Consider the following 144,179-nt stretch of genomic DNA (forward strand, 5'->3'; position numbering starts at 1 on the left):
AAAATATAGATAGAAAAAAATAATTGAAAAAAATGTAACATAAATTTTACCATAAAAACTTGATGTAAAACGTTTTGATCAGTTAAGGTCTGCAGGAAACAGCCTTCATTGTAAGTCTATGGAGCCCACTCCTGCACTATAAGTCTATGGAGCCCACTCCTGCACTATAAGTCTATGGAGCCCACTCCTGCACTATAAGTCTATGGAGCCCACTCCTGCACTATAAGTCTATGGAGCCCACTCCTGCACTATAAGTCTATGGAGCCCACTCCTTCATTGTAAGTCTATGGAGCCCACTCCTTCATTGTAAGTCTATGGAGCCCACTCCTGCACTATAAGTCTATGGAGCCCACTCCTTCACTGTAAGTCTATGGAGCCCTTTCCTTCACTGTAAGGCCCAGTTCATACTGAGCAAAACTAGTGGAATTCCGAGGCGGAATTGTCCGACACGGAATGCCGTTAGCCTCCCGCTCATAATTGGAGTCTATGGGAGGTGCGCACTCCTTCCCTGTCCGCGCTGAAGAATGAACATGTTCATTCTTCAGCACGGACAGGGCAGGAGCGCGCGCCTACAGTCCTGCACTGTAAGTCTACGGAGCCCACTCCTGCATTGCAAATCTATGGAGGCTAGTCCTGCACTGTAAGTCTATGGAGCCCACTCCTTCACTGTAAGTCTATGGAGCACACTCATGCACTGTAAGTCTATGGAGCCCAGTCCTGCACTGTAAGTCTATGGAGCCCACTCCTGCATTGCAAATCTATGGAGGCTAGTCCTGCACTGTAAGTCTATGGAGCCCACTCCTTCACTGTAAGTCTATGGAGCCCACTCCTTCACTGTAAGTCTATGGAGCCCACTCATGCACTGTAAGTCTATGGAGCCCAGTCCTGCACTGTAAGTCTATGGAGCCCACTCCTGCATTGCAAATCTATGGAGTCTAGTCTTGCACTATAAGTCTATGGAGCCCACTCCTGCACTGTAAGTCTATGGAGCCCACTCATGCACTTTAAGTCTATGGAGCCCACTCCTGTACTGTAGGTCTATGGAGCCCACTCCTGCACTGTAGGTCTATGGAGCCCACTTCTGCACTATAAGTTTATGGATCCACTCCTGCACTGTAAGTCTATGGAGCCTACTCCTTCATTGTAAGTCTATGGAGCTCACTCCTGCACTGTAAGTCTATAGAGCCACTCCTGCACTGTAAGTCTATGGATCCACTCATGTACTGTAAGTCTATGGAGCCGATTCCTGTATTGTAAATCTATGGATCCACTCCTGCACTGTAAGTCTATGGAGCTCAATCCTGCACGGTAAGTCTATGGATCCACTCCTGCACTATAAGTCTATGGAGCCACTCCTGCACTGTAAGTCTATGGATCCACTCCTGCACTATAAGTCTATGGAGCCCACATCTGCACTATAAGTCTATGGAGCCCATACCTGCACTATAAGTTTATGGATCCACTCCTGCACTGTAAGTCTATGGAGCCCATTTCTTCATTGTAAGTCTATAGAGCCACTCCTGCACTGTAAGTCTATGGATCCACTCATGTACTGTAAGTCTATGGAGCCCATTCCTGCATTGTAAATCTATGGAGCCCACTCCTGCACTGTAAGTCTATGGAGCCCACTCCTGCATTGTAAATCTATGGAGCCCACTCCTGCACTGTAAGTCAATGGAGCCCACTCCTGCAGTTAATGATCATGGGGGTCCATACCATAACCGATCAAAACGTTTGATAAAACTTTTGCATAATGAAAAAAAAGTAAAGTCCCCCGTGTCCTTCTACAACGTCATGTATTGTTTTCTCTGCTTTGTCCTGCAGTGTGATACCAGCCTGGAGCAAATCTGGCAGAGCTGTAACTACAAGGTAATTGTACAATCATGTTCTATAACCAAGAAATTCACATGGGGGGAGGGGGGGAGAACAGAAGAAGAAGAATGAGCGGAGAGAAGAACAGGAGACTCATCCCAGTAAAATAAAGTGGTTTTGAATTGAAGTCTTTTTTGCATTTGTGTTTATGGAGGTTTTGGCCCCTTACAGGTAAGTGTGTATAGTCTGATCAATCCAAGTATATATATATATATAGAACCTATAAGGCCCCATTACTAAAGGATTCAAAGAAGTTTGTGTTTACATCTCTACAGCTACTGTTACTCATTAAGATATAAGCAAGTTACCTTTAGGTGGCACTAGAGAGATAGGTTTCTTCCTTCTGGAGAAGAGCTCATTTGCATACCTTTACCCAGAAAGCATTGCCTGCACCAGCTGTATCATTACAGGTAGAATTAATACAGTACTTTACAAGATCTAAAGTAAAGCCCATGAGTAAAGAGCATATCAACATACAGATATAGCGATATAATGATATAGAATGATTATATGGGGCTACCCTGAATTAAAAAGACAAGGCTATTTTCATCCAAAAAGAGTGCCACCCCTGTCCTCTGGTTGTGTATGGTATTACAGCTCAGCTCTTTTTTCTTGATCGGAACTGAACTGCAATACCATACACAAACTGAGAACAGGAGTGGCGCTCTTTCTGAAGGAAAAAGCAGCCTTGATTTACTATGGTGGTCTTGTCCTGTGGGAAAGATCCCCCCCTCAAGTTCTGGACTCTAGCTTATAGGCAGCTATTCTGTAGGGGTGGACATTGACACACAAGGTAGTTACCTATAGTTGTTTTTTTTAAACTGCTGCTTTAGTTTTGAGCCTTGTTTGACAAAGGGGGAGTGGCTTGCAATAAAGCAGGTGTGGCCAATATGAAAAGGGGCGGAGTTTAATGGTACCAAATTTTGGGACTATGTAAGGGGAGAAGTGGTGAATGGTTCCTGTGGAGGGACTATGTAAGGGGAGGAGGTGGTGAGTGGTTCCTGTGGAGGGACTATGTAAGGGGAGGAGGGGGTGAATGGTACCCTTGGAGGGACTATGTAAGGGGAGAAGGTAGTGAGTGGTTCCTGTGGAGGGACTATGTAAGGGGAGGAGTTGGTGAATGGTACCCTTGGAGGGACTATGTAAGGGGAGGAGGTAGTGAGTGATTGTTATGGTAGGACCAGGAAAGGGGGTCGGAGGTAAAGAGTTGTTTTTGTGGTGGGAACATATAAAGGGAAGAGGTCTGTGCTTTTTGTGATGGGTGCTTGGTGTGGTGGGACCATGTATGGGAAGGAGATAAGTACAAGGCAAGGAGGGCTTCCTCTGGGTGGACCATGTGAGGGGAGGAGGTGAGGAGAGCTTCTTATGGTGGGACATTGTAAGTGAAAGAGTTGGGGAGTGCTTCTTGGGAGGGACTATGTAAAGGGAGGTAGTAAAGAGTACTTCTTGTGGTGGGACCTTGTAAGTAGAGCAGGTGAGGAGAGCTTCCTCTGGTGGATCCATGTAAGTGGAGGAGGAGAGGAGAGCTTCCTCTGGTGGGACCATGTAAGTGGAGGAGGAGAGGAGAGCTTCCTCTGGTGGGACCATGTAAGTGGAGGAGGAGAGGAGAGCTTCCTCTGGTGGGACCATGTAAGTGGAGGAGGTGAGGAGTACTTCTTGTGGTGGGACCATGTAAGTGGAGGAGGTGAGGAGTACTTCTTGTGGTGGGACCATGTAAGTGAAGGAGGTGAGGAGAGCTTCTTGTGGTGGGACCATGTAAGTAGAGGAGGAGAGGAGAGCTTCCTCTGGTGGGACCATGTAAGTGGAGGAGGTGAGGAGTACTTCTTGTGGTGGGACCATGTAAGTAGGGGAGGTGAGGAGTACTTCTTGTGGTGGGACCATGTAAGTAGGGGAGGTGAGGAGTACTTCTTGTGGTGGGACCATGTAAGTAGGGGAGGTGAGGAGTACTTCTTGTGGTGGGACCATGTAAGTAGGGGAGGTGAGGAGTACTTCTTGTGGTGGGACCATGTAGGTAGGGGAGGTGAGGAGTACTTCTTGTGGTGGGACCATGTAAGTAGGGGAGGTGAGGAGTACTTCTTGTGGTGGGACCATGTAAGTAGGGGAGGTGAGGAGTACTTCTTGTGGTGGGACCATGTAAGTAGAGGAGGAGAGGAGAGCTTCCTCTGGTGGGACCATGTAAGTGGAGGAGGTGAGGAGTACTTCTTGTGGTGGGACCATGTAAGTAGAGGAGGAGAGGAGTGCTTCTTGTGGTGGGACCTTGTAAGTAGAGGAGGAGAGGAGTACTTCTTGTGGTGGGACCATGTAAGCAGGGGAGGTGAGGAGTACTTCTTGTGGTGGGACCATGTAAGTAGAGGAGGAGAGGAGAGCTTCCTCTGGTGGGACCATGTAAGTGGAGGAGGTGAGGAGAGCTTCCTCTGGTGGGACCATGTAAGTGGAGGAGGTGAGGAGAGCTTCTTGTGGAGGGACCATGTAAGTGAAGGAGGTGAGGAGTACTTCTTGTGGTGGGACCATGTAAGTAGGGGAGGTGAGGAGTACTTCTTGTGGTGGGACCATGTAAGTAGGGGAGGTGAGGAGTACTTCTTGTGGTGGGACCATGTAAGTAGGGGAGGTGAGGAGTACTTCTTGTGGTGGGACCATGTAAGTAGGGGAGGTGAGGAGTACTTCTTGTGGTGGGACCATGTAAGTAGGGGAGGTGAGGAGTACTTCTTGTGGTGGGACCATGTAAGTAGGGGAGGTGAGGAGTACTTCTTGTGGTGGGACCATGTAAGTAGGGGAGGTGAGGAGTACTTCTTGTGGTGGGACCATGTAAGTGGAGGAGGTGAGGAGTACTTCTTGTGGTGGGACCATGTAAGTGGAGGAGGTGAGGAGAGCTTCCTCTGGTGGGACCATGTAAGTAGGGGAGGTGAGGAGTACTTCTTGTGGTGGGACCATGTAAGTAGGGGAGGAGAGGAGTACTTCTTGTGGTGGGACCATGTAAGTAGGGGAGAGAGTGAATCAGAGGGAAGAAGATAGTGAGTATTCCTTCTGGTGGGTCGAGGTAAGGGGAGAAGTTTTAGGATTTCTTACATGCCGGACAACATTTATACAATGAATATGATTTTAGGTTTTACTTAGAAATAAATCTGAAGGTTGGTGTCATGTGCTGGTGAGGGTCAGGGATGGGCACATGTCTCGCCCGCCCTCGGTCCCGGTGAGTCATCTCCCTGTCTATAGACTGACTCCTTACCGGCTTCCGCGTCGGCATCTCAATAACTTAGAGGATTTTAAAGTGAACCTGCATAGAAAAGCTAAAAGGAGAGAAGTCAGCCCCACACCAGTGCCCCCTATAGTCTACCTGTCTCTAGGACTGGGGGTGGGGGGATTAAAGGGGTTCTCTCAAACACTAAGAAATAAATATAGAATATTAACCACTTCCTTGCTGGAAGATTTGGTCCTCTATAGCTAGGTACTAGCTAACCACATCTAGAATATGGGATAGGAGAACCCTGCCATCCTGTTGTTTTCAAGGGGTCAGTCAATTGTGATCAGGGGTGTCAGGGTATCTGGCAGCGGCTTATCCCTTCATAGTGTATGTGTTGCTGGGTGAAGGGGGGTGATATTGGGGTGGCAGCGGGCGGTTGGCCAGAGCATAGCAGTCTGCACATGACTCCTAGATGAATGATTATGATCTCTATGGGAGGCCTCGTATTATAATAGATCATATACACAGCAATGACACCATTTTATTAGACCAGTATCCTGTACAGAAATGAGGGGGTTCCTGTACAGAGATGAGGGGGTTCCTATACAGAAATTAGGGGGTTCCTATACAGAGATGGGAGGGGGTTCCTGTACAGAGATGAGGGGGTTCCTATACAGAAATGAGGGGGTTCCTGTACAGAGATAGGAGGGGGCTCCTGTACAGAAATTAGGGGGTATGAGGGGGGTTCTGGGCTGGGTATAATAATGGTATGAGGGGTTCTGGGCTGGATATAATAATGGTATGAGGGGGTTCTGGGCTGGGTATAATAATGGTATGAGGGGGTTCTGGGCTGGATATAATAATGGTATGAGGGGGTTCTGGGCTGGATATAATAATGGTATGAGGGGGTTCTGGGCTGGGTATAATAATGGTATGAGGGGTTCTGGGCTGGATATAATAATGGTATGAGGGGGTTCTGGGCTGGATATAATAATGGTATGAGGGGGTTCTGGGCTGGATATAATAATGGTATGAGGGGGTTCTGGGCTGGGTATAATAATGGTATGAGGGGTTCTGGGCTGGATATAATAATGGTATGAGGGGGTTCTGGGCTGGATATAATAATGGTATGAGGGGGTTCTGCGCTGGGTATAATAATGGTATGAGGGGGTTCTGGGCTGGATATAATAATGGTATGAGGGGGTTCTGGGCTGGGTATAATAATGGTATGAGGGGGTTCTGGGCTGGATATAATAATGGTATGAGGGGTTCTGGGCTGGATATAATAATGGGATGAGGGGTTCTGGGCTGGATATAATAATGGTATGAGGGGTTCTGGGCTGGGTATAATAATGGTATGAGGGGTTCTGGGCTGGGTATAATAATGGTATGAGGGGTTCTGGGCTGGATATAATAATGGTATGAGGGGGTTCTGCGCTGGGTATAATAATGGTATGAGGGGGTTCTGGGCTGGGTATAATAATGGTATGAGGGGGTTCTGCGCTGGGTATAATAATGGTATGAGGGGGTTCTGGACTGGTTATAATAATGGTATGAGGGGTTCTGGGCTGGGTATAATAATGGTATGAGGGGTTCTGGGCTGGATATAATAATGGTATGAGGGGGTTCTGGGCTGGGTATAATAATGGTATGAGGGGGTTCTGGGCTGGATATAATAATGGTATGAGGGGGTTCTGCGCTGGGTATAATAATGGTATGAGGGGGTTCTAGGCTGGGTATAATAATGGTATGAGGGGTTCTGGGCTGGATATAATAATGGTATGAGGGGGTTCTGGGCTGGGTATAATAATGGTATGAGGGGGTTCTGGGCTGGGTATAATAATGGTATGAGGGGGTTCTGGGCTGGGTATAATAATGGTATGAGGGGGTTCTGGGCTGGGTATAATAATGGTATGAGGGGGTTCTGGGCTGGATATAATAATGGTATGAGGGGTTCTGGACTGGTTATAATAATGGTATGATCAGAAGTCATCAATGTACAGGAGATTATAGTATATAACTAATGCTTGTTTAACTGTTTCAGGGACGTCCCACTACAGAGATGCCACTGGGAATGGAGATCTCCTTACAGGCAGATTACTGGGGGCAGCAATGGGAGGCGTCTTACAGGATTACAGGGTAAATCACTGGGTCCCTTCTCTTTTTGCAGGGGGGAGGGATAAAACAATACAAGCAGGTAGATTACATTCTGGTAGGATTAGAGCTATGCAATAGACACATTTGCTTTACTATCTCCTATATACTGGCATATAGGTATATACTGCACATACTATCTCCTATATACTGGCATATAGGTATATACTGCACATACTATCTCCTATATACAGACATATAGTTATATACTGCACACACTATGTCATATATAGGTATATAGTTATATACTGCACATGCTGTCTCATATATACAAATATATAGGTATATACTACACATAGTATTTCATATATACAGACATATAGGTATATACTGCACATACTATTTCATATATACAGACACATTGTTATAGGTATATACCTAGGTATATACTGTGCATACGTACTCATAAATAGACATATAGTTATTTACTGCTTATGCTATCTCATATATACAGACATATAGGTACATACTGCACATATTATCTCATATATACAGACATATAGTTATATACTGCACATACTATCTCCTATATACAGATATATAAGTACATACTGCACATACTATCTCCTATATACAGATATATAGGTACATACTGCACATACTATCTCCTATATACAGATATATAGGTACATACTGCACATACTATCTCATATATACAGATATATAGGTACATACTGCACATACTATTTCCTATATACAGATATATAGGTACATACTATCTCCTATATACAGATATATAGGTACATACTGCACATACTATCTCCTATATACAGATATATAGGTACATACTGCACATACTATCTCATATATACAGATATATAGGTACATACTGCACATACTATCTCCTATATACAGATATATAGGTACATACTGCACATACTATCTCATATATACAGATATATAGGTACATACTGCACATACTATTTCCTATATACAGATATATAGGTACATACTATCTCCTATATACAGATATATAGGTACATACTGCACATACTATCTCCTATATACAGATATATAAGTACATACTGCACATACTATCTCCTATATACAGATATATAGGTACATACTGCACATACTATCTCCTATATACAGATATATAGGTACATACTGCACATACTATCTCCTATATACAGATATATAGGTACATACTGCACATACTATCTCCTATATACAGATATATAAGTACATACTGCACATACTATCTCCTATATACAGATATATAGGTACATACTGCACATACTATCTCCTATATACAGATATATAGGTACATACTGCACATACTATCTCATATATACAGATATATAGGTACATACTGCACATACTATTTCCTATATACAGATATATAGGTACATACTATCTCCTATATACAGATATATAGGTACATACTGCACATACTATCTCCTATATACAGATATATAGGTACATACTGCACATACTATCTCATATATACAGATATATAGGTACATACTGCACATACTATCTCATATATACAGATATATAGGTACATACTGCACATACTATCTCCTATATACAGATATATAGGTACATACTGCACATACTATCTCATATATACATATATATAGGTATATACTGCACATACTATCTCATATATACAGACAGCTTTGTGCTTGCTGCAGGGGATACATATTTACACTGTATATATATATATACTGTATCCTAATATTTCTAACACTTTGAACCAGACAGCTATCCCATTATTAGTGATATTCTGATAGGGCAAGAATAGGTTTTAAAGTAAAATTTCCCATACTATTCTATAATCTGCCCCTGCCCCCCATACACATCTCCGTAACCTTTATGGACCAAAGAAAAAATAATAGTCTTTTTGCTTTGTATGGCGCAGAATCCTTTTAGTAAGACCCAATAGCTGTCCCTATATATTACGTTGTGATGTGTACGGGGACGGCACATCTGTCGGGGGTAAGCAGGGGTGGGACGGAGGGAATTTAACCCTTTTATTTTGGGCTTGTATATAACTTATGTCATAGATTGTCTTATATACTACAACGTAGTGAGATCACCTTCAGGAGATTATCTACATACAGCAGCTATGTATTGATCATCCTATACTATAGGCTGCCAGGGGAAGAGACGTAGCTATAGGGTAGCAGAGGTAGCAGCACATCTTCTCCCCGTTACATAAGACCCCAGTATTATATATGGGAATGTGGGGGTAGGTGGGGGCCCAGGAGGCTATAGAGCAATGTTCTCCAACCTGTGACTCTGCAGCTGTTGCAATACTACAACTCCCAGCATGCCCTGGCAGGCCATGCTGGGAGTTGTAGTTTTGCAACAGCTGCAGAGCCACAGTCTGGATCACTAGTTGTTCTTCTTCTTTTGTCTATTAGATTGATTATATGGAAATGTAATCTATATGGACACTGCAAAGCCTCATCCTATTACTAACTCCCCATAAAGGGAGAGAAAAAATGGACATATTAACAGATACGTAATAAATCAAGGATCATGTAAAACTTCCATAAAGAGTCTGTTTTTTTACTCTTTGCAAAACAATTAACCCTTTACAAATTTGTCTAACAAAATGCATTGAAGTAACCGCAGGGTATATACAATTATAAGCGAAAAAGCAAATAAACCAACCACGTCATAATATCTGGAAGATTAGAAATTGCCCATATATATATATATATATATATATATATATATATATATATATATAAATATAATATTTAAATCAGCAAAGATATTACAGATTTATCATACATGAAAAGTCAATCCACCTGGTGCTGAATATATATATATATATATATATATATATATAAATATATACACATGTATATATTATATAGATATAGATAGATAGATAGATAGATAGATAGATAGATAGATAGATAGTGATTTGTAATCTTTTAAATAAAGGGTATTGAAATGTTATCAGATATAAAAGGCTGAGCCATCTAGTGCCATATACATATTATTGATCGGTATTGCCTAATAAAATAGCATTGCTGCAGGGCCATACTGTAATAAAAATATATATATTTGTAGGGTACAAGGTAATAGATAAGTTATGGAGCTGTTATCCATATACTGTAGATAGTTGCGTAGGTTAGAATTATACATTCTAGATTTTTCACGGTGGGAAAAACCCACCAGTGGGAAAAACCCAAAGGGATACCTGGGCAATATTAAATCTAATTAAATATAATTCTATCACCAATAGTAATATGTATAGAGGCAAATTTAGTTGTAGTTTATATTAATTTTTGGCATCTGTGAACGTGACAATAGTGAATGTTACCCAAACATTCCAAAAACAGCCTTTGAAATTTTTTTAAAAAAATATGAGTGTAAGATTTTTTTTTTTTTTTTAACTTAGCAAACATATTGGTGCCAATAAAAGGTTAATAGAAAATCTTCACATATAAAAAGCTATTGAAAAACGGTCCGTACATCAGAAGATCTGCACTGTCATTACCCAGGGCCTAACAGGGAATTTTTTGTAAGGCCGAACGTATCACTTCATAATTGTTTAACTCTCGTGAAGGGATATGACACCGGCTATTTTTAGAATGATAAACGGAATAAATTTGAAATATTTTTAACCCCTTAGTCACAGAGTTGCCGTCACTCACAGACTTTATACTACCCCCAATAACTAGAAGAGATGGCATGCAATGGCCCCTGTACTCACAGCAACAATGCAAAGATATTTTTGAATCAATTTACAATGTAAATCATATTTTATTGATTTTTTTTTTTTTAAATACGTTTGAAAAAAAAAATAAAAATCCGATCGTATCCTAAAACCTGCATATCGTAAATTCTTTAAATCTTGGAAACTACAGAATTCCAGATTGGGAATCACTATGGGTAATATGACATTTCTATACTGACATCCATTAGGGGTCCTGAAGCAACAAGATATATGGCGGTATTTTAGATGACTACAGGTGACGGTATATGTCCCTCTCTATAGGGGTCGTACACAATTTCTAGGGAATTCCAGGTATTTTTTTTTTTTTTTACGTCATCTGAGATGACAATAAAAATAGTATTTTAACCCTGCATATGCTGTATGTAAAAATGTAAATTTTGTTATACCACCTTAAATCATAGCAGATGCGAGATTAGATTCAAATAGTACAAAATCTATCTATCTATCTATCTATCTATCTATCTATCTATCTATCTATCTCCTATCTATCTCCTATCTATCTATCTATCTCCTATCTATCTATCTATCTATCTATCTATCTATCTATCATATAACAAAAGCTTATAAGAAACCACAAATAACATTTAAATCTCTATATTATAAACATAAGATATATATATGCATAAGATGTATATATATATATATACACAAGTAGCTTATAATAAAAAAAAAAATTATAAATTAGATTTTTTTTTTCTAAAGACCTACATTTACGGTAGATACTATACTTTTCTCATCACTCCATGTTGTCCTATATCTATAAAGGAAATTTCCATGACATGCCTCTGCATACCTAGTGGTCCTCATTGTTGCATACTATTGGGGGTCTTTCCCATAGATTATATATGCAATGTACACTAAAATCTGATTTTTTTATTTTTTTATTTTATTACTTTTATAAAGTTTTTTTGCACAACCCAAACAGCCATATTAGCTTTAATAAAAATTTTTTTTTTTTTCTTACTACCACATTTACAGTATCATTACTTATCATATCTTATACTGTACCTTGAATTCAATGTATATTACGGACCAACATTGTGCAAGAAATTAACCCTAACCCGTGTGCAGTCAGAAATTTTATTTCAATGGGCAAAATTGTAAAACTTTGATAAGTTTTGATGTACATCTTATGACGGTGGTTTATAGATTTTAGAACCGCCGCCTATACTGTCTATCGAGAGAGGGAATGGGGATCAGTCTCTATTTATATGGGTAAGTAGTCAAAAATAGAAAAAAAAAACTCCTTATAAGTGGGTCCTTATAGAAATACATAAAAAACACTCTTTCAGCAAAACTTCCTATAAGTGGTCACATATAGAAAAACACATAAAAAACTATTTCGGCCTAGTCAGTTCTCTTTAACCCTGTCATATCAAGCCATCAATATTATTCACCATTCTACGTTACAATAAGCCTATTTATTTATTTTTTGGCTTCTTTTTACATCTGAACACTAATAATTGTGATGCGTGAGAAATGTTTCTATATATATGTTTTATTGCTACGTTGTTTTGTTTACGTTGTTTTTGTTTCTATTGTTGGGGATACGGTTATCACTATGGGGTTTGCCTTGATTTTGGTTATGTTGTTTGTTCGAATAGATTGTTTTGATCTCTCTGTGATCTGTGATTGAGGTTTCTATATGTTTTACGAATAAGTTGTATAACTTTTTTTATTTGGTCTCATTGGTGGATGAGGTTATTGTTGTACGTCTTGCCTTGATTTTGGTCATGTTTCGAATGGATGGCTGCATTTGCTATAAGATGACCTATATTTGGCACGTCAGCTGATGCGGATAACATAGTAGTAGTGGTTGTGTGCAGGCTGGATTAAAAAATTGGTGGTCTTGTGTTTATGGTGGACGATGGTGTCAATCTCAAAAAGTTCCAAGATCTTAAAATATTCTCACTTTCTTTCTGCTTGTTAGAAAAATTCTGTGGTATACGAATTCAGTTTGAAATTAAAATTTGCCAAAAATGTAAAAATTTTAATTAGGTAGACAAAAAAAATCTGAGGATTCTGGTGTATATGTATATATACTGTAACCATATATAAATATAGATGCAAATACCATAAAAATATAGTAAAATCCCCATCCATTTATAATGGAAGATATATAGGTTTTTTTTAAATACACAAACAATATTGTGAGTATATGATAATAGAAATTTCTAGAATATTTTTTTTAACATAGGCCTAAATTTACATGGGACAGTCCGGTATGGACTATATAGACCGTCCTATATAAATGTTAGGCCTACTTAATTTTTTTTTCTAGCACTTTTTACTATCAAAAACTCACAATGTTGTTTGTGTAGGCAAATGTACTATACGTGCTCCCTAGACGGGGTGTTACATAAGAGAAACGTCGTTTTTGAGGCTACTTAAGTAGAGAAAAAGTTCAGGAAGAGTAGAATATATGCACCTACTGAGTTTTTCTATGTCCTAGGTAAAAACTGAAAATATTTCAGATGAGAATTTTTTTTTAATTAATATTTTGGGAAATGTTTGAAGGTCCAAATTATTAGATTGAGGTATATATAGGGTTATAGCTATATCTGTACCATGTGACCTTCATAATGTCAAAACTATATGTAAAATAGAGATAAAATATGTTGAAAAAAAATTACATAAACTATAATATACAGTGAAACTACTTTAAGGTGACCACCTAAAGTTGCACTAAAATGTGGTCTTCGAGGGTGGAATATGGACAATATACTATACTTTATATGTATGCAGTAAAGATATGGGACTTGACTTTTCAAAGAGTTGTTTTTTTGGAGAGGTTTTACTGTATACACATAAAAACATACAAAATCTAATAAAATATACTAAAAACATACATAACACATTTGTCACATAGAAACAATATGAGATATAGGACAAATAGAGACAATACACAATTAACATGGTCTGGATATGGGCTGTGTGGGTCTCCTGGAAAGGTATCACTGTATTGACATTAAAAAAAACTACTTAAACAACTCTAGTAAAAGATATAAGATATACTAAAAACATACATAGAATAAACGTCTAATAAAAAATATGAAATATATAAATATATATAGATTTATATATATATATATAGAGAGAGAGAGAGAGATGATTATAAAATGCTCTATTATACGTTAAAAAAAAACACTAATAAAAAATTGAAAACATATATAAATAGAGGTAAAAATATATATATTAAATACATATACAATAAAAAATACATATAAAAATGATGCTAAAAAATTAAATTTAAACACAAATCTATAAATTATGCTAAAATATGTATACAAATATATAAAATATACCAAATATGTATTTAAAAAAATTATAAAATTAAATATATAAAATTTAATTTTAAAAAATTTAATAAAAAATATAGAAAATTAGCTGAAAATATTTATTTATATATATATATTACCTGTGTAAAATAAAAGATATAAAATGTACCGGAAAAAAAAAATTAGATATATATAAAATATAATAAAATAGATAAAAAAATACGCATAAATGTGTATACATTCCTAAACAACAAAGAACTCTTCACGTATTACGTCTATTGTATATTACCGGTTGGTATGGGCATTGTGGCCTAGATCACCATGTTGGCGTGTTATTATTGGTATGAAACGTTGCGACGCCTTTACCTTAGCCTGCACTTATATGTAGGTCGCGCGTGCCCGTGGTTATACATAGTAACATTAGTTCCAAATGGTTGGATAGAATCTGCTGCCCTTTCCCATTGGAAAAAAAAAAAAAAAAGTTGCACAATGCAGTAAAGCGCGCCGTACGGCACATAACATAAATGTTTCGATCTATGAATATGGGTATGGTTTTCTTCCGTTTTGGATCATTCGAGGCAAAAATTTTCGAGAGAAAAAAATTTTAACAGGAAAAATAAAAACACCTATTTTTGTAGATCATGGCCTTAGTGTCCGTTTTTAGAATTTTTTGTTTTTTAAGGTATCTAAATAGGTCAATTTTGCATTATTTTTTTTAACAATTTTTTAAAACTATTTATTGATAGGAAAGACTTTATATCACTGTTCCCCAACCTGTGAGTCTCCAGCTGGTGAAAAACTACAACTCCCAGCATCCCTCTGGCTTTCCAGGCATGCTGGGACTTGGCCTTGCACCAGCTGGAGTCCAACAGGTTGGGGAACTATGCTTTAGATCAGGGATTGGGAACCTTAGGCCTTTTAGCTGTTGCAAAACTACAATTCCCATCATGCCTGGACAGCCAAAGGCTGTCCAGGCATGATGGGAGTTATAGTTTTTTAACAGCTAGAAGGCCGAAGGTTCCTCATCCCTGCTTTAGCTCATAGTATTGTGTAGTTTCTTATATTCTCCTATACTCAGTGCTGTCTCTTATCCTCTCCATCACCACATTTTTCCTAAATCCAACACAAATAATAAAAAAAAACTATTTTTTAATATTATTATTATTACATAGTATAAAAATCCCAATAATCCCATATCCAATAGTCCTGAACACCACGATCAGCCGCAGTCTTGTACAACATAAAATATAAGAATGACCCATGAGATAGATAGATAAATAAATACATAGATATATATATATATTTTATTATTCTTTTTTTATTTTATTTTTATTTTTTAGAATAATTTACAGGTAATTTTTTTTTTTTAATCTTGAATTTTTAAAAACAGAAACTGATATAGTATAAAATATGACTATCGTCATCATCACCATAGTAAGACCTGACCTTCCCCACATGTTAGTGCAGGATGCTGGAATGAAGGGGTTAAAAATGTGATAAACCATTTGCATGCTGGGAGATGGAGGCGCCAGGACTGATGGGATATATTCTTGCAGTGCATCCTCCTCCTCCTCCTCCTCCTCCTCTCATTGGGATGGCAATGCAGGCTGTGGATGCTGCAGCAGAAGACAATAGAAGACAGGGCTGGCAGCTCCTTCCTCCTCCTGGCTCGCCAATGTTAAATTTACAGGAAGAAGAAGACATGAGAAGCGACCATGTCCGAGCCTCCCGCTATATCAGGTAACATTACACTATATGGACATTTATGCTGAGGTTCCTTTATTCGTGATTTTTCTTAAACGTGAGACATTTGATCCTTGAGACATTTCTTAGCTGTTGTGTTTCCTGATTTTCTGGCGTATAAGACGCATGTAAAGTGCTTGATGGGGTCCTGGAGACGGCTTATGACCTTCATACATAGAACTGGGACAGGTGGATGGGGAGGGGGTAGGTGGGGGGAAGAAATTGGGAAATGTCCTCAAAACTGACCATAGAGAATCTGTTGTGTTATCGATAGAAACCAATAATATGTCATAGTGTAAGTGCAGGGTGATAGCGGTGTCTGAGAATACTGATGGGCAACTCCTCCTAGACCAATAATATCATTTATTGTGGCCCCTGGCTGGGTAATAGGGCCCCACATGTTACTGCCCCGAGTATATGAGTAAAGAAAATGTCCAGCTTATACCAGCTGTACATATATAATTATATACAGGAGATACCCAGGTTATACCAGCTGTACATATATAATTATATACAGGAAATACCCAGGTTATACCAGCTGTACATATATAACTATATACAGGAGATACCCAGGTTATACCAGCTGTACATATATAATTATATACAGGAGATCCCCAGGTTATACCAGCTGTACATATATAATTATATACAGGAAATACCCAGGTTATACCAGCTGTACATATATAATTATATACAGGAGATACCCAGGTTATACCAGCTGTACATATATAACTATATACAGGAGATACCCAGGTTATACCAGCTGTACATATATAACTATATACAGGAGATCCCCAGGTTACAACAGCTGTGCATATATAATTGTATACAGGAAATACCCAGGTTATACCAGCTGTACATATATAATTATATTCAGTATATACCCAGGTTATACCAGCTGTACATATATAATTATATACAGGAGATTCCCAGGTTATACCAGCTGTACATATATCAACCAACAAAACACAGTAATCACTGAACTCAAGGAGAACAGCGAAAAAAATTCCAATGAAGTACTCAATCAAGAGTCTCCACTGATGCCCCCAAAAATTTTGGGGGGCATCAGTGGAGACTCTTGATTGAGTACTTCATTGGAATTTTTTTCGCTGTTCTCCTTGAGTTCAGTGATTACTGTGTTTTGTTGGTTGATTTTTCATTGCCCCAACTAGCCAGAATCCTACCCCACACTGACGAGGGGCAAAAACCCCGAAACGGCTGTCTGTGGGTGGAAGCCTGCCTTTGCAAGCCCTTGTCATGATCGCAATACTCGCACCTTGAGTTAGACATTGACAAAAGGGGCCACCCTGTTGTTTCCCTGTCTATGTTCCAATACTCGCAACCGAGTGGGACTTAAGGGGTTATTTATCAGGGTGGTGTGGTGCTCTCCCCATCATGGAGGCACCCCGTTGGCAACAGGCTAGAGATATCTGGCTATCCCGTGTTTTGAGACTCGTAACTGAGGCTCCACGGACTCTTGTTTTGCAGCTGTACATATATAATTATATACAGGAAATACCCAGGTTATACCAGCTGTACATATATAACTATATACAGAAGATCCCCAGGTTATACCAGCTGTACATATATAATTATATACAGGAGATACCCAGGTTATACCAGCTGTACATATATTGTTATACAAAGGTCATACCAACATGCTCCATATCATTTTACCCAGGAGATCCCCAGGTTATACCAGTCAGAGATGGCCCAGGCCAATAGAGGGGCCCACAGGGCTCAGACTCTAAAATGTCAGCTCAGCATGGCACATGTCTGCAGTGGGCCCCCCAGGCGGTATCAGCACCCAGGAAGTTCGGGCCCTATGCTCCTGTGGGGCCCACTTAGTGACTGGATGCCGTGCCCGGCCGGGGCTGGTTCTCCTCTCCTCCTGCAGGCTGCTGCTGCTGCTGCTGACGGCCCCTCCCTCTCCTGTACTCCACTGTCCGGCATACCTTGTGTGAGGAGGGGAGAGTGTGGTGACAGGGGCTGGAGGGATCCTGCAGGGTTATGGCTGCCAGGGACGGGGAGAGGAGCAGCAGCAGCAGCAGCAGCTCTGACAGTGAGTGATTATTGTCAGAGTGTCTGTCAGTCTGCTGTTGTAGGATAGAGGGGGGGGGCTGTGTAAGAGAAAGCACAGAGCCCCCCACCCTCTGATGCTGATGTTTGATTATAAGTTTATGCCTTTTTTTTGCCAATAACTGTGCCCCTCCCCCGCTGCATGTTTTTTTTGTTTCATCTCTCCCCTAAACAGCCACATACAGCACATGTATCCCACCTGTGCAGCCACATACAGTACATGTATCCCACCTGTGCAGCCACATACAGTACATGTATCCCCCTTAAGCAGCCACATACAGTACATGTATCCCACCTGTGCAGCCATATACAGTACATGTATCCCACCTGTGCAGCCACATACAGTACATGTATCCCACCTGTGCACCCACATACAGTACATGTATCCCACCTGTGCAGCCACATACAGTACATATATCCCACCTGTGCAGCCACATACAGTACATGTATCCCACCTGTGCACCCACATACAGTACATGTATCCCACCTGTGCAGCCACATACAGTACATGTATCCCACCTGTGCAGCCACATACAGTACATGTATCCCACCTGTGCAGCCACATACAGTACATGTACCCTACCTGTGCAGCCACATACAGTACATGTATCCCACCTGTGCACCCACATACAGTACATGTATCCCACCTGTGCACCCACATACAGTACATGTATCCCACCTGTGCAGCCACATACAGTACATGTATCCCACCTGTGCCCCAATAGTGATTAAGGGCCCCTTTGCTCTATCCTTTCTATCCCCTATTAGTGCTGTTCTGGGGTCACGTCCACACTATAAACTATATATTCTGACCCCCCACACAGCATCCAGTGTATAATGCACTCAGGACCCTCTGAGTACAACAGCTGCAAACACTACAACTCCCAGCATTTACTGCAGTCTGCAGCCCTTAGGATGTGCTGGGATTTGAAGTACAAATGAGCAGACAACTCAAGGGATTGTCCTCTTGGAAACTACAACTCCCAGCATTCTCTGAGAGCTTCATAAGTGTAAGGCATTCTGAGAGTTGTAGTTATTGTTATTGTTGTAGTCACAGATACATCAGTACAGGATGGGACCAGGTCAGCATGTCACTTCTGAGAGGTTCTGTATTTGGGTGCCCCCCATGATCAGTTCTATTGATGGGCCACAGGTATCCCAGTCCCACACTGGGGCCTGCACAGACTACAGTACAGTCCTTTAGCAGGCCCTGGCATCTGTGCTGTAGGACCCTCCAGAGAAACCAGGACACATGTAGCGGATACCCGGGCGTACATATGTGTGCGCCTTTGAGGCAGAAAATTATATAATATATAATTATATACAGGAAATACCTATGTTATACCAGCTGTACATATATAATTATATACAGGAGATCCCCAGGTTATACCAGCTGTACATATATAATTATTTACAGGAGATCCCCAGGTTATACCAGCTATACATATATAATTATATACAGGACATACCTAGGTTATACCAGCTGTACATATATAATTATATACAGGAAATACCTATGTTATACCAGCTATACATATAGAATTATATACAGGAGATACCCAGGTTATACCAGCTGTGTATATAGAATTATATACTGGAGATACCCTGGTTATACCAGCTGTACATTTGTAATTATATACAGGAGATCCCCAGGTTATACCAGCTATACATATATAATTATTTACAGGAGATCCCCAGGTTATACCAGCTATACATATATAATTATATACAGGAGATCCCCAGGTTATACCAGCTGTACATATATAATTATATACAGGAAATACCTATGTTATACCAGCTGTACCTATATAACTATATACAGGCCTATTGGACACCATCATGCATTATTCTCCTAATATTTTCCCTTTTGTTATAGCTGTTCCGGAGTTGCGGAGACGAGGCGGTCAGCTGACCATGTAACATCCTATAGAGACAGTTCGGGATTTACCATCATTGGACTCTTTTATATTTTATTTTTATATGGTGAGAAGATAACTTGTGCTGTGCTGGTGAGTGATGGTCTCCACTACCTCTGCTCTGATGTGTGCTCACACGTCTCATCACTATATATGACAGATACATGGACCCCTCCTGACTCCTGGATAGAAGATACTGCTACTACAAATCTTACTGGATACCGCTATATAGATGTAATGTAACCTCATAGCCCCATATAGCCAGCATATCGTCATAAAACCTCACATGTCACCATGCCTTTATATATCCCCACACACCGCCATATAGCCAGCACACCGCCATATAGCCTCACATGTCACCATGCCTTTATATATCCACACACACCGCCATATAGCCAGCACACCGCCATATAGCCTCACATGTCACCATGCCTTTATATATCCCCACACACCGCCATATAGCCAGCACACCGCCATATATCCTCCCTTGTCACCATGCCTTTATATATCCACACACACCGCCATATAGCCTCACATGTCATCATGCCTTTATATATCCACACACACCGCCATATAGCCAGCACACCGCCATATAGCCTCACATGTCATCATGCCTTTATATATCCACACACACCGCCATATAGCCTCACATGTCACCATGCCTTTATATATCCACACACACCGCCATATAGCCAGCACACCGCCATATAGCCTCACATGTCACCATGCCTTTATATATCCACACACACCGCCATATAGCCAGCACACCGCCATATAGCCTCACATGTCACCATGCCTTTATATATCCACACACACCGCCATATAGCCAGCACACCGCCATATAGCCTTACATGTCACCATGCCTTTATATATCCCCACACACCGCCATATAGCCAGCACACCGCCATATAGCCTCACATGTCACCATGCCTTTATATATCCCCACACACCGCCATATAGCCAGCACACCGCCATATAGCCTCACATGTCACCATGCCTTTATATATCCACACACACCGCCATATAGCCAGCACACCGCCATATAGCCTCACATGTCACCATGCCTTTATATATATCCACACACACCGCCATATAGCCTCACATGTCATCATGCCTTTATATATCCACACACACCGCCATATAGCCTCACATGTCATCATGCCTTTATATATCCACACACACCGCCATATAGCCAGCATATCGTCATATAGCCTCACATATCCCCACACACCATGCCTTTATATATCCCCACACACCGCCATATAGCCAGCATATCCTCATATAGCCTCACATGTCACCATACCTTTCTATATCCCCAAACACCGCCATATAGCCTCACATGTCACCATGCCTTTATATATCCCCACACACCGCCATATAGCCTCACATGTCACCATGCCTTTATATACCCCCACACACCGCCATATAGCTAGAATATCCTCATATAGCCTCACATGTCACCATGCCTTTATACTTCCATATACCATCACATACCACCACATGGCCAGTATACCTCCATATACCACCACATGGCCAGTATACCTCCATATACCATCACATACCACCACATGGCCAGTATACCTCCATATACCACCACATGGCCAGTATACCTCCATATACCATCACACACCAGCACATGGCCAGTATACCTCCATATACCTTCACACATCACCACATTGCCAGTATACCTCCATATAACACCACATACCACCACATGGCCACTATACCTCCATATACCTTCACACACCACCACATTGCCAGTATACCTCCATATAACACCACATACCACCACCGGGCCAGTATACCTCTATATACCACCACATACCACCACAACGCCAGAATACCTCCATATAACATCACATACCGCAACGCCAGTATACCTCCATATAACATCACATACCACATGGCCAGTATACCTCCATATAACACCACATATCACCACATGGCCAGTATACCTCCATATAACATCACATACCACATCGCCAGTATACCTCCATATAACATCACATACCACCACATGGCCAGTATACCTCCATATACCATCATACACCACCGCATGGCCAGTATACCTCCATATAACATCACATACCACCACATGGCCAGTATACCTTCATATACCTTCATATACCACCACATGGCCAGTATACCTCCATATACCACCACATGGCCAGTATACCTCCATATACCATCACATACCACCACATGGCCAGTATACCTCCATATACCACCACATGGCCAGTATATCTCCATATACCATCACACACCAGCACATGGCCAGTATACCTCCATATACCTTCACACATCACCACATTGCCAGTATACCTCCATATAACACCACATACCACCACATGGCCACTATACCTCCATATACCGTCACATACCACCACATGGCCAGTATACCTCCATATAACATCACATAACACCAAATGGCCAGTATACCTCCATATAACGTCACATACCACCACATGGCCAGTATACCTCCATATACCTTCACAATCCACCACATGGCCAGTATACCTCCATATAACACCACATACCACCACCGGGCCAGTATACCTCTATATACCACCACATACCACCACAACGCCAGAATACCTCCATATAACATCACATACCGCAACGCCAGTATACCTCCATATAACATCACTTACCACATGGCCAGTATACCTCCATATAACACCACATATCACCACATGGCCAGTATACCTCCATATAACATCACATACCACATCGCCAGTATACCTCCATATAACAACACATACCACCACATGGCCAGTATACCTCCATATACCATCATATACCACCACATGGCCAGTATACCTCCATATAACACCACATGGCCAGTATACCTCCATATACCATCATATACCACCACATGGCCAGTATACCTCCATATAACACCACATGGCCAGTATACCTCCATATAACATCACATACCACCACATGGCCAGTATACCTCCATATAACGTCACAAACCACCACATGGCCAGTATACCTCCATATACCATCACATACCACCACATGGCCAGTATACCTCCATATACCGTCACATACCACCACATGGCCAGTATACCTCCATATACCATCACATACCACCACATGGCCAGTATACCTCCATATACCATCACATACCACCACATGGCCAGTATACCTCCATATACCTTCACATACCACCACATGGCCAGTATACCTCCATATAACACCACATGGCCAGTATACCTCCATATACCATCATATACCACCACATGGCCAGTATACCTCCATATAACACCACATGGCCAGTATACCTCCATATAACATCACATACCACCACATGGCCAGTATACCTCCATATACCGTCACATACCACCACATGGCCAGTATACCTCCATATACCTTCACATACCACCACATGGCCAGTATACCTCCATATAACACCACATGGCCAGTATACCTCCATATACCACCACATGGCCAGTATACCTCCATATAACACCACATGGCCAGTATACCTCCATATACCACCACATACTACCAGGTGGCCAGTATACCTCCATATAACACCACATGGCCAGTATACCTCCATATACCACCACATACTACCAGGTGGCCAGTATACCTCCATATAACACCACATACTACCAGGTGGCCAGTATACCTCCATATAACACCACATACTACCAGGTGGCCAGTATACCTCCATATAACATCACATACCACATCGCCAGTATACCTCCATATAACAACACATACCACCACATGGCCAGTATACCTCCATATACCATCATATACCACCACATGGCCAGTATACCTCCATATAACACCACATGGCCAGTATACCTCCATATACCATCATATACCACCACATGGCCAGTATACCTCCATATAACACCACATGGCCAGTATACCTCTATATAACATCACATACCACCACATGGCCAGTATACCTCCATATAACGTCACATACCACCACATGGCCAGTATACCTCCATATACCATCACATGGCCAGTATACCTCCATATACCACCACATGGCCAGTATACCTCCATATACCGTCACATACCACCACATGGCCAGTATACCTCCATATACCATCACATACCACCACATGGCCAGTATACCTCCATATACCATCACATACCACCACATGGCCAGTATACCTCCATATACCTTCACATACCACCACATGGCCAGTATACCTCCATATAACACCACATGGCCAGTATACCTCCATATACCATCATATACCACCACATGGCCAGTATACCTCCATATACCACCACATGGCCAGTATACCTCCATATACCACCACATACCACCACATGGCCAGTATACCTCCATATAACACCACATGGCCAGTATACCTCCATATAACATCACATACCATCACATGGCCAGTATACCTCCATATACCGTCACATACCACCACATGGCCAGTATACCTCCATATACCGTCACATACCACCACATGGCCAGTATACCTCCATATACCATCACATACCACCACATGGCCAGTATACCTCCATATACCGTCACATACCACCACATGGCCAGTATACCTCCATATACCTTCACATACCACCACATGGCCAGTATACCTCCATATAACACCACATGGCCAGTATACCTCCATATACCACCACATGGCCAGTATACCTTCATATAACACCACATGGCCAGTATACCTCCATATACCACCACATACTACCAGGTGGCCAGTATACCTCCATATACCATCACATACCACCACATGGCCAGTATACCTCCATATAACACCACATGGCCAGTATACCTCCATATACCACCACATACCACCACATGGCCAGTATACCTCCATATACCATCACATACCACCACATGGCCAGTATACCTCCATATACCGTCACATACCACCACATGGCCAGTATACCTCCATATACCTTCACATACCACCACATGGCCAGTATACCTCCATATAACACCACATGGCCAGTATACCTCCATATACCACCACATGGCCAGTATACCTCCATATAACACCACATGGCCAGTATACCTCCATATACCACCACATACTACCAGGTGGCCAGTATACCTCCATATAACACCACATGGCCAGTATACCTCCATATACCACCACATACTACCAGGTGGCCAGTATACCTCCATATAACACCACATACTACCAGGTGGCCAGTATACCTCCATATAACACCACATACTACCAGGTGGCCAGGTCCAGTGTGTTGTTTCATATTGAAACTCGTGAGATGTAAGAAATCATATGGAATAATAAGTTCCGGGCAGAATGTGTAAGCTCTGCTGATGCTCTGTGAATAAAATATATAAAATATTCATTGTGTGGAATAAAGATTTTATTTAAGGATTTTATTTGACCCGTTTAGTGTGTGTGTATATATATATATATATATATATATATATATATATATATATATATATATATATCATACAGAACTGGAGACATCGGAGCTGGGAAAGACAGGAAAACTCCCATCATCCAGCGTCTGTGAATGTGGCTAATGCTTCCGGGACCTTATTGTCTTATAATACAATAATACATACAGTCTATCTGTCTATATCCCTCTCCTTCCCTCTCCTTCTATACTCTGCAGTAACTGATGAAGACTGGCTCTAGATGGATAAGGTCACTGAGCAGGATCTCCTCTTCTGTGTGCTATAGAGATATAAGGGAGCAGGATCTCCTCTTCTGTGTGCTATAGAGATATAAGGGAGCAGGATCTCCTCTTCTGTATGTGCTATAGAGATATAAGGGAGCAGGATCTCCTCTTCTGTGTGCTATAGAGATATAAAGGAGCAGGATCCCCTCTTCTGTGTGTGCTATAGAGATATAAGGGAGCAGGATCTCCTCTTCTGTATGTGCTATAGAGATATAAGGGAGCAGGATCCCCTCTTCTGTGTGTGATATAGACATATAAGGGAGCAGGATCTCCTCTTCTGTGTGTGCTATAGAGATATAGGGGAGCAGGATCTCCTCTTCTGTGTGTGCTATAGAGATATAGGGGAGCAGGATCTCCTCTTCTGCGTGTGCTATAGAAATATAGGGGAGCAGGATCCCCTCTTCTGTGTGTGCTATAGAGATATAGGGAGCAGGATCTCCTCTTCTGTGTGTGCTATAGAGATATAGGGGAGCAAGATCTCCTCTTCTGTGTGTGCAATAGAGATATAGGGAGCAGGATCTCCTCTTCTGTGTGTGCTATAGAGATATAGGGGAGCAGGATCTCCTCTTCTGTGCGTGCTATAGATATATAAGGGAGCAGGATCTCCTCTTCTGTGTGTGCTATAGAGATATAGGGGAACAGGATCTCCTCTTCTGTGTGTGCTATAGAAATATAGGGGAGCAGGATCCCCTCTTCTGTGTGTGCTATAGAGATATAGGGGAGCAGGATCTCCTCTTCTGTGTGTGCTATAGAGATATAGGGGAGCAGGATCTCCTCTTCTGTGTGTGCTATAGAGATATAGAGGAGCTGGATTTGCTCTTCTGTGTGTTATATTGAGGGGCATGATCTCCTCTTCTGTGTGTTATATGGAGGTGCAGGATCTCCTCTTCTGTGTGTGCTATAGAGATATAGGGGAGCAGGATCTCCTCTTCTGTGTGTGCTATAGAGATATAGGGGAGCAGGATTTCCTCTTCTGTGTGTGCTATAGAGATATAGGGGAGCAGGATCTCCTCTTCTGTGTGTGCTATAGAGATATAGGGGGCAGGATCTTCTCTTCTGTATGTGCTATAGAGATATAGGGAGCAGGATCTCCTCTTCTGTGTGTGCTATAGAAATATAGGGGAGCAGGATCTCCTCTTCTGTGTGTGTCATAGAGATATATGGGAGCAGGATCTCCTCTTCTGTGCGTGCTATAGAGATATAAGGAAGCAGGATCCCCTCTTCTGTGTGTGCTATAGAGATATAAGGGAGCAGGATCTCCTCTTCTGTGTGTGCTATAGAGATATAGGGGAGCAGGATCTCCTCTTCTGTGTGTGCTATAGAGATATAGGGGAGCAGGATATCCTCTTCTGTGTGTGCTATAGAGATATAGGGGAGCAGGATCTCCTCTTCTGTGTGTACTATAGAGATATAGGGGAGCAGGATCTCCTCTTCTGTGTGTGATATAGAGATATAGGGGAGCAGGATCTCCTCTTCTGTGTGTGCTATAGAGATATAGGGGAGCAGGATCTCCTCTTCTGTGTGTGCTATAGAGATATAGGGGAGCAGGATCTCCTCTTCTGTGTGTGCTATAGAGATATAGGGGAGCAGGATCTCCTCTTCTGTGTGTGCTATAGAAATATAGGGGAGCAAGATCTCCTCTTCTGTGTGTGCTATAGAGATATAGGGGAGCAGGATCCCCTCTTTTGTGTGTGCTATAGAGATGTAGGGAGCAGGATCTCCTCTTCTGTCTGTGCTATAGAAATATAGGGGAGCAGGATCTCTTCTTCTGTGTGTGTTATAGAGAGATATGGGAGCAGGATCTCCTCTTCTGTGCGTGCTATAGAGATATAAGGGAGCAGGATCTCCTCTTCTGTGTGTACTATAGAGATATAGGGGAGCAGGATCTCCTCTTCTGTGTGTGCTATAGAGATATAGGGGAGCAGGATCTCCTCTTCTGTGTGTGCTATAGAGATATAGGGGAGCAGGATCTCCTCTTCTGTGTGTGATATAGAGATATAGGGGAGCAGGATCTCCTCTTCTGTGTGTGCTATAGAGATATAGGGGAGCAGGATCTCCTCTTCTGTGTGTGCTATAGAGATATAGGGGTGCAGGATCTCCTCTTCTGTGTATGTGCTATAGAGATATAGGGGAGCAGGATCTCCTCTTCTGTGTGCACTATAGAGATATAGGGGAGCAGGATCTCCTCTTCTGTGTGTGCTATAGAGATATAGAGGAACAGGATCTCCTCTTCTGTGTGTGCTATAGAGATATAGGGGAGCAGGATCCCCTCTTCTGTGTGTGCTATAGAGATATAGGGGAGCAGGATCTCCTCTTCTGTGTGCGCTATAGAGATATAGGGGAACAGGATCTCCTCTTCTGTCTGTGCTATAGAAATATAGGGGAACAGGATCTCCTCTTCTGTGTGTGCTATAGAGATATAGGGGAGCAGGATCCCCTCTTCTGTGTGTGCTATAGAGATATAGGGGAGCAGGATCCCCTCTTCTGTGTGTGCTATAGAGATATAGGGGAGCAGGATCCCCTTTTCTGTGTGTGCTATAGAGATATAGGGGAGCAGGATCTCCTCTTCTGTGTGTGCTATAGAGATATAGGGGAGCAGGATCCCCTCTTCTGTGTGTGCTATAGAGATATAGGGGAGCAGGATCCCCTCTTCTGTGTTCTGCCCACCGTGTACACCTGACAGCTTATTCTGAAAGTTACTTGAAAGTGCATGTACACTTTAAGGCTGGGTTCACACTACGTATATTTCAGTCAGTATTGTGGTCCTCATATTGCAACCAAAACCAGGAGTGGATTAAAAACACAGAAAGGCTCAGTTCACACAATGTTGAAATTGAGTGGATGGCCGCCATATAACAGTAAATAACGGCCATTATTTCAATATAACAGCCGTTGTTTTAAAATAACAGCAAATATTTGCCATTAAATGGCGGCCGTCCACTCAATTTCATCATTGTGTGAACAGAGCCTTTCTGTGTTTTTAATCCACTCCTGGTTTTGGTTGCAATATGAGGACCACAATACTGACTGAAATATACGTAGTGTGAAACCAGCCTAAGGCCGGGTTCACACTATGTAAAAAACACGGCCGTATTTCATAACAATTTGCGCAAACACGGCCGTTGTTATAAAATACAGTCACGTTTTTTTTACGTAGTGTGAACATAGCCTAAAGGGGTAAACTCACTTTAGAATGTTATCCCCTGTCCATAACTAGAGGATTGTTGCGGGGCAGACTCCATTCACACTTTACGGGACTTGACCATTGCCCCATAGGACAGGAGGTGGATGTTATACTAACTCAGACTCCAAAAGGTAATGCAGCTCACCTGGAGTCACAGATCATAGCTGTGTCCTGGTAAAGAAGTGCTAAAAAGCAGAGAAGGAACTCCAGGTAAGTCATGTGGACCCCCAGCTGTGCAGCCACTATAGGAGCTGTTACTATGCAAAATACAGAAGCTGAGAGCAGTAAAGGTGTCAGGGATCATAGAGCAGGGATCATAGAGCCGCCCTGTGACCGGAGACCAGCAACGCTGCAAGGAGCAAAGTGCAGATGTGCAATGTTATAACAAGTGCGAAGGGATTTCATCATATATGGGTGTAATATGGATGTAAGTGCTGCATGATATATGAGAGCCACACATTGGGAACACTCTTCTACTTCTGAAAGGAGAGGAAATGGCGAATAAGGGAACATGTGGTAATTCTGGAAGGTGCTAATGTTGGAGTTATACCTGAGCCCATAGACATGCAGTTATACCTGTGCTCAGGGATGCAGCTATATGGGGTGCAGTTATATTTGGGCTCAGAGGTGGCTAAAGGGGGTAAAGAGCTGGCAATCATGTCTGGCCAAGAAGTACATAGGGTGCTGACTGGGAATAGGTGTGATAACATAGAAGGTGCAAAACTGGCAATTATATCTTGGCCAGGAGTGTAGTTATAGGGGTGTACATCTTACAATCGTAAGTAGACTTAATCATACCTGGATCAGGGGTATAACTATAGGGGGTGCAGAGCCAATAATCATACCTGGATCAGGGGTATAACTATAGGGGTGCAGAGCTAATAATCATACCTGGATCAGGGGTATAACTATACGGGGTGCAGAGCCAATAATCATACCTGGATCAGGGGTATAACTATAGGGGTGCAGAGCTAATAATCATACCTGGATCAGGGGTATAACTATAGGGGGTGCAGAGCCAATAATCGTACCTGGATCAGGGGTATAACTATAGGGGTGCAGAGCCAATAATCATACCTGGATCAGGGGTATAACTATAAGGGGTGCAGAGCCAATAATCGTACCTGGATCAGGGGTATAACTATAGGGGTGCAGAGCCAATAATCATACCTGGATCAGGGGTATAACTATAGGGGTGCAGAGCCAATAATCTTACCTGGATCAGGGGTATAACTATAGGGGTGCAGAGCCAATAATCATACCTGGATCAGGGGTATAACTATAGGGGTGCAGAGCCAATAATCATACCTGGATCAGGGGTATAACTATAGGGGTGCAGAGCCAATAATCATACCTGGATCAGGGGTATAACTATAGGGGGCGCAGAGCCAATAATCATACCTGGATCAGGGGTATAACTATAGGGGGTGCAGAGCCAATAATCATACCTGGATCAGGGGTATAACTATAGGGGTGCAGAGCCAATAATCATACCTGGATCAGGGGTATAACTATAAGGGGTGCAGAGCCAATAATCATACCTGGATCAGGGGTATAACTATAGGGGGTGCAGAGCTAATAATCATACCTGGATCAGGGGTATAACTATAGGGGTGCAGAGCCAATAATCATACCTGGATCAGGGGTATAACTATAGGGGTGCAGAGCCAATAATCATACCTGGATCAGGGGTATAACTATAAGGGGTGCAGAGCCAATAATCGTACCTGGATCAGGGGTATAACTATAGGGGGTGCAGAGCCAATAATCATACCTGGATCAGGGGTATAACTATAGGGGTGCAGAGCCAATAATCTTACCTGGATCAGGGGTATAACTATAGGGGTGCAGAGCCAATAATCATACCTGGATCAGGGGTATAACTATAAGGGGTGCAGAGCCAATAATCGTACCTGGATCAGGGGTATAACTATAGGGGTGCAGAGCCAATAATCATACCTGGATCAGGGGTATAACTATAGGGGTGCAGAGCCAATAATCTTACCTGGATCAGGGGTATAACTATAGGGGTGCAGAGCCAATAATCATACCTGGATCAGGGGTATAACTATAGGGGTGCAGAGCCAATAATCATACCTGGATCAGGGGTATAACTATAGGGGGCGCAGAGCCAATAATCATACCTGGATCAGGGGTATAACTATAGGGGGTGCAGAGCCAATAATCATACCTGGATCAGGGGTATAACTATAGAGGTGCAGAGCCAATAATCATACCTGGATCAGGGGTATAACTATAAGGGGTGCAGAGCCAATAATCATACCTGGATCAGGGGTATAACTATAGGGGGTGCAGAGCTAATAATCATACCTGGATCAGGGGTATAACTATAGGGGTGCAGAGCCAATAATCATACCTGGATCAGGGGTATAACTATAGGGGTGCAGAGCCAATAATCATACCTGGATCAGGGGTATAACTATAGGGGGTGCAGAGCCAATAATCACACCTGGAACAGGGGTATAACTATAGGGGGTGCAGAGCCAATAATCACACCTGGATCAGGGGTATAACTATAAGGGGTGCAGAGCCAATAATCGTACCTGGATCAGGGGTATAACTATAGGGGTGCAGAGCCAATAATCATACCTGGATCAGGGGTATAACTATAGGGGTGCAGAGCCAATAATCTTACCTGGATCAGGGGTATAACTATAGGGGTGCAGAGCCAATAATCATACCTGGATCAGGGGTATAACTATAGGGGTGCAGAGCCAATAATCATACCTGGATCAGGGGTATAACTATAGGGGGCGCAGAGCTAATAATCATACCTGGATCAGGGGTATAACTATAGGGGGTGCAGAGCCAATAATCATACCTGGATCAGGGGTATAACTATAGAGGTGCAGAGCCAATAATCATACCTGGATCAGGGGTATAACTATAAGGGGTGCAGAGCCAATAATCATACCTGGATCAGGGGTATAACTATAGGGGGTGCAGAGCTAATAATCATACCTGGATCAGGGGTATAACTATAGGGGTGCAGAGCCAATAATCATACCTGGATCAGGGGTATAACTATAGGGGTGCAGAGCCAATAATCATACCTGGATCAGGGGTATAACTATAGGGGGTGCAGAGCCAATAATCACACCTGGAACAGGGGTATAACTATAGGGGGTGCAGAGCCAATAATCACACCTGGATCAGGGCTATAACTATAGGGGGTGCAGAGCCAATAATCACACCTGGATCAGGGCTATAACTATAGGGGGTGCAGAGCCAATAATCATACCTGGATCAGGGGTATAACTATAGGGGGTGCAGAGCCAATAATCATACCTGGATCAGGGGTATAACTATAGGGGGTGCAGAGCTAATAATCATACCTGGATCAGTGGTATAACTATAGGGGGTGCAGAGCCAATAATCATACCTGGATCAGGGGTATAACTATAGGGGTGCAGAGCCAATAATCATACCTGGAACAGGGGTATAACTATAGGGGGTGCAGAGCCAATAATCACACCTGGATCAGGGGTATAACTATAGGGGGTGCAGAACCAATAATCATACCTGGATCAGGGGTATAACTATAGAGGTGCAGAGCCAATAATCATACCTGGATCAGGGGTATAACTATAAGGGGTGCAGAGCCAATAATCATACCTGGATCAGGGGTATAACTATAGGGGGTGCAGAGCTAATAATCATACCTGGATCAGGGGTATAACTATAGGGGGTGCAGAGCTAATAATCATACCTGGATCAGGGGTATAACTATAGGGGTGCAGAGCCAATAATCATACCTGGATCAGGGGTATAACTATAGGGGTGCAGAGCCAATAATCATACCTGGATCAGGGGTATAACTATAGGGGGTGCAGAGCCAATAATCACACCTGGAACAGGGGTATAACTATAGGGGTGCAGAGCCAATAATCACACCTGGATCAGGGCTATAACTATAGGGGGTGCAGAGCCAATAATCATACCTGGATCAGGGGTATAACTATAGGGGGTGCAGAGCCAATAATCATACCTGGATCAGGGGTATAACTATAGGGGGTGCAGAGCCAATAATCACACCTGGATCAGGGCTATAACTATAGGGGGTGCAGAGCCAATAATCATACCTGGATCAGGGGTATAACTATAGGGGGTGCAGAGCCAATAATCATACCTGGATCAGGGGTATAACTATAGGGGGTGCAGAGCCAATAATCATACCTGGATCAGGGGTATAACTATAGGGGTGCAGAGCCAATAATCATACCTGGATCAGGGGTATAACTATAGGGGTGCAGAGCCAATAATCATACCTGGATCAGTGGTATAACTATAGGGGGTGCTTAAAGAGGTATTCCACCTAAGAGCTAAGAAATGAAATGCTCCCAAACCTAGCTGGTCCTCTTGAGTATTTTGAGCCATCTCCTGTCTTTCTAGCTTTTGTAGAGAAAGAGAGATGAAATAACTGTGTTGCCTTTTCTCTATACTGCTCAGGAGGCTGTCACTGTTCTGTTGTTTCCCCGCATCTTGGCCAGTTGGTCACTGACTGGTGTGATGTCTGTGGTGGGCGGGGTTGCTGAGGTATTACAGCTTGTTAGGGAACAAAGAGACAGAGATCATGTGACTTTGGTCTCAGAAGGGAGGGGGGGGGGGACAGAGAAGCCGAGACAGAGTGGACCAGGAAATAAGAATTTTCACCAATCAGTCTAAAACTTCTGAGAGAGGAGCTCCCTATCTACTTCTATAGACCAAGGACTTATCCGCCCATCAGACTGGAGCTCTAGGCGGTATTTGTATTTTCTTACCGGCTCTGGGGTCGGGCTTTGATATTTTAAAATGTTTTGCTCCAGCTTCTCTGTTTACCGTTATGACCTGTTATTCTGATGCATTAAATTCCAATAAAATTTTATTTAAAAAAAAATAAAAGACAATTCCTGGTGTTGTTTCCTGTTGATCCAGAAGAAAGTAAGAAATTCCAACTTGTATCCATCGCTTCACAGGTGGTAAACACTGATGGCCAGGCCAGGCCAAAAAGCATCTACATACCAAATTGTAAAAAGCTATGGTACATGGTACGTTATTTTCATTTTTTTTTTTACTTATTTTGGGCGGAGCTTGTCTGTCACATGACCCAAAGTACTTCTGAGTGGGTTACAGAAAAAAACGACCTTAGCTTAACTGGCTGCTGCCCGTTATTGTTTGTCTGGGCACCAAGGGGCCGAAAGAAGCAAAACCACTATTCACTATACTGTTTGATACACAAGCTCTGCAGGTGATTACAATACAGTTACATCCAGTGACACAGGGGACATCTTCCCTAATGAGGCTCGTCTTCTTTTCTTTTTTTCTATACTGTTTGATACACAGCCTCTGCAGGTGATTACAATGCAGTTACATCCAGTGACACAGGGGATATCTTCCCTAATGAGGCTCGTCTTCTTTTCTTTCCTTTTTGTCTATACTGTTTGATACACAGGCTCTGCAGGTGATTACAATGCAGTTACATCCAGTGACACAGGGGATATCTTCCCTAATGAGGCTCGTCTTCTTTTCCTGAGTTTGATTTCCAGACAATTGTCTTCCACACTTTACAAGTGCCCCCTAAGTATAACTATATAGTGGGTGCACAGCCAACAATCACAGCTGGATCAGGGGTATAACTATAGCGGTGCACTTTTTTCTTAAGCCAACAGGAAATGAAAAAGAACTTCCTGGCTCCTCGCTCTCTCCCGAGACAACGCATCATCCTCTGATGTCATAGAAGGCTTGGTTATATCTTGTCTATGAGCTCTAGCCCCACCCCCTTAGTGATGTCACCATCTCTGACCAGCCCTTCCAGCCTACATCCCCATCTCCCTGTCATATTTGTGTATATATATATACATATATATTTTTTTTTTTTTTTTATTTTATTTTATTTTTTTTTTGTTGGAACATTTAGGGAGAGTGTGGTGATATTACATTGGGATGAATGATGTTACAGACAGAGCAGACAGGGAATAATTACAGCAGGTGCTGCAACCTTATTGATGCAATAGGTCTGCAGTAAAAGGAGATGTTCTGCTCCAGCTTTGGGCGGGAAACTGGTGGGAGTGCTGTGGGAGGGGAGTGGGCTGGGTGGGAGGACTTTGATGAAGAGCTGAGGGAAAGCAATGCATTCTGGGACTTGTAGTACTGAGCAAATGGTCAACCAGGAAGTACAGCACAAAGACCCCAAAACAAATGCATTATTTGTGATTATAGAACTGGGGCAGACAGGTAAGCAATGCTTCTGCGGCAGGTTTATTTTTTTACCCAATGTCGGAGTGCCCCTTTAAAAGTAGGGAAATAAATAGTGTCTTGAAGCCTATAACAGGCAATATCGTAAAGGGGTTATCCAGTGCTACAAAAACATGGCCACTTTCCCCCTACTGTTGTCTCCAGTTTGGGTGGGGTTTTGAATCTCAGTTCCATTGAAGTAAATGGAGCTTAATTGCAAACCGCACCTGAACTGGAGACAACAGTAGGGGGAAAAGTGGCCATGTTTTTGTAGCGCTGGATAACCCCTTTAAAGGGGTTATCCAGTGCTACAAAAACATGGCCACTTTCTTCCAGCTTGGGCAGGGTTTTGCTGCTCAGTTCCATTGAAGTGGATGGAGCTTAATTGCAATCTGCACCTGAACTGGAGACAAGAGTGGGGCTGTCTCTGAAAGAAAGTGGCCATGTTTTTGTAGCGCTGAATAACCCTTTTAAGGGGTTAAGTGAGAAAAGTCTCAAAGATCCAGTGATGGTACAAAGTACGACTCCACCATGCTGACTCCAGTGCTCTCCGTTATCAGGATATAAACGCTTTGTCACCTGTAGTAACATGAACAGAGTATATACAGCAGGTACATGTATATAGAATATACCCAAACAACACATCAAATAATAATAATAATAATAATAAGTGTAAAGTATAAGACAAAGCCCTAAGACTGCGGAGTGCTGCTTCAGGTTTAATAGTTAACTCTAATCTCCCATGACTTCCTTTCATTCACCGTGAACGCCGTCTTTGTGTCCGTGCCAAATTGGCCGCCATGTTTTAGGCTACTTAGATTTTCTAATCCGGTGATTTATGTATTAATCCTGTTTCTCTGAATAAGCTTTACGTTGGGATTCATTCCTCCTGATACAGGAAGTTACAGATAAGAGTGAAGCTGCAGCCCGGTCACCGCCTCTGCTGTCTGTCTGCCCCATCAATGCAGTCTTGTGCCAAGGAGAAAGTAAGGGGTTGCATTAATACAAGCCTCCTCCTAAATACTGTATTTTGCTTTTATTCAAAAATCTCCAGTCTTCCAATACTTACCAGCTGCTGTACGTCCTGCAGGAAGTGGTGTATTCTCTCCAGTCTGACACAGCGCTCTCTGCTGCCACCTCTGTCCATAGCAGGAGAGGTATTCTATGGGGATTTGCTGCTGCTCTGGACAGTTCCTGACATGGACAGAGGTGGCAGCAGAGAGTGCCGTGTCAGACTGAAAAGAATACACCACTTCCTGCAGGACATACAGCAGCTGATAAATATTGAAAGACTGTGGATTTAAGTAACTTAAAAATCTATATAACTTTGATTTAAAAGAAAAAAAATATTTAGCTGGAGTTGCCCTTTAAGTTCACTTTAGTTTCCCCGGTCGCTTTCAGGTCTCTTATCTGTTGCTTGAAAGAAAAAAAAATCATAAAACTTTGTTGCAAAACTACAATTCCCATGATGCCTGGAGAGCCAACCGCTGGAGGGCCACAGGTTCTCACAGATATGTGTCAAAATGACATGAAACCCGGGGCCCCATTCACTTCAATGGCCCCCGAGTGGTTCAGGTCACTGTGACAGGTCATAGTGGATAGAGTCACGTGACCTTGAGCGTGTCACAGAAATTCTAACATGGAACACTTTCTCCCTAGAAGCATCACGTGACTCCTTCGGCCTCACTGACTGCGGAGCGCTGCGTCCCCTTTGTTCGCACCGACAGCTCAGACAGTCTGGTGCCATCCGCTCCACCAATCAGCGCGCAGTCCATTCATGGTAACAAGACCCTTCCAGCCAATCAGCTACCTGCTCCTCTCAGCTCTTTTGTGAATGAAGTCGCCTGAGTGCGGGGGTGGAAGAGGCTGGGTTGCTAGGCGACGGGACCTTATCGGCCAATAGGAATCCCATGAAAGAACAGAACGGTTGAGAGAGTGACGGAGATAAAGAAGTCGGGATCCCCATGACAACAATCGTCCAATCAGACGACAGGAGTCCCATAAAAGGCGGGACTTGTTGATTGATTGGCGAATAAGCCAATAGAAATCAGTCATTTGCTGCCCAATGAGGACGATGTAATTCGTGACTCGGGCGGGACTAAGGTAACTGTCGTTAGAACTGGCCTATGGGCTGGCGAGTTGTAGGCGGAGGGGCGTGGCTTCAGGCTGACAGGAGCCTTGTTCTTTTACACACTGCGTGCTGTCGCGGCTCTTCCGGGTCTGTGTAGCCAGTAACGCGCAGTGCCGGGACATGGCCTCAGAGGCGCCGCTGGCCGGCCTGTTCTGGTATCTAGGTGTGCTAGCGGCCTCCTGGTGGGGGGTGAGGGCCGCATGGCGCTTGCTGAGTGCCGCTCGGGTCTGGGTGCTGGGGAGTGGAGCGCAGGTGGGCCCGAGGATCGGGAAATGGGCAGGTGAGTGAGGCCCGGGAGCCAGAGCCGCTTCATCGTCTACTGTCAATCACTGCGGAGACCACACACCGGGAGAACCGGGGGGGACAGAGGAAGAGAGAGGGGGAGGCTGGAGGACTGGACAGAGAGAGGGGGAGAGAGAGGCTGGAGAGAGAGAGAGAGAATGGAGAGAGAGGGGGAGGCTGGAGAGAGGGAGGCTAGAGAGAGAGGGGGAGGCTGGAGAGAGAGAGAGGGGGAGGCTGGAGAGAGAGAGAGGGGGAGGCTGGAGGACTGGACAGAGAGAGGGGGAGAGGGAGGCTAGAGAGAGAGAGAATGGAGAGAGAGGGGGAGGCTGGAGGGAGGGAGGCTGGAGAGAGAGAGGCTGGAGAGAGAGGGAGGGAGGGAGGCTGGAGAGAGGGAGGCTGGAGAGAGAGGGGGGATAGGGAGGCTGGAGAGAGAGGGGGAGAGGGAGGCTGGAGAGAGACGGGGAGGCTGGAGAGAGGGAGGCTGGAGAGAGGGGGAGGCTAGAGAGGGAGGCTGGAGAGAGAGGGAGGGAGGCTAGAGAGAGAGACTGGAGAGAGAGAGAGAGGGAGGACTGGAGAGAGAGGGAGGCTGGAGAGAGGGAGGCTGTAGGACTGGACAGAGAGGGGGAGGCTGGAGGGAGAGAGGGAGGCTTTAGAGAGAGGGAGGGAGGCTAGAGAGAGAGAGGGGGAGAGGGAGGCTGGAGAGAGAGAGGGAGGCTGGAGGACTGGACAGAGGGTGAGGCTGGAGAGAGGGGGAGAGGGAGGCGGGAGGGGGGGAGGCTAGAGAGAGAGGGAGGCTGGAGGACTGGACAGAGAGAGGGAGGCTGGAGAGAGGGGGAGAGGGAGGCTAGAGAGAGAGAGAGGCTGGAGAGAGAGAGAGGGAGGCTGGAGGAATGGACAGAGAGAGGGAGGCTGGAGAGAGAGAGTGAGGCTGAAGGACTGGACAGGGAGAGGGAGGCTAGAGAGAGAGGGAGGGGGGCTAGAGAGACTGGAGAGAGAGAGGGAGGGAGGCTGGAGAAAGAGAGGGAGGGAGGCTAGAGAGAGAGGGGGAAAGGGAGGCTGGAGGACTGGACAGAGAGGGTGAGGCTTTAGAGAGAGGGAGGCTGGAGAGAGGGGGAGAGGGAGGCTTGAGAAAGAGGGAGGCTTAGGGGGGAGGAAGGCTGGGGAGAGGGAGGGAGGCTGGAGGACTGGACAGAGAGAGGGAGGCTGGAGAGAGGGAGGGGGAGGGAGGCTAGAGAGAGGGAGGCTGGAGGACTGGACAGAGGGAGGGAGGCTGTAGAGAGAGGGAGGGAGGCTGTAGAGAGAGGGAGGGAGGCTGGAGAGAGGGAGGGAGGCTAGAGAGAGGGAGGGAGGCTAGAGAGAGGGGGGAGAGGGAGGCTGGAGAGAGAGAGGGAGGCTGGAGGACTGGACAGAGAGAGGGAGGCTGGAGGGGGAGGCTGGAGAGAGAGAGAGGGAGGCTGTAGGACTGGACAGGGAGAGGGAGGCTTGAGAGAGAGGGAGGGAGGCTTGAGAGAGAGGGAGGGAGGCTTGAGAGAGAGGGAGGGAGGCTGGAGGACTGGACAGAGAGAGGGAGGCTGGAGAGAGAGGAAGGGGGAGGGAGGCTAGAGAGAGGGAGGGGGAGGGAGGCTAGAGAGAGGGAGGGAGGCTAGAGAGAGGGAGGGGGAGGGAGGCTAGAGAGAGAGAGGGGGAGAGGGAGGCTTGAAAGAGAGGGAGGCTTGGGGAGAGGGAGGCTGGATGACTGAAGAGAGAAGCTGTAGAAAGAGAAGAAGGACTGGAGAGGAAGAGGCTGAAGGATAGGGCAGAGAGGGAAGCTGGAGGATAGGGCAGAGAGGGAAGCTGGAGGATAGGGCAGAGAGGGAGGCTAGAGGAGAGAAGGGAGGGCTGGAGACGGAGAGGCTGGAGGATAGGACAGAGAGAGAGGGAGACTGGAGGATAGGACAGAGAGAGAGAGAGAGAGAGAGGGAGGCTGGAGGACAGTACATACAGGGAAGCTGGAGGACAGGAGAGGGAGAAACTCCAGAGAGAGAAGGGGGGGGGGGGACTGGAGAGGGAGAAGCTGGAGGATGGGACAGAGAGAGGGAGGCTGGAGGACAAGAGGGAGAGGGGCTGGATAGAGAGTGAGGCTGAAGGACAGTACAGAGAGAGAGAGAGGGAAGCTGGGGGAGAGGTTGGAGGACTGGAGAAAGAGAGAGGGAGACTGTAGGGAGGGACAGAAAAGGCAGAGGTAGGATGGAGGTCTGGAGAGAGAGGCTAAGGATGGGAGACTGTAGAAGCTGAGACTGAAGAGAGAAAGGGAGGTTGAGGACTAGAGTGAGGCTGAGGTAAGCAGTGGGAGACTGGAGGACTAGAAAGAGGAGGAAGACTGGGGAAGGAGAGACTAGGACATGGAAGACAGGAGCTGGAGGGAGAAAGAGAGAAGAGGCTGAGGACTGGGGGGGGGAGTCACATAAAGTATATACAGTATATAGCACAATATCACATTGTGAATATCTTTACATAAGTAACACTTGGAATATACCTATAACTGTCATGTGGATCAGGAGGTGTTATATAGTGATCCCTATGGTATTATATTGTATTATATAGTGATCCCTATGGTATTATACTGTATTATATAGTGATCCCTATGGTATTATATCCAGGATTATATAGTGATCCCTATGGTATTATATCCAGGATTATATAGTGATCCCTATGGTATTATATCCAGTATTATATAGTGATCCCTATGGTATTATATCCAGTATTATATAGTGATCCCTATGGTATTATACAGTATTATATGGTGATCCCTATGGTATCCCTATGGTATTATATCCAGTATTATATAGTCATCCCTATGATATTATATACAGTATTATACAGTGATCCCTATGGTATTATATAGTATTATATAGTGATCCCTATAGTATTATACAGTATGATATAGTGATCCCTATAGTATTATACAGTATGATATAGTGATCCCTATGGTATTATATCCAGTATTATATGGTGATCCCTATGGTATTATATCCAGTATGATATAGTGATCCCTATGGTATTATATCCAGTATGATATAGTGATCCCTATGGTATTATATCCAGTATTATATAGTCATCCCTATGATATTATATACAGTATTATACAGTGATCCCTATGGTATTATATAGTATTATATAGTGATCCCTATAGTATTATACAGTATGATATAGTGATCCCTATAGTATTATACAGTATGATATAGTGATCCCTATGGTATTATATCCAGTATTATATGGTGATCCCTATGGTATTATATCCAGTATGATATAGTGATCCCTATGGTATTATATCCAGTATGATATAGTGATCACTATGGTATTATATCCAGTATGATATAGTGATCCCTATGGTATTATATCCAGTATTATATAGTGATCCCTATGGTATTATACAGTATTATATAGTGATCCCTATGGTATTATATCCAGTATTATATAGTGATCCCTATGGTATTATACAGTGATCCCTATAAGCATATGTCCCTGGATTGTTATATAATGTATCTGTGGCCTTGCAGTAGGTGTGGCTAGGACGGTCCCCTGTGACCCCCGTTACATATTGCTGGTTACTGGGGGCTGCTACTCTCTATGGGGTCTTCCGGCTATAGAGGTAACATAGAGGTCCACACTGATACATTGTAACAGCACCACAGTTCTGGGAAGGTTCTGAGAGGATTGTACTGCAGATAGATATACAATGTAACAGGATGCAACAAAGGAGAGGGGACCCCTGCCTGAGTATAAGGGAGATCCATGGAAAAGGAGGACCCCTAAACTGCAGTATAACCCCCTCATTACTGTATACTGTGAGGACTGAAGGACCTGTATATACTGTAGCTGCTGACACAACCCTCAGTGCTTGTTCCAGTGTGAAGTCAATAACCCGACGTGCAGGCTCAACCCTGACACCTAATGGCCGTATTGTGAACAACACCCAGAGTGATGTCAAACATTGGGGTTCCCATCTACAGATACCAGTTTAGAGGGGTTGTCCATTGAGCACAATATATGAACTATCCTCAGGATATCTTACTTATATCTTGAACTGACTAGGAGACTCCCTCCAGTAGAGAACATTCCTTCATTCTCTGCAGGATAGCCTAGAGAGATAGCTGAGCACAGTGCTGTCCAGCCAGCACCTCCCATAGGAAATGAATGGAGCAGCACGTTATCCCAACCAATCCTGATTCACAGCTACAACCTCATCACTGGTTTTCCCTGCCAGTCCATCCACTATGTAGGGACCTACAGCTGCTCCTGGTCATCTGAAGGGGGATTCTGGTGAATATATATATATATATATATATATATATATATATATATATATATATATATATATATAATATATTAGTATTGTTTTTTTTACATTTCTTACATTTTCCCATTGAGTGGCTCCAGTAATGGTTTACACGACCTGTCTGCTGCTACCTATGGCTGTGTCAGGAACTAGTGACACAGACAGCCCACCCACCCAAGTGTAATGTCTATTCTAATGGTAATATTTGTTATATAGACATCAGGGGAGGCTGCAGCACTGGTGACACAGACAGCTTCCCCCAGTGTAATGTCTATTCTAATAGTAATAAGTATTATACAGACATCAAGGGAGGCTGCAGCACAATTTCTGGCCTTATGTAACGTGTATATAAAATTTTCCACCAGTTTTTCCCTTCTCTATATCTGTAGCACACACAGAAGAGGAGATCCTGCTCCCCTATATCTCTATAGCACACACAGAAGAGGAGATCCTGCTCCACTATATCTCTATAGCACACACAGAAGAGGAGATCCAGCTCCCCTGTATCTCTATAGCACACACAGAAGAGGAGATCCTGCTCCCCTATATCTCTATAGCACACACAGAAGAGGAGATCCTGCTCCCCTATATCTCTATAGCACACACAGAAGAGGGGATCCTGCTCCCCTATATCTCTATAGCACACACAGAAGAGGGGATCCTGCTCCCCTATATCTCTATAGCACACACAGAAGAGGAGATCCTGCCCCTATATCTATAGCACACACATAAGAGGAGATCCTGCTCCCCTATATGTCTATAACACACACACACATAAGCAGCAGCAGCACTGAGGACATTATAGAGTGATGTAAGCTGTGAGTCTGGCCCAGGGGTGATATATAACCCATATACCGGAGCTTTCGGCAGCTTCTTTGTGCCTCTTGTCTCTTTCACTTTGTGTCTATCTCCCTTCCCCTCTACCGTCTCTATATACTTCTATGGGCAGCTGTAAGGGGCCTCTCTGTGTATAGTATATTACAGGTCTCCTTGTATTTGCTTGTACTATGCACAGTGTGTGGCAAGTGCTGTAGCTGTATAACCCAATAATACATGAACCCACCTACTCCGCTCACATGTACAGATGCCTCTATGTATGGACGTCCATTGAGAATGAATGGAGCCGTGGCCTTAGAGTCCTGCTGCCCGTCCCCTTACTGCTACGTACAGGATTGGTAGAGCTAAAATACACCTATATACAGCAGGGTAGTAAAGGATTTGATTTGCTGCCGATTTTGTAGATAATTATTCTGCATTTTATTACGTGAAATAAGGATTGGATATAATAGGAGAAGAGAAGTTTCTATTTTGCGCAGAAACCTTTGTTTGCAGTTACAGAGGTCGGACATTTCCTGGAGGTCCTGACCAGGTTTGCAGACCCTGCAGCAGGGATTGTGTCCCCCTCCTCCATACACATCTTCTCCACAGCTTTCTGGGTTGTTGCTGATGGACAACAGATTTTCAGCCTCCAAAGATTTTCTATTACCAAGCTGCTCCTTAGATGTCCCGGCTGTGTGTTTCCTCCTTAGATGTCCCGGCTCTAGGTTTCCTCCTTAGTTGTCCCGGCTGTGTGTTTCTTCCTTAGGTGTCCCGGCTGTGTGTTTCCTCCTTAGGTGTCCCGGCTGTGTGTTTCCTCCTTAGTTGTCCCGGCTGTGGGTCTCCTCCTTAGTTGTCCCAGCTGTGGGTTTCCTCCTTAGTTGTCCCGGCTGTGGGTTTCCTCCTTAGTTGTCCCGGCTGTGTGTTTCCTCCTTAGTTGTCCCGGCTGTGTGTTTCCTCCTTAGTTGTCCCGGCTGTGGGTCTCCTCCTTAGTTGTCCCGGCTGTGTGTCTCCTCCTTACTTGTCCCGGCTGTGGGTTTTCCTCCTTAGTTGTCCCGGCTGTGTGTTTCCTCCTTAGTTGTCCCGGCTGTGGGTCTCCTCCTTAGTTGTCCCGGCTGTGGGTTTCCTCCTTAGTTGTCCCGGCTGTGTGTTTCCTCCTTAGTTGTCCCGGCTGTGGGTTTCCTCCTTAGTTGTCCCGGCTGTGTGTTTCCTCCTTAGTTGTCCCGGCTGTGGGTCTCCTCCTTAGTTGTCCCGGCTGTGTGTTTCCTCCTTAGTTGTCCCAGCTGTGTGTTTCCTCCTGAGTTGTCCCGGCTGTGTGTTTCCTCCTTAGTTGTCCCGGCTGTGTGTTTCCTCCTTAGTTGTCCCGGCTGTGTGTTTCCTCCTTAGTTGTCCCGGCTGTGTGTTTCCTCCTTAGTTTTCCCGGCTGTGTGTTTCCTCCTTAGTTGTCCCGGCTGTGTGTTTCCTCCTTAGTTGTCCCGGCTGTGTGTTTCCTCCTTAGTTGTCCCGGCTGTGTGTTTCCTCCTTAGTTGTCCCGGCTGTGTGTTTCCTCCTTAGTTGTCCCGGCTGTGGGTCTCCTCCTTAGTTGTCCCGGCTGTGTGTCTCCTCCTTACTTGTCCCGGTTGTGGGTTTTCCTCCTTAGTTGTCCCGGCTGTGGGTCTCCTCCTTAGTTGTCCCGGCTGTGTGTTTCCTCCTTACTTGTCCCGGCTGTGGGTTTTCCTCCTTAGTTGTCCCGGCTGTGTGTCTCCTCCTTAGTTGTCTCGGCTGTGTGTTTCCTCCTTAGTTGTCCCGGCTGTGTCTCCTCCTTAGTTTTCCCGGCTGTGTCTCCTCCTTAGTTGTCCCGGTGGTGGGTTTCCTCCTTAGTTGTCCCGGCTGTGTGTTTCCTCCTTAGTTGTCCCGGCTGTGTCTCCTCCTTAGTTTTCCCGGCTGTGTCTCCTCCTTAGTTGTCCCGGTGGTGGGTTTCCTCCTTAGTTGTCCCGGCTGTGTGTTTCCTCCTTAGTTGTCCCGGCTGTGGGTTTTGGGTCATTGTCAGGCTTGAAGTCTCGCCCACCACCCATCTTCCTTGCTCTTACTAAAGGAAGCAGGTTGTTGGCCTAAGCCTGGGTTCACAATACGTTTTCCTGTCCGTTCATCGTATTCGTTTTTTTTTGTTACTTTTAACAGACAGAATAACATAGTCAACACTATTTTTGTGTAAGTTAAAAAAAAACACATCCGTTTCAATCCGTGTTTTTTTTTTTTTTTTTTTTTTTTTTAATAATGGAAAAACAGATCCAAATGGCTGGCATACAATTGCGTCCGTTTTTTACATAAAATGTATATGTTAAACTGATAGGTAAAACGTAGTGTGGACCCAGCTTTAAAGGGAACCTGTCACCCCCCGTGCCGGGGTGACAGGCTCCCGACCCCCGCTACAGCTTCCTATACTCACCTGATCCCGCCGGGTCCCGCTTCTGGATCCGGTCGGGTCACGGAGATCTTCTGGATCCGGTCGGGTCACGGAGAGAATGACGGAGAGTCCAGTGCTCCAGGGCTCCAGTCCAGGGCTGCAGCGGCTGAGATCTCCGTGACCCGACCGGATCCAGAAGCGGGATCAGGTGAGTATAGGGGGCTGTAGCGGGGGGGTCGGGAGCCTGTCACCCCGGCACGGGGGTGACAGGTTCCCTTTAATCTCGTGATACCTGCTTCCATCCACCCACCCTTGTATACAGTGCAGCCATCCTGGCCCCTTTGCAGAAAAGCCCCCCCTCCAAAGTACGATGTTTCCCCCTCTCATGCTTCACGGTTAGGACGATGTTCTTGGGGTTGTTCTCATCCTCCTTCTTCATTCAATTGGGCCTGGACATGTGCTGGTGGGAGCAGGAGACCTTGCTGCCCTGCATGATGGTGTAGTGTGTTACTAGGGGCAATCTGTAATACTGTGGTCCCAGCTCTCCTCAGGTGATTGACCAGGTCCGCCCGTGTAGTAGTTGGCTGATTCCTCAGAAGCATTCTTACCCCTCGAGATGAGATCCTACCTGGAGCCCTAGACAGAGGAAGACTTACAGTCCTCTTGTGTACGCTTAATTTTCTAATAATTGCGCCAACAGTTGCTGCTTGCCTATTGTCCTGTAGCCCATCCCAACCTTGTGCGGGTCTACAATTTTGTCCCTGGTGTCCTTAGACAGCTCTTTGGTCTTGGCCATGGTGGAAAGGTTGGAGTGTGTGGACAGGTGTTTTCTATACAAGAAACAGGTGCAATAATCCAGGTACTGAGTACAGATCTATCTGTTGCTGCGTTTACACGGAACGATTATCGTTTTTTGCATAAACGATCACATTTGAGCGATAATGGTACCGTGTAAACACAGAAACGATCAAACAATGAGCAAGAAATCGTTAATTTTTATCTTTCAACATATCGATGAAAATTCGCAGATCGCTTCGTTTAAACAGTCTTTCACCGATTTACCCTATGTAAAAGATGCGCTTAAACGATCTTAAAAACGATCGCAATAAACGATTTCGAATTTTTCTAATGATTCATTCGTCTAAACGCTGATCGTTTTGTTGCTTTAAAATCGTTAAACGATCAATTGGGCGAATTATCGCTCCGTGTAAACGTAGCATATCTCCTAATCTATCCATCTATCTATCTATCTATCTCTATCTATCTATCTATCTCCTGTCTATATCTATCTATCTCCTGTCTATATCTATCTATCTCCTGTCTATATCTATCTATCTCCTGTCTATATCTATCTATCTCCTGTCTATATCTATCTATCTCCTGTCTATATCTATCTATCTCCTGTCTATATCTATCTATCTCCTGTCTATATCTATCTCCTGTCTATCTATATCTATCTATGTGGATTTCTCAGACTTTTCAGTCACTGATGATATCACTTAGTACTCGGCTCTCTGGATACAGAGCTCTCTAGCACCATCTGCTGGCCAATGCATAGAATTGAAACTCTTCATTGTGCACTCTGATCGGCCATAACATTAAAACCACCACATAATCCACGTTGTTCACGTCACCTATCTGATGGCGCCTTGTCAAGGATGGTGGTGGTGGTGGGGGGTGTATATTAGGCAGTAAATAACCAGTCAGGAGAAACGGATCTGAGCGATTGTGATAAAGGGACAAGTCGTGATGTGTAGTTAATGGCGGTCGGAGCATCTCCATTCATAGTATTAAAGGGTTTCTAGGATGTTGTCATCGATACCTTGGTCTAAGGGTACTATTACACAAAGTGATTTTTCAACGATAAACGATCTTTAGCGACCTGAAATCGTTCGCCCAGTTACACGGAACAATGATCGTCACTTATGATCGTTCTTGCGGTCGTCTTGTCTTTGCTACTGCGAACGACCAAACGACGTTTTATTCCATACGAACGATTTGTGTATGATCAACGATTACTAAGCGATTATCGTTCAAATCCAAACGATGTAACGATTTTCCAAACGATAATCGCCCCATGTAATAAGGCCCTAAGTCCAGTCCCACTTAAGAACTGCTGTAAAGCAAACTGCTGTAAACACTATTGCTGGTCTGATGTATGTTCTCCAGCTTGTTGCAAAACTACAACTCCCATCATGCCCAGACAACCGAAGGCTGTCTGGGCATGATGGGAATTGTAGTTTTGCTAACTGTTTAGTGCAGTATATATTTCACTATATGTGTGTGTGTGTGTATATGTGTGTGTGTGTGTATATATATATATATATATATATATATATATATATATATCTATCCCATTACTATTAGGAAATAAACAGGACCAATAACTCCCATGTATAGGGGCACCTGTGGCCCCCGGTAATCCCCTCCCCGCCCGGCCCCGTTGTCCCTTCGCGTGTTCCGCTCATGTAGAAATCTCGCCGCTTCCAGGATGTTTTCCTCTTATTCCTGTTCAGCAAAGCAGAATTATGAATCGTTTTTGCATTTTGCTTTTTTATCAATTGGAGTGGGTGCCATTCACATAGGGGGGAGGCAGCGAGCCGGACGTAATCTCCTCACTGAGCGCTGGCCTCATGTGTAAACGGTGACTTGATGTGACTGAGCCCTAGAGAGGCCCGGGTCATGTGATGCCGGCATTGGCTCGTACACGTGCGGCGAGGGGGGAATAGGTGGGGGAGCGGGAGGGAGATTACACTGTACTTATTCCCATTTACTGGCCACAGGCTCTTTCTGTAGCTGGAAGTGAACGTAGGTCAGAGACTCTGTACTTTTCCAGAGCAACTTAGGAGAAAGTGATGGAAAGTGAGTGCAGAATAGTGAGCGCAGCTCTGGAGTATAATACAGGATGTAACTCAGGATCAGTACAGGATCAGTAATGTAATGTATGTACACAGTGACCCCACCAGCAGAATAGTGAGTGCTGCTCTGGAGTATAATACAGGATGTAACTCAGGATCAGTACAGGATCAGTAATGTAATGTATATACACAGTGACCCCACCAGCAGAATAGTGAGCGCAGCTCTGGAGTACAATACAGGATGTAACTCAGGATCAGTAATGTATGTACACAGTGACCCCACCAGCAGAATAGTGAGTGCAGCTCTGGGGTATAATACAGGATGTAACTCAGGATCAGTAATGTAATGTATATACACAGTGACCCCACCAGCAGAATAGTGACTGCAGCTCTGGAGTATAATATAGGATGTAACTTAGGATCAGTAATGTAATGTATGTACACAGTGACCCCACCAGCAGAATAGTGAGTGCAGCTCTGGAGTATAATACAGGATCAGTACAGGATCAGTAATGTATGTACACAGTGACCCCACCAGCAGAATAGTGAGTGCAGCTCTGGAGTATAATACAGGATCAGTAATGTATGTACACAGTGACCCCACCAGCAGAATAGTGAATGCAGCTCTGGAGTATAATATAGGATGTAACTCAGGATCAGTAATGTAATGTATGTACACAGTGACCCCACCAGCAGAATAGTGAGTGCAGCTCTGGGGTATAATACAGGATGTAACTCTGGATCAGTGCAGGATCAGTAATGTATGTGCACAGTGTCCCCACCAGCAGAATAGTGAGTGCAGCTCTGAGGTATAATAAAGGATGTAACTCAGGATCAGTAATGTAATGTGCTCAGTGACCCAGCCTAAAGCTTTGATATCCAGGCATGATGGGAGTTGTAGGTTTGCAATAGCTGGAGAGCCAAGCTTCCCTATCCCTGGCCTAGGTTGTAGAGCACAAGCCATTGATTGCTGTGTAGTTCCTCAGTTCCCCAGTGGAGGCGCTGTTGGCAGCTTTCTAACTTAAAAAGTTAACTTTTTTCCTCTGCTCCTTCCTTATCTACACCTTTCAGACCCCAATCAACCAATACCAGTATAATAGGTGACAGTGGTGTAATATATAATGGTGAACGGACAGCGTCCGCAAAATCTGAAAATCAGCAAGCGTAAGGCTCAGCATGACAAGGGGTGATGGTGACGTGTAGACCCTGGGGTCAGAAAGTCTCCAGAACTTCCAGATTTGTTGGGTGTCCAAGGAAAGGGCATCCAAACAAGGGGTCATTGATGTTTCATTAGCTGTAAAGCAAACTGCTGTAAAAGTGCCCCGATCTATTTCTGCACACTACTGGTTTTAATGTTCTGGCTGGTGTGTTTGTATATATATATTTTTTCTAATGTCTTTGTTAGCTGTTACTTTAGCCGCCCGCAGATCCCTCATTTGCTGCACAGCAGTATTTTCCTCTCCCGGCCCCGGCTGATCCTCGCTGATCCAGTCTCCGGGATTTCGCAGCCGTCTCTCTTCCAGCAGAGGAGGGGGGGGGGGGGGAAGAAAAAAAAAAGCCTGTTCTCTGCAGAATAGAGGGTGCTGGAGAGATAGGAAAATCCTGCCCTGACAACAGAAGCAAGCATCACGCTCTCCGCTGATTGGCGCTCGCCAACCTATGAGGCCGCGCCGCCGCTTTCTGCAGTTTTGCACAGGTGCAAAATAAGTTCCTGATTTATCAATGAAATATTTGCCTTGTTTCCTCCGAAGCCGATCAGTACTAAAAGCTCAAATCCTCCGGTCGTGTATCCGATCCGGGGGGCAGATGACACCTCACGCCTCCCTCCCCCCCCCAAAGGCGATGGGACCTTATTATTAGGATTGTTATCCGGTGTCCCGTCACCTCCCATCGCTCTGTCCTGTCACATTATAATGTGATAGCTATTTCTATAGAATTCCTTTAATTCGGTGTCAGATTATTGGACTTTCTGAGTATTGATACATTGCGTCTTATATAAATGATGGCAGGAAATCCCCTCCCCCCCCCTCCTTTGGTCTCTGTGGACCTTGTGGGGGTCCTAACTTCTGGACACCACCATATCAAATATGTACTACCCAACGTATTCCTATTCCAGTACAATGATATCGGCTGTGATACCAGTTGTTGGGAAAACTACAACTCCCAGCATGCCCTGATGGCTGTAGGTTCTCCAACAATTGTAACTCTACATTTCCCAGTATGCTGGTAGCATTCCCTATCAACCATCTTCTGCAAACTACAACTCCCAGCATTCCCTGTCGTCCACAGCTTCCCAGCCCCTTCAAAACTACAACTCCCAGCATGCCCTGTCGTCGACTGCTTCACTAACCCTTGCAAAACTACAACTCCCAGCATGCCCTGACATCCATTACCTTCCTAGCCGATGCAAAACTACAACTCCCAGCATACCTTGTCGTCGACTGCTTTACTAACCCTTGCAAAACTACAACTCCCCGCATGCCCTGTCTCCCACAGCTTCCCAGCCCCTTCAAAACTACAACTCCCAGCATGCCCTGACATCCATTACCTTCCTAGTTCTTGCAAAAGTACAATCCCCAGCCCTTGCAAAACTACAACTCCCAGCATGCCCTGATGTGGCCGGAGCAGGCCCCGCCATCTGATGGCTCACTATGTATTCCTAAACTATTCCAGTCTCTGCCTTAAGGTGAGGGTGGCGCTATTCCTGGAAAAATCTCTATTTTTCTGTTTTCATTTTATTTTTTTATTTTTTTTTTATTAATCTATTTCTCTCCATTGCCCCCTGCTCTGGTTGCAGCCCTGGTGGTATGGGGGGGGTCACACCGGGGACGGTATCAGTGTGAACGTCTCCCTGTGAACACTGTACTATGAAACCTTTGTCTTCCAAGTAAGATGTGCGGCTCCTCCTCCCCCTCCCTCTCCTATCTAGAGAGCCGTACCGGGGGAGAGGGAGCGGGCGCGTTTGTATTCCGGCGGCGTAGCGCAGCCAGACAGGTCTGAAACAGAGTGTTTTATTTTTAGACTCTCCGTTGCCATTTTTATCCTGTAAAAATATTCATCAGTGTCTGTGTGACAGGCCATCCGTTATCATAAATATCCCGCCGTCCTCTCCGCCGTATTAACCTGTGCGGCCCACCCGCTCCGCCTTAACCCTCTCCGCGCCAAGCGCTCTTTGCTTTCACGTATTATACGTCTCTCAGTAACGTCATGCGGTTCACTCTCCCGCACGTCGCTGCTGACGTCAGTGTTCTTGTCCGCTCTGAGTTAGATGTATGGCGCGGGGGTGGGGGGATTTAACGCTGGGTGGGGGTGGGGGGGCGGTGTAATTTTCCACTGCCATTTTTTTTTTATTGTCCTCCTTATCAAAGTATTAATAAACGAGCGACCACCTCAATCTTGACGTGGGGCGGTAGATTCTAAAGAGAGCTTTAGCGGACAATAGTGGGCATGCTTTTCTGACCCAAGTTCTCCCTATTACTTTTATTAGGGCCAGTAAGAGGCCTATTCCACGGAGCGTTAATCGGCCAGATTTGGCCCGATTATCGCTCCGCGGAATAATGACAACGATCAGCCGATGATCGTGTCATCGGCTGATCATTTATTTAGGGTCAAACCTAAAATCATTGGTCACTGACCGCGCATCACTGCGTGGAATAGCAAAGCGCGGCGGGCGAACATGCTACACATGTTGCAGGTCTTGTCCTGCGCGCAGCAGCAGCTTTGGTGCGGCCTGTCTTAGCTGACAGACTGCTCAGGGAATCACTGGCCGCCGCGGTCCTGGCCAGTGATTGGCTGTGCGGTCTCTCAGCTAAGACAGGCCGCACCGAAGCTGCTACTGCGCGCAGGACCGGGAGGAAAAAGGAGCGCAGGAGAAGCCCTGCAACATGTGTAGGTAATGTATGGTGTTTAACAAGGGCTGCAAGGACATCGATAATGATGTCCCTGCAGCCCTCGCTAAACTATTATCGGGCTGTGGAATAGATTTAGCAGATCGGCGCTCGTTTACATTACTGATCGGGCCATGGAATAGGACCCTTAAAGCGGGGGAACTCTCCACCACCGAATCCCCCTGCCTCAGTGTCATCCAGTCTGTCTATGGGAGGGCTCGCGGGCCACCTCTCCACTCAAAGAATTGACAGCGACCACCTCCATCTTTAAGTGGGGCGGCACTGTCCCCATAGATCCTAAATAGAGCTTTAGCGGAGAATGGTGGGCATGCTTTTCTGACCACAGCTGTCCCTATTATTATTATTATTATTATTATTATTATCCTACTTATCAAAGTGTTAATAGGCAAGCGACTGCCTCCATCTTGGCGTCGGGTGGTAGATCCTAAACAGAGCTTTAGCAGAGAATAGTGGGCATGCTTTTCTGACTCCAGCTTTCCCTATTACTGCGTGCTCTGGCATTCTAGACACCTGCCATGGAGGTGGTGTGTCAATATAACACAATAGAGTTCTCTATAGCTTTTGTTCCATATATATACTCTTACTGTACGTTTCCAGGAGGAACAGCACAATACAAATCTCTAAGACATTGCAGAATGAGGTTTACAAGTATTACCAGGAATAGCGATTAATGCTCTTCTTAACAGATTTGAAATTTCTTTCTATTTAAAAAAAAAAAAACAAAAAAAAAACTCCAGTCTTCCAGTACTTGTGAGCTGCTGTATGTCCTGCAGGAAGTGGTGTATTCTCTATAGTCTGACACAGTGCTCTCTGCTGCCACCTCTGTCCAGGAACTGTCCAGAGCAGCAGCAAATCCCCATAAAAAACCTCTCCTGCTCTGGACAGTCCCTGACATGGACAGAGGTGGCAGCAGAGAGCACTGTGTCAGACTGGAAAGAATACACCACTTCCTGCAGGACATACAGCAGCTCATAAGTACTGGAAGACTCTTTTTTTTTTTTTTTTTTTTAAATAGAAGTAAATTAAAAATCTATTTAACTTTGAAAGAATAAAAAACTTTAGCTGTAGTACCCCTTTAAATGGCATGCAGGGAGTTGTAGTTTTGCAGCAGCTGCAGAGTCACACATTAGAGATCCCAGGGCTATAATCTTGGCTTTTTACCTCCTCCTTGCTGTTTCAAAGCTACAGAGCATGCTGGGAATTGTAGTTTTGCTTATATAGACTTCTATCTAGTGTAAAAACCACAAATCCCAGCATACCTTTAATATTCCTCGACTATACCCGTTTGCTCGTTTATTGTTGCAAAGCTGCAATGCATGCTGGGAATTGTAGTTTGGCAACAGCTGGAGATAAAAGGGAAACTAGGTTTTGCAGAACTACATCTCCCAGCATGCCCTGACAACCTGTTACACTCCAGCTGTTAGCAAAGCTACAGATCCTAACATGGAGATCCCAACTTTAAGAAAGTTGTCTGGGCATGCTGGGAGTTGTAGTTTTGCAGCAGCTCAGAGAGTCACAGGTTAGAGATCACTGGGCTGTAGTCTTGGCCTTCTACCCAGTGCATGCTGGGAATTGTAGTTTTGCAACAGGCAGGATATCACAAGTTTACCGCATTGGGTTTTTGCAAAACTACATCTCTCAGCATGCCCTGACAACCTGTGGCTCTCCAGATGTTGCAAAGCTACAATTCCCAACGCTGTCAGGGCATGCTGGGAGTTGTAGCTTTTGCAACCGCTGGAGATTAGTGAATTAAAGCAACCCTTAGGAACTTGTCGGGATGATGGGAGTTGTAGTTTTGCAACAGCTGGAGGGCCGAAGGTTCCCCATCCCTGGCTTAGAGAGACACAGGTTGAAGATCACAGGGCTTATAGTCTTGGCCTTCCGCCTGGTGCATGTTGGGAGTTGTAGTTTTGCAGCAGCTCAGAGATCATAGGGCTATAGTCTTGAACTTCCACTGGTGCATGCTGGGAGTTGTACTTTTGCAGCTGGTTAGAAATCAAAGGGCTATAGCCTTGGCCTTCTACCTGGTGCATGCTGGGAGTTGTAGTTCTGCTTCAGCTTAGAGCAGGGATGGGGAACCTTCGGCCCTCCAGCTGTTGCAAAACTACAAATCCCATCATGCCTGGACAGCCAAAGCGAAGCTTTGGCTGTCCATGCATGATGGGAGTTGTAGTTTTGCAACAGCTGGAGAGCCGAAGGTTCCCCATACCTGGCTTAGGGCCCTATTCCACCGATTATCGTTCAGGTTATCGTTAAATCGTTTGAATCTAAACAATAATTGTTCGGTTGAAATGCAGTTAACTATTAACGACCTAACGAGAAATCGTTGATCGCTTTATAAGACCTGGACCTATTTTTATGCATTGAATAAGACGTCGTTCGCAGTAGATACGAACGCAATAGCGAAGAAAAAACGATCTCAAATACGATCATAAGTAACGATTTATCGTTCCATGGAAATGAGTGAACGTTTTCAGGTCTTTCGCAATAGCGGTCGTTTAAGATCGTTAATCGTTAACGATTATGCGAACGATAATCGTCCGGTGGAATAGGGCCCTTAGAGAGACACAGGTCGAAGATCACAGGGCTTATAGGCTTGGCCTTCTACCTGGTGCATGCTGGGAGTTGTAGTTTTGCAGTGTTGGGGCACATTGGCGCGGACAGTGTTTGGTTCCCACTACGTAAGGCGCTGACTCCATTGACCGCCTCTCTGGTTGGCCTATCCTATGGGCCGCCATGTTGGTTTTACGGGGAGTCGCTTGGGCTCTCATTAACTTTCAGCCGGCATCCATCCTCCTCCTCCTTGTCTTTTTGTTCTTTGGTAAATGTGAGCTGGCATCTGTTAGACTGCGTTAGCATTCAGTCTGGGGGAATTCAGCGCTTTCTATATTCGGCTCTGCTAAGCCGCTGCCCTGTTCGCTCGAATCAATTGGGGCTGCTATTTATAGCAACAAAGGGGAATTGAAATAGCAATTTTCTTTCTATGTAATGGATCCCCAAGAGAAATACTGATGTAAGTTTTCTGTCATCCCCCCGACCCCCCCTGATAGGAGGAGAGGCAGCTGTCACGGGTTTGCGGCAGTATTAATCTTTAATCAATGGAGTGTTTGCTGTATTCAGGTGTATGGGGGGGGGGCGAGGGTCACGGAGAAGGGAGCGGGCGGGCGGGCGAGCGTGCTCAGATTTGGGTGGGTTAAGGAAGAGACAGGACAAAGCTAAAAATACTCCCTTTGCTTGCAGTGTTCCTCCAGTCTATTTTTTGATGTTTGATTTAGATAAGGATGATTGGGTAGCGGCTAAAAATATCTGTTCCCAGAAAGTTGAGGACAAAGAGTGTAGAATATTTTTAACTCACAACCACGACGACAGCGACTGCTGCCATTCGCCGGATCGGGGACGTGTGTCATAGGCGGCGCTGGCGGGCTCTGCTTCTTCTATATGTAACATCTCGCCAGCACAACAGGCGTAAAAGCTGCTGTGCACTGCTACCACTACTACCCCCAGCGTGCTCCGGCACCCTGCCAGGGATTGGGGGGGGGGGGAAAGGTTTGACCCCCTACAAGTGTTGTTTATTTCTTATGTACGTTACTCACTTGAATGGTGAGGCTGGGGTCACGCTTCGTTTTTGTTTGTTTTTTTTACATTCGCTTTTACAAAAACAGATGCATTTGTGTGCATCCATGACTTCCATTATAAAAAAAAAAAAACTGGATCATAACATCTTTTTTATTTTTTATTAACGCATACAAAAAAAGTGGTCGACCGCGTTTTTGTTTACGTTTAAAAAAAAAAAAAGATGCGTTTTGAGCCTTTTTTTTTTTTTTTTCTTTAATAATGGAAGTCGGTGGAAAAACGATGCACACAAATGCGTCTGTTTTTGTAAAATCGAATGGGAAAAAAACCGTAGTGTGAACCCAGCCTAAGAATTGGTAAAAATGAAGATTTAAAAAAAAAAAAAAAAATTTTATAACTATGAATTTTAATATATAATAAAAATAGTCATTGTGTTTTCTGCAAAAAAAACCCTGATGTATTTGTGTGCATCTGTTTTGATCCGTTCTTCCATTTAAAGGGAATCTGTCAGCACCTGTTCTGGTTCTGAGGTGCTGACAGTGTGATGAAGGTGTGTGTCTCGTGTCTCTTAGGGTGAGAGTTACCTTTCTTTTTCCGATGGGTGCTGTACTTTGTCCCCAATCTGTGCCGTAATTTTCTCCACAAGTGTCAAAGAGGGGTAGTGGTGGCGTATTTGTGCCGCACTTCGGCCCGCCTCAACCCTACTTCCTCCTCCCAGCTTCTCTTGAACATTTATTGCGCCCGTCCTCAGGGCCTCCTGGCGACGTCATCTTTAGCTGCAAATGTGCCGTTGATGGCAAGGGCCCTTGCCAGTTCGCGCATGCACCCTGGTTCTCTGCATTGTGCATGCTTCTGCGGACGGATTCACGCATGTGCCATAGTGCGTCGGAGCGGCACTGAGCAAAGCAATTAAAGGCATAGCCTTTGGCCCTCAGTGCGCTTGCACTGCTCCAACCGACTACGGCGCATGAGCGAATCAGGCCGCAGAATCGCGCACAATGCACAGAACCAGGGTGCATGTGCAAACTGGCAAGGGCGCGTGCAGCCCTTGCCAAAAAACTGCGCATGCGCAGCTAAAGATGATGTCGCCCGGAGGAAAGGCCCAATGAATATTCAATAGAAGCTGGGAGGAGAAAGGTAGTGGTGAGGCGGGCCGAAGTGCGGCACGAACACGGCACCATTACTCCTCTTTGACACTTGCTGAGAAAGTTACGGCACGGATTGGGGACAAAGTACAGCACCCATCTAAAAAAGAAAGGTAACACACGCACTAAGGGTGGTATTACACGGGCTGATGTGGGGCCCTATAATACCTGTAAACGAGCAGCGATGTGCTAGATCGTCGCTCGTTTACTGGACCTATTACACGGCCCGATAATCGTTAAACAAGGGCTGCAGGGACATCGTTACCGATGTCCTTGCAGCCCTTGCTTAATTATATACATTACCTATCCACGTTCCAGGTCTGCTGCTGCGGTCTTCTTCTCCACGGGTCCCGCACGCTCTAGCTTCAGAGTGGCCTGTCAGCTGACAGGCCACTCAGCCAATCACAGGCCGGGACCGCCGCGGCCTGTGATTGGCCGGGCGGCCTGTCAGCTGACAGGCCACTCTGAAGTTGGAGCGCGCAGGGCCCGGGAAGAAGAAGACCGCAGCAGCAGCCCTGGAACGTGGATAGGTAATGTATATTGTCAGTCGCTGGCCGCGCACCGCTATTACACGTAGTGGTGCGCGGTCGGCGCCCGACGAAAATAGGTCCAAACCTATATCAATGATCAGCCAATGATCGTTGTCATCGGCTGATCGTTGTATTTATTACATGGAGCGATAATCGTCCGAATCGGGCGGACGATTATCGTTCCGTGTAATAGTACCCTAAGAGACACAGACCTTCATCACATTGTCAGCACCTCAGAACCAGAACAGGTGCTGACAGATTCCCTTTAAAAAAAATAAAAATAAAAAAAAATATATATATATATTTTTTTTTTAAAACATATACATATGTGGCTGACTACATTTTGGTGTACTCAAGCATGCACACAAATAGAAAAAAAAAAGCAGTGTGAAGCTAGCCTTACCCGCTAAAAATAATAACATACATTTTTAAATATTTGTAAAAAAAAACAAACAAACTTGCAGTGTTTGCCAGTGTTGCCCACCACGTCGGCAGTGGCATATCATACAGGCAGGAAGAGATAAAGGCCAAAAACCAAGTACCCCAAAAATTTCTACCTGGAGTTTGTTTGCCGCCACTACAGTGTTGCCCACCGAGGCGCTGGTCTGAGCGGTCACATGTCACACATGCAGGAAGAGTTCAGTGTTACTGGTTGAAAATAAAAATAAAAAAATAAATAAAAGCTTTCTGCTCTGCTAGATTGCCGCTTGCTTAGGGCCATATTACACGGGACGATTTTCGTGCAATTTATTATTACATTGTTCGAATTTAAATAGTTTTGTGTAAATGCAGCCGATGATCATACGACCAATGAGAAATCTTTTATTGTTCCTTTGGTGCCGACACCAAAATCAGTAAATCGTTCGCTGTAATTACGCATTAGTTGACTAATCGTTGAGTGTAATTCCGCATCGTTCCTTCATTTCCCAGGATCAGATGGAGGAAACTATCATAGTAACAATTGTAACTAACAACTATCAATCTGTGTAAAAACACTGTGGTTTTCTGTAGGTCAGGCTGTTGATCACATGACTCAGTTACAATAATGTGCCTAAAAAGAGATAAGCACCGCAATGTTAAAGCCACCACTAGAGGGAGCTCACTGCATATAGGGAATACATTGGGCTCAATACTAAAGCAGTGTGCAGTGAGCTCCCCCTAGTGGTGGCTGTAGGCAGTCAGGATTGTATCAGGAAGCAATACAGCAAGAGTCCCGACCCATTCTCTCCTACAGTCTGTAGCCTTCCCAGGATGATGTCTTCATGGGGATTATGTCACTTATTTGTGGGGTTTGCTTGTATCGCTATATTCTAATTCCATTGGGTAAACACTACTCATCCATCTTTTTTCTCATTTTCCTGCAGTTGTCACCGGAGGCACTGATGGCATTGGGAAGGCGTACGCAGAAGAGGTGAGTCCCTTCCATAAAGTCACCTAAAGCAGGACCCATTCATGTAAAGCAGGTACGGGAAACCTTCGGCCCTCCAGCTGTTGCAAAACTACAATTCCCATCATGCCTGGACAGCCAAAGCTTTAGCAGCCTGGCAGCTCTCTGCTGCCACCTCTGTCCATGTCAGGAACTGTCCAGAGCAGGAGAGGTTCTCTATGATGATTTGCTGCTGCTCTGGACAGTTCCTGACAATGGACAGAGGTGGCAGCAGAGAGCACTGTGTCAGACTGGAAAGAATCCACTACTTCCTGCAGGACATACAGCAGCTGATAAATACTGGAAGACTAGAGATTTTTAAATAGAAGTAAATTACAAATAAATATAACTTTTTGAAACCAGTGGATATGAAAGAAAAAAAAATATCTGGATAACTCCTTTAAAGGGGATGTCCATTAATAGAGAGAACATAGCTATTTTCCTTCAGAAACAGCGCCTCTCTTGTCCTCAGGTCGTGTTCTGTATTGCAGCTCAGTTCCACTAAAGCTTAATACCACGTACAACCTAAGGTCTGAGGTGGCGCTTTTCTTAATAGAAAGCAATGTTTTTTGCTTTGTTTTTTTATTCTGGGGAATCCCTTTTAAATTTCTTTCTCCCAACATATCACCATACACATAAGATAGCCAGCTCTGCTGATATTGGCCATCTTGTAGTTACATGTATGGGGGCCTTAATATCTGCTTTTTCTTTCAGCTGGCCCGACGTGGGATGAGCATCGTCCTGATCAGCCGGACCAAGGAGAAGCTGGACGAAGTCTCCAAGCATATCGGTGAGTACGCCATTTCTGACCTATCCTCTAGGCGGCGATATTGCTTCCTCGTGTACTGTCAGAGCAGTATTGCAGGACCAGACTATACAGGGTTTGTAGTCTGTAAGGCTCCGTTCCCACTGAGCAAAGGTAGCGGAATTCCGCGACGGAATTGTCCGCCGCGGAATGCCGTTAGCCTCCCGCTCATAATGGGAGTCTATGGGAGGCGCGCGCTCCTGCCCTGTCCGCGCTGAAGAATGAACATGTTCATTCTTCAGCGCGTACAGAGCAGCAGCGCGCGCCTCCCATAGACTCCCATTATGAGCGGGAGGCTAACGGCATTCCGCGGCGGACAATTCCGTCGCGGAATTCCGCTAGCTTTGCTCAGTGGGAACGGGGCCTAACCATTGAGACACATAGGTCCGCATAGGAGCTGTGTACGCGAAACGGGAGATTATGTAACAGAGCCCGTATTGTGTCATCTTAGTTGTGTAGCAGCGCCGTATAGTTTTCTGCCTGAAAGTCAGCTGAAAGTTATTGACATCAGGGAGAGGAGAGATTCCCCCCAGGATGCCCAGTGCTGCCGGTCATCCCCTCCGATCCCGTAGGTGGAGGAGCCATGCCAGGGCTGTTTTCTGGACAGTCTTGCCGGAGCTCACCCAGCAAATCTGCCGTCTCCGGTACCATCCAATATCCTCTCCGCCGGCCTCTTCCAGGATCCCAGATGCTTCCCTATGGTGGGTCCTGAGTCATCAGAGTAGATCGTGAATTCTCCTGTACTACTTAAAGGGATAGTGCACAATTACCTTCATAGCCTCCTATACAGGGGAGGCCTCCTCTGGCAGTTTCTTTTATTACTTCATAATATTATTATTACAGACTAGTTCCCGTATGTTACAGATAGAGCCTATTACGTGCAGTCTCCTTTCTGAGTTCATACTATTCATCAAGACATGTCAGACCTGACAAATCTCCAACCCATGTCTGTTTTCCTAAAAATTGCCAGTCCAAGTGTCAAGGAGGTGGGGTCTACTGTGCCTTAGGCCCCGTTCACACTGCAGAATCGGTGCCAAGATTCTGGGCAGAACCCCTCCATGAGGGTGCGTGCCTCTGCTCTCCGCGCCTCTCTGCTCAAAGAATTTACTTTCTTTGAGTGGAGAGGCGCGCGTGACCTCTCATTGTAACTGATAGAAAGCAGGATTCGGCACAGAGGAGTCCCGCCTGAATCTCGGCACAGATTCCCTAGTTTTAACAGAGCCTAAGGGCCACAGCGTCTCTTTGATCAGACTGCCCATCTCCTCCCTGTGTGATGGACGTGCAGGACTGTAAGGCTAGGTTAACACTGCGTTTTTGCCATCCGTTTTTTGCAAAAAAACATGAAAAAAAATGATGCATTTGTGTGCATCCGTTTTTCCATTGAAAAGAAAACGGATCAAAACGGATCCGGGTTTTTATTACGGACACAAAAACGTAGCTAACACTACTTTTGTGTCCGTAAAAAAAAAAAAAAAAAGGATCCGTTTTGATCTTTTTTTTTAACAATGGAGGTCAATGAAAAAACGGATCAAAACGGATGCACGCAAATGCATCCGTTTTTCATATTTTTTTTTTTGAAAAAACGGATGAAAAAAACTAATTGCAAAAACGCAGTGTGAACCTAGCCTTAGCTGCACGGATCCAGTGCAGAGACTGTTTATAATAATTGCAGAATGATTATGCCGGGAGAGACCGTCTCACCTGTGTGCCGCAGTTGGTGTCTTCATTGCCTGCATAGGGTCTGAAAAGTAGATCGGGCCCGCATGTCTATCACACAAGAAGGGGCTGGGCATTCAGACCATGGAGGTGCACAGAAGCTTCTAGGCCAGCGGCGCTCCATTCATTCTCTATCAAGCAAAATTCAGCACTTCAATTCAAATACCCATTTAGTTAAAAACATGACAGCTTTCTTCCATAAACAGCGCCACTCCTGTCCTCAGTTTGGTTACGGTACTGCAGCCCCATTTCATTATTGTGAATGGAGCCGAGTTGTAGTACCGCACACAACCTGAGGACGGAAGAGGCGCTGTTTTTGGATAAAAGCAGCCTTGTTTTGCCTTATCCCAAAGAACCCTGTGACCGGTTCTTAATGCTCCCTCACCCCCCGTGTGACCAGTAACCAGACCCCTCGCTGCCTGCAGATCCCTCAGCCCCTTTAAGAAGTGAGCATTTAGACAAAGCCCCCGAGCTCTGATCCCTGTTTCTGCATGAATGGACCACACAATGCTTCTGCCTGCTTTTCTCTGAATGGAGAGGGGCATGATGGGATTGCAGGAAGCTGTTGCCCTGATTTTTTTTTTTTTTAATGAATGATTGAAAAAAAAAAAGAAAAAAACTCTACATAGGATTATCTCTTACTGCTCCGGATTCCAGCAGCGGCATGTGGGGGAGGAGACCCTGTAAATCCTGTAAATCATCGCCGCTGCCAGTCCTGATCCAGATGCTCATTGAGATTACTTTACTATATATAATGCACCCCGGATATATAGGGGAGATTTATCAAACATGGTGTAAAGTGAAACTGGCTCTGTTGCCCCCAGCAACCAATCAGATTCCATCTTTCATTCCTGACAGACTCTTTGGAAAATGAAAGGTGAAATCTGATTGGTTGCTAGGGGCAACTGAGCTAGTTTCACTTTACACCATGTTTGATAAATCTCCCACATAGAGTGACACTCACTTACTATCTGTGTGTGTTGTGCTCCCATTGATTTCAATGGAAAATATGGGTCCATTCATTGCATGTATTGAGCGCCCAATGCTTCTATTTAAGTCGATGGGAGTGCTAAAAAATCGACATCACATACCCTCATAACCTTTCCACCCATATTTATTTTAATAACAATCTCCACTACTATTCCCATACACGTGCATGCTCCACCTAGTGGAGCGTGCGTATATTATCAATGCCAGACACCGCTGATGGTGGCTTACCTCCCTAAGAACAATAGGGTTCGGGAATGGAAAGCTAACATGCTTGATCCTTCTCTTCCCTAATACCATCAGGAAGGGTCCCTAATCATTACATGGTGGCTGGTCTCGCTGTAATTAAAGGAGAAGTCCGGCCATAACAAACATTTGTCAGGCGGCAGGGGGAGGGGAGAACATGACCATGACTGATTGCTCACCCCTCTCCATACCCGCGAGGGGTCCCGGATTGGCAATCCAGCACTGGGCGGACACTGGAACGGGGGAGTAGTGGTGTGGTGTTTATTATGTTTCCCCCTTGCCCCTCCCAAAACATATAGCCGCCCTAGACTTCTCCTTTAACCAACATGTAACGTTTACTGAATATGTGATATTTTATCCCGGCCGCCATGTAATATTTTAAAGGGATTATCCAGGATTAGAAAAAACACAACTACTTTCTTGGAAAAACAGCGCCACCACTGTCCTTGTGGTGTGTGTGTGGTATTACAGCTCACCTCCACTGACTTCAATGGAATGGAGCAGCAATACTTGACCCAAACTGAGGACTGGAAGAAAGCGGTTATATTTTTCCAAACTTGGACAACCCCTTTAATTAATATATATATATTTTTTTATTATTGCAAGCAACCATACGATCCCCTTTAAGACCCCTCCACACTGATCTGCGTCCTTACTCCCGGCCTGTTTTCCGCCTCTGGTACCTCAGCTGTAGTTTGAGGTTTTGGCTCAGAGAGTCCTTTATCCGCATGAGTGCCCTAGAGACATCACTACAGCGTCACATATCTGCCCCCCCAGGGACCCCCGCACAGGATACATAATGCAGTCTTTGGATGCCTCACCGGGGAGAGTCGTGGGCATGCTCCGCTGGAACGCTGACGCCCCTTTACTTGCCCTAGTTCTGTGCGGCCTCCTGAGATATCATTGAGGTCACCACAGAGGCATCGCATGGCGGTGACGTGCTGCACGAAGCTGACATTTACTACCTGCACCCGCACAACATGGCCGGCCTCACCATGCCGAGTGACTATCCCTTACGTCCCCTGTACAGAATACACAACTGCTCCGTGACATTCCTCTCCTGAAATACTCTGTGCTGCTCCTTCCACTGTTGGCCTTGGATCTCCCATTTGTTGCTATTCCTCTTTATCCTATCTCTATAGGTAAATGAGGAGCAGCTACTTTCATTCATAAAACTAGTCCTGAAACACTCTGTGCTGCTGAATCCCCCACCATCGCTCTGGGATCTGGTTGGTTACCATGACTGATATTGCAGCGGGCTGGTTGTGTGTGTGTGGTAGGGAGTAATAGCTAGCCCACTTAATCCTATCCCACAGAAGAACTGTTGTAAAGCAAATTGCTGAAAAACCTCCTGCTGACTATGAAGGAAAGTGTCAAATCACACAGGACTTGGCAGCTTATAGGATAGTCAGAGTGACCATGTAACCCCCGTCCACCCCCAAATTTGACTCCGGAGGAAAGCATGGAGCAATAGAAGGAGGAGTCTGGTCTTAATGGGTCTGTTGTCCATCATGTGGGCGGCCGAGTGCAGATGCATCACTTGGGAAGAGATGGTGCCACACCACAGGATCTACTGCTGATACCACAGGGATATGGGGTCCGCACCTCACACCTTACAGGATGCTGATACCACAGGAGACATCACAGGGATATGGGGTCCTCACACCTTACAGGATGCTGATACCACAGGAGACATCACAGGGATATGGGGTCCTCACACCTTACAGGATGCTGATACCACAGGAGACATCACAGGGATATGGGGTCCTCACACCTTACAGGATGCTGATACCACAGGGGACATCACAGGGATATGGGGTCCGCACCTTACACCTTACAGGATGCTGATACCACAGGAGGCATCACAGGGATATGGGGTCCTCACACCTTACAGGATGCTGATACCACAGGAGACATCACAGTAATATGGGGTCCGCACCTCACACCTTACAGGATGCTGATACCACAGGAGACATCACAGGGATATGGGGCCATCACACCTTACAGGATGCTGATACCACAGGAGACATCACAGGGATATGGGGTCCTCACACCTTACAGGATGCTGATACCACAGGATCTACTGCTGATACCACAGGGATATGGGGTCCGCACCTCACACCTTACAGCATGCTGATACCACAGGAGACATCACAGGGATATGGGGTCCTCACACCTTACAGGATGCTGATAGCACAGGAGACATCACAGGGATATGGGGTCCTCACACCTTACAGGATGCTGATACCACAGGATCTACTACTGATACCACAGGGATATGGGGTCCTCACACCTTACAGGATGCTGATACCACAGGAGACATCACAGGGATATGGGGTCCTCACACCTTACAGGATGCTGATACCACAGGATCTACTACTGATACCACAGGGATATGGGGTCCTCACACCTTACAGGATGCTGATACCACAGGAGACATCACAGGGATATGGGGTCCTCACACCTTACAGGATGCTGATACCACAGGAGACATCACAGGGATATGGGGTCCTAGCACAATAGACCATCACTATATCGGCTGTGATTTTAGGCTGGGGTCTTGAGGGGGGTGATGGGGCAGTGATTAACCCTTTCTTGGTGCGGTGACCCGCAGGGTATTTATCGTGTATAAAGCCTGGTCTTTGCTCCGCCATTTACTCCCCATACAATGATTACATTACGTTATTCTTCAAAAGAGGAAAACTAGTGTGAGGGTAGCGCGGCACGATGAGCGGGCGGTGAGTCACGGTGCAGACACAGCCTGTCCTCACATCCCCTTCATCTATATATAAAGCTGCTGCTTCTCCCTGTTGTGTATGAAGGCCGGCAGGACCTGTGTGTCATTCATGCTTCATACTCCGTAGAATGAATGAGTGATGTGGCCTCTAATACTCAGGAGGGGAGATCCTTACTCTGAGGCTTTATACTCTCCCCTGAGTGACCATTCTGGTACTGACCAGCTCTGCTGTACAGGGAGGTCATTCAGTGTTAGAGTGCTTAAAGGGATTCTCCACCCCTGCACATAGAATATTTTGTAGACCAGGCTAGATTGGTTGCTAAGTATACACTCCTTAGCAACATAGGATATTCAGTAAACATGCCTAGCAACCAGTCTCTCTTAGATTGCTCTTGAGTTATCTTAGGGCACAGAGGAGGCAGGAAGGCCGGCGGCACAGTACATGCTGGGAGTTGTAGTTTTGCAGAAACAGGTCAACTATAGGTTCGTTAGACGGACTGGTTGCTAATCATACCCTCCCTAGCAACAAACGATATGTGCCTAGCAACCAGTCTGTCTTAATTTACACAGCTCTTCATTTAGGTAAGGAAGGCCGAATGGATATCCAGTAGCTTTCAGAACATACCGGAAGTTGTAGTTTTGCAGAAACAGGACAACTATAGGTTGGTTAGACGGACTGGTTGCTAATCATACTCTCCCTAGCAACTTACCATATGTGCCTAGCAACCAGTCTCAGCTCTTCATTTAGGGAAGGAAGGCTGGATGGATAGCCGGACAACTACAGGTTGGGTAGACAGACTGGTTGCTAATCATACTCTCCCTAGCAACTTACCATATGTGCCTAGCAACCAGTCCCAGCTCTTCATTTAGGGAAGGAAGGCTGGATGGATAGCCGGACAACTACAGGTTGGGTAGACAGACTGGTTGCTAATCGTACTCTCCCTAGCAACTTACCATATGTGCCTAGCAACCAGTCTCAGCTCTTCATTTAGGGAAGGAAGGCTGGATGGATAGCCGGACAACTACAGGTTGGGTAGACAGACTGGTCGCTAATCACACCCTCCCTAGCAACGTGTGATTCATTAAATGTATGCCTAGCAACCAGTCTGTCTTTAGTTAGTTAGTTGAGGGCACAGAAGTGTGATGAAAGCCAGATTATTAGCCTGTAGCCCTCGGGCATGATGAGAGTTGTGGTTTTGCAACAGCTAGAGAACTATAGTTTAGGGAACACTGTTGTAGACAGACTGGTTGCTAGGCAGTCACTTCATAGTAACGGTGTGTAACATGCAGTTGTCGTTCACCGCATGCCTAACAATAAGCCTGGCTTAGATCAATAGGCTGAGGAAGGAAACAGCAGGGGTGTGATAGCTTGGCCGAAGTTCACCTGGCTGGAGTACCCCTTAAAAGTGACCCACAGACATCAGAGAGAGGACACTGCATACCGTATTTGGATCGCCTTTGTACTCTTGATCTCACCCATTATGGCAGAAGAGACCAAAGAACAGACGAGAAAGCACTGACTGGCCATGCGTTGAAAACTACAACTCCCAGCATGCTGACAGGACGTGCTTGGAGTTGTAGTTTTACAAAGCATGGCCAGTCAGTGCTTTCCCTTGTCTGTTCTTTGGTCTTTTCTGCCATCATGGACGAGATCAAGAGTACTAAGGCGATCCAAATATGCAGTGTCCTCTATCTGATGTCTGTGGGTCGCATTAAAGGGGTACTCGTGCGGGAAAAAAACATTTCTGTCAAATCAACTGGTGTCGTAAAGTGCCAAAGATTTGTAAATGACTTCTATTAAAAAGTCTTCCAGTACTTATCAGCTGCTGTATGTCCTGAAGGAAGTGGTGGGATATTAGGTATTCAGGCTTCTCATCCAGGATAAAGAGCGTCCCTGTCCTGCATTACACTGAGATGAATGGATATGGTGTAGTATGCCATTGCCCCTGTGGTGGGGCTGCAGGGACATCAGACACTTACATCCATATTTTCCTATAGAGTAAAGCTGATCGCTGTGTGATCATCTTATCCTTAGGGATTTAGGGATTGCCTAAAGAGGAGAATGCCTTTAATGCTTTCCTTTTTCTTTTCCAGAAGAGAAATTTAAAGTGGAGACCAAAGTCATTGCAGCGGATTTCGGGAAACCTGCAGAGATCTATGACCGCATTGCAGACGGACTAAAGGGCCTGGAGATCGGCGTGCTGGGTAAGTGACCTCTATGGAGCGGGAGGATGTGATAAACTTGTATTGGAGGCCCGTCCTACCCTATGCAGCACATGAGCTATCCTCCCCTAGAGGGCAGCCCTGAGCAGGGAACCCCATTAATGACATCATTGGTTTTAATAGGCTCAAAATATAGAAAGGAACTTGGCACTCACCAAGGATAATTGCAAACCAAGGCCGAGAGGAAGCGGGCCGTAGGTGCGCATGCAAAACGATCGCCGCTTATGTTGAGCACCACTTTGGGATTTGAACAGTGAGGGTCCTCCAATAATCTGCAAACTTATTACAGACTGTGGATAAAGCTGACGCCAGTAGTGCAGAGGCTTCTACTAATTGGATGCATTGGCCCTCATAGGACTTTAGACGGGATTGTATGGTTGCACAAATGGGGAAGATTTCCTCATTTTGACTCCTCCTCCTAAAGAACTCCTCAACTTCTGGCTAGTTCTTCTAGCCACTCCCAGCATGCCCTGATTGCTGCAGGCATTCCAACTGTGGCAAGACTACAACTCCCAGCATGCCCTGACAGCAATAGCAATATTCAATGAATAGCGGCTGCAGAAAACTGAAATGTCAGTTTTCTACGTCGCCGCTAGGGATCCCGGCCGGAGTGTATACCATGTGTATACACTCCGGCCAGGATTCCCTTAGAAGGCAGCACTATGTAAGTTCCGTTACAACGGCCGTGATTCCCAAAGAACTTAATGTTGTGTGAACATAGCCTTAAAGGAGAAGTCCGGTGGTTTATAAAATCCAGCAGGGGGGAAATTAATTAGCAGTACTGACTTGCATCTCCCCGTGCCCACAGTGAGCGGCGGGACTGGTCTCGGGACCTCCTCCAGAAGGCGTTTTACCCAGAGTTGTGAGGACGTCACGACTCGAGGGGGAAAATGCCTGGACAGGCTAAAGGACTGTCTGCTTATCCAATCACTGACTAGAGCGGCGTCCCATTTCAGTCACTGACTGGCTGAGCGGCCAGTCCATCAGCCAGGTTGTGATGTCTCAGCTCCGGAAATCCTGGAGCTCGGTGGGGGTCCTGCAGCCGGTCCCACAGCTCACTGCGGTCACAGGGAGAGCTAAGTTAGTACTTGTAAATAATTTATAATCCACCAGACTTCTTCTTTTTAGATTATATAGAGCAATTTTAATGGTCCCATGGCAACACTGGAAGCAATAGTGACGGGTTTGGGGGGGAGCCATACCCTGGTGTCTCATGTTATGTGTACAAGCCCTATAGGCAAAAATGAGTTACTGTAAATGTACAGATTGGTTTATATTGGTTTCCTAGCTTCCATTGTCTTGTGTGTAATGAGAGATATGTATTGAGGAGCAACTGGACCATAGTGGGGGGGACGACGAGTAAGGGTCCTATTACACCAAACCATTATCGTCTGTTCCTGACCGATAACTGTATATGGGCCCTAAGTTATCCCAATCTATCCTTGTATTCAGGAACCCGGTCCCTCTGTAGCTGTGGATTTACTGTAGGTTTTGCCTTTGTGCACTTTTCATTCAGACAGCTTTGGGGAATCATCCAGTGAGTTTAGATGATCTGGCACGAACTATTTTCATTCTGCGGAAAAACAGCGTCCCAGCTCCTTGGTGTTTGCTGCCATCTAGTGTCTGGAGCCTGTACCTGCACTCACGACGCTCACGGAGTCTCCTCACAATAATATAGAAGTGTTCCCCAATTTAGGAATCTCCATTTGTTGTAAAACCACAACTCCCATCATATTCTGGTAGACTTTAACTGTGAGGCCCTGCTGGAAGTTATGGTTTTGAAACAGCCGCAGGTTGGTGAACACTGCAGTATAGAGTATTCTGTTATAAAGAGGTTGTCTGGTGTGAACTGCCACAGGGATCCCCAGTGCAAGCGGGAGCACGGGGATCCCCAGTGCCAGCGGGAGCACGGGGATCCCCAGTGCCAGCGGGAGCACGGGGATCCCCAGTGCCAGCGGGAGCACGGGGATCCCCAGTGCCAGCGGGAGCACGGGGATCCCCAGTGCCAGCGGGAGCACGGGGATCCCCAGTGCCAGCGGGAGCACGGGGATCCCCAGTGCCAGCGGGAGCACGGGGATCCCCAGTGCCAGCGGGACCACGGGGATCCCCAGTGCCAGCGGGACCACGGGGATCCCCAGTGCAAGCAAGACTTCAAATATACCCAGTGCAGGCAGGACCACGGCGACACCCAGTGCAAACAGGACCACGGGGATACCCGATGCTCTTTATATATACATTTGTAGTGTTGTAACATTTGACTGCTGTCTCCAGGTGCCATGTCCAGTCTGCTACACTTTGGCCATGACAGGATTCACATGGTCAGAGATCGCTCTCTCGTGCTCCCTGAATTTTGTTGCATTGCAGCCAATGTAAGGGACGTTATCACAGAGTCACCATGTAGCCACAGACATAATTTGCTCTCAGTGAACACACGTTTGGCTAAAAGCTCCTGATCCCACTGGCCGACCTCACATGTGTTGGCAATGAGGAAAGGGGAGAAAGGCTTATCTCCCAAAGAACAAAAGGATTGCTAGAAATCTTATCCCTCCAAGAACAAAATGGTTGGACAGTGAAAATCCATCACTTCTCCCCACCTACTCTCCACCTACATTGGGAGTTTTTACTATAATAAAAGGGTGCGGCTGTGTATTATACGTCATGGCGGGGGTGCGGCTGTGTATTATACGTCATGGCGGGGGTGCGGCTGTGTATTATACATCATGGCGGGGGTGCGGCTGTGTATTATACGTCATGGCGGGGGTGCGGCTGTGTATTATACGTCATGGCGGGGGTGCGGCTGTGTATTATACGTCATGGCGGGGGGCGACTGTGTATTACATCATGGCGAGGGTGCGGCTGTGTATTATACATCATGGCGGGGGTGCGGCTGTGTATTATACATCATGGCGGGGGTGCGGCTGTGTATTATACATCATGGCGGGGGTGCGGCTGTGTATTATACGTCATGGCGGGGCTGTGTATTATACGTCATGGCGGGGCTGTGTATTATACGTCATGGCGGGGCTGTGTATTATACGTCATGGCGGGGGTGCGGCTGTGTATTATACATCATGGCGGGGGTGCGGCTGTGTATTATACATCATGGCGGGGCTGTGTATTATACGTCATGACGGGGGTGCGGCTGTGTATTATACATCATGGCGGGGGTGCGGCTGTGTATTATACATCATGGCGGGGGTGCGGCTGTGTATTATACGTCATGGCGGGGGTGCGGCTGTGTATTATACGTCATGGCGGGGGTGCGGCTGTGTATTATACATCATGGCGGGGGTGCGGCTGTGTATTATACGTCATGGCGGGGGTGCGGCTGTGTATTATACGTCATGGCGGGGGTGCGGCTGTGTATTATACGTCATGGCGGGGGGCGACTGTGTATTACATCATGGCGAGGGTGCGGCTGTGTATTATACATCATGGCGGGGGTGCGGCTGTGTATTATACATCATGGCGGGGGTGCGGCTGTGTATTATACATCATGGCGGGGGTGCGGCTGTGTATTATACGTCATGGCGGGGCTGTGTATTATACGTCATGGCGGGGCTGTGTATTATACGTCATGGCGGGGCTGTGTATTATACGTCATGGCGGGGGTGCGGCTGTGTATTATACATCATGGCGAGGGTGCGGCTGTGTATTATACATCATGGCGGGGCTGTGTATTATACGTCATGGCGGGGGTGCGGCTGTGTATTATACGTCATGGCGGGGGTGCGGCTGTGTATTATACGTCATGGCGGGGGTGCGGCTGTGTATTATACATCATGGCGGGGGTGCGGCTGTGTATTATACATCATGGCGGGGGTGCGGCTGTGTATTATACATCATGGCGGGGGTGCGGCTGTGTATTATACGTCATGGCGGGGCTGTGTATTATACGTCATGGCGGGGCTGTGTATTATACGTCATGGCGGGGGTGCGGCTGTGTATTATACATCATGGCGGGGGTGCGGCTGTGTATTATACATCATGGCGGGGCTGTGTATTATACGTCATGACGGGGGTGCGGCTGTGTATTATACATCATGGCGGGGGTGCGGCTGTGTATTATACATCATGGCGGGGGTGCGGCTGTGTATTATACATCATGGCGGGGTGCGGCTGTGTATTATACATCATGGCGGGAGGTGTGGCTGTGTATTATACATCATGGCGGGGTGCGGCTGTGTATTATACATCATGGCGGGGGTGCGGCTGTGTATTATACATCATGGCGGGGTGCGGCTGTGTATTATACATCATGGCGGGAGGTGTGGCTGTGTATTATACATCATGGCGGGAGGTGTGGCTGTGTATTATACATCATGGCGGGAGGTGTGGCTGTGTATTATACATCATGGCAGGGTGCGGCTGTGTATTATACATCATGGCGGAAGGTGTGGCTGTGTTTTATACATCATAATGGGGTGCAGCTGTGTATTATACATCATGGCGGGGGGCGACTGTGTATTACATCATGGCAGGGGGTGCGGCTGTGTATTATACATCATGGCGGGGGTGCGGCTTTATATTGGTCATGTGGGCACATCATACAACGTAGCAGCTACTCCTCGTTCTGTCTCGTGGAGCCCCCCTCCCCCATGACATCTATACTTTGTAAGGGGATGTAGTGATGGGGGATTCATCTTTACCTGAATGTAAAAAAAAAATAATAATAATTAACTGCAATGTCTTTATCTTTTCTTCTCAGTGAACAATGTGGGAGTTTCTTACGAGTATCCGGAGTATTTTATGGATATTCCCGACCTGGATAACGTGAGTAGCGGAATATTATACCGAGATCGCCACTCTGAACCGCCGCGATACCGGGTGTTATGTGTAGCCCGGGGCCACGGCTATTAGCGGGCACGATGCTTGGACATTCCAATGCAGCTGACAGCTGCATTTAAAAGCCATGCAGAGCACCATCCCTGGTGTCTAGTGGCGGGATCTCCCATGTGTGATGTGATCGTGGAGGGGAGATCCCTTCTTCTGGGCGGGCCGGGGGCTCAGCGTCGGACTGACGCTGATCCCGAATCTGCAATCCATGCATCTGGTCTGCTGCAGACCAGAGTAATACAGCACTGATCTCATGGATCGGTGCTGTGTAATACAACCAGGGGGACGTCTAACTAATGTGTGTGTGTTTAAAAAAAAAAGTTTTTTTTATTAATAAAAAAAAAAATCCCCTCCCCTAATAAGTCTAAATCACCCCTCTTTTCCCATTTAATAAATAAATAAACATATTTTGTATCGCCGCGTGCGTAATCGCCCGGACTATTAAATTATACCATTCCTGATCTCGCACGGTAAACGGCATAAGCACCAAAAAATTCCAAATAGCAAAATACATTTTTGGTCGCATCAAATCCAGAAAAGTTGTAATAAAGAGCGATCAAAAAGTCGCATATGCACAAGCCAGTTACCAATAGAAAGTACACAACATGGCGCAAAAAATTACCCCTCACACAGTCCCATAGACCAAGGGATAAAAGTGTTTTGAGCATGGGAATAGAGCGATTTTTTTTTTTTTTTTAAAGATTTTAATTTTTTAAAAGCAGTCAGCAAACTGAAAATTGGCTCGGTCCTTAAGGGGTTAAAGGACTTTCCAATGGACTTTAGTCAGTCTCCTTTAAACCCTTTAAGGCCCTTTTATGGCAGTCAGTAAAGAGCCTTGTTGTTCAGCCCCATATTTTTATGATGTCCTGTACATAGGTGTCCGGTGTCCCCATGGATTGACTCGGTCACCTTCTTCCTTAGTGGCCAGGATCGGAGGGACCTCTTTAATTGGATGACCGTGTTTCCCTAGTGTCACCCCTGTGCCATTAGCCCTCGGACCTAGAAAAGATCCAGGACAGACTATAAACCCATCACATTACATAAGAAGCTATAAAGCGAGAGTCCTCCTTGTGACCCAGCTCATAGTGTACAGGAGCACGACAATGCCTTACACGTATAAAATAAAGTTGTCAAATAATAATTTTAAATTTTGGGGGAAAAAACAAAAAAAAATTAAGACAAAAACAAAACTTTTTTTTAAGGTGGCTTTTCAGACGAAAAAAGTACTATTGATGGCCTATAGACAGGGGAGGCTATTAGTAAACTTGAAGGAGTCAGGAAGATGTGTTTAAAAGTTTTGATTGGTTGGGGTTTAGACCCTTAAAGGGGTACTCCGGTGAAAATCTTTTTCTTTCAGATCAACTAGTTTCAGAAAGTTATACAGATTTATAACTTACTTCTGCGTAATAATCTCCAGTCTTGCAGTACTTATAAGCTACTGTATGTCCTGCAGGAAGTGGTGTATTCTTCCCAGTCTGACACAGTGCTCTCTGCTGCCACCTCTGTCAATGTCAGGAACTGTCCAGAGGAACAGAAAATCCCCATAGAAAACCTCTCCTGCTCTGGACAGTTCCTGACATGGAAAGAGGCTTCCTGCAGGACATACAGTGGCTGATAATTCATGGAGGACTGGAGATTTTTAAACAGAAGTAAATAACACATCTATATAACTTTCTGACACCAGCTAATTTGAAAGAAAGCTTTTCTCTGACGTAGCCCTTTAACCGATCAGTAGATTAAGCGGGGAGATCCTCTCCCTGCTCTGTGAGAAGAGACGTGTTCCATAGACTTGTATTATGCAGTCATCTCGTCACATGACACAGGGGTGGGAGAGGACCGCACTGAGCGCAACATCTCTCGGCCCCTCCTCCTGATCAGCCGCGGTCTGAACACTCGGATTTGCACCGATCAAGACCTGTGACGTCAAAAGTTTTTTCTTTGTCACAGTGCCTCTTTAATTAAAATTAAAAAAAAATAAAAAAAAGTTTTTATTCTCTACATGGAGTTTTTTTTTTTTTTTTTTTTTTTCCATTGTGTTTGTTTGTTGTTTCCGCAGACTCTGGACAAGCTGATCTCCATTAACATCACCTCTGTCTGTAAGGTAAGAAATGATCCTTGATCTACTTATCTTCTCAATTTTTATGTAGCTTTAAGAAAAAGAACGTTCAAAGCACCAGGGATCCATAGTACAGGCTTCCTTTATTTAAAGTGGAAAAAAATTGGACAACATTTTGGCCATACAGTATGTGCTCTTCATCAAGCAGAATCTTGCCCTAGTCAAGGCCGGATGTGGCCCTTTTTTCCAGTTTGGTCAACCTCATGGACTCCTTATGATGAGCAGAATGTGACCTCCATGTATATGGCTGCACTTGGCTCCCATCACAATTTTCTATCACAGGACATCCCTCCCAAGGAAGCTGTGTGACTACCTACATGGCCAATATGTCATCCAGCTGGCCCAGGCCCATCTGCTATATCACTGCATAACATGGCCACCAATATGTAATCCAACTGGGCCAGGCCCATCTGCTATATCACTGCATGACATGGCCACCAATATGTCATCCCAGGGACATTTCTAGGTGACAGAGGGGGATTGATGTTGGGTAAGGGGGGTCTGGAAGGGGACAAGGGGATGGAGAAAGACATTGGAATCTGAAGAGGACAGGGGTCTGGAGGGGAAATCGTGGGGTCTGTATGGGGACAAAGGAGCTTGGGGGGACAGGAATCTGAGGGGGGAACAGAGGGGGTCTGGGGAGTGGACAGTGGCAGAGGGGGACAAGGGGATGGAGGAGGACGTTGGAGTCTAGAGAAGACAGAGGGGTGTGCCGGTGGCCTTTTCCTCCCTACCTATCAGAACCCCTGCATGCTCTGCTCTGCTGGGCACGCATGTCTATGGGAGGATCTGAGCGTTAGTTCCTGAAGGTTTATGGTCACCTTTAGCCTCTGGGTAACATATCTCCTAGTTTGACTAAAGAAGAGAACCCTTCCCATAGCCCTTCCTGTATACGTGGAGTTTGCATATTAAAAAGGGGGGGATGCCCCGGAGGCGGCAGGGACCACTCCAGGCTTTATATATATATAACAGACTATGGACGGAGGAGGGGGGTGATACTTGTGGGGATCCCCCGAAGGCACCAGGGTCTGCACCATGCTTCAAATATATCAGACTATGGGCGAGGTGATATTTGTGGGGATCCCCCAGAGGCATTGGGGTCAGAACCAGGCTTTATATACATCAGACTCTATGATAGTTGTGGAGATCCCCCGGAGGCGGCAGTGTTTGCACAAGGCTTTATATACATCAGACTCTATGATAGTTGTGGGGATCCCCCGTAGGCGTCGGGGGCCGCACCAGGCTTTATATACACTCACCGGCCACTTTGTTAGGTACACCTGTCCAACTGCACGTTACCACTTAATTTCTAATCAGCCAATCACATTGCGGCAACTCAGTGCATTTAGACATGTAGACATGGTCAAGACAATCTCCTGCAGTTCAAACCGAGCATCAGTATGAGGAAGAAAGATGATTTGAGTGCCTTTGAACGAGGCATGGTTGTTGGAGCCAGAGGGGCTGGTCTGAGTATTTCAGAAACTGCTGATCTACTGGGATTTTCACGCACAACCATCTCTAGGGTTTACAGAGAATCTCTGAACGCACAGTACCTCCAACTTTGAGGCAGATGGGCTACAGCAGCAGAAGACCACCCGTTACTAGCATGGTGTACCTAATAAAGTGGCCGGTGAGTGTATATCAGACTCTATGATAGTTATGGGGATCCCCCGGAGGCGTCGGGGTCCACACCAGGCTTTATATATATATCAGACTATGGGCGGGGTGATATTTGTGGGGATCCCCCAGAGGTGTTGGGGTCCGCACCAGGCTTTATACACATCAGACTCTATGATAGTTGTGGGGATCCCCCGGAGGCGTCGGGGTCCGCACCAGGCTTTATATATATCAGACTTTATGATAGTTGTGGGGATCCCCCAGAGGTGTTGGGGTCCGCACAAGGCTTTATATACATCAGACTCTGATAGTTGTGGGGATCCCCCGGAGGCATTGGGGTCCGCACCAGGCTTTATATATATCAGACTCTGATATTTCTGGGGATCCCCCAGAGGCATTGGGGTCCGCACCAGGCTTTATATATATCAGACTTTATGATAGTTGTGGGGATCCCCCAGAGGTGTTGGGGTCCGCACCAGGCTTTATATACATCAGACTCTGATAGTTGTGGGGATCCCCCGGAGGCATTGGGGTCCGCACCAGGCTTTATATATATCAGACTCTGATATTTCTGGGGATCCCCCAGAGGCATTGGGGTCCACACCAGGCTTTATATAAATCAGACTTTATGATAGTTGTGGGGATCCCCTGGAGGCATTGGGGTCCGCACCAGGCTTTATATATATCAGACTCTGATATTTGTGGGGATTCCCCGGAGGCGTCGGGGTGCGCACCAGGCTTTATATACATCAGACTTTATGATAGTTGTGGGGATCCCCCGGAGGCGTCGGGGTCCGCACCAGGCTTTATATACATCAGACTCTATGATAGTTGTGGGGATCCCCCGGAGGCATTGGGGTCCGCACCAGGCTTTATATACATCAGACTCTATGATAGTTGTGGGGATCCCCCAGAGGCGTCGGGGTCCGCACCAGGCTTTATATACATCAGACTCTATGATAGTTGTGGGGATTCCCCGGAGGCGTCGGGGTCCGCACCAGGCTTTATATACATCAGACTCTATGATAGTTGTGGGGATCCCCCGGAGGCATTGGGGTCCGCACCAGGCTTTATACACATCAGACTCTATGATAGTTGTGGGGATCCCCCAGAGGCGTCGGGGTCCGCACCAGGCTTTATATACATCAGACTCTATGATAGTTGTGGGGATTCCCCGGAGGCGTCGGGGTCCGCACCAGGCTTTATATACATCAGACTCTATGATAGTTGTGGGGATCCCCCGGAGGCATTGGGGTCCGCACCAGACTTTATATATATCAGACTCTATGATAGTTGTGGGGATTCCCCGGAGGCGTCGGGGTCCGCACCAGACTTTATATAAATCAGACTCTTATGATAGTTGTGGGGATCCCCCGGAGGCATTGGGGTCCGCACCAGACTTTATATATATCAGACTCTATAATAGTTGTGGGGATCCCCCGGAGGCGTCGGGGTCCGCACCAGGCTTTATATACATCAGACTCTATGATAGTTGTGGGGATCCCCCGGAGGCGTCGGGGTCCGCACCAGACTTTATATATATCAGACTCTATGATAGTTGTGGGGATCCCCCGGAGGCGTCGGGGTCCGCACCAGGCTTTATATACATCAGACTTTATGATAGTTGTGGGGATCCCCTGGAGGCATTGGGGTCCGCACCAGGCTTTATATATATCAGACTCTGATATTTCTGGGGATCCCCCAGAGGCATTGGGGTCCGCACCAGGCTTTATATATATCAGACTTTATGATAGTTGTGGGGATCCCCCGGAGGCGTCGGGGTCCGCACCAGGCTTTATATACATCAGACTCTATGATAGTTGTTGGGATCCCCCGGAGGCATTGGGGTCCGCACCAGACTTTATATATATCAGACTCTATGATATTTGTGGGGATCCCCCGGAGGCGTCGGGGTCCGCACCAGACTTTATATAAATCAGACTCTTATGATAGTTGTGGGGATCCCCCGGAGGCATTGGGGTCCGCACCAGACTTTATATATATCAGACTCTATAATAGTTGTGGGGATCCCCCGGAGGCGTCGGGGTCCGCACCAGGCTTTATATACATCAGACTCTATGATAGTTGTGGGGATCCCCCGGAGGCGTCGGGGTCCGCACCAGACTTTATATATATCAGACTCTATGATAGTTGTGGGGATCCCCCGGAGGCGTCGGGGTCCGCACCAGGCTTTATATACATCAGACTCTATGATAGTTGTGGGGATCCCGGCTGCGTTTTGCCATATGGAGCCGGATTGTCGCCAATCTTCCGGGTAGTAACAGACTGGAGGTTTTGCTGATCTCAGGCGCCAATCTGCCGCCTCCTTCGCCTTCCTTCTCGGGACCATCTGCTCCCGTCCCGTGTTTTGCCATCACATCGTCTTCCAGTCCAAACTGTTGGGAATTTTGTAAGAAAACAATTTTTAATTTATTGATTTTTTTTACTCCTCTTGTTTTTGTGCTTTTGGTTGTTGGGGCGCGGCGCGGTGCAGCCGCTCTCCTAATCCCCGCACTCCCTATTACTGGAGGAAGACATCCTTGTTAGTTGGTGTTGTTCAGGGGAATGTCTGAAACAGACGCCTACGCAGCGAGCACTCACCCACACAGCTTCCGCCCACACAGTGCATCTCGCCCACTTCCCTCCCATCGTCTCCACGTCTGGCTCCAGCACCGATCCCAGCCAGCAGCTCACTCTTTATTTTTTAAGGGAGAAAAAAAAAAAACCCTAATTTTTATTTATTTATTTATTTTTTCTGTATTTTTTTTTTTTGTTTTTTTTTGCTATACCTTTTTACGCTTCTTTGCATGCAGGGAAGGCAATACTCTGCGTCCGCTGTATTTTATACTGTGAATTGCAGCAGCGTGTTTTGTTTTTTTCCCCTCCCTTTCCTTGATGATGTTGCGGCGTGGAGATGTGCGAGCTTTAGCTGCCGTCTCATTGACATCATTAGGATTACCCGTTGTTAGTCCAGGGACCTGCAGCCAATAGGCAAAGTGCGAATCTTAAGCCTCTATAGGTTTCACGTCCATTGTTTTTCTATGTGCGATAAGTGCAAAATAAGGAAATGTATCTGCAAGACGACGTACTGGAATATTACCAATAGATGGGGGTGGGCTTCATACATATGTAACATAATAACACATAGGAGCATTCAGTAATCTGTGTACATACATAACATTACTGATCCTGTACTGATCCTGAGTTACATCCTGTATTATACTGTACTCACTATTCTGCTGGTGAGGTCACTGTGTACATTCATTACATTACTGATCCTGTATTATACTCCAGAGCTGCACTCACTATTCTGCTGGTGGGGTCACTGTGTACATACATTACATTACTGATCCTAATTTTATATCCTGTATTATACTCCAGAACTGCACTCACTATTCTGCTGGTGGGGTCACTGTGTATATACATTACATTACTGATCCTGAGTTACATCCTGTATTATACTCCAGAGCTGCACTCACTATTCTGCTGGTGAGGTCACTGTGTACATACATTACATTACTGATCCTGAGTTACATCCTGTATTATACCCCAGAGCTGCACTCACTATTCTGCGTTTTGCCATATGGAGCCGGATTGTCGCCAATCTTCCGGGTAGTAACAGACTGGAGGTTTTGCTGATCTCAGGCGCCAATCTGCCGCCTCCTTCGCCTTCCTTCTCGGGACCATCTGCTCCCGTCCCGTGTTTTGCCATCACATCGTCTTCCAATTACTGATCCTGAGTTACATCCTGTATTATACCCCAGAGCTGCACTCACTATTCTGCTGGTGAGGTCACTGTGTACATACATTACATTATTGATCCTGAGTTACATGCTGTATTATACTCCAGAGCTGCACTCACTATTCTGCTGGTGGGGTCACTGTGTACATACATTACTGTTCCTGAGTTTTATCCTGTATTATCCTCCAGAGCTGCACTCCTAATTCTGCAGTGCTTATTCTTTGTCTCCTTGTCTCTTTCCCCCTGCATGGCGCGGTCCCCCTGGTGTGTCCTCTCCTGGCGGTCGTCCTCTGTAGATGACACGGCTGGTGTTGCCCGGGATGCTGGAGAGGTGAGTCAGCCCCCGGCTCAGACTGGCAGATAAACACTACTACCCAGACCTCATTATTATTTATAGGGGAGAATCCTTTTTCTTTGAAAAATTCATTGTGGTGACTAATGCGTTGGGCCTCCATGTTGGTGAGGACGGATCGGAGGTGACTCATGAGGACGGAGGGTGAGTCACCGGCATCGTGGAATCCTTCAGCTCTCCTCAACGCTCTTGTGGTGGTTTTCTTTTTAGAACAGAATTAAAAAAAAAAAAAAAAAAAAGAGAGAGAGAGTGAGGTCTGAGTCATCAATACAATCTGAACAGCTTTCTATTCTTAGGGGGAATTACAGCGGAGGGGCGTGGGTGGATCCTCCGGGATTACCTGCTTCCCGGCTGCAGCCATGGTAGACATGGCAGCATGTAAACAAAGCAGCAGTGCTACCTGGGGAGCGCCCCCAATCTGTAAGAGCCTGAAGGGCGCGACCTGCTCCCATTGAGGTTCCCCTGAGTTGAGATTTACATTACAGACTCAACACTTGTTTGTTTCAGGTCCAAGGGCGTAATCCTGAACATCTCCTCCGCTAGCGGCATGTACCCCGTCCCGCTGCTCACTGTGTATTCTGCCACTAAGGTATGTGTTAGGAAAAATAAACTTAAAGGGGGTTTCCAGGTCGAGAAAAACATGGTCCCTCCTGGTTTTGCAGGTCTGTTCTATTACAATGAATGGAGTTGAATTGTAATACCACACATGACCTGAGGGCAGGGGTGGCGCTGGTGGACCTGATGCTGGATAACCCTTTTTATTCTCTATCATATAGTTACAAAGTAAGGCCTTTTGGAATGGTGTGAAAGAAAGATTTTCACCAGAGTACCCCTTTAGCTCATTTCCTTAGCACTGTGGATGTTTACTCATGTACCCCATAAGAGAAATGAATGGTCCAACTGTGTTTGTGTTATTAGTTTAGTTACACTGTGTTTGTTTAGAATTTTGGACATATTTATCAGATTGGATTATCCCTTTAATGCACAAACAGACAATATATTATTCGGGTAGATGGCCAAAAAATTCATTTCCTTTTTCTCCCTGCACTGTGGATGGTTACCCATTGAGGTCAATAAAAGACATGGAAGATACAGCTGACTACATCTATAATCAGAACTATCAGGGCACATTCCAAAGGGTTTACATTTCTTCTTTGACAAGTTTCAAGGGACACACCTAAGGATCTGACTGCGGCCACCAACAGGATCAAGTATAGAGAACACACCTCCCCTCCACTAATCACAGGTCATCAGGTCCAGGTGATCACTTGTCGAAGAATTTCAGTAAAAAAATGTATTCCATAAAACCAATGATTAAGGCCCCTGAACACGTCAGGAAAATCTATCTATCTAATATATTTCCTGACCCATAGGGTTCTATTGAGCATGGACACCCTTCAGGATTTGTCCTGAATGGTGTCCCTTCCCAGAGAATAGACAGAAATTATAGGACATGTCCTATAATTGTCTGGAATTCCAACATGTATGCCCTATAGAACACTATGGGGGCATTTGGAATTCCAGAAAGCCTGGGCCAGGCCAGCCCCTCAGCGGTACTTGCCTAATCAGTAGCGCATACAGTTAAAGGGGTATTCCACTCAAACATAACTTTTAATATGTTGCAGTTCTCAGCTGCTGCTTTCTGCTGAAGACACAAAAATCTGTGTGTGATCTTTTCTCTCTGTCTCCCCCTCCTCCCCCTCCCTTCTGAGACAGCTGATGTAAACAAGTCCTTGTCATGCTGTATCTGCAACATTGTAGCTTCCATGTAATGCTGGAAAGGTTATTCTGAGGTCAAGTTGCTGATGAACTCACTGAGATTAAGGGTCCTATTCCACGGGCCGACCAGGGCCCGATCAACCATGTAAACGAGCGACGATCTGCTAGATCGGCGCTCATTTACTGGGCCTATTCCACGGCCCGACAATCGTTTAGCGACGGCTGCAGGGACATCATTACCGATGTCCTTGCAGCCCTTGTTTCATACTTTACCTCACCATGCTGCAGGTCTTCTCCTTCTTCCAGTCCCGCGCGCAGCAGCTTCGGAACGGCCTGGCTGAGCAGTCTGTCAGCTCAGACAGGCCACTGCGAAGCTGCTGCTGCGCGCTGGACCGGGAGAAGGAGAAGACCTGCATCCTGGACAGGTAAAGTATGATGTTTTTAAATCGTCAGTTGCCCGCCGCGCACCGCTATTCCACGTAGCGATGCTTGGGTAGCGACCGATGATTTTAGGTTGGAACCTAAATGAATGATCGGCCGATGACACGATCATCGACTGATCGTTCTCTCTATTCCACGGAGCAATAGTCAGCCGAGTCGGACGATTATCGCTCCGTGGAATAGGCCCCAAACTCTCCCAGCATAACAAAGAAGCTGCAATGTTGCAGATAAAGCCAGTCAGGGACTTGTTTACCTCATCCATCTCAGAAGGGAGGGGGAGACACCGAGAAAAGCTCACACACAGATTTTTGCGTCTTCAGCAGAAAGTAGCAGCTGAGAACTGGGGGAAGGAGACTGAATAGATAATAACAAGTATAGAAAGAATTGTTAGTTTCACCATGGGCAGCAACATATCAATAGTTATGTTTGAGTAGAATAACCCTTTAAATGCAGCACTCAATGGCTCCTGGCCCTGTCAATCACTCTTCTGGCGTTACGCCTCTCTCTCCATGTTCCAGCTCCCTGAGGATCTTATCATTGGGGGATCCCATTCATTTAACCCTAGATGTTGGGAGTCCCCCTTATAAATAGGGCCGACCCTGACAAATTCCCAGCTGTTGGCCTCTATTCTGGTTCGTACACCTAGATGTGTTAACCCCTTAAGGGATTTATCCCCCTTTTAAAATGTAACTCGTCTCCGCCTTCCTGGGACTTGTTGTCCGCCTTGCTAACCCGTCATTACAGAAGAGATTGCAGCCATCTCTGAATGTATTTCTCTCTCTCTCCTTTCAGGCTTTTGTGGATTTCTTCTCGCGGGGTCTGCACGCAGAATACAAGAGTAAGGGCGTCACTGTGCAGGTGAGTGAAGTGCGTCGCTGCCGAGGATCCTTGTTATTGTGTGGTCTCCATGGCAACAGCGGATGTCTTGGCAACAAGGAGATCACGTTCTGAAGCACAGGAGCGTGTGTGTGACGTCCCGGCTGCCGAGGCTTCTCATTGGTGTATATGCTATTTTTTATTTTATTTTTTTATTAAAAAATAAAATTGGTAAATTTAAGGGGGAATACAATGGTCGCAGTTTTTTTTTTTTCTTTCTTTTTTTTTTTAGGGCGCATTCACACGTACAGGATGTGCAGCAGATTTGATGGTGCAGATTTGATGCTGTGTTCAGTTATTAAGATCAAATCTGCTGCGGATCTGCAGCAGAAAATCCACTGCGATACGGTGTGTGTGTGTGTGAAGCTACCCTCCTAGATCAGTGTGGCCCCCCAGCCATTGCAAAACTACAATTCCCATCATGCCCTGACAGCCTTCGGTTGTCAGGGCATGATGGGAGTTGTAGTTTTGCAGTAATTGGAGCGCGTCAGGTTGGCAAAGGAATTCCCTTATATACCCTTATACTACTTCTCTGGCTTCTATAAAAATATAAAATAATGCAATAATAACCAAGCGGACTGATAGGTCATCTAACCTATCCGCCTGTAACCTCTACATAGAGAAGATCTGTATACGGAGGTCACAGGCTTTGTACATAGGGGTAACTTATCATTGTGCAAGAGCCACAGCCTTAGGCTTTGCTGACATCTAGTGGTCACAGCATATAACTGCAGCCATAAGGAGTTTTATAGCAGTGCTTCTCAATTCCAGCCTTTTGGCCACCATCAGGTCATGTTTTAAGGATATCCCATACAAAGAACACCTAATGCACTGAATATAATTATATCACCTGTGAAATACAGTGGTACCTTGGTTTAAGAGTAACTTGGATTGAGAGCATTTTGCAAGAAGATCTCACAGTTTTTCAAAATTGTAACTTTCTTTAAGAGCGTTGCTTTTGTTCAAGCGCTTCCTGTACTGGATGAAAGGGAGAGAGGGGGAGGGGCATGGTCTGCATAGCGGGGTCTACAGCACTGTACTGGGGCTTGCATCAGGGGACAGGACTGTGGAGGTAATATCTTCATAGCTGTAACCCCTTTCTCCCTGGACGGAGAGCGCTGCATTTATGTGCCCACATCTGTCCTGCTCATTCCTTCGTGCCCTTGTGTTTCCCATCCTCTCTGGTGCTGCTATAATGTGCCTGCACTCAGTGGCGGATTAAATGTACCCTAATACCGCCGCTGCTACTGAATAACATCCATTGTACACAGATCACAGGTTCTGTACACCATATACATTACAGTACAGTTACATCAGGTGACTCACAGGGGACGTCTTCTCTGATCGGAGTTCTTTCCTTTTCATCTTCGTCTTCATCTGCCCTGGGCCATCATGAGAACTTCTCCGAGTCATGAATCCACAGAATCTGCCAGACAGACATATTAGGCTCCTCACTCTGTCACCATCCTCATCTCTCTACAAACTGCACATCTGTATTGGCCCCTTTACACCCTCGTTTAGTAGGTAGGCTGACTCTATGTGATGCCCCTTTTAGTTTATGCGCATCCCTCTATGTAGCCCTCTTATAGATGGCCCCCTCTCCCCCTATGTTGTCCCCCACTTATAGATGGCCCCCTCTCTCTCCCGCCCTCCCTTATAGATGGCCCCTTCTCCCCCCCTCTCTTATAGATGGCCCCTTCTCCCCCCCCCCCTCTTATAGGTGGCCCCTTCTCCCCCCCCCCCCCTCTCTTGTAGATGGCCCCTTCTCCCCCCCCTTATACAAAGCAGATTAAAAAAAAAAAACACCTAACAACCCGCTCCCCCACCGATCCTCTTTTCTTCTCCTCCAGCCTCCGTCTGATATGTGGCTGCCGGGGGTGTCCCGTGCTATCTTCGGCAGTGAGCGCATCAGGGACTTCTGGCACAGGGACACTCTGTAGCAGAAGTTACGGCCACAGGGAGCTCTATGATGCGCGCGATAGCATGGGACACCCCTGGCAGCCGCACATCAGACGCTGTACTGCTATACTGTACAGTAACTTATATATCACATATCCAGCTGCTGTGTTATCAGGGTTATACAGTTACTATACATTATATACCACATGCTGCTATACTGTACAGTAACTTATATATCACATATCCAGCTGCTGTGTTATCAGGGTTATACAGTTACTATACATTATATACCACATGCTGCTATACTGTACAGTAACTTATATATCACATATCCAGCTGCTGTTTTATCAGGGTTATACAGTTACTATACATTATACACCACATGCTGATTGCTATACTGTACAGTAACTTATATATCACTTATCCAGCTGCTGTGTTATCAGGGTTATACAGTTACTATACATTATACACCACATGCTGCTATACTATACAGTAACTTATATATCACATATCCAGCTGCTGTGTTATCAGGGTTATACAGTTACTATACATTATACACCACATGCTGATTGCTATACTGTACAGTAACTTGTATATCACTTATCCAGCTGCTGCTGTGTTATCAGGGTTATACAGTTACTATACATTATATTCCACATGCTGCTATACTGTACAGTAACTTATATATCACATATCCAGCTGCTGTGTTATCAGGGTTATACAGTTACTATACATTATATACCACATGCTGCTGTACTGTACAGTAACTTATATATCACATATCCAGCTGCTGCTGTGTTATCATGGTTATACAGTTACTATACATTATATACCACATGCTGCTATACTGTACAGTAACTTATATATCACATATCCAGCTGCTGTTTTATCAGGGTTATACAGTTACTATACATTATACACCACATGCTGATTGCTATACTGTACAGTAACTTATATATCACTTATCCAGCTGCTGTGTTATCAGGGTTATACAGTTACTATACATTATACACCACATGCTGCTATACTGTACAGTAACTTATATATCACATATCCAGCTGCTGTGTTATCAGGGTTATACAGTTACTATACATTATATACCACATGCTGCTATACTGTACAGTAACTTATATATCACATATCCAGCTGCTGTGTTATCAGGGTTATACAGTTACTATACATTATACACCACATGCTGCTATACTGTACAGTAACTTATATATCACATATCCAGCTGCTGTGTTATCAGGGTTATACAGTTACTATACTTTATACACCACATGCTGATTGCTATACTGTACAATAACTTATATATCACATATCCAGCTGCTGTGTTATCAGGGTTATACAGTTACTATACATTATATACCACATGCTGCTATACTGTACAGTAACTTATATATCACATATCCAGCTGCTGTGTTATCAGGGTTATACAGTTACTATACATTATATACCACATGCTTCTATACTGTACAGTAACTTATATATCACATATCCAGCTGCTGTGTTATCAGGGTTATACAGTTACTATACATTATACACCACATGCTGATTGCTATACTGTACAGTAACTTATATATCACATATCCAGCTGCTGTGTTATCAGGATTATACAGTTACTATACATTATATACCACATGCTGCTATACTGTACAGTAACTTATATATCACATATCCAGCTGCTGTGTTATCAGGGTTATACAGTTACTATACATTATACACCACATGCTGATTGCTATACTGTACAGTAACTTGCATATCACTTATCCAGCTGCTGCTGTGTTATCAGGGTTATACAGTTACTATACATTATATACCACATGCTGATTACTATACTGTACAGTAACTTATATATCACATATCCAGCTGCTGTGTTATCAGGGTTATACAGTTACTATACATTATATACCACATGCTGCTATACTGTACAGTAACTTATATATCACATATCCAGCTGCTGTGTTATCAGGGTTATACAGTTACTATACATTATACACCACATGCTGATTGCTATACTGTACAGTAACTTGCATATCACTTATCCAGCTGCTGCTGTGTTATCAGGGTTATACAGTTACTATACATTATATACCACATGCTGATTACTATACTGTACAGTAACTTATATATCACATATCCAGCTGCTGTGTTATCAGGGTTATACAGTTACTATATATTATACACCACATGCTGATTGCTATACTGTACAGTAACATATATCACATATCCAGCTGCTGCTGTGTTATCAGGGTTATACAGTTACTATACATTATATACCACATGCTGCTATACTGTACAATAACTTATATATCACATATCCAGCTGCTGTGTTATCAGGGTTATACAGTTACTATACATTATACACCACATGCTGATTGCTATACTGTACAGTAACTTATATATCACTTATCCAGCTGCTGTGTTATCAGGGTTATACAGTTACTATACATTATACACCACATGCTGCTATACTGTACAGTAACTTATATATCACATATCCAGCTGCTGTGTTATCAGGGTTATACAGTTACTATACATTATACACCACATGCTGCTATACAGTACAGTAACTTATATATCACATATCCAGCTGCTGCTGTGTTATCATGGTTATACAGTTACTATATTATACACCACATGCTGATTGCTATACTGTACAGTAACTTTTATTATTTTATTTATTATTATTTTATTTCAATGATTTCTTATGGTAAAATTTACTTTGCTTTAAGAGTAATTTGACTTATAAAAAAAAAAAGAGTAATTTGAATTAAGAGCACAGACCCGGAACAAGTTATGCTCGTAATCCAAGGCACCACTGTACTAAGGAACACCTCAAAACATATGCTGTTGGTGGTGGCCATAAGGGCTGGAATTGAGAAGCACTGTTCTATAGGATTGGCTTAAAACTAGTTATAATACATTCTAAGTGCAGAAAGAAAGCAAAAAAGGCAGCAATCACATGGGGTAGGAGAGGAGCAGAGCCCTATGTGTTTACCATATAATGGGTAAGATACCTCAGTGATTTTCTATTAGGCTGGGTTCACACTGCCCTTTTTGTGCATCAGTTTTGATCCTTTTTTCAATTGACATCCATTATTAAAAAAACCCCAAAAAAACGCATTCAGCCACATTTTTGTGTACGCTTAAAAAAATAAAAATAAAATATATATATATATATATATATATATATATATATATATATATATATATATATATATATATATATATATTTTGATCCCTTTTTTTGTATAATGGAAGTCAATGGAAAAATTAATGCACCATAATCGTCCCATGTTATAGGGCCCTAAGGTGTTGAATAGGTGCGTGTTATACAGCTGCGTTTTCCAGCTGTTGCAAAACCACAACGCTGATCATGATGGGAGTTGTAGTTTTGCAACAGCTGAAGGCAGTCGGGATATTTTGGGAGTTCTAGTTTTGCAAAATCCTGAGAGCCACAGGTTGGGGAACATTGCTTTATAGTTAAGTGAATAAGTCAAAGAGGTAGGTGGCATGTGCACTTACACCCCCTTTGACTTCCTTCTGTATATTACTTTTCTCTGCAGAGCGTCCTCCCATTCTATGTGGCCACAAAGTTGAGCAAAATCCGCAAACCAACTTGGGACAAGCCCAGCCCGGAAGCCTACGTGAGATCAGCGCTGAATACTGTCGGCCTACAGTCCCAGACTAATGGCTACATGGCCCACGCTATCATGGTAAGACATTACTGTACATAATACCACTGGTTAAAGGGGTTCTCCAGCCCTAAAAAAACATGGCCGCTTTCCTCCAGAGTCGGCACCACCCTGGTCTCCAGTTTGGTTGCAGGTTTTGCTACTCTGTTCCATTGCAGTGAATGGAGCTTAAAGGGGTTATCCAGCGCTACAAAAACATGGCCACTTTCCCCCTACTGTTGTCTCCAGATTGGGTGGGGTTTTGAAACTCCGTTACATTGAAGTAAATGGAGCTTTATTGCAAACCACACCTGAATTGGAGACAACAGTAGGGGGAAAAGTGGCCATGTTTTTGTAGCCCTTTAATTTCTGTTGGGCTTAGGCCTTTTTTAGGAGGCTGTATTGTGCAAGTCTCGTTAATGACAATGGGAGTTTCTTGTCGCATAACTGGCCGAATTTGTCTCCTTTCGGCTGCCTGACCACCTTTTGATGGCCGGGTGGGCCAAGGAGCACTTGATCTGAAGGTAGCTGCAGGTCCTGGTGTCTAGGGATACACTTTAATATCATGTAGTAGATTATAATGACTGTTTGGTTTGTTCACACATGGCAGAATTTTGTGCAGCTGAGAACTTCAGACCCTGTCATTGTAGAGATTAGCGCCATGCACATCTTTTTATATACAGACAGAGCTGTGAAAACTTCACGTCTGTTAGCAAAGTATCTACATTGAAATACATGAGAGCAGCCACACCGCAGGTCAGCAGTCTACATGATGGTAGCCACATGTCAGGTCAGCAGTCTACATGATGGTAGCCACATGTCAGGTCAGCAGTCTACATGATGGTAGCCACATGTCAGGTCAGCAGTCTACATGATGATAGCCACATGTCAGGTCAGCAGTCTACATGATGGTAGCCACATGTCAGGTCAGCAGTCTACATGATGGTAGCCACATGTCAGGTAAGCAGTCTACATGATGGCAGCCACACGTCTCAACAATAATGTACAACATGGTAGCCACATGTCAGGTCAGCAGTCTACATGATGGCAGCCACACGTCTCAACAATAATGTACAACATGGTAGCCACATGTCAGGTCAGCAGTGTACATGATGGCAGTCATGCGTCAGCAGTCTACACGATGGCAGCCACGTGTCAGGTCAGCAGCCTACATGATGGCAGCCACGTGTCAGGTCAGCAGCCTACATGATGGCAGCCACGTGTCAGGTCAGCAGTCTACATGATGGCAGCCACGTGTTAGGTCAGCAGTCTACACGATGGCAGCCGCACGTCTCAATAATCATGTACAACATGGCGGCCACGTGTCAGGTCAGCAGTGTACATAGTGGCAGCCACACATCAGGTCAGCAATCTACATGATGGCAGCCACACGTCCGGTCAGCAATCTACGTGATTGCAGCCACACGTCAGGTCAACAGTGTACATGATGGCGGCCACAAGTCAGGTCAGCAGTCTACATGATGGCAGCCACACATCTCGAAAATAATGTACAACATGGCAGCCACGTGTCAGGTCAGCAATCTACATGATGGCAGGGACACGTTAAGTCAGCAGGCTACATGATAGCAGCCATGCGTCAGCAGTGTACATGATGGCAGCCACACGTCAGGTCAGCAGCCTACATGATGGCAGCTAAACGTCAGGTCAGCAGCCTACATGATGGCAGCCACACATCAGGTCAGCAGCCTACATGGTCACAGACACACATCAGGTCAGCAGTGTGCATAATGGCAGCCACACGTCAGGTCAGCAGTGTACATGATGGCAGCCACACGTCAGGTCAGCAGTCTATACCATGACAGCCACATGTGGGACCAGCAATCTACACTATTGTGCTCAAACATCAGGGTCCGCACTCTCCATTATGGCGCCATCATTCAGCTGCCGTTCTTCTGACCGCATGACGGCAATGGTCCCACTCAGCTTGTAATTTGTGCCCCCTTTTTGCACATGTGCCCCCGTTGTGCGCAGTCCTCTGATTCCGCTGTTTCTCTCGTACAGGGCTGGGTCACCACATCGCTGCTTCCTTCCTGCATCTCTATGAAGCTCGCCATGAATGTGAACAAAGGGCTCCGCGCCCGTTTCCTGAAGAGAGCCAAGAAGAACTAGAGAGCCGCTCTTCTCCCATCATCACTTCTACCAAAGCGATGAGAACCTTCAGGTCTTTACTGTGAATGTAACCTGAAGACCCAGTGATCGGACCCGTATACTAACTCCCGCTGCAGTGTTTTTACCCCCCCTCTTTTATACTGCTTTCCTCACTATAGACTGTTAATACTCTGGGGGGCTCTGCACACAATAATAATGCAAAATCATGCTCCTCTCTACCTGGGATGTCAGGTCCATGCACCTAGGTCTCCACCTAGGCCACCCCAGTACTTCCAGCTTTACTGTATGCCTGGGACTCAGGGCCTTTCTATGAGTACTGTGGGATGTATTCCTGTGCTTCCTATGCTTTTTCTCTTCCTTCCTATATGGATTGGCTGCATCGTGATCACCGGGGGGGTCCGCACCCTCATAGCTTATGCACTACAGAAGCTCCTGCGTCGGGGGTACGGAACCTTGGCCCTCCAGCTGTTGCAAAACTACAACTCCCATCATGCCTGGACAGCCAAAGCTAAGGCATGATGAAAGTTGTAGTTTTGCAATGTCCTATGTAATCATCTACACAATGCAGAACTCCTGTATTATCTCTACATAGGGTTCTGTCCAGTGATATCTTGGTAAACTAGACCATGTAGACTATATAGGTGTCATAGGTTTCCCATCACCTTCTGCAACAGCTTTAACCCATGTACACTAGTGTAATACAAACACCTTATTACATCCCGGACCAATTGTAGGTCAGGTGACCTAACCTAACCGCATCATAGAGATCAATCACATATAGGGATCCAGGATGCTATCTCAGAGATGGGAAACCTGCGGCCCTCCAGCTGTTGCAAAACTACAATCCCTATCATGCCTGGACAGCCAAAGCTTTAGCATGATGGTAATTGTAGTTCTGCAACAGCTGGAGGGCCGAAGGTTCCCCATCCCTGTCTGATGCTTGTCTATAGCTCCTGCCTGATCTCTCATACTCTGTGCTCACTGTCTTTTCCCCTTTTCTTATGTGAAGTGGTGACCATCTGTCAGTATTATTCTCCGTTAAAAGGGTTATCCAACGAAGATCTTTTTCTTTCAAATTAACTGGTTTCAGAAAGTTATATAGATTTGTAGTTTACTTCTATATCAGCTGCTGTATGTCCTGCAGGAAGTGGTGTATTCTTTCAGTCTGACACAGTGCATGTCCATGTCAGGAACTGTCCAGAACAGTAGAGGTTTTCAATGAGAATTAAAGGGGTTATCCAGCGCTAAAAAAACATGGCCACTTTCCCCCTACTGTTGTCTCCAGTTCAGGTGCAGTTTGCAATTAAGCTCCATTTACTTCAATGGAACTGAGTTTCAAAACCCCACCCAAACTGGAGACAACAGTAGGGGGAAAGTGGCCATGTTTTTGTAGAGCTGGATAACCCCTTTAAGGATTTGCTGCTGCTCTGGACAGTTCCTGACATGTACAGATGTGGCAGCAGAGAGCACTGTGTAAGACTTGGGAATAATACACCACTTCCTACAGGACATACAGCAGCTGATAAGTACTGGAAGACTGGAGATTTTTTTTTTAATAGAAATAAATTACAAATCTGTCACTTTCTGGCACCAGATGATTTGAAAGATTTTTTGCTTTAATAGTTGAGGTCTGTGCTTAGTAGCTGCCGGCTTGGTATCTAGTAGGTGCAAGAGTGATAACACAACATTACCCATCCGTATCTTGTTCATATATAAGAGCTATCACTATGGCACCACTACCGTCGTCTATTGCTGACCTTAGGTGGCCCCTACACTAGGGCCGTGACTATTGTTTGCACTGATAGAAAGGCCAGTCTGCCTAGATCTCAGCTTTCCCCATCTGGATAAGGACATGGGGGCAGAAGGTGATTCTTGTAGTTGTGGTGCGTCTGCATGTTATCCGGGGAGCGCGGCCATTAGATGTCCTATCAAGAATTTGTATCTGATGATGATGATTGTAGAGACTTTGGTGACATTTAGTTTTTATACTAATAAAGGTAATTGGACTCAATAGGTCGTGTGTCGTCTGGCATCTTTTCATCAGCAGCGCCCCCTACTGATCACCACCGCCAACCATGGCAGCAACCATTTAAGTCTATAGCAACACCAGAAAATGTAAGGTGGTCACCAAGGTATATTGGTGATGGAGGAGAGAGCTATAGGGAAGGTAAGGAGTATATGGCTGCCATCTATATAACCTGCTTCCTGTCAGTGACCGGAGGAGATGGTGTGAAGATCATCTGATGGCTCCGGAGAAAGCAGCAGCAATGGCGGGAGGAGGGCGAAGCAAGATCAAAGATCATCGAGACTGGATACAACTGTGACGAACCCTCCGCTGGGAGGTGTATTCAGTCTGCACTGGTTTTCATTCACTTCTTATTCTGTTCATGTTATGGGATGCTGATGTTAAAGGGGTACTCCAGCAAGTACTGATATTTTATTATACCAAGCAAGGATTTCATTTCAGTATCTAACCCCCAATGAAGCTGGCATTAACCCTGTATCCCTGCATTAAAGGGGTTGTCCAGCGAAAATCTTTTTCTTTTAAATCAACTGATATCAGAAAGTTATATAGATTTGTAATTTACTTCTATTTTAAAATCTCAAGTCTTTCCATACTTATCAGCTGCTGTATGTCCTGCAGGAAGTGTTTTATTTTCACTCTGACACAGAGCTCTCTGCTGACATCTCTGGCCGAGACAGGAACTCTTGTCTCTGTTTTCTATGAATCCCCATAGAAAGCCTCCCCTGCTCAGGACAGTTCCTGTCTTGGCCAGAGATGTCAGCAGAGAGCGCTGTGTAAGACTGAAAATAAAACATTTCCTGCAGGACATACAGCAGCTAATAAGTATGGGAAGACTTTTGAATATAAGATTTTTGAATAGAAGTAAATTACAAATCTATATAACTTTCTGACACCAGTTGATTTGAAACAAAAAGATTTTTGCTGGACAACCCCTTTAATGCTTTCACTATACCTGCACCACCAGGGATGTAATGTAAATCCCTCCCCTTCAATCATTAATCACTGGCGTGAGTGCTGCACCCTCTTCAATGTTTAGCGGTGCCGTACCTCCATTGTTATAATTAACATAATATATATAGTTATAACATATTTATTGTAAATCTCAGAGTACCCCTCTACTCCCCCTAGTCAGAGACTTCATACGGCCCACCACCTGTTAGGAGAACTACAATTCCCATCATGCCTGGACAGCAAAAGTCAGAGCTATGGCTGTCCAGGCATGATGGGAGTTGTAGTTTTGCAACAGCTGGAGAGCCGCAGATTTGACATCTGTGCCCTAAACCTTGAGGGAAGTTATAGACCATTATGGCCCCTTTATATCCGCCTGTAGAGTAAAGAGGGCGACCCTAGGTATGGATTCTGGAATACCCAGCATGCCTTTCAGGGCATGATGGAAGTTGTAGTTTTGCCACAGTTGAACAGCCAGAGGTTGGAGAACGCTGCTTAGGAGGACCCTATGACAACTCCTGTGTGTTCACTGCTTAGGAGGACCCTATGACAACTCCTGTGTGTTAGAGGACACTGCTTAGGAGGACCCTATGACAACTCCTGTGTGTTAGAGGACACTGCTTAGGAGGACCCTATGACAACTCCTGAGTGTTAGAGGACACTGCTTAGGAGGACCCTATGACAACTCCTGTGTGTTAGAGGACACTGCTTAGGAGGAACCTATGACAACTCCTGTGTGTTGGGGGACACGGCTTAGGAGGAACCTATGACAACGCCTGTGTGTTAGAGGACACTGCTTAGGAAAGACCCTGTGACAACTCCTGTGTGTTGGGGGATACTGCTTAGGAGGAACCTATGACAACTCCTGTGTGTTAGAGGACACTGCTTAGGAGGACCCTATAACAAGTCCTGTGTGTTGGGGACACTGCTTAGAAGGAACCTATGACAACTCCTGTGTACTGGGGGACACCGCTTAGAAGGACCCTATGACAACTCCTGTGTATTGGGGGACACGGCTTAGGAGAACCCTATAACAACTCCTGTGTGTTGGGGGACACTGCTTAGAAGGACCCTATAGAAAGTCCTGTGTGTTGGGGGACACTGCTTAGGAGGACCCTATGACAACTCCTGTGTGTTGGGGGACACTGCTTAAAAGGAACCTATAACAACTCCTGTGTACTGGGGGTCACTGTTAGGAGGACCCTATGACAACTCCTGTGTTTGGGGACACGGCTCAGGAGGACCCTATGACAACTCCTGTGTGTTGGGGACACTGCTTAGAAGGAACCTATGACAACTCCTGTGTACTAGGGGACACCGCTTAGAAGGACCCTATGACAACTCCTGTGTGTTGGGGGACACGGCTTAGGAGAACCCTATGACAACCCCTGTGTGTTGGGGGACACTGCTTAGGAGGACCCTATGACAACTCCTGTGTGTTGGGGGACACTGCTTAGGAGGACCCTATGACAACTCCTGTGTGTTGGGGACACTGCTTAGAAGGAACCTATGACAACTCCTGTGTACTGGGGGACACCGCTTAGGAGGACCCTATAGCAAGTCCTGTGTGTTGGGGGATATTGCTTAGAAGGGACCCTATGACAACTCCTGTGTGTTGGGGACACTGCTTAAAAGGAACCTATAACAACTCCTGTGTACTGGGGGTCACTGTTAGGAGGACCCTATGACAACTCCTGTGTTTGGGGACACGGCTCAGGAGGACCCTATGACAACTCCTGTGTGTTGGGGACACTGCTTAGAAGGAACCTATAACAACTCCTGTGTGTTGGGGGACACTGCTTAGGAGGACCCTATGACAACTCTTGTGTTTGGGGACACTGCTTAGGAGGACCCTATGACAACTCCTGTGTGTTGGGGGACACGGCTTAGGAGGACCCTATGACAACTCCTGTGTGTTGGGGGACACTGCTTAGGAGGACCCTATGACAACTCTTGTGTTTGGGGACACTGCTTAGGAGGACCCTATGACAACTCCTGTGTGTTAGGAGACACCGCTATAAAGAAAAGAGCTGAATGTGAATATCAGTCTTTATCTTACACATTGGGGGAGATTTATCAAACATGGCGTAAAGTGAAACTGTCTCTGTTGCCCCTAGCAACCAATCAGATTCCACCTTTCATTCCTCACAGACTCTTTGGAAAATGAAATCTGATTGGTTGCTAGGGGCAACTGAGCCAGATTCACTTTACACCATGTTTGATAAATCTCCCGCATTATGTATAGGAATCCTTCATCTGTGCCCCCACCAGCTTGTTCCTGAATATTCACTACAAGTAGCTAGCCTGCACATATAACGAGGCGGAACGTTTCTGTGGAGCCTTTGTGCAAGTGGGACACATTTAAGTGTAAGGCAGGAAGCGGAAGTAGCGTGGAGTGACAGGTGAGAGCAGCTGGAACGCACAGTTCTCGGCTTCTTTGTAACACTCTGCATAACAATGTATACAATATGACAGCAGCCATTGTAGCTGAACTCTTGTTACTGATGATGAGATGAGGCAGCGTGTCAGCCACACTGCAACAGGGAGAGATAGGAAGCAACCAATCACACAGCAGCTTTCATTATCCAATCAGCCTATGAGGAAGGAAAGATGGAATCTGGTTGCTATGGGCAACTGCTCCATGGTTTCTACTCTAAAATAGGGGGATAGAGAAGTCTGGAGAGGGGATAGAGGAGTCTGGAGAGGGGATAGAGGAGTCTGGAGAGGGGATAGAGGAGTCTGGAGAAGTGTAGAGGAGTCTGGAGAGGGGATAGAGGGGTCTGGAGAGGGGATAGAGGAGTCTGGAGAAGTGTAGAGGAGTCTGGAGAGGGAATAGAGGAGTCTGGAGAGGGGATAGAGGAGTCTGGAGAGGGAATAGAGGAGTCTGGAGAGGGGATAGAGGAGTCTGGAAGAGTGTAGAGAAGTCTGGAGAGGGGATAGAGGAGTCTGGAGAGGGGATAGAGGAGTCTGGAGAAGTGAAGAGGGGATAGAGGAGTCTGGAGAGGGGATAGAGGAGTCTGGAGAGGGGATAGAGGGATAAAGGAGTTAGGAGAGACCAGAGATGTCTGAAAGTGGCTCCAGTGTTGCTGATCAGTCAGGGAGGATGTGATGCACTGCCATGACTACTGGTGGAGAGCGGGGGCTGTGATGTGACTTTTAGGGTAAGGGTGACCCTGATGTGACTGAGGGTGAAAGCAGTGGGCAAGGATTCTGGGAGAAAGTCATGCTATAAATAAACAGCGCCACTCTTTTGTCTGTGGGCTGTGTCAGGAATTGCAGCTTGGCCTCCTTCACTTGAACACCAGACAAGACAGAGAGAGCAGACTGTTCTCATCTCATACAACTCCTATTATCCCAAAGGATAGCAATGTCTCCATAGTAGTCACTCCCCACCAACACCACACCCACACATACACCCCCCCCCCCCCCCCAGTAGTCACAACGAGGTCCCCTTTCCCCCCAGTAGTCACAGCAAGAACCCCTTACTCCCCAGTAGTCACAGCAAGGCCACCCCCCCCCCACACCCAGTAATCGTACCAAGTCCCCCTTTCCCCTAGTAGTCACAGCAAGGTCCCCCTTCCCCTCCAGTAGTCACAGTGAGTCCCCCTTCCTCTCCAGTAGTCACAGTGAGTCCCCCTTCCTCTCCAGTAGTCACAGTGAGTCCCCCTTCCTCTCCAGTAGTCACAGTGAGTCCCCCTTCCTCTCCAGTAGTCACAGTGAGTCCCCCTTCCTCTCCAGTAGTCACAGTGAGTCCCCCTTCCTCTCCAGTAGTCACAGTGAGTCCCCCTTCCTCTCCAGTAGTCACAGCGAGTCCCCCTTCCCATCCAGTAGTCACAGCGAGTCCCCCTTCCCCTCCAGTAGTCACAGCGAGTCCCCCTTCCCCTCCAGTAGTCACAGCGAGTCCCCCTTCCTCTCCAGTAGTCACAGTGAGTCCCCCTTCCTCTCCAGTAGTCACAGTGATTCCCTTTCCTCTCCAGTAGTCACAGCGAGTCCCCCTTCCTCTCCAGTAGTCACAGTGAGTCCCCCTTCCTCTCCAGTAGTCACAGTGATTCCCTTTCCTCTCCAGTAGTCACAGTGAGTCCCCCTTCCCCTCCAGTAGTCACAGTGAGTCCCCCTTCCCCTCCAGTAGTCACAGTGAGTCCTCCTTCCCCTCCAGTAGTCCCAGCGAGTCCCCCTTCCCCTCAGTAGTCACAGTGAGTCCCCCTTCCCCTCCAGTAGTCACAGTGAGTCCCCTTCCCCTCCAGTAGTCACAGTGAGTCCCCTTCCCCTCCAGTAGTCACAGTGAGTCCCCCTTCCCCTCCAGTAGTCCCAGCGAGTCCCCCTTCCCCTCAGTAGTCCCAGCGAGTCCCCCTTTCCCTCCAGTAGTCACAGCGAGTCCCCCTTTCCCCCAGTAGTCACAGCGAGTCCCCCTTTCCCTCCAGTAGTCACAGCGAGTCCCCCTTCCCATCCAGTAGTCACAGCGAGTCCCCCTTCCCATCCAGTAGTGACAGCGAGTCCCCCTTTCCCCCAGTAGTCCCAGCGAGTCCCCCTTTCCCCCAGTAGTCCCAGCGAGTCCCCCTTCCTATCCAGTAGTCCCAGCGAGTCCCTCTTTCCCCCAGTAGTCCCAGCGAGTCCCCGTTTCCCTCCAGTAGTCCCAGTGAGTCCCCGTTTCCCTTCAGTAGTCCCAGCGAGTCCCCCTTCCTCTCCAGTAGTCACAGCGAGTCCCCCTTTCCCCCAGTAGTCACAGCGAGTCCCCCTTCCCATCCAGTAGTCCCAGCGAGTCCCCCTTCCCCTCAGTAGTCACAGCGAGTCCCCCTTCCCCTCAGTAGTCCCAACGAGTCCCCGTTTCCCTCCAGTAGTCCCAGCGAGTCCCCCTTCCCCCAGTAGTCCCAGCGAGTCCCCTTTTCCCCCAGTAGTCCCAGCGAGTCCCCCTTCCCATCCAGTAGTCACAGTGAGTCCTCCTTCCCCTCCAGTAGTCCCAGCGAGTCCCCCTTCCCATCCAGTAGTCACAGCGAGTCCCCCTTTCCCCAGTAGTCCCAGCGAGTCCCCCTTCCCCTCAGTAGTCACAGCGAGTCCCCCTTTCCCCCAGTACCAGCGAGTCCCCCTTCCCCTCCAGTAGTCCCAGCGAGTCCCCCTTCCCCTCCAGTAGTCCCAGCGAGTCCCCCTTCCCCCCAGTAGTCCCAGCGAGTCCCCCTTCCCCCCAGTAGTCCCAGCGAGTCCCCCTTTCCCCCCAGTAGTCCCAGCGAGTCCCCCTTCCCCTCAGTAGTCACAGCGAGTCCCCCTTCCCCTCCAGTAGTCCCAGCGAGTCCCCCTTCCCCTCAGTAGTCCCAGCGAGTCCCCCTTTCCCCCCAGTAGTCCCAGCGAGTCCCCCTTCCCCAAGTAGTCACAGTATTACCTCTCTTCCAGCTTCTTTTCCTCCTTCTAGCTCTTTACCTATATACTAGTAAGTGAGCCGGACTCCGTAGTGAGTTATGTTGTATCCAGGCTATCGCACTGACCTCTCAATGATCTCTTGTTCCAGATCTCTGTGATGAGTATTGACCAGAGAGGAGAGGAGGATGAATGACAAGAGATGCCGGGCACGAGTGCAGGGAGCGTGGGCAGGACCCGCTAAGAGCGCCCCCCATCCTGGTAAGGTCACATCCAGCTGTGCACTTTGCTCTGCATTAAACTCCATGACGTTAATAATAAAACAATATGGCCGCATTTTGACACGTCAGACACATCCAAATACCTAGAGCAGGTCAGACACTGGCAGTTGATGCCGTCTTGAGTCATCTATATGGATGACGCTGAACCTGAAGATTTCTTAGGCAAAATATATTGCGAAAAGAATTTTGAAGATGAAACACTTTAAATCTGGAGTTTTGGAAATAGGCTGCAATAATCATAATGACCTGTAGATGGTGCTAGATGTTAAGGAATAGAATGGAGCTGGTGCTCAGCAACCTGTGGCTGTTAGCTTCTATAGCGGGGGTAGGGAACCTAGGCTCTCCAGCTGTGGCAAAACTACAACTCCCATCATGCCTGGACAGCCAAAGCTTTAGCTGTCCAGGCATGATGGGAGTTGTAGTTTTGGTCTGTCTGCTTGCATTGTGTTGTAATAGAGGAAATGTTCTGACACAGTGGTGTTCTCTTTCTTCCAGCATCTCATCCTGTCTCTACAGCTGTGAAGCCTCAGCGCTGGGGGAGCGAGCAGATCGTTCAGGACAAGCAGTTTGTATATAAAGAGCCAGCAGAGGTATCTCCCCCCGTCCTCTATAACACACAGGCATAGCTTGTGGGGGTGTTAGTTGCTGGATTTCTTCTATCCATCAGTCGGATCCCCGTCTGTCCCTGTTCAGCACTCACTATATTTTCTGTTTCAGGTACATCGGAGAATCCCAGATCCCCGGATTATTGAGTGAGTAATGTTCTCTGCACCCCTGAGCTGTGGCGTCTTCTATAATGTTCTGTTTACCGACCATTAGTATCCCTTATTTATACTCCAGAGCTGCACTCACTATTCTGCTGGTGGGGTCACTGTGTACATACATTACATTACTAAAGGCCCTATTCCACAGAACGATAATCGGCTCGAACAGTCGATATTCGCCCCGTGGAATAGAAGGCATCGTTCATGTCGGCTGATCGTTGCAGTTGTTTGTTTTTCAACAATTACCTGGGCAGCCCAAACCTGCCCCCAACACCCCCCACCCCCCGCCGGAAGCTCCTCGCCACCCCTCCTGCACTCCCCCGCTGGCTGCTGCCGTGTGGAATAGCGGCCTCAGCGAGCGGGGAACGAGGAGCAAACTCAGTCGCCCTGTGGAATAGGGGTTTTATCCTGTACTGATCCTGAGTTACATCCTGTATTATACTCCAGAGCTGCACTCACTATTCTTCTGGTGGGGTCACTGTGTACTTACATTACTTATCCTGAGTTACATCCTGTATTATACTCCAGAGCATCACTCACTATTCTTCTTGTGGGGTCACTGTGTACATACATTACATTACTTATCCTGAGTTACATCCTGTATTATACTCCAGAGCTGCACTCACTATTCTGCTTGTGTGGTCACTGTGTACATACATTACATTATTGATACTGAGTTGCATCCAGTATTATACTCCAGAGCTGCACTCACTATTCACATTATATTACTGTCTGTATCTATCCTTTGGCTTTCTTGGAGTGTACACTGAACAATGCCCTTTGTCTGCAGGAAGGACGGCACATATGATATCAGCACCGCGCCATCTGGGGTGTCCAGGTGAGTCCTCGCTCTAAGGCGGAGGAGATAGTTACATGGTAGTATGGAGTAGCCCACATCTGCAGATACTAAACTGTAAAATAAATACAACTTCTGACTCTCCAGCTGTTTCAAAACTACAACTCCCAGCATGCCCTGACAGCCTTCGGCTGTCAGGGCATGCTGGGAGTTGTAGTTTTGCAACAGCTGGAGAGCACTGCTTTATGGTGATGATCTGATCTGCATTTATTGTAATGTATTTCAGGCTGAGGCTCTTCGCCCAGTTCATCGACCCTAAAGAAGCCGACTGGATGTTTGAGCAGCTACAGAGAGAGATTCCCTGGAGTCAGAAAACCAATATCGGACCTGGTAAAATATACATTGCTGTACCTAGAGTCTGCCAGCAGGGGGCAATAGAAGCCCGTTCTATGTCTACTCCTCTGCTCTGTGCTGTTATGGCATCAGATGATATATATGTGATCTGTATTGCTTCTCTCCTGACAGATGGGCCCTACCAGGAGCCACGACTCACCTGCTGGTACGGGGAGGTCCCCTACACTTACTCCCGCTCCACAATGCAGTCCAATCCTCATGTAAGCGCCTGAACTTGCTTTTCAATCCATTAAAGGGGCACTCCGGCAAAAATCTTTTCCTTTCAAATCATCTGGTTTCACAAAGTTATATAGATTTGTAATTTACTCCTATTTAAAAATCTGAAGTCTTCCAGTACTTAATAGCTGCTGCATGTCCTGCAGGAAGTGGTGTATTCTTTGTGCTCTCTGCTGCCACCTCTGTCCATGTCAGCAACTATCCAAATCCCCATAGAAAACCTCTCCTGCTCTGGACAGTTCCTGACATGGACAGAGGTGGCAGCAGAGAGCACTGTGTCAGACTTGAAAGAATACACCACCACTTCATGCGGGACATACAGCAGCTGATAAGTACTGGAAAACTTTAGATTTTTAAATAGAAGTAAATTACAAATCTATATTACTTTGTGAAACTAGTTGATTTAAAAGAAAAAAAAATGCTCGAGTATCCCTTTAAATTTCAGTAGTTTTCTGCAGGGGTTACTACTTGATGTGGGAAGAATACCCCTTTAAGAACTGTCTAATCAGACACAGGAGAGGAGTCGTTACAGTGTATCAGACTTTTTCCTATTATCTCAATACAATCCTTCACTTCTCTATTCACTGACTGCAACCAGAGATCAGATCGGGGGGTCAGGTGTATTATTATTATTAATATTATTATTATTATTGCATAATACTTTATTATTGCAGAATTAAAGGGGTTGTTCAGGATTAGAAAAACATGGCTGATGCAGCACCACCCTTGTGTTCAGGTTGCGTGCGGTATTGCAGCTCTGTTTCATTGAAGTGGATGGAGCTAAATTGTAATACCACACACGGCCTGAGGACAGGGGTGGCGCTGTTTTTGAAACTTAGTGCATTCTAACACTGGATCTCTCCTATTGCAGTGGCACCCCCTGCTGACCATGCTAAAGGACCGTATAGAGGAGGTGACCGGCTACACCTTCAACTCCCTGCTGTGCAACCTCTACAGACACGACAAGGACAGCATAGACTGGCACAGCGACGACGAGACCGATTTGGGCAAGAATCCAGTTATCGCTTCTCTGAGCTTCGGAGATAGCCGCGTGTTCCAGATGAGGAAGAAGCCGCCACCTGTAAGTTATGGTGTAAGACACAAGACATGGCCCCGATTCCTTATCTACGACCCTCCAGCTGTTGCAGAACTACAATTCCCATCATGCCTGGACAGCCAAAGCCTTCGGCTTTGGCTGTCCTGGCATGATGGGAATTGTAGTTTTGCAGCAGCTGGAGGGTCAGAGGTTCCCCATCTCTGCATTAGAGTCAGAAGACCAATGACTACCATGGACTGGAGTGTATAGCTCACTGCAGCGCCCCCTAGGGGTGATGGTTATATAATAGGCTGATAGAACAAAGCACTACATACACGATTACATAATGCTGACCCCCTCTCTCCTACATCCGCCCATTATGTAACCATCCAGGTTATGTATTTTCCGCTTACATAACGCCGCACATCTCTGCTCATTAAATCTCCGGGATTATCTGTTATTTAGCATAGTTACATTGTCTCTGTGACGTCAGCCGGCTCTCCCCCGCAGGATGTCAGGCATTAGCGGTAATGTCAGCGTATGAATGAGACATCACACCGAGGCGTCTGGGAAGCTAAACACCATTCATGTTCCCACTAACAGTCTGTGCACAAGTCACAACTGCCTCCTACACACAGCAGGGGGCGCCATGACACCATCCAGGAGGGATGGAGGTGCCAGACACATATCTTCTGATGGGTATGATAGGGGATAGATCGATGGATGGATAGAGAGAGAGATAGACATAGAGAGATAGACATAGAGAGATAGACATAGAGAGATAGACATAGAGAGATAGACATAGAGAGATGGACATAGAGAGATGGACATAGAGAGATGGACATAGAGAGATGGACATAGAGAGATGGACATAGAGAGATGGACATAGAGAGATGGACATAGAGAGATGGACATAGAGAGATGGACATAGAGAGATGGACATAGAGAGATGGACATAGAGAGATGGACATAGAGAGATAGACATAGAGAGATAGACATAGAGAGATAGACATAGAGAGATAGACATAGAGAGATGGATGGGGAGTTGAGTTGGATGGATGGATGGAGAGTTGGATGGATGGGGAGTTAGTTGGATGGATGGATGAAGAGTTGGATGGATGGAGAGTTGGATGGATGGAGAGTTGGATGGATGGAGAGTTGGATGGATGGAGAGTTGGATGGATGGAGAGTTGGTTGGATGGAGAGTTGGTTGGATGGAGAGTTGGATGGATGGAGAGTTGGATGGATGGAGAGTTGGATGGATGGAGAGTTGGATGGATGGAGAGTTGGATGGATGGAGAGTTGGATGGATGGAGAGTTGGATGGATGGAGAGTTGGATGGATGGAGAGTTGGATGGATGGAGAGTTGGATGGATGGAGAGTTGGATGGATGGAGAGTTGGATGGATGGAGAGTTGGATGGATGGAGAGTTGGATGGATGGAGAGTTGGATGGATGGAGAGTTGGATGGATGGAGAGTTGGATGGATGGAGAGTTGGATGGATGGATGGAGAGTTGGATGGATGGATGGAGAGTTGGATGGATGGATGGGGAGTTGGATGGATGGATGGGGAGTTGGATGGATGGATGGGGAGTTGGATGGATGGATGGGGAGTTGGATGGATGGATGGGGAGTTGGATGGATGGATGGATGGGGAGTTGGATGGATGGATGGGGAGTTGGATGGATGGATGGATGGATGGGGAGTTGGATGGATGGATAGGGAGTTGGATGGATAGGGAGTTGGATGGATGGATGGATGGGGAGTTGGATGGATGGATGGATGGGGAGTTGGATGGATGGGGAGTTGGATGGATGGATGGATGGGGAGTTGGATGGATGGATGGATGGATGGATGGGGAGTTGGATGGATGGATGGGGAGTTGGATGGATGGATGGATGGATGGGGAGTTGGATGGATGGATGGATGGGGAGTTGGATAGATGGATGGATGGGGAGTTGGATGGATGGATGGATGGATGGATGGGGAGTTGGATGGATGGATACATACATAGGACATAGATAGATATCAGTAATGGCTTATTGTGTGACATATCACTATTCCCCATACAGGAGGAGAATGGAGATTACACGTATGTAGAGCGGCTGCATGTACCACTGGACCACGGATGCCTCCTGCTTATGGAGGGAGCAACACAGGAGGACTGGCAGGTGAGTGCGGCCTAAGGACACTCTCAGGCTTCAGCAATAACATGAGTTCTTGCAATTCTTCTACCCCAACTTTGACCCCCAAAGTTGTATCAATGAAGAAAGTTTGCTAGAGCTCCTGCACATCAGCTCCGGCTCTGGTGGCTTCAAGAGGCACTGTGGAGAATTTTTTAAATATTTTTTTTATATATTTTTTTTTAAAGAAATCAACAGGGGTTGTGATCGCTGTGTTATACATACAGCCACTAGGTGTCTCCCTTCACTGAGCAGATGCCACACATTCACATTCCACAGCAGAGAATCCTGAGGGTGCTCGCATTGTACGGTCAGCTCTCCTATCACACAACACCAAACCTCTGTTACCACACAGTAGCATTATACTGACAGAAATGTTACATGACAAAGAGCATAGTCTCCTGGCAGAGTTGATAATATAATTAGCAAAGGTTAATTGCCCTCAGGTGACATACAGTCTGCATGATGGACAGGTGTCTTTCCTTGTGTGTGCGGAAAGGACTGGGACTTCCTGTGTTTGGTCTCTTTTTGAACAGAGGAAAGATCAAATATCAGCACGGATGGATTTGTATCTAATAAGTGTCAAAAACTTTAGACATGTTCTGGAGACATATCAAAAGTTTTGATTGGTTGAGGTGTGATTGCCAGATCGAGCTGTGTGCGAGTGGTCCAGAGAGACTTAAAGGGGTTAATCTTTTTCTTTCAAATCAACTGGTTGCAGAAAGTTCTATAGATTTGTGATTTACTTCTATTTAAAAGTCTCACGTTTTCCCATACTTATCAGCTGCTGTTTGTCCTGCAGGAGGTGGTGTATGCTTTCCAGTCTGACACAGTGCTCTCTGCTGCCACCTCTGTCCATGTTAGGAACTGTCCAGAGCAGGAGAGGTTTCCTATGGGGATTTGCTGCTGCTGCTCTGGACAGTTCCTGACATAGAGAGAGGTGGCAGCAGAGAGCACTGTGTCAGTCTGGAAAGAATACCCCACTTCCTGCAGGACATACAGCAGCTGATAATGGATGCATGTGGAATATAAAGCATGGTTTCCAGGAAGTAATAGATATTTTTTTTAGTTTAAAGCCTTACTGGAACCCCCAATCATTGTGTAACCTGACGTCTCCGGCTTCTTCATTCCAGCACCGTGTACCGAAGGAGTATCATGACCGGCGGCCCCGGATTAACCTCACCTTCCGGACAATGTTCCCAGGAGGAAAGTGATGTGGTAGCCTCCCCCCACAGGAGGACTGTCTGCGGACGTCTCTGATGAGCATGGGATCAGCTTACCTCGTTCTTCACAGAAATAAACCAAACAGCTGTATTCTGGACCTGCAGGAAACTGGAAATATTTAGGTTAATATTTTGTTTGTTGCACTTAAAGGGGTATTCCGGCAGGAAGAAGATTTCTTTAATTAGGTTATATAACAAAGAAAATCTATATACGTATATCTATGTGTGTGTATATATAATTTATTTTTATTTATTTTTTACATTGACTGGCAGCAGTAATGTCAGTGCCCCCCCCATATACCACTACATCCTGCAGCACTACTGACACAGACAGCTCCCCCCAGTGTAATGTATATGCTAATGGTAACATGTATTATATAGACATCAGGGGAGGCTGCAGCACTACTGACACAGACAGCTCCCCCCAGTGTAATGTATATGCTAATGGTAACATGTATTATATAGACATCAGGGGAGGCTGCAGCACTAGTGACACAGACAGCTCCCCCAGTGTAATGTCTATTCTAATGGTAACATGTATTATATAGACATCAGGGGAGGCTGCAGCTTTAGTAACACAGACAGCTTCCCCCATGGTAACATGTATTATATAGACCTTAAGAGAGGCTTAAGGCCCTATTCCACGGGTCGTTTAGAGGAGCAATATCGTTCGTATTCGGCCGATATCGACCGCTGCGAACGATATTCGTCCCGTGGAATAGAGTGCAACGATCAGCCGACATCGTTCATGTCGGCTGATCGTTGCAGTCGCTTGTTTTTCAACATGTTGAAAAACAAGCGACTGATATAGCAGCGATCTGCTGCCGTCGCTCCGTTGAATAGGAGCATCGGCAGCAGGCGCTGCTGTATCCTATGGGCTGCCCGGACGATTAGCGATCCCCCGGGCAGCCCCCCCAGCAGCTCCCCGCCGCCCCTCCCGCACTCACCCGCTCTCTGACGCCGCGTTGAATAGCGGCGGCAGCGAGCGGGGAACGAGGAGCAAACGAGCGCTAATAACTCGTGGAATAGGGGCATTAGTATTGCTATTTAACTGTGTTAGGACCAGGGCTTAGGGCCCTATTCCACCGGACGATTATCGTTCAGATTATCGTTAAATCGTTCGAATCTAAGCGATAATCGTTCGGTTGAAATGCAGTTAACGATTAACGACCGAACGAGAAATCGTTGATCGCTTTATAAGACCTGGACCTATTTTTATTGTTGCTTGTTCGCAAAACGTTCGCAAATCGTTCGCATTGAATAAGACATCGTTCGGTCGTTCGCAATAGATACGAACGCAATAGCGAATAAATAGCGAAGAGAAACGATCGCAATTACGATCATAAGTAATGATTATCGTTCCATGGAAATGAGTGAACGTTTTCAGGTCTTTCGCAATAGCGGTCGTTTGAGATCGTTAATCGTTAACGATTATGCAAACGATAATCGTCCAGTGGAATAGGGCCCTTAAGCAGCCCTGCAATTCCTAGTTCCTAACGCAGCCATTTAATAATATGAGAGGATATATTTTTTTCTTTAACTATGTATATGTATCTTTACTTGAGAGCTGCACTCACTATTCTGCTGGTGGGGTCACTGTGTACACACATTACTGATCCTGTATTATACTCCAGAGCTGCACTCACTATTCTGCTGGTGGGGTCACTGTGTACACACATTACTGATCCTGTATTATACTCCAGAGCTGCACTCACTATTCTGCTGGTGGGGTCACTGTGTACACACATTACTGATCCTGTATTATACTCCAGAGCTGCACTCACTATTCTGCTGGTGGGGTCACTGTGTACATACATTACATTACTGATCCTGAGTTACATCCTGTATTATACTCCATAGTACAGTGCCTGACAACTGCCTCCTATGAGATGGGACATACAGTAGTAGTGATGATGGGGGTTTCGGTTCTTGTCTGCAGACTACAGTGGCTGATAATAGAGAGCAATAGCTCATATTCACCTGTACAGTGACTAGAGATAAGAACCACCTCAGGTTACTGTCACTTTAAGACAACTGTACACTTCCGGTACAGTCCCCGCTCCATAAGAGGCAATGTGATTCCCCACTACGTGGCCATCACTATGTGGGTGCGATCATGATGAGGTATCCATAGCAACCAGGCTGCCGCTGCCGGGGTCTGATCAGCTGCCAGGAGACGCTGGCGGTATAGAACGGGCAGCTGGAGATACAGAACAAGTTACCTGCACTGATACATTGTAACGAATGATCAGTGACATGCTGTGATGCTGCTGTGTATTAGCCAATGAACAATGGCCTGGGCTGGAGACAATTATAACAGACATCTCTGGGGTTTCCTGGTCACTGACAACAAGCAGAGATCTTAAAGGGATTATCCAGGATTTTAAAAATTACAGCGCCACCCTCGTCCTCGTTTGTTTGTGGTACTGCAGCTCAGTGTCATTAAACTAAATGAAGTTGTAATACCAAACACAACCTGAGGACTGGGGTGGCACTGTTTCTGGAAGAAAGTAAACTTCATTTTTTTTAATTCTGCATAAAAAGATTGTTAGAAAAATGTAAATGCAAAGCACTCCTTGAAGGGGTTCTCCAACAATTTTCTTTTCAACTGGTTTCAGAAAGTTTTATAGATTTGTAATTAACTTCGGTTTAACAATCTCCAGTCTTTGAGTACTTATCAGCTGCTGTATGTCCTGCAGGAAGTGGTGTATTTTTTCCATTTTGACACCTCTGTCCATGTCAGGAACTGTCCAGAGCAGGAGATGTTTTCTATGGGGATTTGCTGCTGCTCTGGACAGTTCCTGACATGGACAGAGGTGGTCAGACTGGAAAGAATACACAGCTTACTGCAGGACATACAGCAGCTGATAAGTACTGGAACACTGGAGATTTTTATAAATAGAAGTAAATTACAAATCTATATAACTTTCCACCAGTTGATTTGAACGTATTTTTTCCCACCAAAATACCCCTTTAAAGGGGTTGTCCAGGATTGGTCATATTGGGGAGGTATTTTTTTTTTTGTTGCAAAAACAGCTCCACCCCTGTCCTCAGGTTGTGTGTGGTATTACAACTTAGTTCAATAACACTGAGCTGCAATGCTATAAACCAACTAAGGATAAGCGTGAAAGAATGGCGCTGTTTCATTGGATGAGCGCCTCTAGAGGCAGAATAAGGTACTGCCCCTTGAAAATTCAGACTGCAGCATAGAGCAAGACAATGGTGGATAACATTAAGGGGGTTATGAAGGCCTAGAAAAACATGGCTGCTTTTTTCCAGAAACAGCGCCACTCTTGTCCTTGCAGTATTGCAGCTCAATTACATTGGATCTAAAGTGCAATACCACAGACGACCTGAAGACGAGGTGGCGCTGTTGTTGAAATAAAACTCCTTTTTTCTTTTCCAATCCTGGCTAATTCTTTTTTTGCATTTGTCGACAGTAAAGCTAAAATAAGTACTCAAGAGCTGCATTCATAATTCTGCATGCTCCAAGCTGAAATTTCCCTGCATTCCCTGCTGATTCAGTGTCTGTAGAGAGTTTCTTCTGGGAAGGGTCGCCCTTACCCCGTTGCCCTGGTGGGGTTACAGAGACCCGGACTCTGTGCTGATATACCGTATCTATAGTCATTCCTCTATGTAGTCGTCTTAATGGAATGATCCAGGAATATTCTGTAGCTGTGAAGAAGTTTCTGGGATGGAGGGATGAGTCTGTATCCTGCGGAGAAGTGACCTGTATACCCTGCAAGCTGGTGACACATCCAGCATGATAGTTATAAGAGGAGGAGATGGCGATCCGAGAAACCAAAGCTTGTAAATAGTAACTCATTACTGACCCATGAGCCATAACATTACAACCTCCTGCCTAATAATATCTCATCCCCCCAAGACTGGAAATTTTTCAGCAGTTTGCTTTACTGCAGTTCTTCTGTGGGATTAAACCAGATGGGCTAGCCTTCACCCCCACACACATCAATGCCCCTGTTTCCAGTTGTACCAGCAAAGGCATAGTCTGTTGCCGTGTCCCTCCTCCATACTTTGCACTGCAGCTCTGCTTGTTCTGCTAGTTTTGCAACAGCTACAGGTTGGAGATCACTAGTTTACAGCTTGTTGCTTTCCCACCTTTGCAGAATGTTGGGAGTTGTACTTTGGCAACAACTAGAGAGCCACATATTAGGGTCCATTTACACAGAAAATAGATTATCTGCCAAAGATTTGAAGCCAAAGCCAGGAATGGATTTGAAAAGAAGAGAAATTTCAGGCTTTCCTTTATGAACTGATCTCTGTTTATAGTCTGTTTCTGGCTTTGGCTTCAAATCTTTGGCAGATAATCTTTCTGTGTAAATGAACCCTTACAAGGCTACTTGATTGGCCTTTTACCTGTTACTACTACTCCCAACATACTGTGAAAGCTGCCATTGCATGCTGGGAATTGTAGTTATGTAATAGCTGCAGGTTAAAGGGGTTAAGATAAGAAAAATATCTAGAACTTCAAGAGAAACTTTTAGAAACAGCACCACCCCAGTCCTCAGGTTGTGTGTAGTATTGCAGCTCAGTTCCATTGAAGTGAATGGTACCAAGTTGTAATGGCATAAACAACCTGAAGACAAGTGTGGCGCTGTTTTTAGAACAAAGCCCTTTAATCCTGGAAAACCCCTTTAAGGGTATATTCACACGAACGGGCTGCGGCTGGGCAACACACTGATTGGCCGGACGGGAGAGCATGACGCCGGACCCGTGCAGCGAGGAGAGGTAATGTATGCTTACAGCGGGGAGCCGGGCGGGAGCAGAAGGGGTTAAGGGCGGCAGAATTACATACTCGCTGCGGTCGTTTAGTATGTAGTGTGTGGGAACTGCCAGGACCTGCCGGGCTCGCAGCGAGAATCTCGTGTGAATATACCCTAAAGGGGTAGTTCATAAAAAAAATTAAAACTGGTGCCAGAAATTTGTCATTTACTTCTATTTAAAAATCTCAATTCTTCCAGTACTTATCAGCTGATGTATGTCCAGCAGAAAGTGGTGTATTCTTTCCACTCTGACACAGGGCTCTCTGCTGCCACCTCTGTCCATGTCAGGAACTGTCCAGAGCAGCAACAAATCCCCATAGAAAACCTCTCCTGCTCTGGACAGTTCCTGACATGGACAGAGGTGGCAGCAGAGAGCACTGTGTCAGACTGGAAAGAATACACCACTTCCTGCAGAACATTCAGCGACTGATAAGTACTGGAAGACTAGAATTTTTTTCTAATAGAAGTAATGGTGCGTTTACACAGGCAGATTTATCTGACAGATTTTGGAAGCCAAAGCCAGGAATGGATTTGAAAAGAGGAGAAATTTTAGCCTTTCCTTTATGACCTGTTCCCTGTTTATGGTCTGTGCCTGGCTTTGGCTTAAAAAATCTGTCAGATAAATCTGCCTGTGTAAACGCACCATAAGTAACACTTTTGGGCACCAATTGAACTGAAATTGAAAGGAATTTTTTTTTGTGAACTACCCCTTTAAGGATCACAGCCCTGGCCTGCTATCTGTTCCAAAACTACAACTCCCAGCATACCATTCTAAGTGTTTTAGTTTTTCAACAGCATAAAGGAGAGATCACTGATCTACAGCACAAGCCTTGTTGCAAAACTACGACTCCCAGCATGCTTGGAGTGAAACCGTCTAGAGCAAGGGCAAGGGCCCTATTCCACCGGACGATTATCGTTCGCATAATCGTTAACGATTAACGATCTCAAACGACCGCTATTGCGAAAGACCTGAAAACGTTCACTCATTTCCATGGAGCGATAATCGTTACTTATGATCGTATTTGCGATCGTTTTTTCTTCGCTATTTCTTTGCTATTGCGTTTGTATCTACTGCGAACGACCAAACGATGTGTTATGGTACTTTTACACGGAGCGATCGCACGATTAACGATTTTGAATAAACGATGTTTTTTTTTTTTATAACGATCAGCGTTTAGACGGAACGATACATCGTACGGAAAAATCGTTTTGCGATCGTTTAAGCCTATCGTTGAAAGAATGTTTACACTGAATGATCGGCGAATTTTTTTGCGAACGATCAACGATGATTTGGAAACATGTTGAAAGATCAAAATGAACGATTTTTTGCTCGTCGTTTGATCGTCAGCTGCGTTTACACGTACGATTATCGTTCAAATTCGACCGTTATCGTGCAAAAAGGAACGATCAATCGTTCCGTGTAAAAGGACCAGTAGTCAATGCGAACGATTTGCGAACGAGCAACAATAAAAATAGGTCCAGGTCTTATAAAGCGATCAACGATTTTTTGTTTGGTCGTTAATCGTTAACTGCATTTTAACCGAACGATTATCGTTTAGATTCGAACGATTTAACGATAATCGTCCGGTGGAATAGGACCCTAAGGAACCTTGGCTCTCCAGCTGTTGCAAAACTACAACTCCCATCATGCCTGGACAGCCTTTGGCTGTCCAGGCATGATGGGAGTTGTAGTTTTGCAACAGCTGGAGAGCCAAGGTTCCCTCCCCCTGCTCTAGAGCTTTCCTTATGATTATGATTCATGCTGGGTGAGTGATGAGTGGATCACATGACGGCACCGGCAGCACCTGTCACTCCATCTGTCACCGGATCCGCTGTCACTCACTATTACAGCTTCTCCATTTAGACTTTATATATTACAGATCCCATCAATGCAGAAGGTAAGAATATCCTGTAATCCCCCCCATATCCAGGAAGGATCCCCCCACCCCAGGTCTGTGTCACTCCACGTCACCGGATGGCAGCCTGTATAAGGAGCTGGGTGTCATCGCAGCATATTATGTGTAGGAGGAGGCTGGGATATAAAGGAAGAGGCAGAGCAGGAGGGAGACATAAGCCGCATAGAGACGCAGCTACACCAGCTTCTCAGCATCTCCCGCAGAGCATCGCACAACATGACCACCCCCCAGGCTGAGGACCATCTCTGCACCTACGAGGAGGCCATGCAGTACGGCACCTACCTGGAGGAGGAATTCCCTCTACCCTCCAAAACCAGAGGGGCGCTAAGGAAGCGCAGGGAGAGCCGGCTGAGATCCCAGATCCTGTCCTTCGAGGAGATTCGGGAGGTGGAGGAGGAAGGAATATCCCCCACCGAGGAGGAGAAAGCCAGGAGATCCTTCATGCAGTCCTTGGAGAGTCTGCGGAGGAGCTCCAACCATAAGGACAAACTGAGCAGCTACAAGACCAGCCTGGATTCCAGCGACTCCGACTCTACCCTGTGAGGGGCCACCCCAGGGCTGCCCTCCATGGTACCAACTACTTCTTCACAATGATCCTTGAGTCAAGGGTACAAGGGCTTCCATCCATTTCTTCAACCGGGACTTGGTAGGAGTTGGGAGTCCTCCTCTACAGGGCTACTATATATGTATGTGACTTCAAGGGTCCTTTACTTCAGTAAGAACTTGTAAGGACTCTTATGTAGGGTTCTTCACTCCAGCACTGGTGTTCATAGATCCAGGGGTCCTTCACTTCTGTAAGAACTTGCAAGGACTCTTACGTTGGGTTCTTCACTCCAGGACTGGCGTTCATGGATCAAGGGGTCCTACACTTCACTAAGAACTTTTAAGGACTCTTATGTAGGGTTCTTCACTCCAGCACTGGTGTTCATAGATCCAGGGGTCCTTCACTTCTGTAAGAACTTGCAAGGACTCTTACGTTGGGTTCTTCACTTCAGCACTGGTGTTCATGGATCCAGGGGTCCTTCACTTCACGTAGAACTTGTAAGGACTCTTATGTTGAGTTCTTCACTCCAGGACTGGCATTCATAGGTCCAGTGGTCCTTCACTTCAGGCTAACCATTCATTCCACCAATATGGACTCTTTAAGGACTCTAGATCAGGGTTCTCCACTCCAAGAATCCCATTCAAGGGTCCCACTCTCCACAGCAGCCATTATGGATTCTATAAGGACTCTTTGGGGTCTTCTACTCCAAGGCCACCATCATTGGTCCAACAACCCTCTTCAAGGGCTTCAAGGGTTCTGTCCGTTACGGACTTTGCAAGGACTCAACAAATTCTTCATCCTCTCCTGGACAACCATTGATTTCACCATCATGGACTCTGTAAGGACTCAGATCACTGTCCTCCACTCCACCATTTTTAAGGACCCCTAAGTTAGGGCTCTAAGGGTCCTCCACCCCGATACAGGGAAGTCTTCCTTTGACCCCTTACGTCTATGGGATGGTACCATCTTTTCAGAACTTACTTAATGTTTGCAGGAATCCCAGGTGGGAAAATAACTCTCAGCGCCCGGTGATGTTTACATAGGACTGCATGTTTTATAGGACAAAGTATCTATTTTTTATATTGACTTTGTTGTCCCTTTCCAGCAATGTGAGTTTTCTAGTTGAATCCGGCGTATACCCGGCCTTGTCTCCTCTAGGGGGCAGCGTTATGTATTGACAGCAATAGTTCTATTTTTCATGTTATCTATTTCTTAATGAATAAATATAATTTCTTATGGAATAATGAGTTTGTATTTTTTTTTTTTTACATGAGAAGCAAAATGTTAACCCTTAGCCTTACCCTGACTGTTATCCCAACCCATACCCTAACTCCTATCCCAACTCTTACCCTAACTCCTATCCCAACCCGTACCCTAACTTCTATCTCAACCCTTACCCTAACTCCTATCCCAACCCGTACCCTAACTCCTATCCCAACCCGTACCCTAACATTAACCCGTACCCTGTCTGCTATCCCAACTCTAACCTCAACCCTCATCCTTACCCTAATACTTACCCTTATTCTTATCCCTACCCTGACCCTCATTCTTACCCAATATTCACTTACCTTACCCTAACATTATCTTGTACCCTGACTCATATGCCAACGTTAACCTCAACCCTCATCCTTATCCTCTTATTCTTATCCCTACCCTGACTCCTATCCCAACCCTCATCCTTATCCGTATGCTTATTCTTATCCCTACCCTGACTCCTATCCCAACCCTAACCCTCATCCTTACCCTAATGCTCACCTGTATCCTAACCCTTTATTCTTATTCCAACCCTGACTCCTATCCCAACCCTAACTCTAATCCTTACCCTAACATTAACCTGTACCCTGACTCCTATCCCAACTCTAACCTCAACCCTCAACCTTACCCTTATGCTCACCTGTATACTAACCCTTATTCTTGTCCCTACCCAACTCCTATCTCAACCCTAACCCTTACCTTATAATTAACCCATTCCCTAACTCTAATCCCAAACCTCATCCTTACCCTAATACCCTTATCCTAACCCTTTCCTTTATTCTTATCCCTACCCCAACTCCTATCCCAGCTCTAACCCTCATCATTACCCTAATACTCACCCTTATCCTAGTCCTTACCTTTATTCTTATCCCTACCCCAATTCTTACCCCATAATTAACTCTTACTATAACTCTTATCCCAACCCTAACCCTCACCCTTATCCTAATACTAACCCTTAGCTTCTTTCTTATCCCTACCCTGACTCCTATCCTATCTATAACCCTCATACCTACCCTAACCCTTACGCTGTCTGCTATCCTAACATTTACTACTCTTCTCCTACCCAAACATTAACCCTTAACCTTATCTATACCCTGACCCCGATCTTAACCCTTATCCCTATTTCTGCCCTTATCTTTCCCCTAAAACTTCCCCTTCCCCTTCTCCTAACATTAACCCTTACCCTTATCCCTATCCCAACCCTTACCCCTATTCCTGCCCTTATCTTTCCCCTAACACTAACCCTTCTCTTAACATTAACCCTTACTCTGACATCTCTCCTATAACCATGTGCAATATATATATATATATATATATATATATATATATATATATATATATGGCACATGGTTATGTGTAGTGATAACGTAATGCAGGAAGGATTTACCTGCAGGTTTATGTAACACTCACATAACATAACTGTGCCAGATGACAAACTCACCTCTGCTATATCCGGCTACTGTCTATGTCTCATTCAGGTTAAATCAAAGCTCATTAACAAGAGACAAACCGGCTCAGAGGTGTCATAACCAAGAGAATCCGGATCAGCGGCTGCTGGTAATGGGGCTGAATGGTGTGCCGGGCCTCAGGTAACCTGCCAAGCATGGACTACAAGACCCAGCATGCTCTCAGCTTCCGTTATACAGGATATACAACTACAAGTCCCAGCAGACTCAGGGCTTACATGTCTATCAGAATCCTTACATGGGGCTTCAGCACCAGGGACAGCTCCGAGACACGGATGAACCTTTCTAACACAGAATCGCATATGAAGTGTATTAATGATGGGGGTTGTAGTCCATCCACACAACTAATCCAGTGATAGTCCTGCAATCATTGAACGTTAAAATTCTAAAATACTCTGTGCTGCTGTGGACTTTATATCCTTATTTATATCCAGGATTAGAAAATCATAGCAGCTTTTTCCAGTAACAGCGCCACCCATGTCCTCAGGTTGTGAATGGTACTGCAGCTCAGTTCCATTGAACTACAACTCACAGCCTGAGGACAGGGGTGGCGCTGTTAATGGAAAAAAAGCTGCTATGATTTTCCAATCCTGAACAACTGTATGTGATGAATTTATTCTTACTTATTCTACAGATATCAACTACTCATCCACCCCGTCCTTAGGAGCTCGCAATCCGACCCTCTGATTTCTAACCCTGACCTATTATTATGGATTAGGTTATTATATAATATAGTAATGTAACATAATAATCTAATGGGAATGATAATGGGATTGTGCAGATCACAGGTGCGGCCTCCGATAATCCGGGGGAGGGGAGCGCCATCACTGCAGAGCACAGGCGTAATCCAGGTGAAGCCCAATATATAGGTCACTGTGTACTGACAATGTCTAGACCAACCAGAGAGACATCGCAGCTAACATGGAGGATAAACCGAGAACAAAGACATCCTAATACTGAGGGGTTATTACACTGGATGATAAAAGCAGAGAAAGACAATAATCTTACGTCCCAATATTACTACTACTAGAATAATATACCAGGTACATGCCCCCTATATACAGGAATATACTACTATAATACTGCTCCTATATACAGGAATATACTACTATAATACTGCTCCCTATATACAGGAATATACTACTATAATACTGCCCCTATATACAGGGATATAACTACTATAATACTGCTCCTATATACAAGAATATAACTACTATAATAGTGCTCTTATATACAAGAATATAACTACTATAGTACTGTTCCTATATACAAGAATATAACTACTATAATACTGCTCCTATATACAAGAATATAACTACTATAATACTGCTCCCTATATACAAGAATATAACTACTATAATACTGCTCCTATATACAGGAATATAACTACTATAATACTGCTCCTATATACAAGAATATAACTACTATAATACTGCTCCTATATACAAGAATATAACTACTATAATACTGCTCCTATATACAAGAATATAACTACTATAATACTGCTCCCTATATACAAGAATATAACTACTATAATACTGCTCCTATATACAGGAATATAACTACTATAATACTGCTCCTATATACAAGAATATAACTACTATAATACACGAGCTGGAGAGAATGGAACGGCTGCACATCCCATCTATGGCTGATACTAATGCCGCTAGGCCTATATTAAAGATCAACACCAGAGTGTCTGTATATGAATTGATCAAGCCATATTGCCCCGTGTACCACCGCGCAGGTCCTCTGGTCCACACGGGTCCCTACGCTAACTCCACACCGTGTCGGTCAGTGCAAAGCGTGCACGTGCAGGGAAGGGAGGCCATGGAACGGCCCTGCAACCCCAATGTCACAGGACCAGACCCAAAAAGCCCCACCAAAACCCGGCCAGCACCACCGGCGGGGAAGGCTGCCCCCAAATGACACAAGTATGGATATGGTATTACACTTACCATTGCTGCTCTCACAGAATGGGGAAGACATAAGGTCCAGACATGTGAGCACAGGCATATCCTGCTAATACAAGAATATAACTACTATAATACTACTCTTATATACAAGAATATAACTACTATAATACTGCTCCTATATATAAGAATATAACTACTATAATACTGCTCCTATATACAGGAATATAACTACTATAATACATATCCTATATACAGGAATATAACTACTATAATACTGCTCCTATATACAAGAATATAACTACTATAATACTGCTCCTATATACAGGAATATAACTACTATAATACTGCTCCTATATACAGGAATATAACTACTATAATACTACTCCTATATACAAGAATATAACTACTATAATACTGCTCCTATATACAGGAATATAACTACTATAAAACTGGTCCTATATACTGAACAATGTAAGAAAGACTATCACAGCAAACACTTTTTTATAATAGAATTTAATAAAGAGACATTACAGTACAGTGAATGACACATCCGGTATACAGTATATCCATAACATTTTGTACAACACAGTGACCACGCTATTTATAATGGTGTAAAGAGTCCTTGCACACTTACACTTGCTTCGTCTTCTGCATTGATCACATAATAATAGATGGGGTACATGTGCCATTTATGATGGTGATAATAATAATACTTCCATCTCACAGTCAGGACATTATACTGCTATACAGGTTACATGGAGGAGCAAAAAAAATAATATAGAAAAAAATCTGGTTTTCCGAACATGCACAGTATATGGCGAAATGACAACTTTGGCTCTGCTACATCTCCCCCAATGACATCATAGCTGACTGCGGTTTAGGTGAGTTCCTGAGGGGGAGGACCCGACAAACACCATCATTAGAGTCGTTGGGGTCCACAAGTCCTTTCATGTGCTCAGACCCTGAGCAAGAGTGGAGGGTCCCTGTTTACTAATGAAGAAGTAGTTGGTACCATGGAGGGCAGCCCTGCGGTGGAGGTCACAGGGTAGAGTCGGAGTCGCTGGAGTCCTGGCTGGTCTTGTATCGTCTCAGTTTGTCCTTATGGTTGGAGCTCCTCCGCAGACTCTCCAGGGACTGCATGAAGGTTCTCCTGGCGTTCTCCTCCTCGGTGGGGGATCGCCCTTCCTCCTCCACCTCCCGGATCTCTTCGAAGGACGGGATCTGGGATCTCAGCCGACTCTCCCTGCGCTTCCTCTGAGCTCTGGAAGGAAGAGGGAATTCATCTTCCAGGTAGGCGCAGTACTGCATGGCCTCCTCGTAGGTGAAGAGACGGTCCTCAGCCAGGGGGGCGGACATGCTGAAGATGCTCTGTGCTGCTGTGAATATCTCAGGTATGGGCTCTGCACCTGTGGTAGAAGGGCTTATTCTGTGGCAGCGTTCAGTCTCTCTTCTTTTCCGGAGCTGTGATTCCCTCGATATCTCTGCCGGTGCTTTATATCCCAGTGGCTTCCTACACACAATCTGCTCAGATCCCACCGCGTCATGTCACCTCCGCAATTCGTGACGCGGGGAAACCTCCTCCTTATAAGGGGAGATGGAAAGTTCTACCGCATCTGTGACGTCCTTGTATAAGAATACGTCTATAGCCTAAGTTATCGGGCCGGTATATGAGCTACGGAGTGAGCTGTAGAGTGAGAGGGACGGACGGCTGGGCCTTGTAGTGCGCTACAGCCTTTTACACTGACTTGGCACGGGAGTTCCCAAAGACCTCCGCAGGGTCAGACCGCTCCCCTTTCTCTCGGGAGCTGCACCAATGTCTTGGTGGTCATGGTGGTCTATGGCTTGGACGCTCTTTCACTCCGCATCAGCCAAGGGGGTCACTATGAGTGGTGGCCTGGTGGGGCTACCATCCTGTAATTGGGGCTGAATATTTCCCTTACTATAGCTTGAGAGCTTACTGGAAGGTCTATAGGCCAAACCGGAAACCAATTAAGAACAGTTCCTAGAAGGGTCCAAGGGTCCTTGTACAACCTACCCCTCACACTCAGAAAGAGATGGTACAGAGGCCAAGTAATCTCTGTCCAAGTATACTCAGGCCTCTTGGACTGGACTGAGGATTCCCACCAGTAGTAGTCACGCTGACTCCTGCGCCTCCAGCTGGTCTCCCCTTCATTTCCTGTCACATCTGGGTTTTTATATTGAGCCTATTAGCATAGCTCCTCCCACCTACTGGAAGCTTCCAACACTAACTGAAACTATTCACTCAGGAGACTGTAGGTGGCGCTGCTGCCTAACAGCTATGTGTAGGTGTATGTGAGTAGTATGTGTATGTTAGCAGTAGGTGTATGTGAGGTGTAGGTGTATGTGAGGTGTAGGTGTATGTGAGTAGTAGGTGTATGTGAGTAGTATGTGTATGTGAGGTGTAGGTGTATGTGAGTAGTAGGTGTATGTGAGTAGTATGTGTATGTTAGCAGTAGGTGTATGTGAGGTGTAGGTGTATGTGAGGTGTATGTGTATGTGAGGTGTAGGTGTATGTGAGTAGTAGGTGTATGTGAGGTGTAGGTGTATGTGAGGTGTAGGTGTATGTGAGGTGTAGGTGTATGTGAGTAGTAGGTGTATGTGAGGTGTAGGTGTATGTGAGCAGTATGTGTATGTTAGCAGTAGGTGTATGTGAGGTGTAGGTGTATGTGAGGTGTATGTGTATGTGAGTAGTATGTGTATGTTAGCAGTAGGTGTATGTGAGGTGTAGGTGTATGTGAGGTGTATGTGTATGTGAGTAGTAGGTGTATGTGAGTAGTAGGTGTGTGTGAGGTGTAGGTGTATGTGAGGTGTAGGTGTATGTGAGGTGTATGTGTATTTGAGTAGTAGGTGTATGTGAGGTGTAGGTGTATGTGAGGTGTAGGTGTATGTGAGTAGTAGGTGTATGTGAGGTGTATGTGTATGTGAGTAGTAGGTGTATATGAGGTGTTAGTGTATGTGAGGTGTAGGTGTATGTGAGTAGTAGGTGTATGTGAGTAGTAGGTGTATGTGAGGTGTATGTGTATGTGAGGTGTAGGTGTATGTGAGGTGTAGGTGTATGTGAGTAGTAGGTGTATGTGAGTAGTAGGTGTATGTGAGGTGTATGTGTATGTGAGTAGTAGGTGTATATGAGGTGTTAGTGTATGTGAGGTGTAGGTGTATGTGAGTAGTAGGTGTATATGAGGTGTTAGTGTATGTGAGGTGTAGGTGTATGTGAGTAGTAGGTGTATGTGAGTAGTAGGTGTATGTGAGTAGTAGGTATATGTGAGTAGTAGGTGTATGTGAGTAGTAGGTGTATGTGAAGTGTATGTGAGTAGTAGGTGTAGGTGTATGTGAGGTGTAGGTGTATGTGAGTAGTAGGTGTATGTGAGTAGTAGGTGTATGTGAAGTGTATGTGAGTAGTAGGTGTAGGTGTATGTGAGGTGTAGGTGTATGTGAGGTGTAGGTGTATATGAGGTGTTAGTGTATGTGAGATGTAGGTGTATGTGAGGTGTAGGTGTATGTGAGGTGTATATGAGGTGTTAGTGTATGTGAGGTGTAGGTGTATGTGAGTAGTAGGTGTATGTGAGTAGTAGGTGTATGTGAGTAGTAGGTATATGTGAGTAGTAGGTGTATGTGAGTAGTAGGTGTATGTGAAGTGTATGTGAGTAGTAGGTGTAGGTGTATGTGAGGTGTAGGTGTATGTGAGGTGTAGGTGTATGTGAGGTGTAGGTGTATGTGAGGTGTAGGTGTATATGAGGTGTTAGTGTATGTGAGGTGTAGGTGTATGTGAGGTGTAGGTGTATGTGAGCAGTATGGAACCCATCCTCTAGTAACACTACTGTCAGAGAATACAGGAGAACCTACATGTAAGCAGCACAGCCACATAAACTGCGCTCTGGGACTCTGCAATAGCATCTGCAATCAAACTTTCTGTGTGTGATGTAATGGTGATATATGTATGATGTAATAATATATGTGTGATGTAATGATATATGTGTAATGTACTGTAATTATCTGTATGAAGCAATGATAATATATATGTGTGATGTAATGATCTGTATGAAGTAATGGGTTTATACTGTATGTGTGATGGAATGATGATATATGTGTGATGTAATAATATATGTGTGATGGAATGGTGATATATGTATGATGTAATGATGATATGTGTAATACAATGGTGATAGATGTGTGATGAAATGATAGACGTGTAATGTAATGATGATCTATGTGTGATAGAATGGTGATATATGTGTGGTGTGATGTAATAGTGATATATGTGTGATGTAATGATAGTAGATGTGTGATGTAATGATATAGGTATGATGTAATGATGATATGTGTAATACAATGGTGATAGATGTGTGATGTAATGATAGACGTGTAATGTAATGATGATCTATGTGTGATAGAATGGTGATATATGTGTGATGTATTTATATATGTGTGATGTAATTATATATGTGTGATGTAGTGGTGATATGTGTGTGATGTAATGGTGATATGTGTGTGATGTAATTATATATGTGTGATGTAATGATCTATATGAAGTAATGATGAATGAATAGATGTATGATGTAAAAATGATCTGTATGTAAGTGATTACCACATCAGTGTTACAGTATATATTTATTGGAAAAATGTACAACTGTGTGGAGGCTCTAGGACCCTGTTGGACACCTCTATCCTGGATACAAGATGAGATACAGTTGGGCACCTCTAGCCTGGATACAAGATGAGATACAGTTGGGTGCCTCTAGCCTGGATACAAGATGAGATACAGTTGGGCACCTCTAGCCTGGATACAAGATGAGATACAGTTGGGCACCTCTAGCCTGGATACAAGATGGGATACAGTTGGGCACCTCTAGTCTGGATACAAGATGAGATACAGTAGATGCCTCTATCCTGGATACAAGATGAGATACAGTTGGGCCCTTCTATCCTGGATACAATATGAGATACAGTCGGGCCCTTCTATCCTGGATACACGATGAGATACAGTTGGGCACCTCTAACCTGGATACAAGATGAGATACAGTTGGGCACCTCTATCCTGGATACAAGATGAGATACAGTTGGGCACCTCTAGCTTTGATACAAGATGAGATACAGTTGGGCACCTCTAGCCTGGATACAAGATGAGATACAGTCGGGCCCTTCTATCCTGGATACAAGATGAGATACGGTTGGGCACCTCTAGCCTGGATACAAGATGAGATACAGTCGGGCACCTCTAGCCTGGATACAAGATGAGATACAGTTGGGCACCTCTAGCCTGGATACAAGATGAGATACAGTCGGGCCCTTCTATCCTGGATACAATATGAGATACAGTTGGGCACCTCTAGCTTTGATACAAGATGAGATACAGTTGGGCACCTCTAGCCTGGATACAAGATGAGATACAGTTGGGTACAGAAGATACAGTTCCCTATCCTGCAGCACATACACCCTCACCGGTAGCCGTCTGTCACCTGGGACAATGATCTTCATGTACACAGTGGAGCCACGTCTAGCATCAGCCATCACTCACCCAGAGGTACACTACCCTGAAGTAGCCTCTGTATAGGGCAGCAGGGAGGCAGCTTTACCCCTCTTGTGTCTGGTCAGAGCTCACCTGTAATATCTGAGCAATCTGACATCTCTACCTGGTGTGTTACTATTTGCTCTGTCAGTGAGTTTACAAATAGATGATACCCAGGTTATACCAGCAACTGGTTTCAAGTTCCTTCCTGAAGAAGTTTGGGATGAACAAGGACCTTGCTGAAGCAAGTGTATAGCTCCCTGCTGTCTGTCCTACCACAATACAACCACTAGATGGCAGCAACACTCTGAGGAGGCCTAAGGACAGCAATGCATTGACTGGGTAAAGTACATAGCAAGCACTGCAAACACATGGTAATGCAGGACCAGGGCAAGGGGATGTGGTGCCCTAGGCAGACAAAAGTCATAGCATAGGGGGGGTAATTATTATTATTACTATTATTATTATTATTATTATTATTATTATTATTATTATTTCTTCAGAGGTAGGTAGCTGCTGTCCCCTATAGATGAGTGCTGTCAGCATTGCTGCAGAGGTTACAGGGGTGGGTTCTAGGTTCAGTGTTGTGTATCAGACAGTATTATTTATGGTCACTCCATAAAACATGAACATCAACTTGTACTGGGACATACTGAAGCAGAGCATGACCCCCTCCCAACATGCTGACCACCCGAAACACCACCATCTGCAGTGTACAGAACCCTGCTTGTTATGGTGCTGCTGAATGCTGGTATATGTAGTGCAGCAACAGTCTAATATTTCTTTATTTAGCGGGTTCTGTGGATGAAGGTTGCATTGCTGCATATGACCACTAGATGTCACTGTGTAACTATTCTATACTAATTATTGTAAGGGTTACATGTGCACGTGACTTATTGCGGATAATTTTCATGTCTTTACCACCTGCTTGAGATGACGTCTGTCAGGTCCCCCGTAAGGTGGGCCAATCCCTGTAAAGGTCACTCGCCAAAAGTATCTTCTTATTGGTTCCCTCCAGTTCTGTCCAATCCCTTCTCTAGCTGCCTCAGAACCTTTAGTCCACTCCCTGACGTATATAACCACACTGGGTGACACCCACCTGTCCACACTGAGGGGTCACTCTATATTATCAAGTCCTGCGCTCCGCAGAGGTACTATCTAATCTAGACAGCAGTTGGAGAAGTTATGTTTTTCACCTATGTGCCCCACTGTGACTTCCCTAAGGCTCTCAGTGATTCACCTAATTCCAGTCTGACACAGTGCTCTCTGCTGCCACCTCTGTCCATGTCAGGAACTGTCCAGAGCAGCAGCAAATCCCCATAGAAAACCTCTCCTGCTTTGGACAGTTCCTGACATGGACAGAGGTGGCAGCAGAGAGCACTGTGTCAGATTGGAGAGAATACACCACTTCCTGCAGGACATACAGCAACTGATAAGTACTGGGAGACTGGAGATTTTTGAATAGAAGTAAACTAAAAATCTGTATAACTTTCTGATTACAAAGGAAAAGATTTTTGCCGGAGTACCCCTTTAGGCCATGTACTATCGCTCTGCAGGAGGGGTTAATAGAAACACTTAAACTGCAGTGTCAAGTGACAAGTACCTCAGTGGTGCACTTACACTGTTATACAACGTCTGCATACACATGGTTTGTACCATAATATCAGTAGCGGTATTTGGCACCCAGCACCCCAAGTGATCGCTTGGGGCCCCCAACATCCAGGGGGGCCCCCACGTCCTGCTCTTGTGCTCAAGACGGCTGGACAGGGCCGCTGCCCCGCTCGCTGCTGCCATCTGAACTGTAACTATGAGCACTCGTAATGAGCGCTCATAGTTACATGCAGCAGCACTGACAGGGCGGGAGACATTGGCTCCCTTCCTGTCAGTCACTCTTGTGGCCGCAGGAAGTATTTTCCCTGCGGTCACAAGTGGCAGCTTTGTCCTTGTGGTGCCGGCGCTCCAGTAACATCACTGGAGCATCGGCGCCAGGACAAGGGGAGTGCGGCCTCTTGTGATTGCAGGGAAAACCCTTCCTGCGGCCACAAGAGTGAAGAGAAGAGGAGACGCCCGGACCCAGGTGAGTATGTTTGTTTTATTGTGTTATATACGATATGGAAGGAGGAGCACACAGGGGTCTGTTTAACTGGGGGAGAGCACAGCGGGGGAATATATAAATGGGGGGAGCACACAGGGGGGGGGCTATATAACAGGGGGAGCACACAGGGGGGCTATATATAACTGGGGGAGCACACAGGGCGGGCTATAGACTACTGGGGCTTCACAGAGGGGTCTATATACTACTGGGGGCAGCACAAAGGGGGTCTATATGCTACTTGGGGCAGCAGAATGGGGTCTATATACAGCTGGGGGAGCACACAGAGGTCTATATTCAAGTGGGGGAGCACACAGGGGGGCTATATACCACTGGGGGAGCTCACAGGGGGTCTATATACTACTGGGGGCAGCACACAAGGGGTCTATATACTGCTGGAGGAGCACACAGGAGTCTATATACTACTGGGAGAGCACACAGAGCTCTATATAATACTGGTGGGGCACACAGGGGGTCTATATACTACTGGGGGAACCACACAGGGGGTTTATATACTACTAGAGGAGCACACAGGGGTCTATATCCAAGTGGGGGAGCACACAGGAGGTCTATATACAAGTGGGGGAGCACACAGGGGGGCTAAATACCACTGAGGGAGCACACAGGGGGGCTATATACTAGTGGGGGAGCACACAGGGGGTATATACAACTGGGGGCAGCACACAGTGGGTATATACGACTGGGGGCAGCACACAGTGGGTATATACGACTGGGGGCAGCACACAGGGTCTATATACAACTGGGGCAGCACACAGGAGGTCTATATACTTCTGGGGGAGCACATGGGGGGCTATATATAACTGGGGGAACACACAGGGGTCTATATACTACTGGGGGAAGCACACAAGGGGTATATAATACTGAGGGCAAGACACAAGGGGTATATACTATTGGGGGCAGCACACAAGGGGTATATACTACTGGGGGCAGCACACAGAGGTCTATTGTTGTGGAGCGCATGTCGAGGGGGGGGGGGCAGACATAACTTCGCTTGGGGCCCCAGAAATGCCAAGACCGCCCCTGCATAATATATATATATAGTAGTTTTCCTCCTGCATTCTAGGATGTGACCACTAGGTGGAGGCAAACAACCAGTCTATTATACTGGCCAAGGAAAACTGATATTTACTGGAACTTCTAGATGTTGTTGTAGTTTCTCGGCATCTGTCTCAGTAATGACCTCGTGATTAGGATTCTGAATAAACCGATATATTTTAAAGGCACTAAGACACTGTAGCAAACTCTCAGAACAGGAGGCAGGCAATTACATAGTCTGGATACAACTTTAGAAAACAAATGACTTCCCTGAATATGGAGTAAGACTCCATATACAACAGAACTTCCTTTTACTGCTTTAAATAACTGCCATAAAGTGTCATGCCAAGTGACGTAAAGTGTTCTTGTCTACTTTTTAGGTATAGACAGGAGAAGTGCAGGGCTGTGTGCTTCACTCTGTATCATGGATCCATTATACGTCTATGGCAGAGCTTCTCACCTCCCAACAGGTCATGATGTGAGGATATCCCCTAATATCCCATATATTATCATTTGAAATATTAGTAGTTGGTGGGGGTCTCAGCATTGAGACCCTCAGTGACAGTAAGGCTTTCATTAAAGGGGTACTCCAGCGAAAAAAAAAATTCTTCCAAATCAACTGGTTTCGGAAGATTATTATAGATTTGTAATTTACTTCTATTTAAAAAAAAAAATCTCCAGTCTTCCAGTACTTATCAGCTGCTGTATGTCCTGCAGGAAGTGGTGTAAGGAGTGCCCCTTTAAGGTTTCCATTCACCGACACTAGCAGCGACCTAGAAGCAGTGCTTATTGGAGCAGAAAGTATATATCACATAGTGATTCAGGTTTAGGAACCAGTTCAGACCGGTAGAATATCTTGATGGTATAGATGGTGGAGGAGCACTCGGTCCATGGCCGCCATTGTGGTCACCGACTTGGGGGGGTTTCCAGATCTAATAGATGACTGGTGGCGACTCTATAGTACAGGGGTAGGGAACCTTGGCTCTCCGGCTATTGCAAAACTACAACTCCCATCATGCCTGGACAGCCGAAGGCTGTCCAGGCATGATGGGAGTTGTAGTTTTGCAGCAGCTGGAGAGCCACTGTCCCTCACCCTTGCTATAGTTAATGCACATGGGGAGGTATCTATATTGCCATGAACATAACCATTTAAAGGGGTTATCCACATTTATTCGCTTTCTTTCAGAAACAGCGCCACCCTTGTCCTCAGTCTGGCTGCGGTACTGCAGTTCAGTTCTATTAAAGTGAACCGAGCTGAGGTGTAATACCACACACAACCAGGGGGTGGGGCTGTTTTGTAAGAATACTAACCTAATCCTGGATAACCCCTTTAAGGGTGCGTTCACACCTACAGGATCTGCATCAGATCTGCAGGAGATTTGATGGTGTGTTCAGTTATTTAAATGAAATCAGCTGCGGAGGCGGTAAGTGTGAACGGACCCTAAAGGGATAAATATGGCGCAAATGAGCGAGCAGATCAGACGCCGTTCTCCTCCTATGTGAATTGGCGCCAATCTATAATAGGAGGAGCGCTTCTCTCTTTCTAGAAATCTTTGGTATAAAGTGTGTCACCCATGACAGTTCTGACACACCTGATCTACTTGTATTTGCTTAGTAAATCCTTATGTACATTATAGGCGGGAGCTCCCAGGAGATTCATGGGTTAAACCCCCACCCCCCCTCTATACTTGCCTCCCCCTCTACATACTATACAGGTACTAATAGGATACATATAGATGGTGGGGCAGAATCCCATGTAACTACCCCAGTCACCCCGGGGGGGCTCAGGCCGTAGAGTCACAGTGAATTACAAGATTATAACAACTGTGGTCACTGGGAAAAGTTACAAGTCACCATATAACCACCATGACCAATCCGACCGGGTCACATGACAATCGCAGGGTGACTCAGGACTGTGCTATAATTTGCAACTGCTGTAGAACTACAACCCCCAGCAGGATGCTTTGCAACAGGTATGTCAGAACATGCTGGGAGTTGTAGTTTAGTTCTCCAAGGAGAAGATAAGGGTTATCCTCACCATCATACCGTAATACATAACTACTTTCTTTCAGAAACAGCGCCACCCCTGTCTTCAGGATGTCAGTGGTATTACAATTTAATCACATCAATAGAACTGAGCTGCAATACCACACACAAACTGAGCACTAGAGTGGCGCTGTTCCTAGTTATATGAGTAGTAGTTTCTATAAATGGCAGAGAGGACAGGATACCTGAAGAATTTAAAGGGGTTATCCAGCGCTACAAAAACATGGCCACTTTCTTCCAGAGACAGCACCTCTCTTGTCTCCAGTTTGGGTGGGGGTTTGCCTCTTAGTTCCATTGAAGTGAATGGAGCTTAATTGCAAACCGCACCTGACCAGGAGACAAGAGCGGTGCTGTCTCTGGAAGAAAGCGGCCATGTTTTTGTAGCGCTGGATAACCCCTTTAAAAAGGAACTCTAGCAAAAAAAAAGTTTTTTTTTATCAAATTAACTGGTATCAGAAAGTTATACAGATTTGTCATTTACATCTATTTAAAATTTTCAGTACTTATCAGCTGCTGAATGTCCCGCAGGAAGTGGTGTTTTGACAACGTACTCTCTGCTGCCACCTCTGTCCATGTCAGGAACTGTCTAGAGCAGGAGCAAATCTCCATAGAAAACCTCTCTCCTGCTCTGGACAGAGGTGGCAGCAGAATGGAAATAATACACCACTTACTGCAGGACATACAGAAGCTGATAAGTACTGGAAGACTTTAGATTTTTAAATAGAAGTAAATTACAAATCTGTATAACTTTCTGACACCAGTCGGTAGAGTACCCTTAAAAAAGATTGGGAAAAATTGGCTTGCTTTAGGAACAGCGCCACTCTTGTCCACAGGCCGAGTCTGGTACTGCAGCTCTGGGATGTAATACCACATGCAGCCTGGGGACAAGAGTGGCGCTGTGTTTATGTACACACATAGTTATATATAGAACTGGCAACAAAACTACAACTCCCATCATACCCCGATGCAAAAGTATTTATATGTAGTTGTTACTTATACAATCCAGCGATTACAACACTACCACTCCCATCATGCCCTGACAGCCTTCGGCTGTCAGGGCATGATGGGAGTGGTAGTGTTGTAACCAGGTTAAGGAATCAGCCATATAAACACATGCAACAAAATCCTTCCCCACCGCCGGACGGACTACACATCCCAGCAAGAGACTTTGCAATTGTGTTTATTTAAAATAGTTATATAATAGTAAATATAGAAATTTTTTTTTTTTTTTTTATACAAATAGAAAACAATAGAGAGCCGGTGACGGTGCAAAAATAAATAGAATCCATTGTATCCGTTCTCATCCTCCAAAAATAAACAACATTTAACCCCTTCTTGGAAAGAGCCGGAGTGCAAATCTTCTCAGGGGGGGGGGGGCAGGTGGTCCAACTGGGCCGCCCCGCCCGGATCAGCAGCTGGCCACTTAACCCTTTCATGTCCATCTGAACACAAAAAAAAAAAAAGTTTGTTTGTTTTTTTTTAACTCCCGAAAAGCCAAAAGTCTTTGGGAGTCAGAAGTGGCTCCTATCCTGCTGCTGCTGTGTCGCCCTCTAGTGGTCCCCTGAGGCAAAAGCTTGTAGAGAGGTGCGGAGGGCAGTTGGTTAACCGTTTGTTTGTCCCTTGGGCAGGTGGGTGGCACTGGGCACCTGGTCTAGTCACAGCGTGGAGTCGGAGTCGCTGGAGTCCAGGCTATGCCTCAGCTTGTCCCTCTGCAGGTGCATGTTATGGGAGCTTCTCCGCAGACTCTCCAGGGATTGCAGGAAGGATTTTCTGGCTTTCTCCTCTTCGGTAGGGGACAGACCTTCTTCTTCCACCTCCTGAATCTCGTCGAAGGTAACGGGCTGAGTCTTGAATCTGCTCTGCCGGGGTCTCCGCAGCTTGCCCTTGCCTCGCTGGGGTCTGGGCTGGATGGGCTGGGGGTATTCCTCAATGGCCCCGGTGTAATGGGGCATCACAGCCTGGTAAGTGGAGCACATCCCCAAGGATTCAGCCTGCTTGGCTGCCATGACTGCTGAAGACATGATGGGAGGATATCCTGCTGGATGACTATGCTGTCAGCTCTGCTGCTGCTGGTGTCTCCCACCCTCAGCTTTATACGCCTTCCCCTCCCACTCACCGTCCCCCTGATGACAACGCTCTCCTTGTAAAGCTCCGTCTGCACAGTGACGTATCCAGGAGAATTCCCAGCCCCGAGAGACGTCCGTCTCTCCATCCATTACCGGCAGATCTATGACCCAGCAGATCCTTACAGGAAGGGTGACAAGTGGCACCCCCGTACCCTCCATAGCATGGCACCCCCGTACCCTCCATAGCATGGCACCCCCGTACCCTCCATAGCATGGCACCCCCGTACCATCCATAGCATAGCACCCCCGTACCCTCCATAGCATAGCACCCCCGTACCCTCCATAGCATAGCACCCCCGTACCCTCCATAGCATGGCACCCCCGTACCCTCCATAGCATGGCAGCCCCCGTACCCTCCATAGCATAGCACCCCCGAACCCTCCATAGCATGGCACCCGCTGTACCCTCCATAGCACGGCAGCCCCCGTACCCTCCATAGCATAGCACCCCCGTACCATCCATAGCATAGCACCCCCGTACCCTCCATAGCATAGCACCCCCGTACCCTCCATAGCATGGCAGCCCCCGTACCCTCCATAGCATAGCACCCCCGTACCCTCCATAGCATAGCACCCCCGTACCCTCCATAGCATAGCACCCCTGTACCCTCCATAGCATAGCACCCCTGTACCCTCCATAGCATGGCACCCGCTGTACCCTCCATAGCATAGCACCCCCGTACCCTCCATAGCATAGCACCCCCGTACCCTCCATAGCATAGCACCCCTGTACCCTCCATAGCACGGCATCCCCTGTACCCTCCATAGCATGGCAGCCCCGTACCCTCCATAGCATGGCACCCCTGTACCCTCCATAGCATGGCAGCCCCGTACCCTCCATAGCATGGCAGCCCCCGCACCCTCCATAGCATAGCACCCCTGTACCCTCCATAGCATAGCACCCCTGTACCCTCCATAGCATGAGAGCTCCCGTACCCTCCATAGCATGGCACCCACTGTACCCTCCATAGCACGGCATCCCCTGTACCCTCCATAGCATAGCACCCCTGTACCCTCCATAGCATGGCACCCACTGTACCCTCCATAGCACGGCATCCCCTGTACCCTCCATAGCATAGCACCCCTGTACCCTCCATAGCATGGCACCCGCTGTACCCTCCATAGCATGGCAGCCCCGTACCCTCCATAGCATGGCACCCGCTGTACCCTCCATAGCATGGCACCCACTGTACCCTCCATAGCACGGCATCCCCTGTACCCTCCATAGCATAGCACCCCTGTACCCTCCATAGCATGGCACCCGCTGTACCCTCCATAGCATGGCAGCCCTGTACCCTCCATAGCACGGCATCCGCTGTACCCTCCATAGCATAGCACCCCTGTACCCTCCATAGCATGGCACCCCCCTACCCTCCATAGCATGGCACCCCCGTACCCTCCATAGCATGGCACCCTGTACCCTCCATAGCATGGCACCCCCGTACCCTCCATAGCATAGCACCCCCGTACCCTCCATAGCATGGCACCCCTGTACCCTCCATAGCATGGCACCCTTGTACCCTCCATAGCATGGCACCCGCGTACCCTCCATAGCATAGAACACGCTGTACCCTCCATAACATGGCACCCCCGTACCCTCCATAGTGTGGCACCCCCGTACCCTCCATAGCATGGCACCCGCTGTACCCTCCATAGCATAGCACCCCCTGTACCCTCTATAGCATGGCACCCGCTGTACCCTCTATAGCATAGCACCCCCTGTACCCTCCATAGCATGGCACCCGCTGTACCCTCTATAGCATAGCACCCCCTGTACCCTCCATAGCATGGTACCCCCGTACCCTCCATAGCATGGCACCCCCGTACCCTCCATAGCATAGCACCCCCATACCCACCATAGCATGGCACCCCCTACCCTCCATAGCATGGCACCCGCGTACCCTCCATAGCATGGCACCCCCGTACCCTCCATAGCATGAAACCCGCTGTACCCTCTGTAGCATGGCACCCCCCTACCCTCTATAGCATTGCACCCCGGTATCCTCCATAGCATGGATCCCGCTGTACCCTCCATAGCATGGCACCCCAGTACCCTCCATAGCATGGCACACCTGTACCCTCCATAGCATGGCACCCACTGTACTCTCCATAGCATGGCACCCCTGTACCCTCCATAGCATGGCACCCGCTGTACCCTCTATAGCATAGCACCCCCTGTACCCTCCATAGCATGGTACCCCCGTACCCTCCATAGCATGGCACCCCCGTACCCTCCATAGCATAGCACCCCCATACCCACCATAGCATGGCACCCCCTACCCTCCATAGCATGGAACCCCCGTACCCCCCATAGCATGAAACCCGCTGTACCCTCTGTAGCATGGCACCCCCCTACCCTCTATAGCATTGCACCCCGGTATCCTCCATAGCATGGATCCCGCTGTACCCTCCATAGCATGGCACCCCAGTACCCTCCATAGCATGGCACACCTGTACCCTCCATAGCATGGCACCCACTGTACTCTCCATAGCATGGCACCCCCGTACCCTCCATAGCATGGCACCCCCTACCCTCCATAGCATGGCACCCCGTACCCTCCATAGCATGGATCCCGCTGTACCCTCCGTAGCATGGTACCCCCTTACCCTCCATAGCATGGTACCCCCTTACCCTCCATAGCATGGCACCCGCCTACCCTCCATAGCATGGCACCTGCTGTACCCTCCATAGCATGGCACCCGCTGTACCCTCCATAGCATGGCACCCGCTGTACCCTCCATAGCTTGGCACCCGCTGTACCCTCCATAGCATGGCACCCGCTGTACCCTCCATAGCTTGGCACCCGCTGTACCCTCCATAGCATGGCACCCGCTGTACCCTCCATAGCATAGTACCCCAGTACCCTCCATAGCATGGCACCCGCTGTACCCTCCATAGCATGGCACCCCCCTACCCTCCATAGCATGGCACCTGCTGTACCCTCCATAGCATGGCACCCCCCTACCCTCCATAGCATGGCACCCGCTGTACCCTCCATAGCTTGGCACCCGCTGTACCCTCCATAGCATGGCACCCGCTGTACCCTCCATAGCTTGGCACCCGCTGTACCCTCCATAGCATGGCACCCGCTGTACCCTCCATAGCATAGTACCCCAGTACCCTCCATAGCATGGCACCCGCTGTACCCTCCATAGCATGGAACCTGCTGTACCCTCCATAGCATGGCACCCTCGTACCCTCTATAGCATGGCACCCGCTGTACCCTCCATAGCATGAAACCTGCTGTACCCTCTATAGCATGGCACCCCACTACCCTCCATATCATGGCACCCGCTGTACTCTCCATATCATGGCACCCGCTGTACCCTCCATATCATGGCACCCGCTGTACCCTCCATAGCATGGCACCCCCCTACCCTCCATAGCATGGCACCCCCGTACCCTCTATAGCATGGCACCCGCTGTACTCTCCATAGCATGGCACCCCCCTACCCTCCATAGCATGGCACCCCCCTACCCTCCATATCATGGCACCCGCTGTACCCTCCATAGCATGGCACCCGCTGTACCCTCCATAGCATAGTACCCCCATACCCTCCATAGCACGGCCCCAGACCTATGGGACCGGTCAACAAATTTCTGCATGCAATGTTTTTTGATCCAAAAATACTTGATGGACCCTCCTATAGTCCATTTTTCTGGAGTTATAGGTTGTTGGCCAATCCGGATGTGATGTTCAGGAATCTGGGAAAGCTGGGTGACGGTCTTATAATAGTGACTCAGGAACATATAGAAGGGGTTATCCCACCATTAAAGGGGTGCTCCAGTTAAAAATGTTTTCTTTCAAATCATCTGGTTTCAGAAAGTTATATAGATTTGTAATTTGCTTCAATTAAAAAATCTCCAGTCTTCCAGTACTTATCAGTTGCTGTATGTCCTGCAGGAAGTGGTGTATTCTTTCCAGTCTGACACAGGGCTCTCTGCTGCCACCTCTGTCCAGAGCAGGAGCAAATAAATCTCCATAGAAAACCTCTCCTGCTCTGGACAGTTCCTGACATGGACAGAGGGGGCAGCAGAGAGCACTGTGTCAGACTGGAGAGAATACACCACTTCCTGCAGGGGGTCCAAGAGCGATCTTGAGGCAGGAAGGTGCAACAACTCCTTTAAAGGGGTAATCCAGGCTTAGAAAAACATGGCTGTAAAACAGGAACAGCGCCGTTCTTATCCTCAGTTTGGGCGCGGTATTGCAGCTCAGTTCCATTAAAGTGAAGAGAGCTGAATTGTAATACCACACACAACCTGAGGACAGGGGTGGCGCTGTTTTTGCAAGAAAGTAGCTGTTCTTGTTCTAATCAGTGAATTGAGGATTGTGTGGCCAATGTGCATGACTCACAATGGATTGGATGCAACTGTAGCGAACCCTCAGCTGTGAGAGCTATGAGTTCATTGATCATGATCATTGTATTCACTGACAGCAAGCAGGTCACTGTAAGCCAAAGTATAAAGGGGATGAAATCCTATCCTGTTCAGGCACCTGTGGGGGTTGTAGACAGGCCGGCCTATGCACCTACAGGAGTCAGGGCATGCTGGGAGTTGTAGTTCCACCCCAGCAGCAGATACTAAGGTGCTGGCTTCTGGTCGGGGGCCTGAGTCTTCTGGTCTTGGACTGAGTGCACATTGTGCAGATTTCCTCTGCCGTCAGATCGGTGACGTCTTTGGCTCCTCTCTCCACGCTTCGCATTACAAAGGATCTTTTTCCAAGACAAACGCAGTGAGCCAAGAGGAAAGGAACGTAATCAATCAGAAGGGGCGCAGATCAGACCGACGCTGCCATTTACCTGCCCGGAACCTGCCACCCACCAAGGTCATATAGACATTCCCACGCAGGTTGTGTATATATATATATATTGATGTAGCAGAGCTGAGAGTGTTATTTGACGCTTATTCCAATCATGTCATGCGGTTGCATTTCCCATGGTAATTAAAGGGATATATATATATATACTGGTGCCAGAGATTTGTAAATTACTTCTATTAACCCCTTAGTGACCGCCGATACGGCTTTCTACGGCGGTCACTAATGGTCCTTATTCTGCTGCCATCAGCTTTTTACGGCGATGGCAGAGAATAAGGCTGCGGGGCCGGGACGGCCCCACCCCATCCCCCCGGCTACCGGAGGTAGCTGAGGGGTTGGGGCAGTGTGTGGGGTCCGTCCCGGCCCCCCCCTTACCGACGATCGCCACTATTAACGTTATAGCGGCGACCGTCGGTAATGGGGATTACCGGTGCCGCCGCCGCCTTTCATCTCCCCCCGCCGTGAATCTACGGCGGGGGGAGATGAAATAAGTGTCCCCCAGACCTCAGATCAGCCCCCCCTAGTGCCCCAATAACTAACCCCCCTCCCCCGGCGGCCATCATTTCCAAGATGGCCGCCGCCATCGCTGTGAACCGACTAATGTCGGTTCACAGCGATGTAAAAGTTAAAATGAATGAAAGCCCCATGCTCTCCACCACCGGAGGTAGCGGAGAGCATGGGGCAGTCATCGGGGACCCCCCTGTTTGGTCCCGGTACAAGCGATCAGCGGTATATACTATATACCGCTGATCGCTTGTGCCATGTGCATCCAGGCACTTTTTATCCCCTGTCACCATGAATGATTGGTGACAGGGGATAAAAAGTGATGTCCCCCCACCCCCCAAGTCTCTGACCACCACACGTCGCCTCTGACCACCGCACGTTGCCTCTGACCACCACACGTCGCCTCTGACCACGCCACAGCGCCTCTGACCACCCCAAATTGCCAATGACCCCCTCCAGATTGCAGTGCCCATGCCAGATAACAGGTATCCACCCCAGATTGCCTATAAGAACTTCAGTTTATCCGTAACCACCCCACATTGCCCGTAACCACCCCAGATTGTCAGTAAGCACTGCAGGTTGCCCGTAACCACCCCACGTTGCCCGTAACCACCCCAGATTGTCTGTAAGCACTGCAGGTTGCCCGTAACCACCCCACGTTGCCCGTATCCACCCCAGATTGTCTGTAAGCACTGCAGGTTGCCCGTAACCACCCCACGTTTCCTGTAACCATCCCAGATTGTCTGTAAGCACAGCAGATTGCCGTAACCAGCCCACGTTGCCTGTAACCAGCCCACGTTGCCTGTAACCACCCCACGTTGCCGTAACCACAGCAGGTTGCCCGTGACCACCACACGTTGCCCATAACCACCCCTCGTTGCCCGTAACCACCCCACGTTGCCTGTAACCACCCCAGGTTGCCGTAACCACAGCAGGTTGCCCGTGACCACCCCATGTTGTCCGTAACCACCCCAGATTACCTGTAACCACCTCAGGTTGCCCATAACCACCCCTGGTTGCCCGTAACCACCCCACATTTCCTGTAATCTCATTTTTTTATTGTATTTTAGTAACTGCGCTATTCTAATAACCATTACTAGCTGCGGTTTTGCTCCAGCAAATTGGCACTCCTTCCCTTCTGAGCCCGGCTGTGTGCCCATACAGTGGTTTATGCCCACATATGGGGTACCGTTGTACTCAGGAGAACCTGCGTTACAGATTTTGGGGTACGTTTTCTCTCCTGTTCCTCGTCAAATTGAGACATTTCAAACTAAACCAACATATTATTGGAAAAATTAGAGTTTTTCATTTTTACTGGCCAATTTTGAATACTTTCCTCTAATACCTGTGGGGTAAAAATGGTCACCACACCCCAAGATGAATTCTTTGAGGGGTGCACTTTCCAAAATGGGGTGACTTTTGGGGGGAATCTATTCTGCTGACACTACAGGGGCTCTGCAAACGCACCTGGCGCTCAGAAACTTCTTCAGAAAAATCTGCACTGAAAATGCTAATTGGCGCTCCTTCCCTTCTGAGCCCGGCTGTGTGCCCATACAGTGGTTTATGCCCACATATGGGGTACCGTTCTACTCAGGAGAACCTGCTTTACATATATTGGGGTGACATTTCTCTCCTGTTCCTCGAGAAATTGAGAAATTTCAAACTAAAGGAACATATTATTGGAAAAAATCGAGTTTTTCATTTTTACTGTCTACTTTTGAATACTTTCCTCAAACACCTGTGGGGTCAAAATGCTCACCATACCCCAAAATAAATTCTTTGAGGGGTGCACTTTCTAAAATGGGGTGACTTATTGGGAGATTTTACTCTACGGACACTACAGGGGCACTGCAAACGCACCTGGCGCTCGGAAACTTCTTCAGCAAAATCTGCATTGAAAAAGCTAATTGGCGCTCCTTCCCTTCTGAGCCCTCCTGTGTGCCCATGCAGTGGTTTATGCCCACATATGAGGTACCTTTTCACTTAGGAGAACCTGCGTTACAAATTTTGGGGTACTTTTTTCCTCTTGTTCCTCATAAAATTGAGAAATTTTTAAACTAAAAGAACATAATATTGGAAAAATTTGAGTTTTTCATTTTTACTGTCTACTTTTGAATACTTTCCTCTAATACCTGTGGGGTCAAAATGGTCACCACACACCAAGATGAATACTTTGAGGGGTGCACTTTCTAAAATGGGGTGACTTATGGCGAGATTTTACTCTGCGGACACTACAGGGGCACTGCAAACGCACCTGGCGCTCGGAAACTTCTGCAGCAAAATCTGCATTGAAAAAGCTAATTGGCGCTCCTTCCCTTCTGAGCCCTCCTGTGTGCCCATGCAGTGGTTTATGCCCACATATGGGGTACCATTGTACTCAGGAGAACCTGCGTTACAAATTTTGGGGTACTTTTTTCCTCTTGTTCCTCGTGAAATTGAGAAATTTCAAACTAAACGAACATATTATTGGAAGAATTCGAGTTTTTCATTTTTACTGTCTTCTTTTGAATACTTTCCTGTAATACCTGTGGGGTCAAAATGGTCACCACACACCAAGATGAATTCTTTGAGGGGTGTACTTTCCAAAATGGGGTGACTTATGGGGGGTTTTCTCTCTGCTGACACTACAGGGGCACTGCAAACGCACCTGGCGCTCAGAAACTTCTTCAGCAAAATCTGCATTGGAAAAGCTAATTGGCGCTCCCTTCCTTCTGAGCCCCGCTGTGTGCCCATGCAGTGGTTTACGCCCACATATGGGGTACCGTTGTACTCAAGAGAACCTGCATTACAAATTTTGGGGTGCTTTTTGTCTCATATTCCTTTTGAAAATGAGAAACTTTAATCTAAACGTATATATTATTGGAAAATTAAAATTTTCAATTTTTTTACGGCCTAATTGTGAATACTTTCCTCCAGCCCCTGTAGGGTTAAAATGCTCATTATACCCCTAGATTAATTCTTTAAGGTGTGTAGTTTCCAAAATGGGGTCACTTATGGGGGTTTTCAGGATACCAGACTTCTAAATCCATTTAAAAAAAGAACTGGTCCCTAAAAAAATCAGTTTCACGAAAATGTGATAATTTGCTGATACATTTCTAAGCCCCATAACACCCTAAAAAAGTAAAATATGTTTACCAAATTATGCCAGAATAAAGAGGACATATTGGTAATGTGACTTAGTAACTTATTGGTAATTTATGTGATACGACTTTCTTTTTTTAGAAGCAGAGAATTTCAAAGTTCATAAAATGCAAATTTTTTCAATTTTTCATGATATTTTGATGTTATTCACAAAAAACACACAAAGTAGTGGCCAAATTTTGCCACTAACATAAAGTGCCATATGTGACGAAAAAACAATCTCAGAATCGCTAGCATACGTTAAAGCATCACTGAGCTATAAGAGCATAAAGTGAGACAGGTCAGATTTTGAAAAATTAGCCTGGTCATTAAGGCCCAAACTAGCTACAGCACGAAGGGGTTAAAAAAACTCCTGTCTTCCAGTACTTATCAGCTGCTGTATGTCCTACAGGAAGTGGTGTATTCTCCCCAGTGTAGCACAGCGCTCTCTGCTGCCACCTCTGTCCATGTCAGGAACTGTCCAGAGCAGCAGCAAATCCCCATAGAAAACCTCTCCTTCTCTGGACAGTTCCTGACATGGACAGAGGTGGCAGCAGAGAGCACTGTGTCAGAATTGAGAGAATACACCACTTCCTGCAGGACGTACAGCAGCTGATAAGTTCTGGAAGATTTGAGATTTTTTTAATAGAAGTAAAAAAGTTTTTTTTTTCCTGAACTACCCCTTTGAAAAGATTCTCCTACCAACAACACCCATAGGGTTCCCCATGATCATGAGAATGGGGTCCTGTGTCCGACCTTGAATGGGGAATTACATGTTGCATGAATACAATAGAATGTAAGAGATAAATGGAGGAGCCAATCAGATTGCTGCTTTTATAGGACCGCCCCTGCAGATCCTGAAAATGATTGAATATTCCAAGGAAAAGGAACATATCACGGTAACAGGAAGCAGACACAGTACCAAGACAGGGACAGGTTGGGGGTCCGGATCCGGCAGGTTCGCCCTCCATTACTTAGCATGTGACTTTACACTTAGGAATCACAGGTCGCCCATTGTCTAATGAGGTTGTACTGCAAACAAGAAGAAACTGTTCATGGGTGCAGCTGGTACAGCTCTGCCCTGCGGGTACAGGGTGCCTATACACTGACCCATATCTGAGCTGGCAGCCAGTCCCATGTAACAGGAAGAGGAGATATTACTCCAGTGAGAGTCATGGTCATAGAGCTCAGAGTAAACATGGCCATGCTGGGCGGCATTACAAGCCAGTGAGAGAGCCCAGGCATGCCCCCACATATAGGCAGTGAGAGAGCCCAGGCATGCCCCCACATATAGGCAGTGAGAGAGCCCAGGCATGCCCCCACATATAGGGGGTGACAGAGCCCAGGCATGCCCCCACATATAGGGGGTGAGAGAGCCCAGGCAAGCCCCCACATATAGGCAGTGAGAGAGCCCAGGCATGCCCTCACATATAGGCAGTGAGAGAGCCCAGGCATGCCCCCACATATAGGCAGTGAGAGAGCCCAGGCATGCCCCCACATATAGGCAGTGAGAGAGCCCAGGCATGCCCCCACATATAGGGGGTGAGAGAGCCCAGGCATGCCCCCACATATAGGCAGTGAGAGAGCCCAGGCATGCCCCCACATATAGGCAGTGAGAGAGCCCAGGCATGCCCCCACATATAGGCAGTGACAGAGCCCAGGCAAGTCCCCACATATAGGCAGTGAGAGAGCCCAGGCATGCCCCCACATATAGGCAGTGAGAGAGCCCAGGCATGCCCCCACATATAGGCAGTGACGGAGCCCAGGCATGCCCCCACATATGGGCCGTGACAGAGCCCAGGCATGCCACCACATATAGGCAGTGAGAGAGCCCAGGCATGCCCCCACATATAGGCAGTGAGAGAGCCCAGGCATGCCCCCACATATAGGCAGTGATGGAGCCCAGGCATGCCCCACATATAGGCAGTGGCGGAGCCCAGGCATGCCCCCACATATAGGTAGTGACAGAGCCTAGGCATGCCCCCACATATAGGCAGTTGCGGAGCCCAGGCATGCCCTCACATATAGAGGGTGAGAGAGCGCTGGCATGCCCCCACATATAGGCAGTGAGAGAGCCCAGGCATGCCCTCACATATAAGCAATGGCAGAGCCCAGGCATGCCCCCACATATAAGCAGTGAGAGAGCCCAGGCATGCCCTCACATATAGAGGGTGAGAGAGCCCAGGCATGCCCCACATATAGGCTATATGTGGGGCATGCCTGGGCTCTCTCACCCTCTATATGTGGGGGCATGCCTGGGCTCTCTCACTGCTTATATGTGGGGGCATGCCTGGGCTCTCTCACTGCCTATATGTGGGGGGGCATGCCTGGGCTCTCTCACTGCTTATATGTGGGGGCATGCCTGGGCTCTCTCACTGCCCATATGATATAGGCAGTGAGAGAGCCCAGGCATGCCCCCCACATATAAGCAGTGAGAGAGCCCAGGCATGCCCCCACATATAAGCAGTGAGAGAGCCCAGGCATGCCCCCCACATATAGGCAGTGAGAGAGCCCAGGCATGCCCCCCACATATAAGCAGTGAGAGAGCCCAGGCATGCCCCCACATATAAGCAGTGAGAGAGCCCAGGCATGCCCCCCCACATATAGGCAGTGAGAGAGCCCAGGCATGCCCCCACATATAAGCAGTGAGAGAGCCCAGGCATGCCCCCCACATATAGGCAGTGAGTCAGCACTGGGGCATGTAAGAGGTGTAAGTGCCCCCCGTGTCTGAACTCACAGCTGCTGCCAAATGGGAGACACATGAGCGAGTGATCTGAGCCCCCGGCATGTGTGATAGTCTGCAGCTGTGACTCCATGTAACCTCCCTGTACAGAGGAGGGCGGGGGGATAGTAAGGGGGTCCAGGAAATACCAGAAATGTATGATACAGGAGTACACACCTCAGCTGCTGCAGAACCTCATCATACACCTCAGCTGCTGCAGAACATCATCATTATACACCTCAGCTGCTGCAGAACATCATCATACTACACCTCAGCTGCTGCAGAACCTTCTAATGCACCTCAGCTGCTGCAGAACATCATAATATACACCTCAGCTGCTGCAGAACCTCATAATACACCCCAGCTGCTGCAGAACCTCATCATACACCTTAGCTGCTGCAGAACCTCATCATACACCTTAGCTGCTGCAGAACCTCATCATACACCTCAGCTGCTGCAGAACCTCATAATACACCTCAGCTGCTGCAGAATCTCATACACCTCAGCTGCTGCAGAACCTCATACTACACCGCAGCTGTCATTATATTCCGGTTAGTATGCCTGGCGTACACTCTGGCCTGTGTGTATGGATATGACGTCAGGCAGCGGCCGCATTACAGGACACACAGCGACATCAACAACTAATTATAGGAGATCTCACTAATTCACTAAATCCATCGCCTGCAAAACAGTGCTAAACTGAGCTGACGTGCCGCAGGGTGAAAGGTGAAGCAGAGAGGAGAAGGTCATGTGTGAGGAAGACATCATCCTGGACACACCGGAAAGTTCTCTTTACTGACGTATGAAGAAACTGATCCTGAAAATAGGATTAGAGAAGGTGCACACCTGCAGAATGATGGAGAATATTACAGCATGTAACTCAGGATCAGTACAGGATCAGTAATGTATGTACACAGTGACCCCACCAGCAGAATAGTGAGCGCAGCTCTGGAGTACAATACAGGATCAGTAATGTAATGTATGTACACAGTGACCCCACCAGCAAAATAGTGAGTGCAGCTCTGGAGTATATTATAGGAAATAACTCAGGATCAGTGCAGGATCAGTAATGTAATGTATGTACACAGTGACCCCACCAGCAGAATAGTGAGTGCAGCTCTGAAGTATAATACAGGATGTAACTCAGGATCAGTACAGGATTAGCAATGTATGTACACAGTGACCCCACCAGCAGAATAGTGAGTGCAGCTCTGGAGTATAATACATGATGTAACTCAGGATCAGTAATGTAATGTATGTACACAGTGACCCCACCAGCAGAATAGTGAGTGCAGCTCTGGAGTATAATATAGGACATAACTCAGGATCAGTGCAGGATCAGTAATATACCGAGGGTCTCGATGCTTTATATCTCAGTCACCTTAGTCACACACTTCCTGTATACTGCTGAGGTAAACAATATGGACAGGTAGAGAAAACACCAGATAAAATGTAATTAAGCCTCATATGATGCAAACCCCAAGCAATATGTGCCAAGTCAGGGCAGGACAGGATGGGCATTGTGTAGGGACCGTGGGCTCCTACTCCTGACTACAATGCTGGATCTGTCCCGTCTCCACCATCACGTAAGCAGCCTCAGATCTCAAGCCCGGGGGATAGAACCCGTCAACACTGAGCAGGTGTCTCCTGAAACCAGAACCCCCTCTGGCTATTGGCAGTCCATTTACATGGGAACCGCAGCCAAAAAGATGGCCGCTGACTATCCTGGATGTCAGCACCTATGATGAGCCCAAAGCAGCTGAACGCTTAATTAGTTTTCTTATCTATTCTAACGTCTACCTGGGTTCTCTCCTCTTCCCCGTGAACGTCCACATTTATGGGATGTCGTCACAATGTCGTACAATCACCCCAGATATGTGACTGTCACCTTTAAGAGGAAGACAGATCACTTACCCGCACTTACCCTGTTAAAATCTAGGGGGCGTTCAAGACAACTATCTTTGTATGTCTTCAGTTCATCCGAAATGAAAAACGAAGCAATTTTGCAATTGGTCTTTATTAAAAATCTCTTACCGTTTCAAATATATACAGCCCCCTATCAAGTCCTTTATGTTTCCATGGTAACAGACTACATTTTAGCTCTGTGTAGTCTGATCCTGCAGTCATTCCATCTCTATGCTGCTTTTTTCCCCCTCTAATCTAGTAAGTGTAATTTCGGAGAAGGTATGATGGCAGAATCAGACTACACAGGGTTTACAGGACACATAGCTCTGCATCAGAGCTGTATACACAAAACGATAGGAAGATTTCTTTTGTTAGGGCATGATGCGAGTATAGTTGGGAGAAGTACAGGCTGGTACAGCAAATATATATTTATAATTTGCTATAGTATCTCAGCTACAGGTATATAGCGATATGGTATATATGATATCAAGTTAAAGGGGGACTCTTCTGAGTTAAGTTTCCGTAGGTGTGGATAGATACAAGTAGCTGTCATCCAGATCAGATGTTGGGGATGAGGTCAGTGCAGGATATAGAGGGGAATTACTGATGATAGTGCTGAGGGCTTCCTCCATCAGTCATTATTAATATCTCTGATGTC

The 144,179-nt window shown here is 46.1% G+C and overlaps 4 protein-coding genes across 5 annotated transcripts; 3 read left to right on the forward strand and 1 right to left on the reverse strand.

Annotated features, from left to right (window-relative positions):
* Positions 1-37,161: 37,161 nt before the first annotated feature.
* Positions 37,162-92,502, forward strand: HSD17B12 (hydroxysteroid 17-beta dehydrogenase 12). Its single transcript, XM_069965144.1, has 11 exons — positions 37,162-37,410; positions 58,311-58,357; positions 59,087-59,162; positions 66,958-67,068; positions 71,795-71,859; positions 73,979-74,023; positions 79,694-79,728; positions 80,257-80,338; positions 82,702-82,767; positions 88,254-88,403; positions 90,384-92,502. Exons 1-11 carry the CDS (start codon positions 37,251-37,253, stop codon positions 90,489-90,491), a joined length of 945 nt encoding a protein of 314 aa, XP_069821245.1. The 5' UTR covers positions 37,162-37,250; the 3' UTR covers positions 90,492-92,502.
* Positions 92,503-95,694: 3,192 nt separating this feature from the next.
* Positions 95,695-105,929, forward strand: ALKBH3 (alkB homolog 3, alpha-ketoglutarate dependent dioxygenase). Of its 2 annotated transcripts, none has more exons than XM_069968080.1 (10): positions 95,695-95,867; positions 98,966-99,075; positions 99,591-99,685; positions 99,813-99,847; positions 100,650-100,697; positions 100,942-101,045; positions 101,181-101,269; positions 102,157-102,366; positions 104,394-104,492; positions 105,638-105,929. In XM_069968080.1, the coding sequence occupies exons 2-10, from the start codon at positions 99,003-99,005 to the stop codon at positions 105,716-105,718; spliced, it is 834 nt and encodes a 277-aa protein (XP_069824181.1). In that variant the 5' UTR covers positions 95,695-95,867; positions 98,966-99,002; the 3' UTR covers positions 105,719-105,929. The 2 variants fall into 2 exon arrangements, with proteins under 2 accessions (XP_069824181.1, XP_069824182.1); XM_069968081.1 differs by lacking the exon at positions 95,695-95,867 and adding an exon at positions 96,101-96,626.
* On the forward strand, positions 105,769-113,450 carry LOC138789439 (uncharacterized protein C11orf96 homolog). The gene is made up of 2 exons (XM_069968082.1): positions 105,769-105,850; positions 112,392-113,450. The coding sequence occupies exon 2, from the start codon at positions 112,644-112,646 to the stop codon at positions 112,968-112,970; it is 327 nt and encodes a 108-aa protein (XP_069824183.1). The 5' UTR covers positions 105,769-105,850; positions 112,392-112,643; the 3' UTR covers positions 112,971-113,450.
* A 16,042-nt stretch (positions 113,451-129,492) lies between these two features.
* On the reverse strand, positions 129,493-130,402 carry C4H11orf96 (chromosome 4 C11orf96 homolog). The gene has a single exon (XM_069968083.1). It carries the CDS (start codon positions 130,347-130,349, stop codon positions 129,984-129,986), a length of 366 nt encoding a protein of 121 aa, XP_069824184.1. The 5' UTR covers positions 130,350-130,402; the 3' UTR covers positions 129,493-129,983.
* Positions 130,403-144,179: the final 13,777 nt, after the last annotated feature.

This window comes from Dendropsophus ebraccatus, chromosome 4 (assembly GCF_027789765.1).
Source record: "Dendropsophus ebraccatus isolate aDenEbr1 chromosome 4, aDenEbr1.pat, whole genome shotgun sequence".
Taxonomy (NCBI): Eukaryota; Metazoa; Chordata; class Amphibia; order Anura; family Hylidae; genus Dendropsophus; species Dendropsophus ebraccatus.

What these genes read in the sequence shown, in the direction of transcription:
- ALKBH3 (XM_069968080.1), top strand. Translation starts at nt 99,003, where the DNA reads ATGAATGACAAGAGATGCCGGGCACGAGTGCAGGGAGCGTGGGCAGGA. An exon ending in GCGCCATCTGGGGTGTCCAG is followed by an intron (nt 100,698 to 100,941) that starts GTGAGTCCTCGC and finishes AATGTATTTCAG; the next exon opens with GCTGAGGCTCTTCGCCCAGT. An exon ending in CAACACAGGAGGACTGGCAG is followed by an intron (nt 104,493 to 105,637) that starts GTGAGTGCGGCC and finishes TCTTCATTCCAG; the next exon opens with CACCGTGTACCGAAGGAGTA.
- HSD17B12 (XM_069965144.1), top strand. Translation starts at nt 37,251, where the DNA reads ATGGCCTCAGAGGCGCCGCTGGCCGGCCTGTTCTGGTATCTAGGTGTG. An exon ending in ATATTCCCGACCTGGATAAC is followed by an intron (nt 71,860 to 73,978) that starts GTGAGTAGCGGA and finishes TTGTTTCCGCAG; the next exon opens with ACTCTGGACAAGCTGATCTC. An exon ending in GTAAGGGCGTCACTGTGCAG is followed by an intron (nt 82,768 to 88,253) that starts GTGAGTGAAGTG and finishes TTTTCTCTGCAG; the next exon opens with AGCGTCCTCCCATTCTATGT.
- LOC138789439 (XM_069968082.1), top strand. Translation starts at nt 112,644, where the DNA reads ATGACCACCCCCCAGGCTGAGGACCATCTCTGCACCTACGAGGAGGCC.
- C4H11orf96 (XM_069968083.1), bottom strand. Translation starts at nt 130,349, where the DNA reads ATGTCTTCAGCAGTCATGGCAGCCAAGCAGGCTGAATCCTTGGGGATG.